Genomic DNA, 144,179 nt, shown 5'->3' with positions numbered 1-144,179 from the left:
ATTTAATCTCATTAATATTAATTTTAAAAAATTCGATTACATATTAAAAAAACAAAAATAAAAAACAACCATTTTTATTAAATTTAATAATTAATTAATATAAGTCAATTTATTCTTTCATAAAAAAATAAAAAAAAAGTTCATAAATTTAAGTCAGATTGTAATCCCGTATATCTTAATTGTATAGTAGTGCTCGGAAATCTGTCAACCTGACAAAAGGGTAAATTTAATTAAAGCATGGATGTTAAATTCATAGGGACCCTGTTGGAGTAAATGCCATTATTGTCATAAACATCTTGCTTCTTTCTGGTCCCCGTCCCCCATGGCAGCCTATATATGTATATATATATATTGAATTACATATGGAAATTATTATAATTTAATTCATATAGAGTATAAGCTTAGTTTTTTTTATTGAAATATTTCATCTTTTTTAGATTATTGTAATTATATTATAATGTTTTTTATTTAATATTTTTTTGACCTTATGAACGTAAGAAATGTAGTTTCTAGTTATCTTTTTCTATATATATATAATCTGAATGATAGCGATAAAGCATATATAATATGTACGTGAGCTGGATTATACAGAAATTACATCATTTTTTAAATTTACATAAAAACTAAATAAATTAATATATATATGTATGTTGTGTAGTATTATGATATATGTTTATATATATGCAGGGTTCGTGACGTCGAAGATAGCATGTTGCGGACAAGGACCGTACAACGGGATCGGACTGTGCACGCCGGCGTCAAACCTGTGTCCGAACAGAGACATTTACGCCTTCTGGGATCCGTTTCATCCGTCGGAGAGAGCCAACAAGATCATCGTTGATAGGATCGTCACCGGCTCCACCAAGTACATGAACCCCATGAACTTGAGCACTATAATGGCCTTGGATTCTAGGACCTAGCTACCCTACTCTCCTCTCATATATATATATATATAGATATATATATTATATACTCTATATATATATATATATATATCTCAACTGATTGATTAATATATTTCAGAAGGGTTTGATTAATTAGACGGTATATTTTTGATTAATTTCGATTGTCAATTGTTGGTGATGACGGATTAGTGATTGGGTTAATTTGTATTATTCAAATTAATTTATGAAATTGTATGTTATTGTTATTACTTAATTAACGAGGGGGTGCTCAATTGTTAATTACCATATTTATAATCTCTGTTAATTTATAACATATAATATTGTTTGATATATCATGTAATTGTTTCTTTTTTTTTTCGACAGTTTTTCTTGTGAAATTCTTGGAATGGTTTGGCTAAAAAGCTTTAATTAATTTTCAATAATTACTTTTATTTATTTACTTTTTTAAAGCCATTTTTTTTATTTTACTAGGTTTTTTAAAAAAATTAATTAATTTTCAACCACTTTTAAAATTTTTGTTTTCTTGTTAGAACATGGATGAACAGTTAAAATTTTTATGAAAAATATTAATTTTTATACTTTTAGTAACTCAATAATATTAATAAATAATTCAATATAATGACTGACTCTAAAGATACTTAATAATTTGTCAATAAATAAAATGTAGATTTTAAAATTTACTGAAAAATATCAACAGATAGACTGGTTAGATTAGTAAAAACAACATATAAAAAGAAAACACGTAGACAACACATGTTCAATGTAGAATTTGGCGTTCATAAAGAATATTAATACTTTATTGGACAAATCCTCTCACGTAATTATGAAAAATACAACGTTAAACAAAATAGATCTCGATATTAATTAAAGTAGATATTAAAATCGAGATTCTTACATAACAATTATAATGGGTAAGTACGATGGTAGAGAGTATCCTTTTTATCCTCATTCCCAATAGCTCCCCGATCCTCGATCCCCATCAGAAACTTGTTCCCTTTCCTGATTCACGATACCATGAGGTGGCAAAATCAAGGAAGTTTAGATCAAGTTCAATCATAATCATATTTAATTTACCCATGAGAATCTCTTTTTGTTATACTTTTTCAATATAAGTAAACTTTAGTCATAATTATACTTAAATTTTCTCTACACATTAGGCACATAATTATTACATTAGTTTTAAGCTCGTATACTTTTATTATCCTCCTTTACATTCTCCACTGCTGTATTGTCTCGAACCTCAATAACTCGTACAAATTAATAGTTACATTTTTAATTAGTAAATATGAAATAATTGATTTTGTAGATTTAAGTTGAGGATCGAAACATGAGTGATGAATGTGTCGATAAACAAAATTGTATTAGAACTCCAAGAAATTCTAGATTTAGGTTATTTACTTTGGTCTTGGAAAATCTGCATGATTATTATTATTGTAAGATATGGTAAAATTAAAAATATAATTCCACCACCTCAAAATTAATGTTGGTCACATGGCACCTTCATAAGAACAATGTACCACCTCATTACTAACTTTCCAATAGTGATAATACCACACCACTTTTGTTGGTTGAAGTGAAACCTCAGACTTGAAGGCTTTACTTCTTTTAATTTCCATTATTAATATATATATATATATATATATATGCATAACATATACCTATATAAACTCACATTTACAGTAGAGAATCCGCCAAAACCTTCAAATTTGGTCACTCAAATTCACTCTCATTAATTGTAGCAAGTAATTAAGTTATTAGTAAAATGTTATCATGAAAAATAAGTAATTAATAATCTATATTTTTTGAACCAATAAAATTGAAATTAGAAAAATCCATGATTATAGTAGAAAAAATTAGTATATTAATATATATGATATATGTATATATGTTAATGCCGCCATGTTTAGCATCATTAATACAGTTTCATGTATATATATGCCTGAGAATGTCCATCAAGAGAACAATTTAACAAAATTTGTAATATTTTGGTACCTAAATCTAAACACATAAGCGATAATTAATTTTTTTTTGTAATTAATATGTCTTCTTTATGATTTAATAGGAAATTATTTCTATTATATTATCATTAATATATATATATATGCATTATTTTATACCTTAATTGCCAAGTTGAGAAAGGAAAATACAGTTTGGTCGAATAAAACATATCATGTTATAATTTATCAGATTAAACCTTGTACTGACCAACATCCAGTTTTCATATTGTATAAATACATATATATATATATATATATTTGTATTATTTATATATTGCAGCTAGAAACTAAAGAGAACAATTTGGGTAAAGAAACCAGACCCCTGCCATGGAAACAATGAGTAGTCTAAAGTAGTTGATGAAACAAAACCAAACAGTGGTTTACAAAAATGGTAACTCTACCTTCTTCTTCATTTCTTGTAGCTTATACAATTAATATACCCTACTGTTTACATATATATATATATGTACACCCAGTTCTTCCTTCATGTATCCTTCATCGAAGCTTCTCTTCACTCAAAACAAAAACCAATATTGATCATTTTGAAAGTGAAATTAAACTTTCAAGATGAGCAATTCTTCAATCTTGTTAGCTGTCAACATTATGATAGCTTTGATTTTGTCATGTGGATCGAAAATGGCTGAATCTCGAGCTTTCTTCGTGTTTGGCGACTCCATTGTGGACAATGGCAATAACAATTTTTTGATCACCACAGCTCGAGCTGACTCGCCACCTTATGGAATCGATTTTCCCACTCATCGACCCACCGGCCGATTTTCTAATGGCCTGAATATTCCTGATCTCATAAGTTGAATTCTTTCTTTGATCTGTTTAATTAATTTTTTTTTTCTTCTTACTATATGTTTTGATTATTTTGCATGGTGTACATTTTATGTGTACGTATATGTTAAAATGCATGCACTTATGGATGAAATATTTTAGGTGAACAAATGGGAATAGATTCTCCATTGCCATACTTGAATCCAGCCTTGAATGGTCGACAGTTGCTTAATGGTGCCAATTTTGCCTCTGCTGGTGTTGGGATTCTCAATGACACTGGAATCCAATTTGTGAGTCTCTTTGTATATATATATATATATATATATATATATATATATAAGAATATATTACACTAAAATTTTTGAATTCTAAATACAGTTGCAACCATCTTATTAGTTTAAAAATATTATAATATAATTTTTGTATTTTCTGAATGAATAATTATTTTTCAAAAATGTTAAAGGGATGTATATGATGGACTGAGTATAAGGATTTGCAGGTGAACATAATCCGTATATACAAGCAACTGAAGCTTTTCCAGCATTATCAGCTAAGAGTGAGTACTCTAATTGGAGCTGTGGAAACCCAGAGACTTGTAAATGAAGGACTTGTTCTAATTTCCCTGGGAGGCAATGATTTTGTCAATAATTACTATTTAGTGCCATTTTCTCCGAGGTCTCGTCAATTTTCTCTCCCCGATTACGTCGGATACCTCGTCTCTGAATATCGAAAAATTCTTACGGTAAGTTTTAGATGTATAAAAATATAAAAACACGTGTTCTGATACTATTTATAATTTTATAAATAACTAATTTTTTTTAAAAAAATTATATATGTTGGATTTGTAGAGGCTACATGATGTGGGTGCGAGACGGGTGATGGTTACGGGAACGGGACCGATGGGATGCGTTCCGGCAGAATTAGCGATGAGAAGTCCTAACGGAGAGTGTTCGGTTGAACTACAGCGAGCTGCAGGGTTATACAATCCACAATTGGTGGAAATGTTAAATGGACTGAACAGGGAGCTGGGGGAAGATGTGTTTGTTGCTACAAATGCTTTTGATATGCACATGAACTTCATTAATTCCCCTCAAGCTTACGGTAATACAAAAAGATTAATATAATTAATGATTAATTAATATTAAATCAAATTAAAAAAAAACAAAGGGTTGGTGCTTGTTTGGATACAGGATTTACTACGTCAAGAATAGCATGCTGTGGACAAGGAGCATATAACGGGATAGGATTATGTACGCCAGCGTCAAACCTGTGTCCAAACAGGGATTTGTATGTTTTCTGGGATCCATTTCATCCGTCTGAGAAGGCTAATAGAATCTTGGTGCAGCAAATGATGACTGCCTCTACAAAGTATATGCACCCTATGAATCTATCCACCATCCTCGCCTTGGATGCCACTACAAACAAGAACCCTTAAATCAATAATTATATTATATATTAAGTGGGTCATGTATCTATATATATATATATACATATATAATATTTGTTATGTGGGTTAATTAATATATATTTGTTTTAATTAGGGTGCTTGGTTAATAATTTGCTTAGAGTCTTTCCTTAAATTAGGTCCTAATTATTAGGATCTTAGCTAAATGTACGTATTTATTATTATAAAATAAATTTTATAATATTTCATCTTTTTTTTTTCTCTTCAAAGTGAAGAATTTAATATGTGCTAAAATTGTGAAAACATATTGGTACTTATAATATTGCCTCAAACTCAGTAACTATATATATACATTCGATTGAATTATTGGGGGTCACTTGCATCAATGTACGTACATGGGTGTGTGTATATATACATAATATGTTTTGCAAGCTCAATATATAAAGGAACTTTATATATGTTTTGAAAGCATATATAAAGTTTTAGTATCTAATAATAAAATTATGAGGATGGCCATTAATAATTTATTTCAATTGATTGTTTGTGTGTGTGTATGTATATATATATATATATATATTATATAGTTATAGATTTAATTTAATAAATGTGAGTTGGGAAGCAACAACCTAACTAGTACGGAAATATTTAGTTAGCCACCATAGCTGGTGAATCATAAGTTCTTATTTAGCCATTAAAAAACTTATATATATATATATATATATATATATACACACACATTTGGAGGATCTAACTTTATAAAACTTAAATTGATTGTGACTAGATCAAAAGGGCTTTAAGAAAATGAAGCATTTAAAATATAAAAGATGGTTGATATATATTTTTTTAATTTTCTTATATTTATTTATTTTTCAATGACTAATGATTTAATATGAAATAAAAAAAAAAAATTGTTAATGGATTTGGGCTGGCCGAGCCCAAGGACGAAGAAGAAAAAGGCCATTCGAGCCCACAAGTTAAAATAGTTAGATTATGTTCGAATATTTTAAAAATAATTTGATTAATTAAATAAATTAATAATAATAAAAAATAAATATAATATAATTTATAATTCAAATATTAAAATAATAATTACTCCATAATTCTATAGCATTCTCAGCAGATGGAAATTAATTTAACTTTTATTTGATATGACAAAAGCAAACTACTTTGTGATGGTGTGATTTAATTACCTTCCAATCTTTATTTATATATTATGTATATTCATGTTTGAGAAAACATGGAGCAACTTTTTTTTTTCTTCATAAAATTTATAGATTTCGATATATAAAATTAATAATAATATAAATAAATTTTTAATATAAGTACACAGAATGTACTTGAACTCGTATATTAATAAAAATACATATAGAAAGGTAAATATAAAAATTTTCAAATTAATTTTAGAGAGAAATGCACTTCCCCAGTGATATTGTGCTTCATCGTGCGCGGATGATAATAGATCAACAAAGAAGGTCAAGATAAGGATTGGGGATCCTATCTTGGTTGAGGCGGACAATAGAGGTCAGGATCCACCCGATGATGAAGATATGGCCGATATAAACGACTTGGAGACATTTGTAGAGACCGAAAGAGATAATGAGTTAGAATCTGGATTCTGGGGGAAAGGAAAAACCTCATTCAAGGATAAACTCACAAAAACACTATATTCCAACAAACTGACGAAAGAATTCGAGGTGAAGGAGGACGATGTTGTCTTCCAAATAGATGATGGTATACCTATGATTACTTTCTCCGACAGAGTCCAAAATTATGTCTCCCACTCTATGAAGAACTGTGCAATCATCAGGCTTCTAGGTAGAGCCATAACTTATCATGCCCTACTCGGTCACCTCTAGAGTTTTTCGCGGCATACGGTTTCGTTCTAACTTATCGACCTCAACAATGACTAGTACCTGGTGAAATTTACTAACCCTGATGACCACATACAAATGCTTATGGGCGGTCCATGGATTATTTATAGGAACTATCTCACTGTGCAACCTTCGACTTTTGACTTCTCGGTTAATGACACCATGGTAAGTTTGGTGGTCGCTTGGGTGAGGTTCCCTAGGCTCCCCATTCATTATTATCATAAAAGCGTCTTGCGGGCGATCACTAAAGTGGTGTTGACAGTTATGAAAGTCAACTACAACATCGAAGTGTTTGAAAGAGGGAAATTTGTCCATGGCCATCGCCTTAGATCTTACCAAGCTGTTAGTGTCAAAATTTTGGGTGGATGGGAAACTACAAAAGATTAAGTATGAAGGATTACCTATAATATGCTTTAAGTGTGGTTGTTATGGGCATCTTCATGAAACTTGCCCACGAAGCGGTAGTACTGGCTCGAGGTAGACCAGAGACGACATGTAAGTGGACAAGCACAAACCACTAGAGACGACAATGCTGGAGGAAAAATTTGGACCTTGGATGTAAGTGGCCCACCGAGGAAAGAAAGTTGAGAGAAAAAGAAATAACATGATTCCCAAAAAATTTGCTTCTATCAAAGGTAAGATTGCTATGGGATCTCGTTTTGATGTGATCGTGAAATCTTAGGCGAAGGAAATGGGGAACAATAAGATTTTGCAGGCACTATCAATCTCAGGCTCTAAGAATTCGAAAAATCTAAGGAATAATTCTGTGAGGCAAAGAAGGGGTTACAAAGATGCTGAAAAAGAAACCCGCACGAAGATTAGGGGAGGAAAATCTCTGTAGGTTGAGCTGGTTTATGATGTTGGGCTTGAGGGTATAAGCCATGCAGTTGAACTCAAAGAGAATAATGACATTGGATTATTAAATGGACCGAGGAAGGAAGGTCCATAGTGACATATCAGTAACAACCATCTCTTAAACCAACCTGTGAATTCTGAAGCTTTTGAGGAAGGCTTAAAGAGAAACACTAATAATAGCTAAGGCCCAGCCCTGTCCAGCCTCTCAAATATTTAAGCCCATACCACCCTTAACTCTGCTAAACACATTGTCTTCTCCATATATGAGGGAGACGACCAATGGACTAAAATTAAGCTAGGATAGCAGATGATGATATCCATAGAATGCATCTTCCTATGACGAAAGAGCAAGACCGAGGCCAAACCACCTGATAAGTAGCAACCAGGGATTAAAATTTTCAAATCCTTGTGGAAATAGCTCAAGCCCAAGAAGCGCTAGGAGGAGTGCACCAACGCTTCACCAGCGGCTGTTCACACCTTTGTTGAGGGTCTTAAAGGTCGATTTTGGATTGAGGATAAAGAGGAAGGCAACCTGTTGGACATTGCTATACACAATGACATCTAGACCAGTTGTTTTTTTTGTGGTCCATTTCCCGATGGCCCCTTTTTGCTTTGGGTTACTCTCCCATTTTCCTTTATTTATGGATCCCAAAATATTAGTTTGGAATTGTCAAGGTGCAGTCAACTCGTAAGTTAAAAGAATCTTTAAGGAGTTTGTTAGATTGGACTACCCCAACATTCTCATGATTACTGAGCCAAGAGTTGTGGGTGATCATGCGGACAAGGTAATCAAGGGGCTGGGTTTTAACTTTTATCATAGAGTAGAAGCTAATGGTTTCTCTTGGGGTATCTGAATGCTGTGGACTAACTCTATCACCATGAAAATCTTGGTAAATAGTTGTCAATTTATATGTGCGAAAATTTATAGTGGGGAGTGAGAGTCGACCTTTTTTTCACGACAATCTATGAAAGCCCACAATGTCAAAAACACAATTTCATAAGGGCGGTGCTTTCTCAACTTAAGTCGAACACTTGGGAACCGTGACTTTTGACAGGTGATTTCAACACTATTATAGAGCATTCAAATAAAAGTGGTAGAACCGGTGGTGGAAATCATTGCTACCCTCACTTTAATAAGTTCATCCATGAAACCTATATCATTCAAATCGACCACCTCAGTCCTCACTTGGTGTAGAGGGACCCTCATCCAAAGATTGGACAGAGCTCTCTACATGCATGATTGGTATAACATCTTTTTTGATACAGTGGTGCAATATCTCCCAAAGCTTCAGTCTGATCATATGTCGCTCCTCATTAAAACCCAAGTTTTTTCTTGGCCAAAGAAGGTCTTCAGCTCCTTTTAGATTCCTTACAGCGTGGCTTGCCCATCTGAATTTTTGGCTTATGATGCAACGTAGTTGGAGTCGCATTGACTTTATTCGGACCACTATTAAAAAATTCTCGAACCAAGCACGGGAGTGGAATAATAATGTCTTTGGCCATATCTTTAAAAAGAAGAACCACCTGCTGGCTAGAATTTTCGGTATCCTATAGGTCCTCTAGAGATCACAGTCAGAGCGTCTTCTCAATCTAGAGACCTCTCTCCGCAAAGATCTTAAAGACACTCTTCTCCACAAGGAACTGTTCTGGAATTGCCAGTATATCGCCTATTTCTATACTCGTACTATGAAATGTTAATAAAATTGTCACTCTCCAAGATAGTACATGCAACTAGATTACAGAGGAGGACTAGCTTAGGCACATGGCGGTTAGGTTCTTTAAAGACCTCTACTCGAAAGACAGATACCCGGCTCCAAGATACAATATTAAGGGTAAATTCCTTAAATTAGATCCTACCATGCTCGATAGGCTTTGTAGACTGATCACTAGAGAGGAGGTTCGTAATGAGATGGTGATAAAAACTTTCCAAATGGTAGAGCTGGAGACGTGCATCAACATCACCCTTCTTACCTTAATTCCTAAAGTTTCTCGCCTTGTTAATATCAAAGAGTTTAGACTGATTAGTCTGTTAAATGTCTCTTATAAGATCATCACTATGGTCGTTGCTAACATACTTAAAGGTATAATGCAACTCCTCGTTAGCAATACTATGGCTAGTTTTATGGAAGGTTGTAACATATTGGATAACATCATCCTGGCATAGGAGGTTATTCATGCTATGAGATAAAAACGTGGTCAGACGAGCTGGATGACGATTAAAGTTGACCTGGAAAAAACTTGTGATAGGCATAAGTGGGACTTCATTGAGGACACTCTCGACGATGTGGGCCTACCTAGGCCTATGATTAATCTTATCATGCAATGTCTTGGATCATGTTCTATGCAGCTTATTTGGAATGGGGAGGCGCCTCTGAGGAGTTCTTCCTTTTTAGAGATATCCATCAGGGGGACGCTCTTTCATCTTATATTTTTGAGCTTTACATGGAAAGATTATCCCAACACATCAACAGTTTGACTTATCAAAAGATGTTACACCCTATCTCTTTGAGCATGAATTACCCTAAGCTTGCCCATCTCATCTTTGCCGATGATATGATCATCTTTGGCCATACCACGAATGCCTATATTCAAATTACCAAGGCAGTTCTCAAAGAGTTCTTTGAGAGTTTGGGTCAGAAAATTAGCGCCTCTAAGACTCGTATTTTCTTCTCTCACAATGTGGTTTCGAACGAGGTTATTCGTATTAGTAATGAACTTGGCTTCCACTCTTCCAATAATTTGGGTGCTTATCTAGTATTCCTCTCCTCCATAACAGAGTGACAATGACAACGTATAGTTATATTCTTGAGAAAGTTTAGAGTAAGCTCTCTGGTTGGAAAGTCAATCTTTTACTGACTGGGCGTCTCACCTTAGCTAAGTCTGTCCTCATGGCGATTCATGTTTATGCTATGCATACTACTACCCTACCTAGATTTCTTTGTGATCAGATCGACAAAGTTTTAGGAATTTTATTTGGGGATACTTTAGCGACTCTAGGAAGCTGAGTCGGGTGAACTGGGATACCATGCGTAAGCCCTGTTCCCTTAGGAGAGCAAGTATTCTTCGAGTCAAAGAGCTTAATAAAGCTTTCCTCATGAAGGTTGGTTTTGCCATTATCATTAAGCCCCACCTCATCTGGGTTCAAGTTTCGAGACACAAGTATAACTACGATGGTGCCTACAGATACACAACGAAGTCAAAAAACTAGTCCCATCTCTGGAGAAACCTTAATGGTATGTGGGACATTCTTAAGCAGGGTATTCATTGCATATTGACAACGCCAATCGAGTTAAATTTTGGGTCGACAATTGGTTTGGGAATTGTGGTCCTCTCAAAATGTTGACCTTACAACCAATTGATGATGTCTTGCTCTCCCAAAGTATTTAGGAGCTTGTTACTCTGTAGGGTCGATGGAACTGGGATATGTTACAGACTGGGCTCCCATCTAATGTTCTGATTAAACTGATTGTTGTGGCTATTCCACATGGAGAGATGGGACTTGATGAGCCCTACTGGGGACTTTCTTCGAGTGGTATATTTTCAGTTAATTATACTTATTCTCTTATTAGTAACAATGACTCTTTTGATGTATGTGGAACATGGGATTTTGTGTGGAAGTGATCGGGACCCCAACGTGTTAGACATTTCCTTTGGTTGACTCTTCAGAAGAAGCTCCTTATGAACAATGAATGTATGAGAAGGCATATGACCATCAACCCTGGCTATGAGATCTGTGGTTGTGGGACTGAAAATATCAACGATGTGCTCAGAGATTGTCATCAGGCGAGGTTACTGTGGATGAAGATCACTCCCCCAGATGAAGCCAATGGTTTCTTCCAAATAAACCTAGATGATTGGTTAATCAATAACCTATGGAACAGATGGCAATGGTGTTAGAATTTTAGGGACTAGAGCATAATTTTTGGGCTCACCTATCGGATGTTGTGGAACCAGAGAAACCAAATTATATTTGGGGGTAATCCATAGAGTATCAACAAGATGAAACACGCTATCCTCTGTATGGTTGACTACACCCTCCAGACTATTCCTATTGCTGTTATGATTGATGGTCGGCCTTGTAGGAAGACAGAGAAACTTATTAGCTAGTGCGCTCCCCCTTGGGACTGGATCAAAATTAACATTGATGGTGCGTTCTGGGCTGACATGGACCTGCCTTACGCGGGTGGCCTTGATCGTGATGAGAATGGTTCTTGGTTGGGGGGTTTCAGTCGTAATATTATCACTTGTTCTGCCCTTCAGGCTGAGCTGTGGGGAGCTTTAGATGACCTTGATATGGCTTGGAGGTGGGGGGCGCGCAAGGTCATCCTCGAGATGGACAACCTACTTGCGGTTAAGGTTTTGAAAAGAGTCATTCGCTAGGAACCGATTCAAGTCAATGCTTGCTCCAATCTTATTCAAGCCATTATATTTTGATTGGCTAGGAACTGGACGGTTCATATTTAACATATTTACAGAAAAGGAAACCATCGTGCTGATTTTTTAGCCAACCATACTTTTTCAAAACCTCCTGGATTGCATTCCCAACAACCAACTTTTTGCCGATCTTGCCCAGCTCATTGGTGACGACTTAATCGGTGAGTCTTAATTTAAAATGTATATGACCTAAATTTATATCTTTTTCTTTCTTATAAAAAAAAAACAACAAATAAAAGCATACATAAAATGTAAAGAGTTATGAGTCAAATCCATTCTTATATCGAATGATGAAGTTACCAATTACGAAAGCTAAAAATGATTGGATTAAATCATATAGTAATATACTTTATGATATTGGGGGGTATTTTCATGTTCAATTGGCTAGATGAGAATTTAAGAGCCTCAAAATCAGATTGAATCTTAATGATTTAAGATACCCACATGAAGATATATATATATATATACACACACACACACGTATATATATGACATGCTGGTTAAAAGAAGTTGGTTGAACTGCTTTTCCAGCTAATTTTTGTTGTATTATATATAGAATATTGTTGTTAGGGTAGGTGGTATGTTTAAAGTCATATTACTCATCAGTTCTATTCATCTATTATTATGGGTGTTGTGTGTGCGTGTCTATATATACATATATATATATATATTTGTATGTATGACAGAGAAATTGTGGGATTATTCCTAAACCTAATTTTATTAATTGAATATGTCTTATAAAGAAAGGAAAAGTCTAACAAAAACATAAATGAGAAGCTTCAGTCATTACTAACAAGAGAAGATATATTAAACTCTGAATGTAAATTCGAAATTTTCATTATCAATTTATTTTTTGTTTTATGAATTTACATATTAAAATGTTATAAAATTAGTGGTTGAGTGACACTTAATTAATATTTAAATAAAAAATTTGATTTGGTTCTTAAAATATGCCCAAATTAGAACCAAATTCAGTCATATATATATATATATGTCTATAGATATACATACACATATACGTACATGTAGTAACTTGTTCATCAACTTTGACTAAACGCGACTTCCCAAAACTAGAAAATGATTTGACATTGGAGTAACTTCAAGAAATGTTGAGGATGTGAAAAATGTATATAAAGTTACTAGAAATTGAAGAAGTCACAAAAATAATATAAAAAATGTATTATATATTAATAATGATAAAATTGTAATATTTAATTTAATAATAATTAATAATTTAATTTATTATTATATTAATAAAGTTACGACAATTAAATTGATTTAAATTTTAATAAATTTATGTTATTATTAAATAAAATAAATTAAAATTTTTTTAATTGAAATAGTGGTATCGAGTTAAAAATATAATTTAATATTTTTTTAATTAAAACATGTAATTAAAAAATCAAACCAAATTGTTACAATTAGATTAATTTTTTTTTTTTACTGAGATTTATATGTTTTGATAATTAAATGACATTTATAACTTAATAATAATCTTATAAATTATTTAACAGTATACACACATTATATGACAAATATAATTAGATTAAGTTTAGATGAAAAATTACTTTACCATTGGATTGAAAAACTGCGACCAATCATTTAATTAGACGCTGATCATCATGATCCTCACAACTACCCTGTATTTTGATTGGCTGCCACTTCTTTCTCCCGTCTCTCATTTCATCACTTAACTAAACTATACACATATACAGATATATATATATATATATATGTTATATGACTCTACTATTCCTCCCATTATACTCAACCAACTAAGATATATAGAATACACACACACACACACACACATATATATATATCATACGTAATAGTTAGTGGAGTTTTGGGCATCTGGGTATTATTCCAATGGGTGGAATTTCAGTTATTAGTAATTTATTATATGTAATTTTATTATTTATTTTACTGGGTACTGATGATCATATGGTTAAAATTGAATGTAGAGCTTTCTTTGTGTTTGGAGACTCGCTGGTTGATAATGGCAATAACAATTACTTATTAACAACTGCTCGTGCTGATTCTCCACCTTATGGCATTGATTATCCCACACATCAACCCACAGGCCGCTTCTCTAATGGCTTCAACATTCCTGATTTTATCAGTTGAGTCCACTATGATCATCCTTTTAAATTATAATGTACATATAGGTTAGTACGTGTCTGTATATGTGATGATATATAAGTTCTTTTGTGTTCATACAGGTGAGGCAATCGGGTCAGAACCCACCTTGCCATATTTGAGTCCAGAGCTCAATGGAGAAAAGCTGCTTGTTGGAGCCAATTTTGCTTCTGCTGGAATTGGAATACTCGACGATACCGGTATTCAATTTGTAAGTAACACGTGCAAATTCTTTTATAATTTTCATTATTACGATCATTGACGAGTAAAATTAAATGTATAAATTTTATTAAATTTTGATAGATAAATATTATAAGAATGTACGAGCAACTGCAATATTTCCAGCAATACCAGCAGCGAGTGAGTGGCTTAATCGGAGCAGACCAGGCTCAACAACTCGTAAATGAAGCACTCGTCCTCGTTACTGTTGGTGGCAATGATTTCGTAAATAATTACTACTTGGTTCCATTCTCTGCTAGATCTCAGCAATATTCTCTTCCTGATTATGTCAAACTTCTCATCTCCGAGTATAAGAAAATTTTAATGGTACATTATGTCTATGAACAAATATAACATGTTTTCTATAGATAAAAAGAAAAACAAGGATCTAACCAAAGTGATAATACATGTTACATTATAAAAAGTTATTATTTACATAATATATACATTTTTTATTTTTTTTTCTGTAAGAGGCTATATGATCTCGGAGCACGACGGGTTATGGTGACCGGGACAGGACCTATGGGCTGCGTTCCGGCAGAATTGGCAATGCGAAACACGAATGGCGGGTGTTCAGCCGAATTACAACGAGCTGCAAGGTTGTATAACCCACAGCTTGTTCAAATGCTTCAGAGTCTCAACAGTAAATATGGTTCTGATATCTTCATTGCTGCCAATACCCAAGAAACACACAATAATTTCATCACTAGTCCTGAAGCTTATGGTAATTTATTAAGTTAATTAAATTTATATTATTAACCACAGATCATATAGTAAACCCATAAAATAAAATTTTGTGAAATAATCACTAACCACTTTAATTAAACACAATAATTAATCGATGGTGTGATAATTGATTATGGGTTTTGCAGGATTTGAAACATCAGAGGTAGCATGCTGTGGACAAGGACCTTATAATGGAATCGGACTCTGCACTGTGGCGTCAAACCTGTGTCCGAACCGGGATGTGTATGCATTTTGGGACCCGTTTCATCCATCTGAGAGGGCTAATGGGTTTATAGTTAAGCAGATATTGACCGGGTCAACCAAGTACATGGATCCAATGAATCTCAGCACCATTATGGCCTTGGATCTCAAGCTTACTGATTAATTAATTAGTTAAGTAATTGCATTTCCATTATGATAATAAGTGTTTATATGTGTAATCATTCATGTTCTTGTTTAATTAATGGAATCAGAAGCTGAGAAATTTGATTTGTATGATACTATGTCGTAATTAGTCGTTGTCATTGTCATTATTATGCTTCGTTTTGATGTTATTTGTTTTTGTGTTATGTACTGAGTGTTTATAATTTGGGGGTCATTCGAAAAATTAATGGATTAATTGGAAACAAAAAAAGTGTTTCGGGGTGTTTCTCCTATGCGTTTGGACTTAAAACTTTTTTGGATTTTGTCATGTTATAGTATAAAAACTAGAAGTTCACTAACGACATTTCGGTAATTTATAAAAAGTTACCTTTATAATTTAAAAGACATCACTACGATGGTTTTAATGAGTTTATTTTTTTTTTTTATTTTTTTTTAAATATAACCTCTTATTAGAGAGAAAAAAATGGGGAGATTTATGAGAGAAGAGGATCAAAGAATTTATTAAAGACAATTTTAAGTCATGATTTCATGAAGACAATTCAAAAGTCATATAATGTAGTACCTGGGTCCAGAAAATTGGCATGGGATAAATTTTATAAATTAAGAGTGTATAAAAAAATATATTTTATAAATTAATTTAATGAAATTTTTGTTATATTTGAAAAAAAATAAATTAAGGGTGAGATTAAAAATAATTTTAGTAAAAAATGGTGAAAATTTGGATTTGGGGGTATTTTTGAAAGAAAAATCAGAAATTAGATGTCAGAGTGTAAATAAAAAAAATTTGGCAACGTAGGACCGCCTAGTCAGTAGACTCGACGAATCGGAGCATGCCGCGTGGCAAGCACGCTGACTCGGTGCCACACGGGAGGCTACACTGGCAATCCGCATGCCCTGCGATTGGACGATCCAGAAGCGATCCCGCGTGCGTGAACGGTCCGGATCTGTTTTCCCTTTAGGCGCGGTCGGACAGTTGAGATCAAATACAATGAACGGTTCAGATTCGTTTTCTCCTTAGACACGATCGAACGGTCCAGATCAAACACGATGAACGGTTCAGATTAACGCGATATAGGTATAAATATTTCGCATCACATTTAATCCGAATCCTAATCGCCAGCCTCCCGCCGGAAAGGAAGAACTACTCACCAGAGAAGGGAGCTGACTGCCGACCGCCGCCGCATCGAAGCCACCTTAGACTGCTAAAAAAGGTAAAAATTTTCTACCCGTTTGGAATTCGATTACGATCACCCCTATGGCCATATCAGAGCAAAACGAACAGTGGATGAGCCGAAAACTGCGGCAAAGCCCAGCAGAGCCACTGCAGGCAAAACCCACAACTTCTTCCGATGAACCCCTTTCTGTTTCTTGTTTCATGTGATTTTTTCACCATTGTGTTCGTTGTTTTATTTTTTACAGGTTGATCGAAGAAAAAATTTCACCCGCAAATGTGAGCTGGCGGAGCTGCCGCACCAGAAAAATTTCACAATCGGTAGGTTTTCGTTTTCTAATTTTTTCGACCAATTGTGGCCTCCTTACGTGTTTTCTCGTATAGATATTTATAAAGTCAGCCGAAATCAGCCAAAATCAGCCAGGCTGAGAAAAACCGCCGCCGCGGGCAATGTTGTTGTCGTTGTAGCACAGTGGTGCTGTCGTGCCAGAACCTCGAAATTGGCCAGAAAGGATTTTTAACATTGATTTTGAGTTTTTTGAGTATTTTTAGGTACGTGAAGCGTGTTTAATCATCACCGAAAAATTCAGAAAACTTGGGGACGGCCAGTATACATAGTAGAAAGTTTGGTGTTTCAGACACTGACTCATGTAAGAATCCATCACCTTATTCTCTTTTATGAAATTGAAGCTTAATAATCAATAATATGGTATTTTGTGTACTTTAGAAAACTTTAAGAATAACTAAAGGTTATTAATGGAGTTGGAACTGGTTAATTATTTATTTGTCATGTTTAATTGATTGTTGAATTTACAGCTTTAAATACATGATAATATACTAGAATGGTTAAATGATTCAGTTGTGTTTCCTTGATATATATATTGCTTGTCTTCCGTGATTTACGGTTGGTTTGTGAAATTAAAAATTAATATGCAAACGAAAAATTGTTTGGTTATGTGAATTAATGAATGGTTGTCTTACTGGATATTCTGAGAGATGGTGGATAGATTGGGTACATAGGAAACCCTACCGTGAATGTTAGTTCATACTGGATAGGGTATCGAGAGATGATATTTTTGGCACTCATACCGGACGGAATATTGAGACGACCTGATTCACCCTCATACCGGACGGGGTATCGAGGGATGATATTTTTGACGCTCATATCGGACGGGGTATGGGGACTGGCTGATTCACCCTCATACCGGACGGGTTATCGAGGGATAATATTTTTGGCGCTCATACCAGATGGGGTATGGGGACAGCCGGTTAGTTGACAAGTTTAGATATTGGTTCACACGTAGTGGGACATCCCTATGGACCTTCAGGGATACCAGTAAGTAGATAAAAATAGAAAATTGTTGTTCTTCCTTACTTGAATATGAGATTATAATGTTATTGGAGTTATTGTCTCTATAGATCAATTTTAGAAATCTCGCAATGGTAAGTATGCAATAAATAGTTTTTCTTATCATAAATAAATTTACTTAAATTAAGAGTTTCATTAGTTGTTTTTATGATTTTACCAACCTTCAGTTTCTGTATCGGTGAGTAGTGTGATATACTTACTAGGCTAGTGTAGCTTACCATTCATTAACTATTTTAGATCAAGAGGATCAAGATCTAGATTTCGATCAACAAGAGGACTATAAATAGTTCACCATACGGACTATCTTCAAATATTAGTGAAGGTCGTCTTAAGATGCTCAATTATTTGTTTTTCGTTTATTTCTTTAATTTTTGTTTGTTCATTTAGAAGGAACATTCCTGTAACTCTTTTGAACATTCTAAATTATTGTGTAATGAATGTAAACCCTATCTCTATTATTTTGCTTTTACATTTAATTTATAACTTTATTTCCTTTGAAGTTTTGACTCTTTACATATAAAGTTAAATTAAGTTAAATTTTAGAGGACTTATAGTAGTCATTTTTTTTTTGCTATTCACATTTACATTTGGCTATTTCATTGTTTAGAACAGCTTATTAACATGCTTAGTTTTTGATCCCCTTTTAGTGATATTGCTCTAACTTCACTTTTTTCGTTGGTCTCTCATTGTATTAGACAATTGGGTACTTATTTAGATATCCCTGATTTTATAAAGACAATAGAAATGTTATATAAAATTAGATTGAACTAATTTTTAGAGGACTTATAGTAGACATCTTCTTCACTTTGATTATTGGCATTTGATTTTGGCTATCAGATTGTTCATAACAGTCTATTAAAAAAGACTTAGTTTTTTACTCCTTTTGGTGATATTGCCCTAACTTTGTTTTTTTCTTTAGTTTTTTAATGTATTAGACAATTAAATACTTATTTAGGTGATTTTGATTTTATAAAGATAATTCAAAAGTCATATACCGTTAGATTAGCCTAATTTTTAGAGGGCTTGTAGTCAACATCTTCTTCACTTTAATTGTTGAAGTTTGTATTTTGATTATCAAATTGTTCAGAACAGTCTATTAAAACAAATTTAGTGTTTAATCTCTTACAGTGATATTGCTCTAACTTCTTTTTTCTTTGGTCTTTCATTGTATTCGACAAATGAGTACTTATTTAGGTGTTGAAAGAGTATTATTTAGTTGATGTAATTTGTTAAATTTAGTTTTAACTTGTGCTAGAGAGAACTTTTTGCACTCATTAATTTGATATAGTGGATTCGTGATGTGAGCTTTGGCTCCATGATGTTATTCTCCATATTGAAGAGTTCTTAAAATGTAAATTTGATGTATTTTTTTCTTTTATTTATAGTCATTGTGGTTTTATTACTAAGAAATTGAGATGATAATTAAGTGGCATTAACTATTGTTGTTCTTCATTTTATGGGAAAGACTAATATTTGTAATTTCTGTATTTTTGTGCGTTTGAACTTTTCTAACAAAACAAGTATTCAGAAAAACCCAAATTAAATAAGTTCATACTTAAAAATAGAATTGAACCAAATCAAGCAAAAATTTAAGTAGTGTACATTTTATCAATATAGGAAACTTATCCTCAGACAAATTGATTAGCTCAGAAATAATACATGACTTGACCTTTTATTTTTAAGTGTTTGTAATAGTATTATGATTCTTCGTACTTAGTTTAAATGATGTACATTTTATCAATATAATTAATTGTAATAATCAATAACCCTCGTGATAACTTTAATGCAGTTCATCTTTTCACGTGCCATATAGGTTTCTCTTCTCTGGTAAGTTTACTAGGAGGTTTTTGAATGAACTTCAAAAATATTTTATATGTCAACTAGTTAACATGAAGTTTTTAAAAAGTTATTAAATATAATGCATATGTGTAATATAGTGACAAATGAGGGATGATTAGAACTAAAATTCTAAATATTAGTGTAGTAAATTTTTCAATAAAGAGGCAATGATATTGTTCCAAAGTTCTTATAAGTTCGGTGTTATTTATAAAACTACTAATCCATGTGCCTTATATATAAAAACATGTAGAAGTAAATGTGTGGCTTATTTAGAAATTTTTAACTAAAAATTCGTATTGTAGATATGTTACTTATACAACAATAACATCATCAATTAATTTTTTATTAAGAAAATAACATAATATCTTAACTCTAATATATAGAAAATATGTAATATAATTCGAACATATAATCTAGGTATAGACAAATAAAAATATTGGCGTGGAAATAAATCTCTCCATTATTGCAAGTTGGTGTGTGTGTGTGTGTATATATTTATATATATATATATATATATGTAGAGAGAGAGAGAGAGAGAGAGAGAGAGAGAGAGAGAGAGAGAGAGCAATTGAACTTTAAATAGAACCTTAAAGTATATTAAACTTTTTTCTTTTCGACAACATAATTAATTCACATTTGTGCTTGAAAGAAGACTTATATAAGATTAAATGCATGCTTATCATGTATACGTGAATCAATTCATATTGTACACGTAATAGTTGAATACTTTACGTGAATGTAAAGGGCTAGTTTAATATTTTCTCTTTATATATATATATATATATATATATATTTCTTTTGTTTTGTTTGTTTGTTTGTTTGTTTGTTTTGTTTCACGTATCTTGAACAAAATAAAGTTCCAACTTCTTTTAAGAGCCGGCAAAAGTTGATATTCATAAAAGAAGCAGAGTTTAACATCACAAAATTAATGAACTTTTTAATTATTTTTTAAGGTTGAAGAATCAAGCACAAAATAATATATACACATATATATATATGGAACAATATTATTTATGTACGTTCCTTCTATAGTTGTAAAACAAAGCTATATTTATGGAAATTTGTCTGACTCATATATAATAAACCTTTTATAGATATTCATACAAACACAAAAATTAAATGTACATGTTTTAAGGGGAAAAATTGGCCACCTCTAATTTGGCTGATCTGAGAAAGCTAATTCTTTACTATTTCAAGTCTTACTATGTTAATGGGTAAAATAAATTTAAATTTTTGTAAGGTTAATTATTTGGGTAAGTTTTGGATTAACTAGAGAATATGAGGGTAGATATATAGTTGAAATATAAATTTAATGGTACTCATAAATTTTAATAACTTTGGTATTACCCCATTTTTTTGTATATGCCGTAGCTACCTATATATATATATATGTATAAGAGATTCATCAGCTCCTCCAATATTCATCACAACCAAGTTAAGCACAGGGCACTTGCAGGTATTCTCATCAGCCATCAAAGTATTCCATGGCCCCCATCAATACTTGCATTGTTCTGGGTTCATGGGTGATTTTAGGATTATGCATCATGTTATTAGAAAGTCGGGTTGAAGCAAGAGCTTTCTTTGTGTTCGGAGACTCGCTAGTTGACAATGGCAATAACAATTTTCTGGCAACGACTGCTCGAGCAGATGAGCCACCTTATGGCATCGATTATCCGACACATCGACCAACTGGCCGTTTCTCCAATGGCCTCAATATTCCTGATTTTATTAGTTGGGTTTGCCTATATTACTATCGTTATTATTCTAGTTCAATAATTGATTGTATATATGTAAATATAACATTATTAATTTATTTTTAAAATTACATTCAGGTAAAGAAATTGGCTCAGAATCTACATTACCATATTTGAGTCCAGAGCTCAGCGGAGAAAAATTGCTTGTTGGAGCCAACTTTGCTTCTGCTGGAATTGGAATCCTCAATGACACTGGCATACAATTTGTATGTTAATTTGAAGGGAAAATTTCATACTTACAAATTCTTTTATATATGTATATATATTTCAACCTTATTCTAAAACGCAAATATGATTTAATTAGCCTTAAATTACCTAACTGTCCTGATAATAACAAATAAAATTGGCAGATTAACATCATAAGATTGTTCAAGCAACTTGAATACTTCGAACAATATCAACAGCGAGTGACTACTCTTATCGGAGCTGACCAGACTAAGAAACTCGTTAATGAGGCACTCGTCCTAATCACCGCGGGTGGAAATGATTTCGTGAACAACTACTTTTTAGTTCCGTACTCTCCAAGATCTCGTCAATACTCCTTACCAGATTATGTCAAGTTTGTAATCTCAGAGTACAGACCAATACTAATGGTAATCCATACCTACTCAACTTTCTCTTAAATGGTTATTAGTACATTAACAAATACAGTGTTCTGTAGACTATGTTTTTCTAAGTTTTGTTACTTGATAGAGATATTTTTGTATAATATATTGCAATATTGCTTATAATTTCACAAGGATTAAAAGAATATCAACACCTACTGGTTGATTTTTTATTGCAGAAGCTGCATGATCTCGGAGCACGAAGGGTACTGGTGACAGGAACTGGACCATTAGGCTGTGTTCCGGCAGAATTGGCTATGCGCAGCAGAGATGGCAAGTGTGCAGCTGAATTACAACGAGCTGCAAGCTTGTACAATCCGCAACTTATTGAAATGCTAAAGAGTCTCAACACTGAATTGGGTTCTGACGTCTTCACTGCTGTCAATGCACAAGAGATTCACTATTCCTTCATTACTAATCCTCGAGCATTTGGTAAGTTATTGAAGTTGATGATGCATATAAACAAGGACAAACATTGATTATATAGATATAAATTGGATCTGACATGATTATGGTCAGGATTTAAAACATCTAAAATAGCCTGCTGTGGACAAGGACCTTACAATGGACTAGGAATCTGCACTGTGGCATCAAACATATGCGAAAACCGGGAGGAATATGCATTTTGGGATCCATTCCATCCATCCGAAAAGGCTAATGCTGTGATTGTTCAACAGATAATGAGTGGATCTAGCAAGTATATGAATCCCATGAATTTGAGCACCATTATCGCCTTGGATTCTAAGCTCTAATTACATTTTCTCGATAAATAATACTCAGTACTTTGTGGTCGTTTTTGTAGTATATACCATCCTACATGTTAGGAGTGGGAGTTTTGTTTCTTGTGCGTAGGAATGTCTTCAACAATTGAAAGAGTGATGTTGTAAGTTATTTTGCTGCAATTGATTAATGACTATTGTTCAATGCTTGCTTAGAGAATATTGTATCAATCACTATTTTGTTGAATGTCAATATATTCGCAAATAAATAATAGCTAAAAGTAGTAAGACACGGTAATTCATGATAGCTAAAGATAACAACAAATGATAATAAAGAAATGATAGCAACTAATAATCGAATTAGATTAAGTAATAGTTAAAAACAATAACTAATAATAGTCATATTTCTCGGGGTACCGATGCTCCAAAATAAATAGAGAGTCGGTATATATTTCTCAATGTATACCTCTGCCTGCACAATACATGTTAACAAAGGAAATTAAATTCGGATTGAAACTTTATAGATTGCAAGAAATTTCTTGCTCACACTCTATCCTAACTATAAAATGATCAAACTCTCAATATGCCATCCTATATAGAAAAGAAGACCATATTTACACGACAATCGGGTTTTAACCTGTGACTACTTCAATTAATGTAATCTACCCGTTTTAAAATATATTTTTCATCTATAAATATAATAGATTTACTGACATTAAACTTAACTTGATTATCCGAAACTCCGCTAGTACACTATTGAACTAAATTTTCAATCCTACTCAATCAAGCGTCACAGCACAACAGCAAATCACAATATACCCACAAAATAATGAACTCTACGTTCTCATCGAGGTAAAGATACAATTCAATCATCTTGATTTACCCCGATTTTTGTTAAATTCTATAAATTTATTTTGCAAAATCACAATTCTATCTAAGTATTAATCTAATAAAAAATTGTAGATTCTGTAAACAAATATATTAAGATATAATTGTTCAAACCACACTGCAAGCGTCCAGAAACCAGTCAAATGTGAAGTTTCCCCAAAAGAATAGCAAAAAGTAGTTCTAACCAACAACTTATATGAAAGTCCTAAAAAAGCCTTGCGAAAATTTCTCAAATTTAACACCAACCAATTGTTTATGAAGTTACAGCTTACAATGGTTTATACGCCATGGTTTGTAAGCGTTTGCTTATATGATGTTAGTGTAAGATAGACTAAAAAGGAGAGAAGTAGAGACAAATGGAAAGTTGATATAGATATATTTGCTACCTGCGCATACACTATATATATATATATATATATATATATATATCTATACAATAAATATAAGAAGTAGAGACAACTGGCAATACAATATATCTATGTATTTAAATGTGCAATTAAATAACAAAAATTAAAGAAAAAAAAAGAAGATATTTTTTTTATATTCATATTATATATATATAATTAAAAAAATAAATGAAATATAAAAGAATATCAAGTAACTATATGTATGTATGTATATATATATATATATAATTAGATAAAAAAATTAAAGGAAAAGAAGAATATTTTTTTGTACATTCTTATTATTTTTTGTACATTAATTTTATTTCAATTATTTTGTTATATTTATATTATACACTATTATTATTTTCAATCATATTCTTTTTAATATGTGTTGGATCAATTTTTTTTATTTTAAAAAATACATAGTCTCATAAATATAAAATTTTTTAAAATATAACACTTGTTAAACTGCTTCAATTATAAATTTAACATAAATTAATCACTCTAAATTACAAATTAATCTATTAAAATAATAAAATTCATCAACTTTCCTGAAAAACTATTAATTGTTCACGTAAGTTCCAACCGATCATATAAGGAAATAGAATGCATCATGCAACATAAATTTTCCAACTTTTCTAAATCCATACTTGAGTATTGCATGTCGACAACAACAATTCCCGTTTTTAATTATCTGAAAATTTAAAAAGTTAAAAATCAAAAATTATAAATTAACAAGTTTTTTTTTCTTCAAACCTAAGTTTAAATATAAATAATGACCTGATTACTGAAGCAAACTTTGTAGGCATATGGTTTAATGCAATTCATGAAACCATATGCCATGTTTGGTTTGGCCAAAAGAAAAATATAAGCTTCTGTTTCTTGTTTTGCATCGAAACCGAAACGAAGCAATCTCTTCATTAAGCTGGCTTGCTGGAACATGTGTCTGGTGCCATATTCTTGAGTGCATTTGCAACCATTCCAATTTGCTGAATCAGATAATCATCCTTTGGGATAGTAGACAAACATTTTGATTTCTTCTTCCTGGAAGAACTTGGGGCTTCATATTGGGGTTGTTAAGTAGGAGTTTGGGGCGTTGAAGGATCATTCAAAGATTTCCCACCATCAACATTGATATTAACGCCTGAATTTTCAGAAACCATATTCCCCATATCCTCAACGCTCATTGCACGTTTATTAACACTTCTCTTCCTCTGTCTTTGACAGGTACATGCTGTCTCGCAGCTACCTCCATAAGCTACTTCGAGGTGAGGCTATAATCAATTAATATATTAATATTTAAACAGTATAAAATATTGCAAATAACTTTTTGATTTATCTTCGAAATGAATGTAACTAAGGTCTTGTTGTGTTGAAAGAAAAGAATTTAGATGTGTTGGTGGTTCAAGTATTCCGTGCATAAATCTGGTGGAATATGACTGGGTTAATGAGGTGAATTTCATCTAAGTAATGGTCCATTAAGGAAAACAAAATGTAACGACCCCGGAAATTTAAATAAAATATATATATTAAAAATGTCAAATGCGGAAACGTAATAAAAATTTTGATTAACATCCCTTACATAATAACCAAAACGTACTCAAAACATGAAAGAACAAACTAACTAAAAGAGATACTCGAAATAAGAACTATAAATATAACTATAGAGTCTTTAGGCGTCCCTTTCGCCGTCTTCCTGCGGAAGGGGCTCGGGAACAATGTCTTCCTGATCTGAAATGGTTAAATAAAAAATGAGGTACACCAGCCTAGTAAAGACATCACACTATCTCACCGCCACGGAAGTAAAGGTGGGTAGAAAACAAAAATAAACAATTGAGCATAATTTATAACGAACTCGTTTATTAATATAAAAACATTTACTGTTCACTTACCTCGGTGAGATCCATAAAAACGACATATGAAAACAATAACATTATCATCATCATGAAATCATATAAACTGTATAACATAACACTTACCACACCTTTGCATTTCAATCATTAAATAACATATTTTCCTCTTTTACCAGCCTACTAGTATCCATGGGGATGCATAGGGGGTCCCCGCTACCCGTGAACGATTAACATTACAACCTGATTCCAGGACCGTCTCCATACCCCGTCCGGTACGGACGCCAAAACCATGAACCTCAATACCTCGTCCGGTATGAGGGTGAAACGGGCCGTCCCCATACCCCGTCCGGTATGGGCGCCAAAACACATAAGGTCTCCATACCCCGTCTGGTATGAGAGACCACGTTTCCGGTAGGGTTCCCTATGGACCTGGTCCGTCCACCATCTCTCAGGATATCTAGTCAAGCTGTCCACATTTTCCACTTATCAATTCACATAACCTTTTTGCCTTTTTCCTTAATCTCAATCATCCAATCATACAAAACATATAAACCAGTAATTGACACCAAATAAAACAATACAGTACCGGGTTCACCATAATACAAACCATAATAAAAGAAACCATAGTTCATGCATACGAGACCATAACATAATTACATCAAACATCATGCTGCATTTAATACTGGAAATTAGATCAAACAATAACAGACTAACACTGTATCAGACTCGGGCTCGATTGACAACCTAAATCAATTATACATCTATAAAGTCACAAGGTACAATTTAATTATTTATTTAACTTTAATACCGTGGTAGGAAACAGGGCGAGGGGTCCTTACCTTTTTTGGGGTCTGAATTCGACTCTACAATGTGCCTACAGGCTGTCCCTAATTTCCCTGAATTTTTTTCGAAAAACTGAAATGCACTACCGGTACCTGCACGTGTCCCAAAAAAATCCCAAATCAGACATAGGGCCCCTTTCGGCCAATATCAGAATTCCAACACAGCGGCTCCGCCGTGCTCCGGCGACAGCGCTGCCGCTTGCGACGGCGATTCGCCTCGGGTTGGCCATTTTCGGCCGAATTCGGCCACACTTGCATCGGTCCCTACGATAAAACAACCCCAGGGCCCTCGGTGGGCCAAAAAATTACGAAAAATCGAAACTTAACGGCGGCGGTGCTCTCGGGTGCGGCGGCTCCTCCGACGTGAGTCGCATTTTGATGTTTGGCTCCGATCAACCTGTAGAGAAAAGAACGATGATCACAGTGGTATAAAATTTGCATCGAACGGAGGCCGGGAAGGGCCTCATCGGAGGCAAAAATAGAGGAGGGGCGCGACGGCGCCGCTGGGCTTCGGCTGGGTTTTCCAGCCGTTTGGCCGGTAGTTTGGCTCCGGTTTGGCCATAGGCGGACTCAGCATCGAAAAACGAGCCAGGGGGAAAAAATTTACCTCGATCGGCGGTCGGAAACTTCCCCGGTGCGGCGATGGGTGGCGGCGGCCAGCTCCTCCGGTGAGGCACTAGCGGCTAGGGTTTTTGTGGTCAGGTGTGGGTGGGGTTATTTATACCATTTTTCTTTTAATTTCAACCGTCCATCAAGATTAAATCTGTACCGTTCGATCGCAATTTAATTGGGATTAAATATGGGCCGTCCATTACGATGCAATATAGGCCGTCCGTGTCTGATTGAATCTGGGTCGTCTGTGCGCACGTTTGATCTGGACCGTCCGTGCGCACGGGAACGGATCTGGGCCGTCCGATCGCGCGCACGCGGATCGCCCACGTGGCCTGTCCCCTGGTTAGCGTTTCCTTGCCACGCAGCGTGTCCTAGTTGGCCGGGGCTGCTGACCGGGCCGCTGACGTGGCTACTGATGTGGGTGCTGGCGTGGCACAACTTTTCTAAATTACGTTTTTTTTACCCCGGTTTCCGATTTTTTTTTTAAAGACATCCCGAGAATCCAAATTTTCACCCATTTTTTCCCAAAATCAATTTCAATTAAATCCAAATAATATTTTTACCCAATTTTATCATTATTATTATTTTTATTTTCATGAAATTAAATTAAATTAAATCAAATTAAATTAATTAAAAATCTAAAAAATTTAAATAATTAAAAAATAAAAATAATAACACTTGGGTGTTACACAAAACATGAAAGGAAAAGAAAAATCTGGAAGTATACAAAGAAGCTGTCCAGGGAAAGACAGGCAGAGCCAGAGTGCAAGAAGGGGTTCCGGGTAGGTACTTTCAATCAAATGAAATCTGGAAGTAAATTAGAAACAGAAACCTGACTAACCAAACACATGGAGGAGGAGAAGAATAAGAGTAAGTGTCCAGGGTGACAGATAACAGTGAACAAAGTAAGGGTAGTTAAAGGAAACTCTTAGACGTCTCACATAATTAAACTGAGGGTTTGTTACTGGGAATGATACTAGACTAGAACTACTGAAAGTAAGACTTGAATGGAGTTGAGTGCTGAATCTAGAATAGGGTGGGTAGAAACGAGACAAAATTGGGAGGATTAAATGATTCAAATTAGAGGCTAACTGTAGGATGGGATTGAGCTGGAACTGAAACATATTTTTCTGTGTTGAAGGTCTCTTGTTGTGGTGTGTGTGTGTGGCCTGTGTTGGCCGTGTGATGTGGAACAGCTGACCCATACTCAGTCAGCAGAGTGTACCGAAAATCAGAGGGTCCGAATGGAAGAGAGTCTCCCTGATGTGTGTGATAAATAAGGCCAGAGATGTGGCTGAGAAAGAGGAGACTCTGAACAGTCGGGTTCAATATGTAAAGTGTAAACTGTGTTTGTGTGTGTGGCCCTTGTGGTCGGTGTGCGTGAGTTACATTCGGGTGTGACAAATGTAAATAGAGAATGGAACTGGGGAGCCGGGTGTGAAATTTGGTTGGATGGAAATTAAGGGAAAACAGAATGAAGAGAGGTGTAATGGTGAGAATGAGAAGTGTGAGTCAATTACGTAAGTGGCTGTGTTGGGTGACCTTAGTTACATATATGCACTGTTTTAATGTTCCAATTTACTAGGAGAAAAATTGCTGTAAATATCCAAGCTCCAAAAATCAATGAGAAAGAATGATACAGGTAAATAAATACAGCTCTGCAGAATGGGCAACGAGGTAAGTAAAATAAACATGGATCATTTTGTTAAATGTGTATAATCTGTTTGGTAGTTGGAAATGCTTGAAAGTGATTTGAAGAAACTTGCAGGAGGAGAATAAAAGGGAGATTACAGGTAAGTGACAAAGAATTGAGGAAAACACCCACATGGGTGAATGAGTTACTGTACCGTAAATCAGATTCTGATTGCTTGAGGTGCTGAACTGGTGCGTTTTATGCTCATCCTATTATCTAATGTTGTTTTTCCAGATCACATAAAACAGGAAGATGATCCCGGCACAGTCAACGTAGTCCCAGAAGCAGAGGGAAAAGAAAATCGAAGTTTTGTAGAAGCAAGATGTGATAAGAGTCTCATACAGTGCAGAGTAATATAAATACAAGGCAGCTGAAACAGGAAAAAAAAACAAACAGAGAAAGGCAGTAGGTAACTAGTAACAGGTTTTACTTTCGTTGGTAGGATTTGAAACCCATTATGATCGTATCAGGTTTTATGTTTATATCATATATTTTCCCATTATGAATGTTATAAGCATCCGACTACCGATCTTTCGGACTGGGTTATTACAGAACTGTTCCCAGATTCTGATATTTCCTTTTCGCCTCTTCTCTTAAAACAAAATCTTCCTCCTCTTCCCAAACTGAGAAAAAGAAAAGAATTCCAGGCCCTTTGTCTTCGTTGCAAACTCTCACAGAAACGACAAACCCATCGAGTTTTCCTTCTCTTTCCCTTTCTCCATAGAAATACGGAATAGAAGTCGAAGCTCGAGAGAGGTGAAAGCGCGAAGAAACCCTAGGTCGCCGCTGCAATTTCTCAAACCCTTGTTTTTTGAGAAGAAGAAGAAGAGGCATAATGCCTCATATTTTTGACAACCATGCAAAAACTACCAAAAAATTATATCATGCATCTAGAAATGCAAATAAACCATGAAAGTATCGTAACTTCCATTAATAAACCATCGTCCAAACACACCCTAACGATTCCACAGTTTAAATGCAGAGAAGAACAAGGAAAAAGAAAGATAGGAACCTGCAAGTTGATAAACTTTGTAGAGACCATCGGAGTCCGATTACTTTTGAGTGCAGAGAGTACTAAATCAAAGACGGGATTCATACTCGATGCCGAATTACATACCTTCAATTTCCACCCAGAAACAAAAATCATTCAATGATGTGTAAACACATCAGGATACCTGCAAAATTTAAATTTAAAAAAATTGTTGTCATATATTGAGGTCGGCCCATCAGGAGCTACTGGGCATGGAAAGCACCGGCCCGTTATCCTTCCAACGAAGAGAGCGGGAGGTCTTCGTTGTGCTCTGTTACCAGCCTCTCGCTGTCCCCTCCGCTCTAGGAGGCATCGAGCCCCGAACTTACGCTCAAGACTCGAAAGTTCAACTCTCTCCTTGGGAATGGGCGGGGCCAGAAATCAACCTTCCCATAGTCCAACCTTCAGGGCCAAAATCAATCTCCAACTAATTCAAAGCCCCCACTCGGGTTACAAGCCCGCGTAATCCATGTGGGATTACACTTAAAGAACATTCTCAAGCTTCGTTGGAGTTGCTGGCAATGACTATAAACGGCTTACGTAGCTTCCCAATTTTTGTTTCCAAATGCTGGTTTTCTCCTCTTCACAAAGATCTTTAAGTGGGATATATGTAACTATTTTGGTTTTGGTTAAGTTATTTTGGGGTTATGTTTACTTGCTTTTACTCCAAGGGTATGTTTGGGAGGAGGAAGAAGGGAAGAAAATGAAATGGAAAATTGAGTGCGAGAGATGTTTTATGTTACTTGGGGAGAGTATTTATTAATAGAACAAAATATAAATGAAACTAAATCATTCTCATTACTCACCTAAGTTTAGTTCTAAGCTACTCAAAGTGAGCAAATCACTACAAAATACAGGACACTTATTACGCCTTCCTTTGTGTCAAGAGCCACAATTAATGGTAGATAACAGAGACTTAATAACAGATATATATATACATATATATGTATATAATTAAACAGATTTGTACCACCCATGTGCTTCTTCACATATAGATGAATAAATATTAGGCAGAGAGCTGTATATATATCTATCTATCTATATCTATATATATATATACGTACACATAATTGTGAGGAATGTTGATCACGGTGATTAGTTTGAATCATTTAAACAAAGTTGTTCCTGCAAGCAGAATTAAGTAAAATAATTATGTGATTTTGTATTAAACCATGAGGGTTTCCGCAAGCAGAATATATATTTTTATGTATTGTGTATCAGAGTTGACCATGACTTGCAAAAGCACTTGAATCTCATCCAACTCTTGACTAACCATTTGAGCAGGATATGAACTACTGTGTCTTCTAGTCCAGACTTATCAGTAGATTAACATATACACATATATACATATATATAGGGAATGTAACATGCATATATAGATATGTTATATCTATGGTAAGTTTTGTGAGTATATATCAAAGTTATAGTACATGAATCTTTCTGTTTTTGCAGATATTAGAAAAAAATGTCTCCTCAAATCTTTAGTTTCGGCAAGTATACATCGATGTATTTATGTTGTTCAAAAATTAAAAAACTTTCACTAATATAAATTAGTCAAAGTTAATTCTTAATTTGTATTATATTAATATTTTATAAATTTTAAATTTTTGAAAATATTTATTGGGCTAAAATGGACAAAGTTAATCTTTATTTTTGTTTTTAATAAATAATTTTGTATTATATCACAAATAATTGTATTAGTATTAGTATTAGTATTAGTATTAGTATTAGATAGATTATATAACCATTGATATATAATGATTTTTCTAGAAAAATTAAAGGAACTAAAAACTAAGATTAACAATGCTTCTTTTACAAAAAGAATAAGTAATTTGGTAGAAATAGATATATAGAAGGACTAATTTTTTGAAAAAAATAAAAATATATAAGGGAAGATATAAAATTAAGGAATTCAAAGTAAATTTAAAATAGTCATGGATATATGTGCATTATTTAATAATTTTAACAACTTTATAATTATATGAATAATTTTTTTTAATTACATTTATATATTCATATAAGTAATTAATTATAATACAAATAATCTTTAAATAAAAATGCACACATAAGCATAATTTAAATTAAAGTCAAAAGTTTTTATAGAAAAATAGACATATCAATTATTTAACTAATAAAATAATTAGAAATATTTTGGTAATTTAATTAAATTTGCAAAATAATAATAATAATAGTGTAGATTATAAACAGTACATTTTTCTTTATCAATTGAATTATATTAACAAAACATTTTATAGTTCATATTCCCACCCTACTCACTAATGAGATGAGAATAAATAATTAATAATTTTTCTTACATTAAACAAAAAGAAATGAGAGAATAATTAAATATACTTTATATTACTTAATTTTTTAAAAAAAGAAGTACATCAATTTATTTTGTTTAGAATAAAATATATTATTTTACTTCAACAAAAATAATAGATAATAACTTTATGTTAACAATTATAAAAAAATAAAATAAATTTAGTTCTATTTCATTAAAAAATCTATTTTATATATAATCAAAATTTCACTTTTTATATTTTATTATCTCTTTTTTTTTTCTTAAGATAAGGATGTTTTTTAAAAAAAAAATAAATTTTTTGGGGTCTTTTTTTTAGAAAGTATCTCAATTTTCACTTGTTATGTTTATGGTGATGATTTTTGGTGTGTTTATCTAATCAAAAATATCCTTAGCAAAGAAGATAATGTTCATATTTATCAGTTAAGTTATTTAAGACTGTAACAACTCTGGAAATCTAAAAGAAATATATAATAATTTAAGTACGGAAGCGAAATAAAAAGTTGAGATTTACATCGCTTATACAATACCTTAAAAGTACTAAACAAACATCACGAAATGAATTCTCTGAAAGAAACACGATAAATGAGAAAAATAAAGGAAAATATAAAGTATCTAGCGTCTACTCGCAATCTTCTTACGGATCGGTCTCAGGAACCAGGTCCTCTTGATCTAAAATGGTTAAATAAGGGATGAGCTACACTAACCCAGTAAGGACATCATACTATATCACCGGCACAGAAGTAAAGGTTGGTAGAAAATCAAAAACAACCAATGGAGTACTAAATTTAAACCAATACATTTATTAAAAATAAAATCATTTACCCTTTTACTTACCATTGGAGAATTTATGAAACAAATTATATAAGCAATAATATCATACGGATCATAACTTCATGCACGATCAGCAAAATAGAACATATCATAAATTCACATTTATTAACAATAAACTAAATTATAACCGTTTCTTGTTTCACCAGCCTACTAATATTCATGGGGATCCATAAGGGTGTCCTCGCTACACGTGAACTCTTTTCCTTAACAGTCTTAATTATATAGCCAATCTCATACCCCGTCCGGTATGAACACCAAGACATTAAACCTCAATACCCTGTCCAGTATGAGCGTCAAATTACTAAGTCTCCATACCCCGTCCGGTATGAGACAACATTCGCGGTAGGATTCCTTATGAACCTGGTCCGTCCACCATCTCCCAGGATATCTAGCGACGTTGTCATCTTATCTGTTTATTATATCACACCCTTTTTCTATTTTTCCTTAGTCTCCATCACCAAATCAAACATAATTACATAAACAAATAAACATGTATCCGGCAATGCAATCATATTCTTAGATCCCAAAATCAAACAGTAGTCAAATAAGTCAATAATAAATGCATTTAAACCATAAAATAGATAAACTAGAAACTATCATGCTTTTAGACTGCAAGATCAATAAATAGAAATCAACAGAGAATAATGTCCAGTTCGGGCTCCATTAGCAATCCGTAATTAATTATGAACATCTATTTAATTTGTACAAAATATAGTATTATCATTTATTCAAACTTCAATTCCATGATAGAAAATAGGGTGATGGGTCCTTATTTGATTTGATGTCAAAGACCTTAATAGTTTACTGCGCTTACGGTTGGTCCCTAAGTTCTCTAAATTTTTTTTGAAAACTAAAATGCACTTACAGTACCTATAAATATCCCAAATAAACTCAAAAATCAGTCACACCACCTACCCGGTCAATTTTAAAAATCCGGCACGGCGGCTTTGTCGTACTCCGGCGACGGCGATCTGCCTCGGGTTGGCTGTTTTCGGCCGAATTCAACCAAATTTGTATTAGTTTCAGCGAGAAAACACACTTACGGCCCTCAGTTGGCAAAAAAAAAATGTAGAAAATCAAAATTCAACTGCGGTGAAACTCTCTGGTGCGAGGCTCCTCCGGCTCACATTGCGGTTGGGTGTTTTGCTCCGGTCAACCTATAGAGAAGAAAACGGTGATCACAACAGTGGAAAAATTACGCAAAATGAGAATCGAGAAGAGCCTCATCGGAGGCGATTTGTGAAATTTTCTGCGGCAGCGCCGCCGGGCTTTGACAGCGTTTTTCAGCCAATTGGCCTGTTCTTTTACTCCGATTTGGCTATGGTTGAGTTTAAATTTGAATTTCGTGCAAGAGGGAAAATTTTTACCTTTTTTGGGGGTCGGAAAAGGTTTCGGTGCGGCGGCAGGTGGCGACAGTCGGCTCCCCGGCGGCTGGGTTGTCTTCTCCAGCGAGGGATTCGGGCGGCTAGGGTTAGAGTTTGGGTGCGGATGAGATTATTTATACCCATCCACTTTTGATCTGGATCGTCCATCGCTTTTGATCTGAATCGTTCGATCGCGATTTAATAGGGAGTGAATATGGACCGTTCATCGCGATTCAATTTAGGCCGTCCGTGCGCGATTCAATCTGGGTCGTTCGTGCACAATTTCAATCTGGGCCGTCCGTGCGCACAGGAACAGACCTCAGCTATTCGATCGCGTGCATGCGGATCGCTCACGTGGCTCCCCCCCGCGTTGCCTCCCACGTCAACGCCTCTACCACTTGGCGTGTCCTAGTTGGTCGGGACTGCTGACCGGGCATCTGACGTAGCGTAATTTTTTTAAATTGTATTTTGACCCCCGATTTTTAATTTTTCTTTCCAAAATATCCAAAACTCCAAATTTTCACACCTTTTTTCCAAAATTGTTTTCAATTTAATCCTTAACAAATTTTACCCCTTTTTTCATTAAATTAAAATAAAATAAAATAAATTTAAATAAATTAAATAAATAACTATACTTTAAAAAATAAAAATAAAAATAAAAGCATATGTTGGGTGTTACAAAGACTCTAATGAATAATTTTTTAATTAAGATTATATTTTTATAGATGCACGTATTTTTTTTAATTATTAATTTCTATGGACTTATTTTCTATATTTCTTGCTATGTGACTAAGATTTCTGTGGGCATATTTTGTTGGTTTTGGTGATAAAAATATCTTGAATACTTAAAGTTAAATTTACATATAAAAAATTGAATTTTCTTATCACAAAATCAAAAGAACAAAAATCTAATTTATTAGATTTGATTTGTATATCAAGATATTATGTTTAACATCAAGACGAAAAAATCATATATGTAACTATATTTATAGAATTTAGTTTTAATAAATATTACCATTAAAATATATTTGATATGTCTTATTATTTCATAGACAACAATGAAGTTGTGAGCAATGGGAGTGAGTACCATGATTGTTGGCGTATATAATACCTACTCTCGATATTTGGTTCGAGATTAATTTTAAAATTAAAAAAATATATAAAAATATAAATTTTAAATTTATAAATATTTATTTAATGTAAAATTAGGAAAAAATAGGTGGAAGATAAAATTAAAAACAATTTTGAGAAAAAATAGGTGAAAGAAAAATTAGAAACTGGGGGTTAAAACGCAATTAAAAAATATAACGCCACGTACCCAGTCAGCAATCTTGACGAATCGGATTGTGTCGCGTGGCAAGGCATGCTGACTCGGTGCCATATGGGAGGCCATGCTGGCAATCCGCGGGCCCGTGATCGGACGACCCAGATACATTTCCGCGTGCGTGGACTGTCTAGATCCGTTCCCTCTTCAGGCACGATCGGACGGTCATAATTAAACGCGATGAATAGTTTAGATTCGTTCTCTCTTTAAACACGATTGTATGGTACAAATCAAATCGCGATGAACGGTGCAAATTTATTTTCTCTTTAAACGCAATCGGACGGTCGAGATCAAACGCAATGAACGATACAGATTCAAGGGAGACAGGTATAAATATCTCACTTCACACCGAACCTAAACTCTATTGTCAGCCCCTCGTCAAAGAAGAAGAACCAATCGCCAGATAAGGGAGCCGATCGCGCCACCGTGCCGGAGCCACATCCGACCGCCAAAAAAGGTAAAAATTCTCTAATTTTGTAGCGCCCGAGAAATTGAAAAAAAAAAAGAAAAAAAAGGGGGAGCCACGTCAGCAGACCCAGTCAGCAGTCCCGGCCAACCGGGACCTGCGACGTGGCAAGACCACGTCGATCCGGGACGGGCCAGATGCAATCGCACGGACGGCCCAGATTTAATAAAAAACGGACGGCCCAGATTAAAACAAAATGGATGGCTGAGATCAAAAGGCAAAAGGGTATAAATAAGACCCCCACACCAGACCACAAACCCTAGCCGCCTGCCCTCGCCGGAGAAAACGAACCAGAAGCCGGCCGCCGCCACCCGCCGCCGCACCGGAGGGATTTCTGACCGCCGATCGAGATAAATTTCATACCCCCGACTCGTTTTTCCATGCTGATTTCTCCTGTGGCCAAATCGGAGCCAAAATCCCGGCCAAACAGCCAGAAAACACGGCCGAAGCCCAGCGACGCCGCCGCGCCCCTCCTCAGTTTTTGCCTCCGATGAGGCCCTTCCCGGCCTCTGTTTAATGCAATTTTTATATCACCGTGATCACCATTCTTTTCTCTACAGGTTGATTGGAGCCAAATCACCAAAACACGAACTTCACCCGAGAGCCGCCGCACCCGAGAGCACCGCTGCCGGTAAGCTTCGGTTTTCTGTAATTTTTTGGGCCCCCGAGGGCCCTAGAGTTGTTTAATCGCAAGGATCGATACAAGTGTGGCCGAATTTGGCCGGAAACGGCCGAAAACGGCCAAACCGAGGCGAATCGCCACCGCTTGCGGCGGCGCTGTCGCCGGAGCACGGCGGAGCCGCCGTGCCGGAAATGCGATATTGGCCGAAAGGGGCCCTGGGCCTAATTTGGGATTTTTTTGGAACACGTGCAGGTACCAGTAGTGCGTTTCAGTTCTCCGGGAAAAATTTAGGGAAAATTAGGGACAGCCTGTAGGCGCACTGTGAAGCCGTGTTCGGACCCCGAAACGTGTAAGGACCCCTCACCTTATTTCCTATCACAGTATTAAATTTCAATAAATGATAAAATGGTATTTCATGAATCAACGAATGTGTGAAATTGCTTAAGGTCGCTAATGGTGCCCGAGTCTAGTGTGGTTGTCGGTTAACTGTTATTTGGCCTGTTTTACAGTTTTAAACGCAGTATGAGGTTTGATGTTTTCATTTTATAGTTTCATGTGCATATTTTACTGTTTTATTGATTATGGATTGAATGACCGGGATATTGATGCTGTATGTTGTCTGTTTGGCATAAATTACCGTTTTGCTTGTTTGTATGTGGATTGATGATGCTGACTGAGGAAAAAGAAAATGAAAGATTATGTAAATGGGTAATTGTATAACGTGGTCAGCCTGACTAGATATCCTGGGAGATGGTGGACAGACCGGGTCCGTAGGGAACCCTACCGGGATTGTGGTCTCCCATACCGGACGGGGTATGGAGATCTTATGTGTTTTGGCGCCCATACCGGACGGGGTATGGGGACGGCCCGTTTCACCCTCATACCGGACGGGGTAATGAGGTTTATAGTTTTGGCGCCCATACCGGACGGAGTATGGGGACGACCATGGAATATGATTTCAAGTGTTAAGGGTTAACGGGTAGCGGGACCCCTATGGATCCCCATGGATACTAGTGGGCTGGTAAATGAGGAAAATATGTTGTGTAATGATTGAATTACAAAATGCGTGATAAGTATTATGTTATACAGTTTATATATGATTTCATGATGATGATAATGTTATTGCTTTCGTATACTGTTTTATGAATTTCACCGAGGTAAGTGGATGGTGAGGGATTTATTATTGATAAAAGGATTTGTTGTAAATTATGCTCCATTGGTCTTTTTGTGTTTTCTACCCACCTTTACCTCCATGATGGTGAGATATCGTGATGTCTTTACTGGGCTAGTATAGCTCATTCCTTATTTAATCATTTCAGATCAAGAGGACATTGTTCCCGAGCCGGTTCCGCAGGAGGACGACGAAGGGGACGCCTAAAGACTCCATAGTCATATTCGTAGCTTTTACTTTCAAGTTTCTCCTTTAGGTAGTTTGATATTTTATATTTTGTGAGCACGTTTTTGGTTTTAGTGTAAGGGATGTTATTCAAATTTTGACTTCGCTTCCGCATTTGATATTTTTAATATACATTTCATTTTAAATTTCCGGGGGCGTTACAAATTTGCTCAAATTTTGATTTTGAACACCCTCATGGCAAAATCGAAGTAAAAGGAATGGCGGATGAGTCGAAGATCGCAGGTAAGCCCAGCGTTGCCGCTCCGGAAAAATAAAAAATTACCTCCGATGAGTCCCTTCCCGTTTTCCATTTCGTACGATTTTTTCACCATTCTGTTTTCTACAGGTTGACCAAAGAAAAATGTCCAACTGCGAAGGTGAGCCGGGGGACCGCTGTACCAAAAAATTTTACCACTGATAAATTTTTATTTTTCGAACTTTTCGGCCAACTGAGATCTCTTAACGTGTTTTTCTCGCATTGATAAGTATAAAATCGGTCAAAAATGGCCAAAAATGGCCAATTCGAGGTAAATCGCCGCCGCGGGCAGTGGTGCTATCACTGGAGCACGGTGATGCCACCATGTCGAAATTCCAAAATTGGCCGAAAAAAATTTTTAACACCGATTTTGAGTTTTTTGGAGTATTTTTAGGTAAGTGAAGTGTGTTTTTACTTCCGCATAAAAATTTAGAAAACCTGGATACCGCCAATAGGCACAATAGAAATTTCAATGTTTCAAACATCGATTCGGATAAAAATCTCTCACTTTATTACCTGTTATAGGATTAAAGTTTAATTATCAATAATATGGCATTTTGCGTAATCTAAGAAACTTCAAGAATTAAGTACAAATTACTAATAGAGACAAAACCGGTTATTTATTATTGTTTATCCTGTTTAACCGATTGTTTGATTTTACAGTTTTAAATACATGACAATTTACTTAAATTGGTAAAATGATTGAGTTGCATTTTCTTGATGCATGTATTGTTTGTTTTGCATTAATTTACGATTAAATTATGAAATTAAAAATTAAAGGTAAAAAGAAAATTGATTGGTTAAGTGAATGAATGAATGGTAATCTTACTAGATATCCTGGGAGATGGTGGACAAACTAGGTGCATAGGGAATCCTAGTGTGAGCGTCGTCTCATACCAGACCAGGTATCGAGAATTAGTATTTTTGGCGCTTATATTAGATGGGGTATAGGGACAACTCGTTTTACCCTCATACCGGACGAGATGTTGAGGAATGATATTTTTGGCGCTCATACCGGATAAGATATGGGGACGGCCGATTAGTTAACAAGTTTTGATATGCGTTCACGTGTAATAGGGCATCTCTATTGACCTCTATGGATATCAATAGACAAATAAAAAGGAAAAATTATTATTTTTGCTTACTTGAATATGATACTATAATTTGTTGAGTTATTATCTCTATAGGTCGGTTTTGAAAATCTCGCAACGGTAAGTATGCAATAAATGATTTTATTTGTAATAAATGAATTTACTTAAATTAAGAACTCTATTGGTTGTTTTTATGATTTTTACCAACCTTCATTTTCTGTATCGGTAAGTAGTGTGATATTCTTACTGGGTTAGTGTAGTTCACTCATTCATTAATTATTTCATATCAAGAGAATCAAAATTTAGATCTCGATCAATAAAAGGGTTGTGAATAGTTCACTAGTCGTACTCATTCAAAAACTAGTGAAAGTCATTTTAGAATCCTCAGTTGTTTACTTTTCGTTTATTTCTTTGATTTTTATTTGTTCTTTTAGAATGGACATTCTCATATCCCTATTGAGTATTTTAAATTATTATGTAAGCAATGTAAACTCTAAACTCTATTATTCCGCTTCCGCATTCAATTCATATCTTTATTTCCTTTTAAGTTCCGGGTGGTTACAGCGTAACTTCCAACGATGACAAAGAAAAAAAAACAAGCTTTCATAGAAGCAGGACTTGACTATTTCAATGTGAAGCCATTAAACTCAACTAAAGTTACCAATTTACTCGAGAAACTCAAGAACTAATAATTTATTATTAGTGGTTCTTGATATCAATTTAGATGTGAAATAATTTACAGATTTGCATAACTAAATAAGCTTATAGCTTGCTTTAAATAAAACTGTCTTTTATGTTTTTTTTTTAAACTTATAGATATATGAACGTATACACCAGTTTCAAACTTTTATTCTAATAAAGAATTCTATGTCTTCTATAATACATTTTATCCATTTAAGAATGCAAACAAATTGGTAGTGTAAAAAATGATGACAGTCTCCACTTCATACATAAATCCCATGAAACTAACTACCTACATTATGTAATACATTTTATCCATTTAAGAATGCAAACGGATTGGTAGTGTAAAAAATGATGACAGTCTCCACTTCATATATAAATCCCATGAAACTAACTACCTACATTATGTATGAATAATTGAATTAAGGATCTGTAATTCTATTTTTTATGCATATTAAACTAACTTAATTCAAGCAAAAATGAAAGAAATGAATTAACTTTTTTGCTAGATTTTGACCTATTTAATCAATACATTATTTAGTAAGTTGACTAGAATTACTTCATATTTTGGATATAACTAGTTAATTAGCAATGTTTATAGGGCAAATCTCAAACAAAGATCTTTTCCATCACCGTCATCCTATAATGTAACCACCGAACGCCAAATCCTATATTTAAGAGCAAGTAAATAATGATTGCTTCATAATCGTCTAACATTAAAAAAAAAAAAAAAAAAAAAAATTCAAATTATTATAAATAAAAAAAACATTAAAGAATACGTAAAATTAAAAAGAATAATTATTAGATATTATGTGATAATACAAATGACGTGACAAACTTCAATAAATATAGTTAGACATGGAACATAAATTTTTGCAGTAATTTACGTTAAAAGTTTTATATTCTTTGTGTTTTTTCTTTTTCAACTTCACAATCATTATGGTAGAAGCTAACTATTAACAACTTGTCTTAAAATAATTATTCTTTAATTATTCAAACACAAAAATTATAGATTTCAATAACTAAGCAATGCCGGTGCATTAATAAAAATACTACAGACTCTCATTAAAGACACACACATTGCTGTTAAAGAGTTTTATTGGGCTGTGTTCCGGCAGAATTGGCTATGCGCAGCAGAGATGGCAAGTGTGCAGCTGAATTGCAACGAGTTGCAAGCTTGTAAAATCCGCAACTTACTGAAATGCTAAAGAGTCTCAACACTGAATTGAGTTCTGACATCTCCATTGTTGTTAATGCACAATTCTTTCGTTACTAATCCTCAAGCATTTGGTAAGTAACAATGACAAACAGTGACATATATAGATATAAATTGGATCTGATATGATTATGGTCAGGATTCAAAACATCTTAAATAGTCTGCTGTGGACAAGGACCTTATAATGGACTAGGACTCTGCACTGTGGCATCAAACATATGCGAAAACTGGGAGGAATATGCATTTTGGGATCCATTCCATCAATCTGAAAAGGCTAATGCTTTGATTATTCAAGAGATACCGAGTGGATCTAGCAATTACATGAATCCCAGGAATTTGAGCACAATTTGAGCACTATATTAATGGAATAATAAAATTGTAGATTCTGAAAACAAAATTTAGGGTTTAATTGGTCAAAACATATAGTGCAAACTTCCAGAAACCCCAAAGTCACCATCTTTAACATTATGCCTTAATGGCAAACCAATCAATGTGACGCAAAAAATGGTTTTAAGCAACAATTTATCTGAAATTCCTAAAAATCCCTGGTGAAAATTTCTCGAATTCAACATTTTGTCAAACAATTGTTTATCTACAGCGTACAATATTTTATATGCCATGGTTTGGAAGCATTTGCTTATATAATGTTGGCGAAAGATAGACCAAAAAGGAGAGAAGTAGAGACAAGGGGAAAGGTGATATAAAGACATCTTCTATATATGCATTTTCAGTACGTTATACACATATTTGACAGAGGAATGAGAGAAGAACAAGGAAGAAAGTAAGGAACCTGCAAGTTGATAGCCCTTGTAGTGACCATCGGAGTGGAAGAAAGAGGCTTGAATCTTGAGCGCGGAGAGGAAGCAGCCAAAGGCAAAGACGGGAGTCCCCACCATTCACACTCGATATCTTCGATGTCCGCCCAAAATCAAAAAATAGACGTACATATATATAGAAAATGGAGGGAACGTATAGTTCAGCTTTTTCAAACTTTTTGCCCTGGGGAGGATTTTAGTGGCTAGCTATCCATGGGAGACGCATACGACACCGTTTTTAACGTTTTGCAAAGTGGAAAAAAATGGTTGTCATATTGAGGTCGGCCCATCGAGCTACTGGGCCTAGAAAGCACCGGCCCGTTATCCTTCCACTGAAGAGAGCGGCAGGTCTTCGTTGCTCTGTTTCCAGCCTCACGCAGTCCCCTCCGCTCTAAGAAGCATCAAGCCCCGAGCTTACGCTCAAGACTCAAAGCTCAACTCTCCTCTTGGAATGGGCAGACCAGCACCTACTTTTACCATAACCCAACCTTCAGAACCGAATCAATTTCCAACCATTTCAAAGACCCCAACTCAGGTTACAAGCCCGCGTTACCAAGCTCGGCTGTTACAATTTCTCTGGCCTTAGCACATAAAGAACCCGCTTGTATCATCAGCATTCCATGTGGGATTTCACTTAAAGAACATTCTCAAGCTTTGTTGGAGTTGCTGACGATGACTATAAACGGCTTACGTAGCTTCCCAACTTCTGTTTCCAAATGCTGGTTTTCTCCTCTTAAAAAAGATTTTTAAAGTGGGATAATGTAACTATTTGGTTTTGGTTTAAGTTATTTTGGGGTTATGTTTCCTTGCTTTTCTTCCAAGGGTATGTTTGGGAGGAGGAAGAAGGGAGGGAATGTAATGGAGAAATTGAGTGCAAATAACAGAACAAAATATAAATGGAAGTAAATTATTTTCGTCACCTATGTAAGTTTATTTCTTAGCTAACTAAAGTGACCAAATCACTACGAGATACTAACACACATTACCTTCCTTTGGTCAAGAGCCCAAGTTAATGGTAGATAACAGAGAGTAAATTACAGAGAGCTGTATATATATATACATATATGTATGTAATTAAACAGATTTATAACGCCCATGTACTTCTTCACATATAGATGAATAAATATTAGACAGAGAGCTATAGATATATATATATATATGTATATATATATAATTGTGAAGAAGGTGATTAGTTTGAATCATTTAGACAAAGAGGTTCATGCAAGCAGAACAAGTTAAATAATTATGTGATTTTGCACTCAAAAAGCTTAAACTATAAGGGTTCCTGCAAGCAGAATACGTATTTTAATGTGTGCATATACCAAAAGAAAATGGCAAAACTTAGACAAATAACTCTTCATTGATTGATAGAATACGAAATATTATATTTGAGGTCTAATTCTCTTTATACATATATATATATATATATATATAACATTTCTGCAGGCAACAACCCGTGCTACTAGACTTCTTTTGTTAATTTCAGTAGATACATATATATATATATAGATTTATGGCATTTCCACAGGCAAAAGAAAATTTCAGCAATACTCAGCTACCAGATTATGTCGGTTTCTAATCTCTGAATATAGAAAACTTCTAATGGTATCTATAAACTATTTCTTCCTACCTACTTGGTTCTTGCTGTAAGTTTTCCCCATTACCATTTTGCAGCTAAAATATGAACGTATTTACAGTATGATCAAGTACTGAAGTTTAACTTTGGAGTATATTGCAGAGTGTTATATAATCTCGGAGATTGAATAGTTATGGTGGTAGACACTGGACCATTAGGCTAACATGTTGATTGTTCAACAGATGATGAATGGCACGACCAAGTAACTGAGTTTGTAAGTTTGAAGTTTCGAAACAATTGATTTAATCAATTATTTAAAATTACTAGCGGAATAATAACTACGAGAAGTTGATCATAAACATTCCGACCCACCAGTATGAAATGAAGAAACATGTGAAAAGACAAAAGGAAAAAAAAGGTGCAAGATATTCACATTGAAATAGTTAACGAAGAGTTGACTGAATGGAATAGTTGTGGTTGCTTTCAAATTTGTGCAGTTTAGAAGTTTAAGGAATTTGGAAATTAGTCATGTTACTTACTTAGCACAAGGGTCATGTGTGATTCTTTATTCTGCTCACCTGAAAGAATAGAACATGTGAATTGGAAGTTGGATATAAAGCTATAACTTTTGAGACACTTGAGAAAATTTAAAGACCTTCGACAAATTAGATCACAAGATTAAATGCCAATGAATTTTGGCCTTTCCACATAGCAGAGTGGGTGAGCCAAGCTCCTCGGAGGGAATCGAAGAACTTTTAGAAACTTTCTCGGCCCCTTTTGGGAGTTTTTTCAAAATTCACAATATATATGTGCTTTACTCTCAAAATTGAAACTTTTGAATGTATTTGTGATTATGGTTTGAGAAAAAGAATGTATTTATAATTACAGGATATTTCTACAGTGAATTTAACATTCATTTCTCTAGTAAAAATAGATACAATTGATCAAATTACATGTTTATCTCCATATATGCTAATTTTTCGATAAATTTATTCACTTGACAATAACGTATTCGACTTTCGTAGTCTAATTTAATTTTTTTCTTTTTACCATCCACACATCAACTTGAATTCAACAACAGTTTAACCAGCATCCCATTTTTTTATCTCACTTTATAAATTGGCGGTGGAAAGTAATTTTTTGTGGGTGTACTTCAAATCATTCATCCAGATCACATGACCTTTGGGTTTTTCTATTCCCATTAATGAACTTCCTCTGACATTTGCAACCTAAAAGCTTGTCCATTTTATCTACAGATAATTTTCTGTAAAATATAACTCTAAAACTTTCGTTTGTAGAAAAAAAAAATTAACTCGAAATTCAACTAAGACCTACTAGGACATTAGATTTCAATTTGAAGGCACGTGTAATTTGTTGGCAGATAACTCAATAGCTAACATTATATAAAGCAAGCATCTCTCATCTGAAATCTTTCACAGCCCATATATTTGTATGTCTTTTTCAAATAAGAATATGGGTTTGATAATGGCAAATTCAGTATCATCAATAGACAATTCTCTAATCATTACAGGCCTTCTATTGACACTATCAACACTCGCGGATGCACGTGCATTTTTCGTGTTTGGTGATTCCCTTGTCGATAGTGGCAACAACAATTACCTAGCAACAACTGCTCGTGCAGATTCAGCCCCGTATGGAATTGATTATCCGACTCATAGGCCTACAGGCCGCTTCTCCAATGGCCTTAACATCCCAGACCTCATCAGTTAAAACCTCTCGATTTCAAAATCTTGCATTATTCCTATACCAAAAATGCATGATCGTGCTTATTATAATGCATGTTTACATTTGCAGGTCAAGAAATTGGATTATCAGAACCTCCATTGCCATACTTGAGTCCACAGCTGACTGGGCAAAGACTACTTGTTGGGGCAAATTTTGCTTCAGCAGGAATTGGAATACTCAATGATACTGGAGTTCAATTTGTAAGGAAATTGCTTTTTTAGTTACTTATTTCTTAAGTGAGAATTTATAAGCCCATTGTTTAACGAACTATTCGAGATTTACTAAAACAGGTATAAACTTGTTATTTAATTAAGCATTCGATATTTACTATTATAAATTTAAAAAATTTATTAAAAGAAATTAGTTTCTGACTGATAAATTATTATATTGTTACATGTTGCAGCTGAACATAATTAGAATGTATAGACAACTGGATCACTTCCAAGAATACCAGCAAAGAGTAAGTTCTCTTATCGGACCTAAACAAACTCGAAGACTTGTAAACCAAGCACTTGTGCTCATCACTGTTGGTGGCAACGACTTTGTGAACAACTACTACTTGGTGCCATACTCTGCAAGATCTCGCCAATTTGCATTGCCAGACTACGTTAAATTCCTTCTATCTGAGTATCGGAAATTATTGCTGGTAATTTCTAATGTAAATGTAACACAATTCATATAAGGGCTCAAACAAAAATTTAAAAGCATAATTTTTTTAGAATTACTTGATGTGATGTTATTTATCATTGAATGAGTTTTGGTTAAGAACATTAAATCTATAATATGATGTTACTTGTCAAAGTGTAGAGGGTGCATCAGCTCGGAGGACGCAGGGTGTTGGTGACAGGAACTGGACCAATGGGATGTGTGCCTGCAGAACTCGCAATGAGGGGCAGCAGCAATGGAGGATGCTCGACTGAGTTGCAACGAGCTGCGTCTTTGTACAATCCGCAACTCATTCAGATGCTGAATGGACTCAACGGAAAACTTGGGAGACATGTGTTCATTGCTGCAAACACACATCAAATGCACCTGGATTTCCTCGCCCAACCCCAAGCATATGGTACTATTTATATCTACATCTATATATACTATTTATTTTTCGAGTCTTTATTTTATCTTATAAAAATTAAAAAATATATTTAAATTAAGTGATGAAGTAACGTCTAACATATGTTTTTGTTCATTCTTATGAAAGAAGTAACTAGTAAGGTAAAATTCGTTGATAAAGAATTACATTATAAATAAGTAACTTATTAAAATGATGTCCTAGTTGTTATTAATTCATTTTTTTATGGATGCAGGATTTACGACATCGAAAATAGCTTGTTGTGGACAAGGACCTTATAATGGCCTTGGCCTATGCACACTGGTTTCAGACTTGTGTCCTAACAGAGATCTTTATGTCTTTTGGGATTCATTTCATCCATCTGAAAAGGCAAACAAATTGATAGTGCAAAAGATGATGACTGCTTCCAGTTTATATATGAATCCTATGAACTTAACCACCTTATTATCTATTTTCTGAATGGTTTATGTATTAAACTTAAATATGTATCTTATGAATTTTTTTAAGTGATTAATGTCTTAGACTTAATTGTAGTAATTAATTAAAATTAATTATAGTATATGTACTTAAATTTTAAGAGGTATCTTAGTGCTTATATATCACATAATTTTTTTTTATAATAATCACAAATGAAAATTTGAGTTTTTTTTATAAGTTTTTTATTCTTTTTCCTCTCATTTCTAATAAAATATTATCTAAAGTTAATTTATCTCTTTAAATTTTTCAACAACTCTATACTCAGAGAGCAAGTCAATAATATTTTTTTCACAATCATCAAGATTCTATATAATTGTAAATAAAAAAAAAAAGACTAGAAAATAAGAAGAGTATTTATTTTATATTCTGTAACGACAAATTACTTATGAAACTTTCACAAATATGGTTAGATGTAAACAATCTACGTTAAAAGGTTTTTATATAGTTCTTTGCACTTTTTCTTTCTTGTGTTTACCTTCACTAGATGTTTATGGAAATAACTAACTATTAACAAATTATTTTAAAATAATTAATTCTTTATTACTCAAAAACGATAGTTTTATTAATATAACTAATTATGACAGTAATAATAACTACATATTAAAAGGGATCATCTATATAGAAAAAAATTTAGTACTAACACACGAATAATAATATAACTAATAATATTATAACATCTTATTAAGAATATACACGTACAAAACTCGACTTGGACAGACAACTTGAACTTGATAGAGAGAGTAAAATAACAATCATATAACCAAAAGATGGTTTAGAAGAGAAAGCAAAAGAGAAATATTAATCCAAAATGTCTTTGACAAGCCTAACCTTGCTCTCTTTGTAAGTAACAATCTGTATGGTTCTATATACTCCTTGGATTCGGAGATCAGTGATTTCTTTGGTGTCCATGTCATATAAGACTACCTGTCCCTTGCCATTATCAAGAAACACCTTGCCATTCTTCCAAAATCCCAGTGGATACCAACACCAATATAACCCAGGAACTGGATCAATTCTATATAATCTACTCCAAGACTCTTCCACACCAATTTCAAGCAAAACCCACACGTCAATCCACCACCTGTTGTTCACCCTCCGACTATCCCCTTGACTAACACAAACTGTTAAACAGTCACCCAATGGATAGAACCAAATGAACCAAGAAAACCTATTGATATTATCAGGCAGCCTAGTCTTCGAAAAAACCTCCTTACCCATATCAAATGTAACGATTCTTTCTTCATCATTAGTATGATTTACAGTAAACCAAGATAAGGTTCCTTTCACCACCGTGCTTGAGTTTCTAAAAACATCAACTACACCCATTCCTTGAACATGGATTCTCTTCCACGAATCTTCTTCTAGGCTGTAGATTTCTATACAATGATCTCCTACAGAAGTTGCCATGATAAATTCAGAAATTTTCATGAGTTTTATCACCTTGTAGTTTTTTCTCTCTTGAAGGTATTCAAACCCAGAAAGAATTACATCAGCAGAAGTTTTTATCCCCTTGCTGTTAAAATACTGAAACCTAGGTGGTGGGAGGATTTTTAACTCGCTAGTTGCAGGGTTCCACAGAATAAAATTATCCCCATAATGATCATGTAAACACACAATTCCATTACATGAGCCTACAAGGTTGACTCTTGTTGACCCACGATCAGGTGAGTGGACGAAAGGGAGGTATTCAGTTGTAGACATTTCACGAAGATTGTGGTAAGGGCAGAGAGAAAACACAACAGGCTCCTTATCATTAGGGTTAGGACTCTTATTGATACGACTAATGAGGAGTTGAGAGGTGGTACTGTAGATATTTTTATTGTTGGCATTGAAGAGAATGGTTTTAGATATGGAGTTTGGATATTGTATCAGAGTCGACCATGACTTGGAAACGCACTTGAATCTCATCAAACTCTTAGTTGGACATTTGAGCAGTATATGAGCTACTGTGCTTTCTAGCCAAGACTTGTCAGCTAATGCCATCCTTGAGTAATGTCTGAATTAACATATACATACATATATATATATAGGAGATGCAACAATTGTATATAAATATATTGTATATATTATATGGTAAGTTTTGTATGTATATATCAATGGTTAGGTTACAGGGGATGAATACTCCTATTTTAGGATTTCATTTATGTAGAGTTTTAATTAAGAAAGATATTTGCAGGTAGACATAATGGCTAAATTTTAGAAAAATATCACCTCAATCTCTAATTTTGTCAAGTACATCAATGTATTTGGATTGACTAATATAAATTAATTAAAGTTAATTCTTAATGTGTAATATATTAATATTTCCTAAAACTTAAAATTTAAGAGTATTTTTGGGTATGAAATTGGACAAAGGTAAGATTTATTTTTATTCTTAATCAATAATTTAATATTATCACTAGTAATTTGGTATTAGATTGATTATATATAATTATTGATATATAACAAATTTTCGGCAAAAAATTAAAGAAACTAAAAATTAAGATTGATAATGGTTCTTTTACAAAAAAAAAAAAAGGTAATTAGGTAGAAATAAATATATAAAAAATTAAATTTAAAAAAATAAAAATATGTAAGGGAACACAATTCTAAGTAAATTTGAAACAGACATGGATAATTATGTAATAAACAATAATTCTATCAAGTTTATAATTGTATAAATAACTTTTTTTGAGTGCAATCATATATTCAGGAATTAATTCATATACATAATGAGTTAATAATCTAAATAACTTTCAAACGAGTACACACATGAAAGTATAACCTGATTCGAAGTCATAATTTCCTGTTGAGAAAGAGATGTATTGTAACGTCCCAGAATTTAAAATGAGATAAAAATATGAATTGAATGCGGAAGCGAAATAATAGAGTTAGGGTTTACATTCTTTACATAATAATTTAAAATACCCCATAGTGTTACGAGAATGTCCCTTCTAAAAGAACAAACGAAAATCAAAGAAATAAACGAAAAGTAGACAATTAAGCATCTTAGGACAATCTTTACTAGCTTTTGAAGAAGTCCGAGTGATGAACTATTCACAAACCTCTTGGTGATCAGAATCTGGGTTTTAATCCTCTTGATATGAAATAGTTAATGAATGGGACACTAGCCCAATAAGAATATCATGCTGCTCATTGATACAAAAAATAAATGTTGGTAAAAATCATAAAAATAATCAATTGAGCTCTTAATTTAAGTAAATTCATTTATCATAAGTAAAATCATTTATTGCATACTTACCGTTGCGAGATTTTAAAAAACGACCTATAGAGACAATAACTCAACAACATCATAATCTCATGTTCAAGTAAGTAAAAATAACAATTTTTCTTTTTTATTTGCCTACTGATATCCATGGGGGTCTATAGGGATGTCCCACTACGTGTAAACCAACATATAACCTTATCAATTACTGGTCGTCCCCATACCCCATCTGGTATGAGTGCCAAAAATATCAATCATTAATATCTCGTCTGCTATGAGGGTAAAACGGGTCATCCCCATACCCTATCCGGTATGAGCGCTAAAAATATCAATTCTCGATACCCCGTCCTGTATGAAGTGACGTTCACGGTAGAGTTTCCTATGTACCCGATCTGTCCACCATCTCTCACGATATCTATTAAGGCTACTATTCATTCATTCACTTAACTAATCAATTTTCTATTTACATTTAATTTTTAGTTTCACAATTTAACCGTAAATCAACACAAGATAAACAATACATGCATCAAGGAAACACAACTGAATCATTTTACTAATTTTAGTACATTATCATGTGTTTAAAGCTGTAAAATCAAACAATCGGTTAAATAGGATAAACAATAATAAATAATCAGTTCTGACTCCATTAGTAACCTGTAATTAACTCTCGAAGTTTTTTAAATTATTCAAAATACCATATTATTCATAATTAAACTTCAATTCCATAACAGGGAATAAGGTGAAGGATTCTTATCTGAATCAGTGTCTGAAATACTGAACTTTCTACTGCGCCTATTGGCGGTCTTCAAGTTTTCTGAATTTTTCTGTGGAGGTAAAAATACGCTTCACATATCTAAAAATACTCCTAAAAATCTTAAACCGATGTTAAAAATATTTTTTAACTAATTTCAGAATTCTGGCACGGTGGCACTACCGTCCGCGCAGCAGTTTGCCTCAACCTGACCATTTTTGGCCAGTTTTGGCTGGTTTCAGCCGGTAGTATATCCATCCCAGCAAGAAAACATGTTAGGGAGCCTCAGTTGGCCCAAAAAAAATCAAAAACAAAAACTTACTAGCAGTGGAATTTTTTAGTGCAATGGCTCCGCTGACTCACCTTCACGGCTGAGAGTTTTTCTTCAGTCAACCTGTAAAAAACAAAATGGTGAACACAATGGTCAAAAAATCAAACAAAATAGGAAACGGAAAGGGGCTCATCGGAGGTGATTTTTGGTTTTTCCTACGGCGGCGGCGCCGAACTTTACCTGCAGTTTTCGACTTATTCGCTGTTCCTTTTGCTCCGATTTGGCCATGAGAGTGTTCAAAATTAAATTTCAAGCGAATATGAGAATTTTTACCTTTTTTGGCAGTCGGAAGTGGCTCCAACGTGGCAGTTGGCGACTGTCGGCTCCCTTCTCGGTGAGTGGTTTTTCTTCTCCGGCAGGAGGCTGGCGGCTAGAGTTTCGTTTGATGTGAAGTGAGATATTTAAACTTGTCTCTCTTAAATCTGAAGTGTTCACCACGTTTGATCTCGACCGTCCGATTGCATTTAAGGAGAAAATGAATTTAGACTGTTTATCGCGATTTGATCTCGACCGTACGATCACATTTAAAGAGGAAACAAATCTGGACTGTTCATCGCATTTAATCGCGACCATCCGATCATGCATGAGGAGGGAACGGATCTGGACCGTCCACGCGCGCGAAAACGCATCTGAGTCGTCCGATCGCGGGTACGTGAATTAGTAGCGTGGCCTCTCGCATGGCACCTAGTCAGCGTGTCTTGCCACACAACGCGCTACAGTTCGTTGGGGCTGCTGACTAGGCGGTGCCACATGGCGTATTTTTTTTAACTGCTTTTTGACCTACAGTTTCTGATTTTTCTTTCAAATTTTCACCCTTTTTTCCTAAAATTGTTTTCAATTTCATCCTCCACCTTTTTTTTCCTAATTTTTACATTAAATAAAAATTTATAAATTTAAAAATTATATTTTTATATATTAATTTTAATTTTTAAAATTAATCTCAAACCAAATTTCGAGTCGAGGTATTACAACTCTCTCTCAGTTAAAAGAAATTTGGTCTCTTAAATTTACCTCTCTCTCACTCAATCAAACAGTTGGAGATATTGGGATATAAAGTCTGAATCTATCTCCCATGTGACCTCTCTCTCTATGTGATTCTGCTATAGGACCTTAACGAAAGACATTTTTCGGTTGCGGAGTACTCTACTCTTTCGGTCTATAATACCCACCGATACTTACTCGTAGGACAGATCCTCTTGGAGTGAAAGGGGCTCGTGGGTTAAGACGTGAAAGGAGTCCAGTTTGTACTTGCGGAGCATGAACACATGAAACACGTTATAGACCCTGGATAGTTCTGGAGGTAGTGCCAGTATGTAAGCAGCGATGCCAATTCTGTCTAAGATTTCAAATAGCCTAATAAACCGGGGGGATTTAGTTTTCCTCTCTTGCCAAATCTACTAATTTCATTGAAACGAGTGACCTTAAAGAATACCCGATCACATTTCTCAAATTTTAAAACCCTCATCCAAGAATGGATGTTCTTCCTGATCTTAACTATTTTGCTTGTAGTCTCTTCCACAAGATTTGGACCGAACAATTTTCTATCACCCACTTCTTCCCAATAGATCAATGATCTGCATAGGCGACCATATAACATCTCGTTAAGGTCCTAACCTCGGGCGCAAACCGGCCCTCTATATATCTCTCGGCATACTCCACCACAGACAATCTTCCTTGTCTAAGTCCAGTAAACTTTGCTTCTTTTCGCTCCACATTGAAAGCTTCTAGAAACACCTCCTAAGTGATTGGGGAGATCAGAGCTCTTCTTTTTAATTTCCACCAGTGCTTGGCGGATCCTCTTAACATGAATGTAGCCAGTTGTACCTTCTATTTTGTGGTCACGGTTATCACTTCAAATAATTTTTCTGTTTCCTTTATCCAATCTTCCGCCACCAACCGGTCAGAACCCCCATTGAATGCAGGAGGGTTAGCCTTTGGTATTTTTCAATGTTGCTTGTTTCCGCTACACCTAGGTGAATCCCCTATTGCAACACCGATGCTGTCTTCGCCCGTAATGCTCTATCCCTTATCATAGTAGCTAGACTCTCAACTACTCTAAATAGTCGATTAAAGTCCTCTTGTTGCACGCTGGACTGCCATATATGGGTTGTAGATAAGCCAGTAGCGGATCTCGGCTGTGCGGGAGGGGGCACGGCATGGCACGGGAGCAGCCCTTGAAATGCAGCGAGTGGCACCTGGGGAACCCCGGTGCTCGTCCTGGGGCACCTGGTGAGCCCTATGCCCCCGGAGAACACTTATTTTTTTTAATGGCGTAAGCTAAGATAATTCCACGGCCACATATGAACACGTCATTCCAAATCCACTACAAACATAGAAACCTCACCGCAATCTATTATTCAAAGTCACAATAAACCTGCAACCCTACATGTAATATCACAGTGAAGAATAATCTCACAGACTCCCAGCAGACACACTATCTACCCTACTACTAGTTATTACACACTCAATCATGCCAAATAATGAAAACATTATTGCTCTATTCCTCTATCCGCTAGGCTCGAAAATCAACAACTCTGATCCCAACTACATCCCTACTTCATCTTTAAATAATAAGGAGTGAGTATATACAACTCAGTACAGTAAAAATTAAGTTACAAGCATCATATACAACAATAGAGAACTCAGGGGTCCTATATGTACTCCACCTACTCAACCTAATACCTACCATTTGTAATTTAAAAATTATGCATGTTAATTGTGACCGCCCCTCGATGTCCCCTAACCGTACAAATACTCTCTCCCATCACCAGTATCAGCTATCACCAATAAACCGCTTATCTCCCGACCCCTAATAGGCCACACACACACACAGATACCATTCTCACCCGTCACCAGTATCAGCGCTCACCAATAAATCACCTATCTCTCGACCCCTAATAGGCCACACACACACACAGATTCCATTCTCACCCGTTATCAGTATTGGCGACCACCAATAAACCGTCTATCCCTCGACCCCTAATAGGCCACACACACACACACACACAGATACCATTCTCACCCGTCACCAGTATCGGCACTCACCAATAAACTGCCTATCTCTCGACCCCTAATAGGCCACACACACATATTCCATTCTCACCCGCCACCAGTATCGACGATCACCAATAAACCACTTATCCCTCGACCCCTAATAGGCCATGCACACACCCAAATACCATTCTTTTTTGTCACTAATATCGGTGACCAAACCCCTTCCCGTCGGAGTCTCCCGACCATCACCACCATCGGCGATCAACTTACTTTTTCTAGGTAGCGACCACCAATATCGGCGTCCCCCAATGTTACCAACTCAAGGACCCTACCATCCCATACTTGCTCCACCTTGTTATCCTGAGGCTCTCCTATTCCTTTACCCGGTATACCAACCTAATACACATCTCCTCCTAGAACACACACTAACATTTCACACACATGCCGGTAATGTTCATTCGCTAACCATTACATTTACAGCAGCTATACCAACAAATATACAACCCACACCTTCACACCACACAACTACCAACACACCCCTATCCTGATACCTTACACCACGCCTTATTCGCCTCTCTTTTCCTTTCCCAAATTTCCAGCATATACACTCTCCTCTCCTTTTATATCTACCTCTCCCTATGGTCATACCGCACTTCTCCTCTTACCCGAATCTCTTCCCACACACCGAACTCATCATTCTCCCTCCTTCCACAGTCCACTCTAAGGACCCCCTGCAAAATCATGAACTCTCCTCTCTCTCACAGAACTCACACACCACTTTCCTTCTTCTTCTACCTCCCACGGCCTGTTCAAAATATCACAAGTCACACACTCACAATCACAACTCTCATCTCTCACACAGAACACTCACCAACTTCGTTATTCCTTCTCTCTCCTCCCGCGGCCTCCTCCATGCACCCCGCTCGCACACACACAACATCACTTCGCCCTCACAGATCTCACTCACTCACCGACCTCCTTGTTCACTCTCTCCTCCCACGACCTTCACCATGTACTCACACTCATGTTACACAAAATAACCACACTCTCTCACGGATCTCTCCCGCTTTCTAATCACACACTCACAATCACAACTCTCATCTCTCTCACAGAACACTCACCAACTTCCTTCTTCCTTCTCTTTCCTCCCGCGGCCTCCTCCGTGCACCCCGCTCGCACACACACAATGTCACCTCACCCTCACGGATCTCACCCACTCACCGACCTCCTCGTTCACTCTCTCCTCCCGTGGCCTTCACCATGTACTCACACTCATGTTACACAAAATAACCACACTCTCTTACGGATCTCTCCCATTCTCCAGCGTCTTCATTCTCTCTTTTCCCGCGGCCTCCTCCGTGAGCACCTCCATGATTCCACCTGTCATCCACAACCGCTTGTCTCTACCTCGTAGTCTATTGCTCTACATACTAAACGGAACCTAGATTTCTCAACTTAAGATCACATATTCGAAATCACTCCACACCTATACAAGAACTCAAAATTTTATTGTACCTCCCATCTCCATTTTTCTCCTTCCCTTAGCTTGCTCCGTCACTGTCCTCTGTCTCCTCCTCTCTCTCTTCTTGCTCCTCTCCGCTCTAACTTTTCTCTCTCTCTCGAACCTTCTCTTTCCCCCAATCTCTATTCTCCCTTTTCTTTCCTTTCCTCCCTTTTTTTCTTTTCTCTTTTCTCTTTTCTTTTCTTTCCTCTTTTTTTTTTCCTTTTTTCTCTTTTATTTTGTTTCCTCTCTTCCTACCCGTCCATCTCAAAACGACGTCGTTTCTTTTTTTTTTCCAATTACTACACTGGTACTCCATGTAACCTGAATATCTCCTGGATATACATTTTTACTAGCTTGTCTAAGGAGTCGGTCATCTTGATGGTCAGGAAGAGTAAAGACTTGGTGAACCGGTCAATAATTACCCAAATGGCATCAGGTCCCAAGCGTGCCTTGGACAATCCTATCATGAAATCTATTGTGATATGTTCTCACTTCCACTCTGAAATTGGTAATGGCTGAAGTAGCCCGTCTGAGCGTTGATGTTATGCCTTGACTTGTTGACATACCAAATACTTGAAAACAAAGTTGGTCACATCTCTTTTCATCTCGTTTCAGCAAAATCAGAATCGTATACTTTGATACATCTTAGTGTTTTCGGAATGTATGGCAAACTTTGAGTTATAGGCCTCAATCATGATGTTCCTTTTCAGCTTACTGTCACATGAAAGATACACCTTATTTTGAAATTTAAGCAACCCATCGGCAGAGACTCGAAATTCTAATTTTACTCCATGTTCTGTATCTTTCTTGAGGGCTGCTAGGGTGGAATCGGTGGATTGAGCTTCCTTTATTCTCTGGATCAACTCAGGTTAAACAGTCAGGTGGGCCAAGCATGTAACCCTTTTCAGGTTCTGAAGTTGTACCTGTTCTGTGGCTCCTATTGCCCTACATTTTGAAACAATAATGTAAGCTAATACATCTGTACTTTTTCTGCTAAGTGCGTTGGCTACTACGTTGTCATTGTCCGGGTGATACAAGATGTTGCAATCGTAGTCCTTAAGGAGTTCTATCCATCTTCTCTGACACATGTTGAGATCTTTTTGAGTGAATATGTGTTTCAAGCTTTTATGGTTGGTATAGATCTGAAAGATCTCCCCATATAAGTAATGGCGTCAAGTCTTCAATGCGTGGATGATCGCAGCAAATTCTAAGTCATGGTTAGGGTAATTTTTCTCATGACTCCTCAATTGCCTAGACCCATAGGTTATGACCTTCTCATTCCGCATCAGAACACAACTCAACCCTAAATAGGAGACATCACAATAAACTATGTAATGACCCTAGAATGTCCAAAAGAAATAAATTATAAATCAAGCGCGAAAATGAAATAAATGGTTAAGGTTTACATTCATTACATAATAATTTAAAGTACTGAATAATGCTATAGGAATTACTATTTTGAAAGAAATATAAAAAAAATAAAGAAATAAACGAAAAATAAATAAAACTAGTATCATACTCACAACCCTTTTGTAGATCAGGCTCTGGATCTTGGTCCTCTTGATCTGAAATGGCTAAATAAGAAATGAGCTACACTAGCCCAGCAAGAATATCACGCTACTCACCGATACAGAAATAAAAGTTGGTAGAAAATCAAAACAACTAATGGAGCAATTAATTAAACAAATTCATTTATCAATAATAAAACCATTTATCGTCCACTTACCGTAACGAAATTTATAAAAACAACCTATAGAGATAATAACATTGCATTCATTATGATTTCATATGCAATCGGTAATATGCACACATTATAAATCCATATTCAATAAATCAAACAACAACTGTCACTTTCCATCAGCTTGCTGGTATCCATGGGGATTCATAGAGATGTCCCCACTATAGATGAACTATTTTTTTTAACATTCTCAATTAACATGTCGTCCCCATACCTCGTCCAGTATGAGCGTCAAATTACTAAACTTCAATACTTCGTCCGGTATGAGGGTAAAACGGGCTATCTCCATACCCCGTCCGGTATAAGCGCTAAATTACCAAGTCTCGATACTCTGTCCGGTATGAGACAACATTCATGGTAGGATTTTCTATTATACCTGGTCCGTCCACCATCTCCCAAGATATCCAGTAAGGTTGTCATTTTATCTATTCACTTACTCACACAATTTTTCATTTTTCTTTAGTCTCTATTTTTCAATTCAATGGTAATCATATAAATCAAACAATACATGCATTTAAAACTATAAAATCAATCAATGAAATATTATCATACAATTAACTATAAAATAATTCAACAGAATCAATAATAGATAACTTCCGGTTCTGGCTCCATTAATAACTCCGTAATTAATTATGAATATTTTTTAAATTATACAAAATACCGTATTATTATTTATTTAGACTTTAATTCCATAACAAAGAATAGGGTGAGAGATTCTTACTATATTTGATGCCCAAAAAGTTAAGTTGTTGACTGCGCCTACTGGCAGTTTTCGGGTTTCTTGAATTTTTTTTCAAAAATTAAAACGCACTATAAGTACCTACAAATGTCCCAAAAATATCCAAAATCAGTCACAGGGCCTACTTTGCCCAATTCTGGAACTCGTCGTGCTCCAGCAATGGTACTGCTGCTCGAAGCGGCGCTCTGCCTCGGGTCGACTATTTTCGGCAGATTTTGCATCAATCCCTGAGAAAAAACACGTTAAGAGGCCTCAGTTGGCCGAAAAAACATAAAAAATTGAAACTTACCGGCGGCGGGCTCTCTGTTACGGTAGCTCCTCCAGCTCACGTTGTGGTTGGCTGTTTTGCTCCGATCAACCTGTAGGGAAGGAAACGGTGATCACAACAGTGAAAAATTAGGCAAAACGAAAATTGAAAAAGTCTTTATCGGAGGCATTTTATGAAATTTTTAGTGACGGCGCCACTGGGCTTTGCCCGCATTTTTCAGCCAATTGGCCAGTTCTTTTGCTTTGATTTGGTCATGAGGTTGTTTAAAATTGAATTTTGAGCAAATGGGGAAATGTTTACCTCTTTTGGCAGTCGGAAAGGGCTCTAGCGCGGCGGTGGGTGGCAGCGGCTCTATTTCCCGGCAGCTGCGTCTTCTTTTCTGGTGAGGGCGTCTGGCGGCTAGGGTTAGGGTTTGGTGTGAAGAAGGTTATTTATACTCGTCCCTTTTTAATTTGGACTGTCCATCACGTTCGATCTAGACCATCCAATCGCGATTAAATAGAGGGTGAATCTGAATCGTTCATCGTGATCTAATATGGACCATTCATCGTGATCTAATATGAACCTTTGGGGAGAGAACGCATACGAGCCGTCCTTGCGCGCGGGAATAGATCTAGGCCGTTCGATCGCGGGTACGCAGATCACCCGCGTGGTCTCCCGCATGGCACCGCGTCAGCGTCCGTTGCCACGCGGCCCATTCTGGTTCATCGGGGCTCCTGATCGGGCATCCTACGTTACACAAATTTTTTAAAATATATTTTGACTCCCGATTTCTGATTTTTCTTTCAAAAATACTCGCAGAACCTAAATTTTTACTCCTTTTCTCCAAAATCGTTTTCAAGTTCATCCTCCATCAAATTTCTTCCATTTTTATACTAAATTAAAATTAAAAATTAAAAATTACATTGAAAATTAAAATTTACATTAATAAATTAATTTTAAATTACATTAAAATTAAATTTTGGTGTTACAAAGTATGTATCCCCCTGTCTCGCTCGACAAGGTCAACACATGTGCAATAGTCAATTACTTCTTTAATTCTGAAAAACTCCTTTCACAGTTCTCGTTCCATCCAAACTTGACGTTCTTCTTTGTGAGCTGAGTCAAAGGAGCAGGTAGGCTAGAAAATCCTTCTACAAACCTGTGGTAATAACCTGTCATTCCTAGAAAGTTACGAATCTCCTTTATCGATGTTAATTTTTCCCAGCCGAGTACTGCCTCAACTTTTTTAGGGTTCATTAATACTCCATTCCTTGATATGATGTGTCTTAGGAATGTAGTCTGCTCGAGTCAGAACTCACACTTACTCATCTTTGTATACAACTTCATTTCTTTGAGAACCTGCAAAACCTGAGTTAGATTGTGAACGTGTTCCTCTCTGCTTTTTGAATATATCAGGATATCATCGATAAGTACAGTGACTAAATGATCCAGAAATTATCTAAAAATCATATTCATCAAATCCATGAAAATGGTTTGTGCGTTGGTTAGTCTAAATGGCATGATCAGGAACTCATAGTGTCCGTACCTTATTCGAAAAGTTGTGTTGGAAATGTCTTCTGTCTTGATCTTTACTTGATGGTAACTTGAACGCAAGTCTATTTTGGAGAAGACTTGGGTACCCTGCAATTGATCAAAAAGGTCATCGATCCTGGGGAAGGGGTAATTGTCCTTAATCCTGACCCTGTTTAGTCCTCTGTAGTCAATACATAACCTCAACATTCTATCTCCCCTTCCTTGCAAATGGGACTCCAGTACTCTAAGGAGAAACACCGTGTCGGATGAACCCACTGTCCTGCAATTTCTTAATCTATTTCCTCAACCCTTCCATCTCTACATGACTCATGCAGTAAGGGAAAACTAAGATAGGCTGCGTCCCAAGCTGAAGATCTATAATGAACTAACTTTTTTGTCCACTAGTAGTCTGAAAAGTTCATCAAGAAATACATTCAGGAAGTTTCGGACTAGCAGGATCTCTCGAATATAAATTTTTTTCTTAGGTTTGCCTAATTAGAGAAAACAGCTAAGTTTAAGCACTATATAACAAGAAAATTACTATGAGAAAACAACATTCAAAACCTTTATTAGCTAGTAACTGACTCTTCGTTAGGAGACTTAAATAAAATTTTTCTCATGAAAATAATTCACGGTGGTGTGATACTTCGCTAACTAATTCATTCTTTAAAATACATCAAGATTCCCATGTCAATCTTTATCAGGTCCATCATGGGTGAAACTGAGTCATGTGGAAGAGGGGTCAGATGTTGCTGAGGAGGGACCGGGTGGCCCTGTAACAGTGCTGGATGATATAGTGGGGGTTCTGAATTGTATTGTGACAGTGTCGGAAGACACGACGGAGGAGCAAGGTTGCATTGAGGTGACGTTAAATCCTCTCATTATAAGGGTGGCTCATATTGTTGAAGTGATGGAGGGTTAGACAGTTCCCTCCTCACTTCCCTGGCCTACTGGGCAGAAACAAGTCTCTCTAAAATCTCGAAGAGCCGATCGACATCCTCTCGAGACAACCCGTTTCGAGTTGCCCTACTCAGTAAGGGACCTCATCTCCTCGTGTCTCTGTACTTATTTTTCACAAGAAAGGGTTGAATGATAGTTTGTGTTTGGTGTTTTTAAGTCTTTGTATAAGGAATAGTTTTGAAAAACGCGGTTATGATACCAACTGTAATGGCCCAGAACTTGAAAAGAAATAATTTATAAATTTAATACAGAAGTGGAATAATAATGTTAGGATTTACATTCCTTACATAATAATTTAGAATACCTAATAGGGCTACGAGAATGACCATTCTAAAAGAACAAACGAAAAATCAAAGAAATAAATGAAAAGTAAACAACTAGGCATCTTATTCACAACCCTCTTGTGGATCGAGATCTGGATCTTGGCCCTCTTGATCTGAAATGGTTAATAAAAGAGTGAACTCCACTAGCCCAGTAAAAATATCATACTACTCACCGATACATAAATGGAAGTTGGTAAAAAATTATAAAATAATTAATGGAGCTCTTCATTTAAGTAAATTCAATTATTATAAATAAAATTATTTATTGCATACTTATCATAGTGAGATTTTCAAAACTGATCTATACAGATAATAATACAAACAACGTCATAATCTCATATTCAATTAACCATAATAATAACTTTTCCTTTTTATTTATCTACTGGTATTCATGGGGGTCCATAGGAATGTCCCCACTAGGCGTGAATCTTTATTCAACATTGTTAACTAACTGACCGTCTCCACACTCCGTTTAGTATGAGCGCCAAAAATATCATCTCTCAATACCTCGTCCGGTATGAGGGTGAAACGAGTCGTCCCCATACCCTGTCTGACATGAGCGCCAAAATACCAATCCTCGATACCCCGTCCGGTATGAGGCAACATTCACAGTAGGATTCCCTATGTACCTAGTCCGTCCACCATCTCCCAAAATATCCAGTAAGGCTACCATTTATTCATTCACTTAATCAAGCAATTCCCCATTTACATTTAATTTATAATTTCACAATTTAACTGTAAATCATACAAAACAACCAATACATGCATCAAGGAAACATAATCGAATCATCTTACGAACTCTAGCATATTATTTTGCATTTAAAACTGTAAAATCAATCAATCAGTTAAAACAGGATAAACAGTGATAAATAACAGTTCTGTTTCCATTAGTAACCTGTATTAATTATCGAGGTTTTTTAAATTACGTCAAATACCGTATTATTTATAATTAAACTTTAATTTCATAACAAGGAATAAGGTGAGAGATTTTTACCTAAATTGGTGTTCGAAATACTAAAATTTTAACTGCACCTATTAGCAGTCCTCGGGTTTCCTTAATTTTTCTTTGGAGATTAAAATACACATCAAGTACTTAGAAATACTCCAAAAAATTCAAAATCGGTGTTAAAAACCTTTTATAGCCAATTTTAGAATTCCGGCACGGCAGCATTGCCGTGCTCCGGTGACAACACGGACTGGTCGTTTTCAGCCTGTTTTAGCCAATTTTGCCCAATTTTATACTCATTCCTGCGAGAAAACACATTAAGGGGCCTTGGTTGGCCGAAAAAAGTCAAAAAATAAAAACTTACCAGTTGCGGAATTTTTTGATGTGGCGGCTCCACCGGTTCACCTTCGCGGTTGGGTATTTTTCTTCAGTCAATCTATGAAAAAAAGAATGGTGAATACAATGGTGAAAAAATTGCACAAAACGAGAATCCAGAAGGGTCTTGTCAGAGATGATTTTTATTTTTCTGCGGCGGCGCTGTCGGACTTCATTCGTATTTTCTGGCTCGTCTGCCGGTTCTTTTGCACCGATTTGACCATGGGGGTGTTCAAAATTAAATTTCGAGTGAATAAGAAAATTTTTACCTTTTTTGGCGGTCAGAGGTGACTCTGGCGCAGCAGCGGGCGCCAGTCGACTCTTTTATTCAGCTACTGGTTCTTCTTCTCTGGCAGAGGGTTGGCAGTTAAGGTTAGGGTTCGGTGTGAAGCGAGATATTTATACCTGTCTCCCTTTAATTTGGGTTGTCCATCGCATTTGATCTTGACTATCCGATCGTGTTTAAAGAGAAAATGAATATGGACTGTTCATCGTGATTTGATCTGAACCGTATGATTGCGTTTAAAGAAGAAGCGAATCTGGATCGTTCATCGCATTTAATCGCGACCGTCCGATCGTGCCTGAGGAGGAAATGGACCCGGACCATCCACGCACGCGGGAACAAATCCGGATCATCCGATCGCAGGCACGCAGATTGCCAGCTTGGCCTCCCACGCGGCACCGAGTCAGCGTGCCTTGCCACGTGGGGTGCTTCGGTTCGTCAGGGATGCTGACTGGGCGGTTCTACATGATACATTGTTTTAAAATTGTATTTTAACCTCCAGTTTTCGATTTTTCTTTCAAAAATACTCCCCGAACCCAAATTTTCACTCCTTTTTCCCAAAATTATTTTCAATTTATCATCCACCTCTTTTTTTTTCCTAATTTTTACATTAAATAAAAATTTATAAATTTAAAAATTATATTTTTATATATTAATTTCATTTTTTAAAATTAATTTTGGGCCAAATTTCAGGTTCGGATATTATATTTTTCATAATAAAATTATATTATTTTACTTTAACAAAAATAATAGACAATAATTTTACCTTAAAAATTATAAATAGAAAATAAATGTATGTTCTATTTAATTAACAAATCTATTTTATATGGAACTACAATTGTACTTTTTTGTACTTTGTTTTTTTTTCCCCAAAAATAAGGATGTTTCTTTTTTTTTTTAATTGAGTTTTTTAATTTTATTTATAAGAATTATCTCAATTTTCACTAGTTCTATTTATGACATTGATTGTTAGTATGTTTATCTATCTCAAGATATCCTTAGTAAATAAGATAATGTTCAGATTTGTCGCCTAAGTTATTTAAGAGTGTGACAAATGATTGTTTAAGTAAGATTATGTTTTTATAAATGCACTTGTTTTTTAAATTTTAATTTCTATGTGCTTAATTTTTTATATTTTTTGCTATGTGACTTCATTTGTTCATTTATATTATATTGTTAAGAATGTAAAAGTTGGATGAATACTTTTTGAATATGGGTAAAGTTTAGCCTGCTGATTTTCTTGAAAGAAAAAATTTCTGTGAGCGGATTTTGTTAGTTTTGGTGATGAAAGTATCTTAAATATTTATACTTAAATCTGCACATATAAGATCGGATTTTCTTATCACAAAATCTAAAAAAAAAATCCAACTTAATAGATCTGATTTACATAATCCATTAACTTTTGTGCTGTATACTGCTATTTCATGAACATTTGGCAACCGTCATAGCTTTCTTTCTAAATTAATTACTTCATATCCTTCTTTTGATTCATTATATAAAGACTGCTATGGAGGTTGTAAATATTGTCACCATCAAATTTCAATCTTAAACTCATAGAAGAATTTTCAGTGAGGTATTTTAAACTATATTATATTTTATTATTAATTTTTTACATTCATTTATAATCGTTGTTATGCATATAATCAATAAAAATATTCAATTTATGCTTCTTGCATATAGTTGCGTATACTAGTAAATAAGGTAGCATAAAATATTCATCATACTTGTTGTTTACTTATATAAGATATTTTTTTGTGTTTGCAGGAAGTTTGAATATTGAAACATGAATTCTGTCAATAACGAGTCTAGCTCTACAAATACGAAATTTGTTCAAAATGAAAAGGTTGATGTAGCTCTCGATTTAGACAACACTAAGAAGATAACAATATTGATTGTTGAAGATGATCCTGTGATTCGCAAGGTGCATGAATTAACTCTTCGCAAGGCAGGTCTAAAACCCTCCGTAGCTAAGAACGGAGAAGAAGCTGTTAATCTTTTTCTTTCAGGGGCTTCATTTGATCTTGTTTTAATGGATAACAACATGCCTATCATGAATGGACCTATGGTATTTTTTTATTTTTATTTTTAATAATTTAATATATTATATGTGATTTATCATACTTTATGGATATATCTATCTATATTGAATAAGCATCACACTCCTTATATTGATACTATTTAGTAAAATCGAATTTGATTAGCAATGAATTTTTTGTGTTTATATAATTTAATTACTTGAATTTAATTTAAAACAAATGTCTGAATAAGTTATTATTGGTGCGTTAAGCTTATGCAATTAAAAGGTAATAGAAAAATATAAAAATTTATATTTTGTTGTTTTACTTTTTTAACAAAAAGAAGTAATTAGAACAATAATTATTTAAATATATTTAGGTATTATGTTTTATATCAAGACGATATTGGCATATATATAATCATTTTCTATAGAACCTAGGTTTAATAAATACTATTCTTAAGGTATATTTGATATGTCTTTTTATTTCACAGGCAACAATGAAGTTGCGAGCAATGGGAGTGAGTACCATGATTGTTGGCTTAACTTCTAATGATAGTGAAGAAGAGAAACAAGCTTTTATGGAAGCAGGACTTGATGATTTCTATGCAAAGCCGTTAACTTCAGCTAAGGTTGCCAATTTACTCGAGAAACTCAAGAAGAACTAATCATTTTTTATTAGTGGTTCGTGACATCAATTGAGATATGAAATAAATTATAAGTCTGCATAACTAAATAAACATATTGTTTGCTTTAAATAAAATTTTCTTTTATGTTATATATATTTAAAAGTTTATAGATATATGAACTTATAGAGTTGAATAATCTATATAAATAAAGTTGTTGCTTGAATAAATATTTACTTTATTACATGGGTGGAAAGCTTCTTTTAATTATTATATTATGTGTATGCTTTTATTTGTGTGATTAACAAATAACATTTTTGTTATATCGTTTATTTATGGTTTACATCTAGACATAATGAATATCATCTTAAAGAAAAAAAAAAGATTAATTAAAACTTGTGTAAATATATAGTATGAATTATCTTATTCATATTTAACATAAAATTTATAAAAAAAATTATTTTAATAAATTTTTTAAAATAGAACTAAATATTACTTTACGGTTAAATATTTTAAAACATATCATAATAAAATGTATAAAATTACTTACCTACCCCTTTAAAATTCAAAATAGCATACATTTAGTATTTTTTTTTCGGCACTTATTATATCGAACTATCAATTATGTTCTTTTTTTCTAATGGAGATGAATCTCGATTAAGTACAATAACATAATATTAAAAAAACATATTAATTAATCAATACAATTGCTTAATATAATCTTATGCAATGAAACAATAACTTATATATTTATATCTAAAGGAGATTCTTGAATTTTCTTTATTTTTCTTTGTTAAGATGAGTGTGCTTCTATTTACGAATGAGAAAAGAAAAAAATTATGTTAATTGTGTTGATTAATGGGATTAAAATGGATTTAGTTTATGTTAATTAACTAAATCTAAGTCAACTTAAGTTTAGTTTAAAAGGAAAAAAAAAATATTCAAAAATTACTTAGTTGTATATATAATATATATTTTAATTTTAATTAGAAATATCTAATATTTATTTTTAAGTTAGTGTTTATGTAATATATTCTGTAATTTAAGATTGTACATAATGTGTATCTTAATTTTAATTAAAAATTAATGTAATATATTTTTAAATTCAATGTATATATAAATTATATATTTATATGCATATATCCAAGATTGACTTTTTATATTTAAAAATTGATTAAAATTTTGCGAAATTTGTCACCAAATCCATTGGTTGTCCTTTTTTATTTGAACAAATTATTGTATTAATTTTTGAAGTATGATGTTTATTACAGTTTGGTCCCTAATTTTTTTAATTATAATTTAATATATAATGTTTTATATTTATTTTTTAATAAAAAGTTAAAATTATTATATCGTATTTAAATATTCTAAAAAATAAATAAAAATAATTTATTTTAAAAGTATATTTTGCATTTATTTTTTAATAAAAAATTAAAATGGGTTAGATAATATTTAATTTTTAAAAAAATAAATCCAAAAAATATAGGCTATTTAATTAAATTAATAAAAATATTATATCTTTTTTTATTATTAATTTAATTAATTGGTTAAATATATTTTAAATATTTTAATAAAAAAATTGAATATTTAAAATAAATAAAGAATATCTGAATTAAATTGCAAGGAAAAAAATGTTAAAGTGAAAAAAGTTAAACAACTAAATTGATTATTTATTTATTTATTAGTTCAAAACCAATCGGATGTCATGTCTACTCTATCTCAGATATGATATACATACATATATATATATATATATACGTACACATTTTCAGATACCTGGATATGATATTTAATTGTTTTATTATGCATATATATGTATATATATAAGAGGGTAATTTACCAAATATCTTAAAATCAAACTCCGTCTCTTATCCGCTCGAAGATGTCACTCCTGTTCTCTCCCCGCAGTTCATTTCCCTCCAAATCCCTCCTCCTCCCCTACAAAAATGCTCCCGTTTCACCGTTGCACTGTGCGATTTCAGCTCCGGAGAAGAGACCGAGGAGAAGAAAGAAGCAGCAGATGAAGCATAAAGAGCAGGAGGAAAAGCATAGAGACAAAGCAGATGCTTTTTCCTCTAGTGGCCTCGTCGTCGTCTCAGCGCTGGAGAAGGGGCTTCGCTTTACCTTCATGGAGGAGCTGATGGACCGCGCCAGGAACCGCGACTCTATCGGCGTCTCTGATGTCATTTACGACATGATCGCCGCCGGGCTCAGCCCTGGTCCGCGCGCCTTCCACGGTCTGGTCGTTGCGCACGTGCTTAATGGCGACGAAGAAGGAGCGGTACTCTCCATGAACTTTCAGTTCCTCTCTAGATTTCTTTTTAGAATCTAGATATTGTTTTCGTTCATAATCTCTGCTGGTAATATGTTTCTTTACTTGAATGTTTTGTTTGAATTTCGCAACTATTGTCAAACTATTGTCGTTTTACTCGACTTGGCTGTCGTCACGGAGAAGAATCGCTTTCATAAAAATGCAGATGCAATCACTGAGAAAGGAGTTGAGTGCAGGGCTACGCCCTCTCCATGAAACACTGGTTGCGCTGATTCGCTTGTTTGGTTCTAGAGGTCATGCTACGAGAGGCCTAGAAATCCTTGCATCAATGGAGAAGTTAAATTATGATATTCGCAGATCTTGGCTGATTCTTGTTGGTATAATGTCTACCTAATTCCGTGATTTAAGCTGCATGTATGGTAGTTTCGATCTTAGTTTACAGTTACAGCTATGGTTGATGTTATGAATTTGAAAATTTTGGCTAAAGATGGTCAAGTTCTTGTGACCAGAGGAGCTTGTTAGGAGCAACCATTTACAAGATGCTAACAAGGTGTTCTTGAAGGGTGCCAAAGGCGGGCTTAGAGCCACTGATGAACTCTATGATCTTATGATTGAGGAAGACTGTAAAGCAGGTGATCATTCTAATGCCTTAGAAATTGCATATGAAATGGAAGCAGCTGGACGACCAGCAACAACGTTTCATTTCAATTGCCTACTTAGTGTTCAGGTTAGTTTTCTAAATGTAATGACAGTGCTGCACCTCATCACTTGCACATGCGTCATTGACTATATTTTATAAAAAAAACTTCAATTTTTAATATTGAATTAAACTGATTTAATCTGTTTTTCTTAATCTAGGCAACATGTGGAATTCCCGAGGTAGCTTTTGCAACCTTTGAGAACATGGAATATGGAGAAGGTTTGAATTTTTCTTCTTTGTTTCATCAACTCTGCGAGTTGCTGAACTTCTTTTATCTTTTATAGGAATGGAGTTGCTTAAGTGCTCATCCACCAGATGACTTTCAACATAACGCTCATAGTAAAGAAACTTAAACTAAAAGTGCTTTACTGTCAAATAAGTGGTTTAGTCTAATTATCTGCTAGATATTCCATTCCCGTGATTATGAAAGCTTATATGCACTAATTTCTGAACTTGGCTTCATTATATCTTCATTGTATTAACCATGATAGAAAGTTAACAAAATTTCGAGAATTATCATTTAACAAATTAAATGATTATGATTTTGGTCATTTTGAAAGGAGTTCTAATTGTTTTGTTTTCTTTTTTGAGTTGTATGGTTGAAGGTTTCTCATGCTTATAACTTGTCTTCACATGGCAGATTATATGAAACCTGATACAGAGACATATAACTGGGTAATCCAAGCATATACAAGAGCTGAATCTTATGATAGGTGGGGTTTTTAGCACGTAGAAATGAACTCAGTCATGCACATTATTTAGCAGGTTAAAGTGTGATGATGTTTCTTTTTTGAATATATAGATAATATTCTTGTTAAACTCTTTATATGACCCTATTCATTTTTCGAGGAGTTGCATTGATGAATTTAATCAGGTTATCACAGTTAGGCTGTCTGAAGAGTGTTTGTTGAAGAAGAATCATCAATAAACAAAATAATCCAGATGCTTTCTTTTTTCTTGCATACAAATATTTCATTCATTTTTATGTGAAAGCCACCTGGGTGTCAGTGGTCATGTTTGAAATCAATCTCATTGATTAGCACTGTTTGTGAGAAAGAATGACTTGCTTTGACTATTTGTTACTGTTGATCATTTCCTTCAGAAACCTGAATAATGACATAAAAGCTCAGATCGCTAACAAAATGAAGTAATTCATGCAAATTGAAGGATGCAACTAAGTCTAGAAGTCTAAGAGTATCTTTTTGAAGGCAAATCTAGTTATCTGTTAATATGAGGTCAATTTATATATGACCAAGGTGGTAGTCCAATTGGTATAGTTTCCATTCTTCCATAAGGAGGTCATAGATTTGGACCAACATGCAATAGTAATTTGTGTTTCTAGTTGCCTCGGAGAGGACACATTTATGCTTGCATCTTGGTGGGACTATAGTGACAGGCTCCTTGGGGGCTTTGTGTAGTAACTATGACTAAAACTAGATATTTTAAGGTGCGTGAAAACTCCTATCATAAATATCATCCAAAGAAGATTCTCTATATTGGTAGCGTTTCTGCACAAGTTGTCTTAGTGGGTGTATAAGTATATTAATGTTTATATCATGTAAAGGTCCATAACGTTTTTGTTAAATGGTCTAATATTACGAAGATGCCCTTTTGAGAATTTTAAGTTATTCATTATAAAATAATTTATTGTTGCCATTAATCCAAATGCTTAGCTGATAGGAAAGTCTGACCTATTATACATGATATATAAATACACTTCATCATGCACAAGTTGGCTATTCTGGAAGTGGGGATGAAGCATAGGCCTTTCGTGCATTGAATTGACCTTCAAGTAACAGAAATAGAACGAGTTTTGGGATTCAGAAACTAGCTATCTTTTTTGATAACATATTAAATAATAGACTATAATAGATAACCAGAATACTTAACAAATATACAAAGTAAAAGACTCAAAAACTAAGATCTCAAGCTCATAATGGGGTGAGAGCTAGGATTTGAACACTAGATCTCTAACTCTAGGCCATGTGAAATACTTGAGTATAGGCAATTGTTACGAGAGTTTAAGCTGATTTCGAAGAGCATAATATATTTTTTATACATCAAAATTGGTAATTGGCATTTTAGGTTTTTATAAGTAAGAAATTTTCTTGTGCATTTGGAAGTGTGATAAAAGATTATAGAGCTCTTCTCGTTCTATGAGCTCTAGTTTGGGAGGAATCTAAAGATGACCAGTTGGAATGACATTTAGAGAGTTAGTTGTATATTATGTGGTAAAAGATCAGATGAACCTTTACAGTGAACAGAGAATGGGAAAAGAAGAAATTTTTGTCTATTATTCTATGAACCTTTATATATATCTGCACATACACTAGTGAACTGTATGTAGATTGAACTGTATATGGTTACAGAATTATTAAAGAATTAAAAAGAGAATAATTACACCTTAATGAGAGAGATATTAATGTTACAACAAGGAAATCGAGGATTGTGGAGTTTTGAGATAAAAGTAAGACGATATATTAAAGAGATGCCAAGGGGGCGAACCTGTGTATAAAAGGAATTTATAGGTCGGTAAGAATATCAACAATATAACCCAGATCATCAAAAGAGACAAGGTTATGATCAAGAACAATGGGACCAAAAAAAGTGCAACCATTTGTCCTTGATAGAAATAATGTTAGTTTCTCTATTTTAAAAAATTCTGTAGTTTCTTTCCTTCCAAATGATCCAGAGGATAGTAAGAGGAATGAATTTATGCCATATGTTAAGGAAATTGATGCCTTCCCATGCAAGTAACTCCTCTTTTACAGAGCCAGCGATAACTCAGAAAAAGCCAACCAGCTTGTAAATCATAGACCATAGATTATAGGAGACAGGGTACCAGAGGAGAAGATGGTTACAAGATTCATCATTCTACTTACACATAACGCACCAATTAGCCAGAAACAAACCCCTTTTCCTGAGGTTATCAAGAGTAAGAATGACATTCATAGCAACTTCACAAGCAAAGACAGAAATCTTGGGTGGGGCGAGGGAAGGAAGTAGGAGTAACATTGTTGTCTGCCAAAAAGCTATACAGGGACTAAACAGAGAAGGAACCCTTCTTGGAAAGATTTCAGTTTAATTTATCATGTTCAGACTCAATTTTTGCAGAAGCCAAGAGACAAAGCAGGTTTTCATATTCCACCACTTCCCAGTCATTAATTCCTAACAACATCTACAACCCATGTCAGAGAAGTAGAGGAATCGTAGGCTTTTTCAATGAGCATAGATTTCGATCTAGCGATGGCAAAAATATTGGGAAATAGGAATTGAAAACACGTTTGGCCAAGCCAAGTGTCCTGCCAGAACTGAATCTTATCGTCTTTGCCAATCATCCATTTGGAGTTATTAAGCACAAGACTTCTTGCATTCTAAATGCTCTTCCAAAGACTAGAACCGTATGTGCTCTTATCCACCAAGGTGCAATTATGAGGATCACCGACAAACCACTTACTAACAATGATTTTCTTCCACAGCCTGTTATCCTCATTCCAAAACCTCCAAATCCATTTGCCATGTAAAGCATTATTTAGACTAATAATGGATTTAAACCCAAGGCCACCGATTTTAACCGGTTTTTTCAACTCATCCCAATTGACCGAGTGAAATGTTTTGTTCAAATTATCATCCCCCAAAAAAAGCGACATTGGATGGATTTAAGACGTTTGGCCATCTTTTTGGGGATGGTGAGTACCGAGAGGTAGTAGTTAGGTAGGTTGGATAAAGTGCTTTTGATTAGAGTCATCCTACCACTTTTAGATAAATATTTATTTTTCCAACGAGCTAACCTACTTTGGACAGTTTCAATAACCGACTCCCAAGAGATGCAATCCTTGTGTTTGACACCAAGAGGTACACCCAAATATTTAATGGGGAGGCGGGCAGCTTTGCATCCAAGAACACTAGCAAGAGATCCGTCAGAGATTGAATTTTCTCCCAACATAATTAATTTTGAGTCCAGAAACCGTCTAGAAACATAGTAGAATGCATCTAAGGTGCAAAATATTGCTTGTACTATCATGACAAAAAAATAGAGTATCATTAGTAAAGAACAAGTGAGAAAATTCCATTTGATAACTTCTGTTTCCCACCAAAACACCCTTAAATAGTCCTAAGGAACGAGATTGTAAAACAAGTTTATTAAGGGCTTCCATAGCAATGATGAATAGTAAATGAGAGAGGGGATCCCCTTACCTTAAGCCTCTAGTGACCTTGAAGAATTTTGAAGGGCCACCGTTAATCATAACAGCAAAAGAAGTGGATGTGATACACACCTTGATCCAACTTCTCCATTTGATACCGAAACCTAATCTTTCCAACACATAATCAATGAACTCCCAAGAGACATGATCAAATGCCTTTTTCATGTTAAGCTTATAGAGAATGCCGTTTTTCTTATTTCTAATGACATCGTCAACCACTTCATTGGTCATAAGAATAACGTCCGTAATTTGACTTCCATAAACAAAAGCTTGTTGATTTTCCCCAATGACCGAGCTGACAACCTTAGCCAATATGTTAGGCAGCACTTTAGAGAGGAGTTTATAAATACATCCAACCAAACTGATAGGACAAAAATCCTTAATATTAAAAGCATTGTAAAACGAGGATTGTGGAGTTATTAACAAATATTGTGGAATTGTGATAGCTAACACTTTCTTTCAAGATGGTGCATAGATAGGTCTCATACTCATCTTGCAAAGAACCATGGGATTGTTTACCACCAAGACCTTTGGTGAAAGCGTCAAGAAGTTGATCTATAGAAGTCACGTAGCTGATGTTTAGACTACCATTCATTGACTGGTGGTGGATGCGTCTACCCAATATCTATGAGAGTGAATTTAAATCATGAAATGTGCTTTTCTGTGTGTTTTTATTAGGAAATTGTATTACGTGTATTTTTGTTAGGAGGTTGTGTTATTGTTGGTGTACAGTACAAGTATCATTTACTTAATGAAATATATGGATTTCTATAGAAAAAAAAGACTATCATTATTTATTTTTTCCTTGATAAAAATGACTATCAATTTCAACATACTTAATCTTTCATGCTGATCATGGGCTACTGATTTCTACTAGAAAAAATGACTATCATTGTTTCTGTTAGATTATTTTTTTCTAACATCCTCAATTTTTGTAATAACTTTTGCACAAAATAGTTTTACACACCTTTTGCTGTTGCTTTGTATTTCGCGTCTGCACTAGACCTTATAACCATGTACCATTTTTTACTTCTCCAAGCAACCAAGTTACCACCTAAAAAATACAATAGCTTGATGTAGACATTTTGTCATTAGGAGATCCAATCCAATCTACATTAACGAATCATTCTACTTTGAGGTGACCATACTTAGAAAAAAAGTAGGCTAAGAGTAGACTTTAGTTGTATGAGAATTCGATCAATTGCCTCCAAGTATGGTTCTTGAGGTTCATGCATGTCATGACTCACCACACTTGCAACATACACAATATCCAGTTTGATGTGGGATAGGTAGATCAATCTCCCAACTCACTTACCATCATCATCTTGCAACGTGTGGTTGGATCTGATGGGAGAGCCAACCAGTCTACAACTAAATATGCCTACTTTTTCACGAAGATCTAGAATATATTTGCAGTGGGAGATGAAAACTCCATTTTACGACTTGACACCCTAAGAAACTGAAGTTCGGCCAAATGTTTGATCTCAAATGCTTGAGGTAGAGACCCCTTCTGTTTTGCCATTTCTTCTGTATCATCTCATCTCATAGCGGTACTCAACTTGGCAAATTGTGCTCCCAGAGATTGCTTTAGTCTGTAGAGTGTTTTCTACTCTCAATCTCCTTGATATAAATCCTGGGGAATCTCTATATAGACATTTTACTCCAAATCTTCATGCAGAAAAATATTTTTAGCATTAAGCTGCTGCAAGTCCTAGTCATAATTAGTTGCAAATGATGAGAAGATTCTTGTTGTATTTATTTTTGCGACTTGAGGAAACGTCTCTTGGTATTCAACACTGTACATTTGGGTAAACCCTTTGCCACTAACTGATGCCAACAGTTCCATCACCTTTTGGCTTATAATAAAAACTCATCTACAATCTACTGGTTTCTAAGGGCGGATTAACATGTTTCCCGTGTTTCCTTTTATCACCAAAGCGCTGATCTTATCATCCATAGCTACTTTCCATAAATTGGGACTCGTCAGAGCTTATTGCCAACCCTATGGAATAGGGACAAAGGACAATGATGATTAAAGGGCTCTATAAGAGGACCAAGATCATCAGGTGTTGGAATATGGGACAAGGGAACTAGGAACATTCAACTCACTAGATGTTTCTTTAGGAATGGATGAATATATAATTTTGTAGAATTAAAAAAAGAATATCTACATTTTAATAAAGAGATATTGATGAAACAGGAAAAATGAGGATCCTAGAGCTATGACAAATATTACGGAATTATGATAGTTAGTAAGGTTCCTCACATGATATCAATTTTGGTACTTCATTTAATTCTTTTCGCTCTAACTGGTTGAAGCATAGTTTGTAAGTTGTTTTAAATTTATGGTGTTCCCTGTACATGTCCCTTCCATTGCCCTTGAGATTTTGACATGAATTGCAGGGTTCAAGATGTTGCTGAATTACTTGGCATGATGGTTGAAGATCACAAACGTTTGCAACCTAATGTGAAAACCTATGCGTAAGTAAAATCCTTGCCCCCTTTTATTCAAGTCTTTATGAAAACCATGCAAATTTGTGATAATTTCTATCATTTTGTGGTACATCTTCCAAAAAGAAAAGGATGTGGTATAACATATTTACAAAAACTTGTAGTAATTTGGCTTTTGTTCCATGTGAGAAATTTGAAACTAAATTAATTTAGGAGCTTTCTTCTGAATGAACAGTGAGGAATGATTGAAGGAGTAGTAATTTTGTTTATATGTTTGCTTCTGTTAGCTGATACAGACAATATGTAGGATTTTATTCCTTTCATTCTTAGGCTTTTGCATAGCAAACCAACTTAAGTTGTTGCTAAAATGCAGGAAAACTTGAGATAAAAGTCTTTGAGTAAGTCTTATGGTGTTAAGAAGGATTCCTTGCCTTTCTTTCTGTGGCATGCTAAATTTTCCTTCTTTGCCAACTCTCAATCTGTTGATAGTTGTAGCAAGGTCAGAGTCAGATTCATATGTGTGGGGCTTTTGTTGTGAATTTTATCTTTTACTGGAGGCCCTGCTCAGATGACTGGTAATAGATGCAGTTCTCGGGTTCAAAGTTAGTTCTTACTTGATCTGGGTGGATGAAAGCTCAGCTGTGTGGTTTCATTTTATGAGGAACTATACGCAAAGGTTGGTTTGTTTCACTTTGCTTGCTTCATTTGGGAAAGGATTTCCTGGGTTTCAGTACAAAAGTTATAGGCATAATGCATATAAAAACTAGGCTTGCTTTTCTTTTTTTATTTTTTTGCTTTAATGTCTTAGGATATTTAATTTAATTGGTAATTACCATAACAATATCTACTTAAATAGATCTTTACAGCTTATTTTCTTTTCTATGATAAACAACATAATAGTTACATTTTCAGGCTGCTAGTTGAATGCTTCACCAAGTATTGTGTTGTACGCGAAGCCATTCGGCATTTTCGTGCTCTAATAAAATTTGAGGGGGGAACCAGCATTTTGCACAATGAAGGAAAGTTTGGGGATCCACTTTCTTTATATCTTCGAGCTTTATGTCGAGAAGGTATGGTTGTACATCTACTTGAACACTTGGATGTACATTCTTAAATATATCTTGATTTTTTCCTTGTGCACAATACATAAGCTAAAATTAGTTATAAGCATGAATGTTCTTATGGAATCTCATTTGTCCAATTCATTTGTCTATTTTGAATGTGATGTTTGTTAGATTTTTTTTATTTGTGCAACTTGTAAACAATTTTGTTAACTAATTATCTAGAAGCTAAGTTATAGAAATGACTCAATTTACTATTCATTTTGGTTAGAGAATAATATGATAGAGTATACCCATATAGGCTTTTGAAGAAAGCTGTAGATTTCTATTTCATAGTTTTTTTTTAATTTTTTTTTTTATTTCATAGTTTCTTATTATATTCATTTCAAAGATCCAATTATGATCATAAGTTCTATGGATGCAAGTGCAACCACATTAAGTAATGCTGATAAATCCAAGGTCTTTCTGTCATTAAGGTTGTGAGAAAGGTGAAAGCTTTGAGAAAATTGAGAATCTTGGCATGTTATGAAGAAAGATATAGGATTACAATGACATATAGAGAACCAAAAAAGGCATGAGAATAGTTTACAAAGAGGAGAGATCTTCTAACCAATGGTCCTCCTGTAATACAAAATGAGATCCATCCGGGCCATTCCCCCACCCTTAAAAAAAGCAACGACCTTAATGATACTATGTTGAATAGTTTGGTTGATTGACCAATCAGTTAAAAAGTTTAAACTTATAAGAAAATGAATAACTTTCATTGTCCTGGAAGCGCTTAACAAGCTCATCGAGCTGGCCAGAAGCAGAGGGGTACTGAATGGTATTGCGGTGGGTAACAATGGTAATCAGACGGAACTAACTCACCTTTTCTTCACTGATGATGCTTTCCTATTCTGTCAGCCTAATGTTAGCAATTTACTTTCTATGAGATGTATTCTTCTTTGCTTTCAAGCCGTATCCGGGCTCAAAATCAATATGGACAAATCTGAGTTAATTGAGATTGGAAATGCTCCTTCTATTCCGCTGGCTGGGGTTCTAGGCTGCAAAACTTCAACTTTACTGATAAAATATCTAGGTACTCCTCTAGGGGCTAAACATAAAGATGGTGGCTGTTGGGACTGAATTATTGATATGTTCCAGAAAAGATTGGCTAATTAGAAGTATAAATATTTGTCCAAAAGTGGGAGATTAAATCTTATAAAAAGCTCCTTGTCCAACCTTCCCATTTATTACCTCTCGGTACTTACCATCCCTAAGAAAATTGCCAAAAAATTGGAGTCCGTCCAGTCTTGATTCCTATTGGGGGGAGACGAGTCTAAAAGGAAACTTCATTTAGTCAGCTGGGACGAAATAAAGAAGCCAGTGACAAATGGTGGTCTGGACTTACGTTCCCTAGTTGCTCTTACCAAGGCACTTCACGGTAAATGGATTTGACGCTTCCGGAATGAAGATGATTGCCTTTGGAAGAAAATTATCATCTGTAAATGGTTTGGTAATAATGTTTATGATCATTCCCTTCTGGCTAACAATGTTTTTGACCAGAGTTTATGGAAAGGTATCATGCTTAATTATCATGAGGTCCTTAAACACTCAAACTGGGTGGTTGGCAAAGGTAATAAGGCTCGTTTTTGGCTTGATGTCTGGTTGGGTCCTGTTAGTTTCCAACGCCGCTTCCCACAGATTTTCGTAATTGCAAGAAATAAGAACCTACTTGTTTCCGAAGCTTTTGGCGTTAATGATCTGCACGTATGGAATGTTGTTGTTAACAGAAACCTTCAAGATTGGGAAATCGAAGAGTTTGAAAACATCCTGCACCTACTGTCTAGTTTTTCACTCAATAACGTCGATGACAAACTCACTTGGAACCTTTGCGAGAATGGTTTGTTCTTGGTCAGAACCCTCTACAACTCTCTTGTAAACCATCCTGCTGGTTCGACTGAATTCGCCAGCAAAATTCTCTGGAAATCTAAAGCCCCCCTAGAGTTGCTTTTTTCACTTGGGAAGTGACTAAGGGTCGGATCCTTACTTTTGACAATCTAATGAAAAGAGGGTGGAGCCTTGCCAACAGATGCCCCATGTGCAAACAGAACATAAAAACTTGCCACCATCTTCTACTATACTGCTCTGTCACCCAGATTCTCTGGTCGATTGTCTTTAATCTCCTCAGTATTCATTGGGTCACTGCAGGATCTGTTAAGAGTGAACTTCTTGCCTGGGAAGGGATCAGATTGAAAAACCGGCATCTCAAATTACCCCCTTGACTGTCGTCTTTGTTATTTGGAAGGAGAGGAACAATAGAATTTTTTATGGAATTGAAACTGATTTTGTTACTATCAAAGATAAATGGCTGCACTATTTTGGATCAAATATTCTTGGTCATAATCTTGATAGCTTAGATTATTTTGGATCTATTGTGGATATTCTTATAGGTCTGTAAATTCTTCTTTATACATGGGTGACGTCATCTTGAAGTCTTTCTCAATACGATTCTTCTATACTTTTATTTCAGAAAAAAAAGAAAATGAATAACTTTATTATTTATGTTCTAATAAACTAAAATTTTTGAGTTATTAAGATGAATTGGACTCTCCAATTCTGTACCAAAAAAAGATGATTTTTCTACATTTTATCATGTTTCTTTCTCATATTGATAGCTGCAAACTGTAGTTTCTTTCTTAGTTGCTGTCTTACAGTTTTCTGGATAACTAAATTTTGATATACTGATAAGGGCATAATATGTTGAATATGCTGGGTTCTCGATGTACATATTGGCTTTTGCTTTCCAGAATGTAAGTTAATGCTTATAAACTGGTGAAAAATCATGTTTGAGCCAGGGCGAATTGTCGAGTTGCTAGAAGCTTTAGAAGCAATGGCCAAAGATAACCAAACTATTCCCCCAAGGGCAACGATTTTGAGCAGAAAATATCGGACATTGGTTAGCTCGTGGATTGAACCTTTACAAGAAGAAGCTGAGCTTGGATATGAGATTGATTACATTGCTAGGTTTGTTTGTTAACTAAAACACTTTATTGGATTCAATGACTTTCAAATTCATTGACATGCAGTTAGCTGAAGATTATTCTTTATTCTTTTTGATAGATAGATTGTTCTTTTTTTGTTTTTTTTAGCTAATAAAAGAAGTAGATTGTTCATGATTCTTATCCAAAAGAAAAGAAAAAATACGAAACATGGGTCCTCATCTATTTGTAGATTGTTCTTTGTTTTTATTCCATGAGTTTTATCTTTTGAGGTGTGCTTTGATCTTATTACTAAGAAATTCAAGCTGGGGTTGGTGTTAATTGGTAGCTCAAGCATGATAGTAGAATTAGAATTAAGAATTGACAAGAAATTGAATGAGAAAAGGGACATATTAAGGCTAATATGTGAAGTAGAAATGAAAATCGACTAGAAATTGAAGGGGAAATAAAACATATAGAGGGTAAGTGCAATGGGAGACTTGAAGTGCTACTGTAGGTTGTTGTCTGTACGGTGCTCCTAAGGTCCTGAAAGAAGAGTCAAAATAACCTGGAAATAAAAAAGAAATGAAATGAATATATTCAGTTGTAGAGGGTCCTTGAATTGATCTTTTTGTTGGTCAAAGGGTTTAAAGTTTTTGTTTTAGTGAAACAAAGGAAGACTGAATTTTTTATGCATGCTAAAATGACTACAAGCTACTTGACTTCTTAATAAAAAGTAACAAGCTGCACAAAATAGCTATTTTTTTTCCCAAGGTTTTGAATGAAAAACGAAAAGCTCTTTTGATGAAGATTGTGAATTAAAATAACTTAGTTAAACTTTAAAAGTTATGTTCTGAAATTTTTAACTAAAATGACCAATCAATTATCTTTTTTTGTCATTTCTCACCAATCTTTTAGCTTTAACTTTTAAATACTAATAGTTGACAACTTATTAGAGTCTAAAACCCAAAAAAAAGTTTATCCTAGCATTAGCTTAAAACAGTATGAGCATAATTCGAGGTAAAAAAGCTTAAAGCATAAAAAATTGCCAATCTGAACACCCTTTGACATATTTTGGTTCTTAAACTCCATTTATGTGACACTTGCGTTTAGAAAGCAGCAAGTTTTTGGAACATAAACGATCATAGTCTGCTATGGAATAAGAGAATGGATGTACTTCTAGCTGAAGATTCCAAAGTAATTCTGGGAAGGTTATATATTGCTTATAAATAGTGCTCAACTGGGTGCTAAATTTTTATTTGGCATTATTACCTTCTATAAGTGAGTTTAGTTGTATATTTATTCAGCATCAATTTTCCTCTTTGTTATTATTCAGTAGATATATTATGGTTGTCAATATATTTTACATTTGAACTTCATGTTTTTCCTGTTTGAAATGCTTGATGTTTTGCAGTTCTTGAATGTAAGAGAGACTTATTTTATTCTATTTTATTTTCACCTTGGTATTCTATTAGGAACAGTCTAATGTTTTGCTAATTATAAGGCCTTGACAATCTTGACTTAAATTAGGTACATTGCAGAGGGTGGGCTTACTGGTGAACGCAAAAGATGGGTTCCTCGGCGAGGAAAAACACCTCTAGATCCTGATGCTTCTGGTTTCATATATTCCAATCCTATTGAAACCTCATTTAAACAAAGGTGTCTTGAAAATTGGAAGATGCACCATCGGAAGGTTTTGAAGACCTTACAGAATGAAGGACTCATAGCTTTGGGGGATGTATCTGAATCTGACTACGTGAGAGTGGTGGAGAGGCTAAAGAAAATAATCAAGGGTCCAGAACAAAATGTTCTGAAGCCCAAGGCAGCTAGCAAGATGATTGTATCCGAGTTGAAGGAAGAACTCGAAGCACAAGGTTTGCCCACTGATGGAACAAGAAATGTTCTTTACCAGCGCGTGCAAAAAGCAAGGAGAATAAACCGATCTCGTGGTCGGCCTCTTTGGGTTCCTCCTGTCGAGGAGGAAGAAGAAGAGGTTAGTCTTTCATTAGCAAATATCTCCAATTTGCTAAGAACATTCTTTTGGGTCTAATTCCATATCCGTGCAGTAGTGCTATATTTATCTATAAGTTTGCTTTTTTTGGGGTGCATAATGGAATTTGATTTCCAAAACTAAATAATTGCTTCATCTAAAAACTAGGATAATCAAACCAAAATTTAAAAGAGTATGCAATCTATGTTAGTAAAGACAACATGATTTTCTTCTCCATCAAACAAAAGATTATATAGCATTGAATTGCATTCAAATCCTTTTGTGAAATGACTAGAAGCATGAGAAATCTCATTTGTTCTTTCATCAAATAAACCCATGTTATCTTTTTATAATTATCAATAAAGGTAACAAATCAGCTAGAACTAGACAATAAGACATTTTAGGTAGGGCCTCGTATATCTGAATGAGTGGTCACGAAAGGAATATGACTTATTATTTTTTGAGATAATTTTTTTTTTGAGATAAATGACTTATTATTGGTTAAGGATATGAATGTCTTGTGTGTTTTACGATTCATAAGCATAATAGAATAACAAATCTGAATTACAATCCTTAGACAAATTGGGATATAACCTCTTCAAGGCTGAAATGATGGGTGTCCCAATCCCCTTTGCTATACGATCATTTGTTTGTCGGCAGGCCTGACCTATCCTAACAAGGTTGGCTTTTCTTGGTAGAAAATAGTGTTGATGCCATCCTCTACTGACATAGAAACTATCTCACAGTCTAACATAGCTAATCATTCTTCCTGTGTTAAAATCTTGAAGGACAAATAGGAATGAAAAAAATGCAATTCAATTGTTGAGGTCTTTTGTTGGAGAACTAATGCATAAAAGACTAATTGGAAAATTAGGAATATGGTGGAGCGAAGAGAAATTAATAGAGGAAGTACAATTAACAGAGCCTGGTCCAGATATAGGAAATAAAGACTCGTTTCACCTGGATATGGAGAATAGTGATCGAACTATTGGAAGAGCCTATCATATGATCAAATGCTCTAGGATCGATATTCTGTGGCTCACCATGGGTTTTAGAATCAGCAAGAAAAGCAATAACTGAATTAGCAAAATTGGTGGAAGCAACTGGAGTTGATGGTGATTCATCCAAGATAAAGAACACCTTAGGGTACCTCTTGAAGACCCCAATATTAGCTGTCACGGGTGTTCCCATAGCTTCAGAATGATTCTATTGTGGTCTTGTTGAACCCATTCTTTTACTCCACACCCTCTAATTGATCAGCTATATAGCTTTCAACAATTGTCTTTGGTATGTATCAACTTCCCACAATAGTCATATCTTAGATGAATCCTTATCAGGAAGTCTTTAGTCATTTCTTTTTAGTTGCTTATGAAAGGTATTGGCAACTAAACCTGCTCTGTCCATCAAGATTGAATAATGGCATTTCTTCAACTTTCCTCTTGCTGAACAGAAGAATAAGTTTGTCTCAAAGAAGATAAAGGGTCTTTACCAGTTATCGAAACCTATATTTGATCATATTCTATGTTCGAACCAAATAAAAAATTATATATATGCTCCGCTACCAATTTTCAGGGCTTGCCACGAACCACTTGATTCAGTAAATTATTGAGAGATTGTCATCTCTCCTTGTTTTACCCCTTGCACTTTATTTCACAATTCACAAATCTCTTCGTTATTGTCTTCCTGAGAGTAGGGCTGAGATACTACATCCCAAATCTTATTTGTATTCGATAACCCTCAAGCAATTTGAGGTTGCATACAGTGGATGAGCCATGGTATTACAAGGGAGTTTCCAGATCTCCATTGATTGTTGGTTAAACAGTGGTTGTCAGTTTCTGCTTATCCGATGTCAGGACCTGGAAAGATTAGGGATCTAATTTCTATTATTTTGTTTGTTTTTTCTGTTAGTCATAGAAGAATATCCAGTACGAGGCAAATGGAATGCTAGCTGTCACCGTACCTAATTTCTATTATTTTGTTTGTTTTTTCTGTTAGTCATAAAAGAATACCTAGTTTGTTATTTTTTGTTTTATTCTCTCTAGTACTGCTATATATAGTAATCAGACTTGTAGAAGAATTGTAAATAAAATATCTACGTAAGATCATCTTTTCCTCTCTAACATTATTCTTCTTCTACCTTCTCAGCTCTCCTCTTTCTCCTACCTCTTCTTTCTCTGCTGCTCCCTATTATCACCACCATTCAGCCCTAAAATCCACAAAAACTAAATCAAAACCTGCTTCCTAGCTGCTGTTAAACAATCAGGTTCCTGACACCCATTACAAGAGAGCTTGAATGAGCAACAAATAAGACCTTGACCATGCAAGATAATTACTTCCATCTAGCTTCAGAAGCCTGATTCACAATTAGGGATTCTCACTTATTATCCCACCATGCTTTAGGCAGCCAGTTGGTTTAAATCAGCCATGTTTTACTTCTTGCTAGTTCCCTAATTAGCAATAAGTGCAGAATCAGTGAGATCCACAAGTAGAGATGATCTAGAATTGCAATATAAACCTACTGCAGAGTGATAAAGAGTAGCACTCCGTTGGTACTAGCTCTAATGCTATGATTCCAGTAAAAAGACAAGGAGAAAGGGCCAGCTTCATGGCGTCGGATTTTCCATTATTGGACGATGTTGATCTACGAGCTAAACGAGAGGGTCACCTTCATGGGGTCCCTTTGGGCAAAAGCTCACAGTCACTTCCCGAACATGAGCATCTTAGAGCTCTATCATAGTTGGAATGCTATTTTACATATAGAATAGTGGAGTGTTTTTTGGTTTACTTTTTTTTTGGTTTTTCTTATTTTGGTTTTATTACGAAGAGGATGTCTTATTCTTCATTCTTGTAGTCTTTTATTTTTCTCTCTTCCATAATAGAGCTTCTTCTTTTATTAAAAAAAAAATCACTGGTAAAAAATTATTCCTCAAATCAATGTCAAGAGTTATCTACCATTATATCATTTGTATGTGGTCAAATCGTTTCAAAGATATTGTCAGAAGAAATTATTCATATTATCATCCTCCTATGGTTATATGATTTTAATTGTAGATTGATGAGGAGCTGGATGAGCTAATTTCTCGAATCAAGCTGGAGGAAGGAAACACAGAGTTCTGGAAACGTCGGTTTCTTGGAGAAGGTTTGAATCATGATCAGGCTAACCCCGAGGACATGGTTGAGTCAGAACCTCCAGAGGAACTGGATGATGTAGATACTGTAGAAGATGTTGCTAAGGAGGTCGAAGATGATGAGGCTGATGAGGAAGAGGAAATAGAACAAACTGAGAGCCAAGAAGACGGAGACAGGGTCAAGGACAAAGAAGTTGAAGCTAAGAAGCCTCTTCAAATGATTGGTGTCCAGTTGTTGAAAGATTCTGATGAAGTTACATCAAAGAAAAGAAGAAAGAAGCTTTCGCGAATATCTGTAGAGGTGAGAAAAATTGTTATGGTTCTATATTTTTCTTTGCATTTATCTTATAAAGGGTCTTCCCATAAAAATCATTTTTCTATCATTTCCCTGCAGTTTCTGTTCTGAATTGGTTCATTTTGATTTTTAAACATGCAAAACGCTAGGTTTTTGTGTTGATGAGAAAAAGATTGAAATACTGCAATGATACATGATCCTTGAATCGCTTGATTTTGACAAGAGAAATAGTACATTACGTGTATCCAATGTAATTTACTCATTAGACAAAATGCTAAATATTCACTATTAATGCATTTTGGAATGGGTATTATTGGAAGATGCCAAGACACTTTACAGGTTCTAAAAATTGCATCCGTCATTATACGTTGGCGATAGTTATATTTCTTGATTAGGTTAAGATTCAAGTCCTCATCCCTGTATCCTTGTCCTTAAAGAAAAAACCATTTCAAAGCTAGACATGGTAATTGTCATAGCTTTTTTCTCGTTGGATTTTGAATACTTTGTTAACCCTTTTCTTTTTAGTTTGGACTTTCTATCTTAAAGTGTCTACTAAAGGAGACACAACACTAGTAACTAAAAGACAGCGTATGATGGAAGTATTTTATAACTGGTGTGTGCTTCTATTGCACCTTATTCAGTATTTTCTTTTAGGATATATTTGGATGGAGGAGAATGAGAATAGGGCAAAGGAAAAGAAAATGGTTCTGTTTTTGCTTGTTTTGGAGTTCATAATTTGGAGAGAAAGGAAATGAGAGTTGAATGTCAATCTTCCATTTCCTTCCGATGTATAGCGTTCCTAGTTCGCCCAGTTTGGGGCAAATAAAAAGAAAATAAAATAAAATAAAAACTCTATCATTACTACTTGCCCTTAATATTTACTAAAATATATAAGGGAGCAAGCCTGTATTCTGACACCCCCTTGTGATATCCAGAGTGTCCTAGAATTGCCTTCAGGTTCTGAGACCATTCATGGGTACCTAAACTGCTTTGGAATATTTACTTTACCAAACCCATTGACATGCCAACTTATAATCTTCATGATGGACTAACCTTACTCCTATTCTTTTTGCTTTAGGGGGATTGAGTTGCATCTTGTATTTAGACTTCTCTTCTTTTTCTTTCCGTTTATAATTTTTTGGTATGTTTTCTCTTTTTGGAGGATAGCTTGTCCTCTATGTTATATTTTCCCATTTCTTCTTCTACTATATAAAAAAATTAATTAAATATGAGAGAAAGAGAGAAATGGTAAAAAAAATTATAAAAACAAGTATTTTCTTTTCTTTTTCACTCAACAAATGAAGAACCTTGAGTTATTTCTCATCAATTTCTTTCTCCACCATTTTGAGTATCCAAAAAAGAAAAAGGGAAGTGCCATCTTTTCCTCTTCTCCCTATCCTTTCTCTTCTCTTCCCTTGCAACTCCCAAACAAAGCAGAGCACAACCTTTTACAGCTGGTGCTGCATGACATAGGCACTAAGGTTTGAGGAGATTTCTTTTTTATTTCTTTTATTTGTGACTGCAGGACGACGACGACGATGATTGGTTTCCTGAGGATATATTTGAAGCACTCAAGGAGATGAGAGAAAGAAAAGTGTTTGATGTATCTGACATGTATACAATAGCTGATGCTTGGGGTTGGACATGGGAGAGAGAGCTGAAGAAAAAACCTCCTAGAAAATGGTCACAAGAATGGGAAGTTGAGTTGGCAATTCAAGTACTACTGAAGGCATGTTTCTGTGTTTTACCAACTACATGTCTACATCCCTCACCAATAATGATGGAATTATCTTCTTGTTCTTGTGGTCTTTTCAGTTTTTTCCAGTTTGATGATCTATTGGGATTTTCCTCAGTTATTTTTATTCTTTTTCTCTGGTATAAAATCAACATTGGTGTTACCCTATATTTAAATGTGTATATATATGTATATTATGTTTTTTAAAAGAAATTTTGTAATGTTCTTCCATAAGCTTTATGTTTCTTACAACTGTGACTTTAATGCAAATCTAGCAGAAAATATAGTGCGAAAAGATTGTTCATTTTCCTTTCACCATTTGTCATGTTTCACACAAAACTATTGAATCAATTGTGTGCTCTTATAGACTATATTAAGCATTGAATAATCTTTCAGGTAATAGAATTGGGTGGAACACCGACCATTGGGGATTGTGCAATGATATTGCGAGCAGCAATAAGAGCTCCTATGCCTTCATCTTTCTTGAAGATCTTGCAGACCTCGCATAGTCTTGGTTATGTCTTTGGGAGGTAACTTTATGTCTGTTGATTTGACAAAGTAATTGGTTAGCCTTCATATCCTTTTATATACTAAATTGCTTTTATTGGATCTTGTTTAAGTAGTGTCATCCTCCAACTTGCCACTTAAGCATGTGTCTTTTAGAGGAAAATAAAATGTTATCCTCTTTTTCTCCCTAGCCAAGCAAAATATCTGTGGGACCTTTTTTGGGTAGAAAAAGAATATATATTAGAAGGAAAGATACGGATAATGAGGATATGATACCTCTGGGAGAAAACAAAACAAACAAAAAAGAGAGATGCTAGCTGCTTAATGGAAATAATAGCCAGTTAGTCTCCGTACAAATTGATGAAGAAACATCCTTAAATTTCGTTGCCCAAAAGGAAGCCAGAAAGCAAACTTTATCCCAGAGCAAAAAAAGGAGACTTGTGGTTCCTAAAGATTCTAGCATTCTGTTTGAGCCAAAGCAAACTTAAAGTGGTGCCTTTCATAGAAGCTTGTGATAAAACGAATTCTGCTTAGCAGGATTAAGAATCAGAAAATTCATATAGAACTTACAGGAATAAGCACCTCGTGAATACAAAGATCAGACTCTACAGTTAAGATGAATTCAAAGAACCATGTACTCGAAAATCTGAATAAGACTGAGCATATCAATGGCTTCTGGAAAATTAAGAATTCTGAAAAATAAAAAGTTCCAAGAAATAGAACTCTTGTCACAAACCAAAGTAAAGGAAATTGGATAGAAATGATTCCTGGATATTGCTGTTCAGATATTTAACTAACTGCATTATGCTTTTTTAAAATATTGCCTTTGGATCTCTACTACTAAATCAAATATCCCTGCATTTGCATGCACATTTGTGCTTTATACTTGTGAATTCATACTCTGAGCTCCAGTTTGAAGAAAAAAAAGATGAACTTCATTAAAGAGGACCAAGGGGGTGCCACGTACATACAAAAGAAATAAACAAAAGGCTGTTTTTACAGGCTAGTCAAGAAGTCTATGATGCCCCCTAAATCTTCAGCCAAGCTGAATAGGTGACCTTCAAACGGAACAAATGTTTGGGACCAAACTTTCTGGATTCTATCAAAAGAATAACATACAGGAAGACTTTTCTATATCTTTCACCAAGTGGCTAGAGGGATTAGAAAAATAAGTTTCTTCCTTCTCTTATTCTATTATATCTTGCCATGTCCACAACTTACCTGCGACAAAACTAAAATCATAGACTCATTCCTATCTTCACCAAGGCTCACCCACCTGGTCGGTTCCATAGTTTCCAAACTCCAGCTAACCAATCTTTAACCGGCTTGAGTTTGAGGAGGGATGTTAGAATATCGTACTTATTTTATTAATTGTATTATATCAATCAGCTTTATTGTTAGAATATTGTATTTATGGTATTGATTGTATTTTATGTATTAGATTTATTCCCTCTTACACTTGGGCCTTAATTTAGCATATTAAAAATCATATAATGAGCTTTATAATTAGTTAGTTATCTTATTCAAATAGGACTCTTGTGTATAAATAGCCTACATGATTCATGAATAGATATACAACAAGAATGCAATTCTTTCTTCATATTTTCTGACTCTCTCTAAACCAGGAAAGTTGCAGAGTTTGTTCTGATATCTGGGACAGTCCTAATTAATGTTCTCATTCTTGGGTCTGCATTATTTACCATAAGCAAATCTTGAATGCTCTATGGGGACTTCTAATCACCCTGATGCAAGTTATATCCTCTACTCATTTTTTTTCTTTATGGCAGTCCCCTTTATGATGAGATAGTATCATTGTGCCTTGACCTCGGAGAGCTGGATGCAGCTATTGCAATTGTTGCAGACATGGAGACTACTGGAATTGCAGTCCCAGATCAAACCTTGGACAAGGTCATTTCTGCTAGGCAGGTCATCAACCCTGCAACAGATGATACATCATCACAGCTGTAGGTAAGCTATATATATATATATATATGTTTAAAAAGCTGTAGGTTAGCCCTTTCCTTAGATATAGAATTGTTCTAGAACTAAGAGCAGCATTTTTGTTTTAGGCTCAGCTGCACACTAAGAATTTTTAATGCTTCAAAATCAGAGCAATATCATTGTTTGTTATATCGAGTATAACATGTACGTAATAATCAATCTGACATTAGATAGTGATTCCATTATCTTCATACCTTGTGTTTTTGCCTCATCTCATTAGGTTTGAAGATTGGTAATAGTTTATGGATGAGCTAGGTAGTAGTAGCAGTTCATTTTTTTTTCTTTTCTTTTCTTTTCTTCGTCTTCTTCTTCTTCTTCTTCATCAGAATAATAGTGTTACAAGCCCTTGAGCTTCTACAAATGAATTATGATCATGACCAAATCAAGTGGGAGGTTCTTATGGCCGTAGATTTTGTTTGAAAATACAGATTAGTGGACATAGGTGTTAATTTTGAACTTTTTAAAACCGTGAAATGTTTAATTTGAATAATAATTTTATTGGAAAATTTGTTATTATAATTTTAAAATGTTAGTTTATATGTTTACAGATGTTTTCTGTTCATGTAGTAGTTATATACTTGTTAAACAATGAAAACATTAAAAAAAAAAATTATAAAAAAGCACCGAAAATAACATTTTAAAATTTTCTACGTCAACATCTTTTATGTTATGTTTTACAAATTTTTAAAAGTACTCTTTAAATTATCAAATAAAGCTTAACTTTTTTTTTTGTTTGTTCTTTTTCGCAATTATCAAACTCAAGAAGTCAAGAACTATAAACAGATCTTTGTTTGGAGCCCTTTGCCTCCACTCTTCAGTATGTATCTTTTTCATAGTTTGATATATTGTAAATACTGAACCTCAAGTTCTTAAAGGAAAAAGAAAAAAAAAAAATCAAACAGGGGACTCACATTGGGATTTTTCTGTCCACTCAGTGACTCATTATAATAATACTGGAATCAGGTTTTTATTAAAGCCTCCACTCAGAATAATAATACCAAAAAACTCAATAATAATACTGAAACTCAAGGGTATGAAAACTTTCGAACAACAAAGTATATAAGCTAAGCTCATTATTACTATTAATTCGTTAGTTAAATTTCTTTTAAGCTTCAGAATCAAACCAAACATGTGAATTGATCACTTAGTGGCTCTCCAGTTTGCTAATGCTTCGGACAAACGACATTAGATCATGCTTCACACTAAAGCAACTAGGAAATATAAAATGACATGTAATAAAATAATAAGCAAAAATTGAATTACATTTATTTGCAAAATATCTCTGGTCTTTTAATGATATGTAAGTGTGTACTTATATAAACATGGGATCCCATTATGTTGACAATCTTATGATTTCCATCCTACCTAAACCACCCTGCCATCATCTAGTGGGTTGCTGACTTCCTCCGCAGGATTGAAAATAAAGCAAAAAATGGGCCAACCTTCCTACATATTCTTCGAAGTTCTTAATATTTATGCTCTAGTATTTAAATATTTTAACTTTCTTTTCGTTACAGATTAAACTTATTTTAAAAGGAGAACTACTAAAACTGTATATTACAAAAATTTATATGTTTTACTGACAGTAATAGTTTGTAGATTAATCCGTAATAATATTTAAAATTACGAATCTATACTTAAGCATTAAAGTAGGTGAGGGACAACGATAGTTCTTAATAAAAAACTTAATCAAAGTCCAAGGCTCTATTTTTGTATGTCTAGACTAAAGCTTTAAATTTGTTTTGTTTTTTTAATAATATTTAAAATTATTTACTCAATTATTTTTTTTAATAATATTTAAAATTATTTACTCAATTATTTTATTTCTTTGTTTAGTAAATATTTTAGAGAGTTTAAAAACTTTTCTAACAATATATATATATATATTATATTATAATATCTATCTTTTTTAAAAGAAGTTAAACCTTGTGAGAAATATTGTTTTTACAAAAAAATAAAATTTAATCTTATTTTTCAATAACTTTAAATTACTATTTCACATAAATGTCTTCCAAATGTTACAGAATTTAATAAAATTAAAAATTACTTTTGAAGCAAAGTAAAAAATAATAATTATTTTTACATTCAATTTAAGTTTCTCTCAATATAATAATTTAATTTGATCACATAAGGTATTTTAAAATTGCCTAATACTGCTTAAAAAAAATGTCTCATACCATATAAAGCATTCATCGAAGACTAGCAATATTATGAAACCCAAATCAAGATTAGGTCGTTAAACAAAATGGGTATTCTCATTAAAAATATTATCAATTCAATTAAGTGCCAAAACTTGAAGTTAATAATGATTAAATACATCAGAAAAAACATGAACAACCCTGAATGAACTTAAATTGTAATACTTCTTATTTCTTGCAACATTACTCTTGTTGAAGCCTCTCGAGTCGTTTGTAGTTTACGTCATGTCTTGTTTCTCACACTATTTCTCATTTCCCGATCAAAATTTGGATTTCTTAGATTCATTATTTTTCTTTTTCTTCCTATTCCCATCGAACTGCCTCACCTTCCTTTTTTATCGATCTCCCGAAAAAACTCTGGGCCTCTTATGATTTGATTTTTCAATTACCATACCATCTTGACAGTTGAAGCCCAAAACACCATCTTTGTCTCTTTCTGAAAGGCCACTCTGCCTCCGCTTCCTCCATTTTTTAACGGTCTCTCTCTTTTAACCTCGATTTCAAAACTTCTTTAGCTAGTCTCTTGGTCTCTTGGCCACTCTGCCTCCGCTTCACCTTCTCTGATACGGACATGTGAGAATTTGGTTCTTGCTAGTGGAACAAGAAAGACATGGATCTATATTCAATACACAAGAAAAAAATTTCTCTAAATTCCCCTATTTTTTTTTTTCGTAGAGTGGCATATTGAAAAAAAGAAAAGAAGAAAAAGTTCATCCTGAAATCTTTTGATAGAACACAATATTAATAGAACATTTTTTTTTCTTTTTAATCCTGGACAATGAAAAATAGAAGATTTCATTCAATACTGCCTTTCACCTGATAGTTTATAAAGCTATTCTAACGACTCCGGAAATTTAAAATGAAATGTATATAATAATTTGAGTGTGAAAGTGAAATAAATGTTAAGATTAATATCCTTTACACGATAACTTAAAAGTACTAAACAAACATCACCGGAATAAAACTATCATCTTTCTTAAGCTGGGTTAACAGCCACAAAAAAAAATTCATATTTTTTCTCCAATTATTCTACACAATTCTGTCCCTGATCAATATCAATAGTAAGCTTGTGTATCCATCTTTAAACAAACTAAATCTCATAACGAAATAACAGAGCAATGTCATACTAAGATCCTGTTTAGATAAATTTGAGTGATGAGTAATTAATATATGACAGTGACAGTGACAGTGACAGTAATTGAATGATAATGATATATGATGCAAATAACATTTTTTTTTTATATTTAAATGATTATATATTAATATATGTTAATATCAGCGATTTTGTTTAAATGATAATATAATATAGTTATATTTTCAATTAAATTACTAATTTATTTTATTTTTATTATATATAATAATAAATAGTATATAAAAAATATATAATAAAAAAATAAATAAATTATGTAAAAATATAATTAAATTTATATTTAAATAAATAATTATTACATATAATAAAATTAAATTTTTATATTTGATAAAATAAATAATTATTATTTATATTATCATAATAATTTAATTTTAATAAAAATAAAATTATTTATATATTAAAAATAAATAATTATAATTATATATTATTATATTAAATTTAAAATTATTTTATCATATTTATAAAATATTATATATTAATTGACTATTATTTACCACCAAACAATCATGATCTAAATATACCATAAAATTAATAGAGGAACCAACACAATCCACCATATTATTGCAAAGAAGTCAGAAAAAGAACTGAAAGCCAAAAAGATTTGCAGAGGGGCCTAATTCAGACCAGCCTGAGCATATTCTATCAAAAAGAAGGAATATTTTCAACTGCTAACGTGACCGTTAGACCAAGATGATCGCCCGGAGAAGTCGCCGGCTAATCAGGCGAAGCGAGCGCAAGCATGGTGCCGCGATTTGTTGTTGCAGCCGCCGGGAGGTTGGGTTCCGGATGTGAAGCGAGAATATATAGGAGGGTATTTTAGTAATTTTATCATAATAATAAATATAAATAGAAAAAATAAATGATATAAATATTAATTTTATATTAATCGTATAATCGGAATATTTATATATGGTTATCAAATAGAAATTCTGTAAGGTTTTATTCAGAATGGCATTAATGTAATTTTCAGTAACAAAAAGTCCAATCCAGTAAATCAATCTAACTTCAAAGTTCAGACTTCAGACATAATTGCTTCTCATCAACTTCCCATACGAAGAGGTGTCCAATTGAGTCTCGACTCAGTTTTTCTCGGTTCCAGACAGAATCTCCGAATTCGACTTAGTTGCCATTTCAGGTAAATCCGTGATTCTCTCTGCCAAGTGAAAGAAATGCAGTACTTTCATTTTAACTTTTCTGGATTTTTGACAGAAGTTCAAGTGAAAAAGTGCAATTAGTGTGGTGGTTGGCCATTGATGGCAATTCCTGTTGAAGAAGCGATCGCTGCTCTCTCCACATTTTCACTAGAGGTGATTTATTTTCCAGAAGTTCTCTTATTTAAGTTTTATCCGAAAAGTTCCATATTCTTCTGCGTTTGAAAATTGTATTATTTCTATTTAATCTTTTTTAAATATTGAAGCTTTTGGTGGGTGGTAATGCAGGATGAGCAGCCGGAGGTGCAAGGACCAGCGGTTATGGTGTCAGCTGAAAGAGGAGCAGCGAATAGTCCCATTGGTATTGTTTTCCTTTCTGAAGTCAAGAAAAAGATTTTGGGTTGTCTCTGAGTATTTTGATTGTGAATTTATTAGGGATTCATAGAATATTAGGTGCTTTATTACGTTATTCACTGAGGAAAAGAATAACTTATGTCATAAAATGGGAAGTTCGAAAAGAAAGAAAAACTCATCTACGTGGTAAATGTTCATTGCTTGTTGGCAGACTGTTGCACATGATTCTGCTGTGGGTTGAGACTTGATACTTTACTTTTCTGAAATTCAATCTTTTAGCATTTAAAGTGAAACTTTCAAGTTCGGATGAGGTTAGATCTAAATGTCTCTGCATTGGTTAAATCGAAGAAAAATAAGGGGATGATGGAATCTGGATATTTCGTGATGAATGAGGTTCCTATGGGGTGGCATGAATTTGTAGAGGGGTAGGGCAGAAGTAAGTTGGGTTGCTTTAACAAGTTGAGGAGATGTTTCTAATGAAAAGAAATCTTGGAGGGGTGAATTTTGGCTTGATGATCTGTTGAGAGCTTCTCTAAGGAGGCCTCGTCATCAATTACTGACTATCAGCCGGATTGATCAAACTTTGAACTACTAAGAATTGAGTTTTCCTCTTTTCTTCTTAAAACAATTGACAATTTTTTGGTTGTTGGAAGAGACACTCAAAAGAAATGCTGGAAGGTTTTGAGTCAGTTATTAGTTTGATGATGGCAGAAATATTTTTGTTCTATGATTAATAGCATCCAGGCTAGCCTTGATATTTACTCTTCAAGAAAGTCATTGATATGGCCTCTTAAGATAGTCCCCTGTGGTTATTAACTTATTATCACCAAAATGTGGGTTATGAACAAAATATGGAGGTTCCTGATTTAGGAGGCTGGCCTTAGTGAATTCGACTAAATAAATTAACATCAAGTGGCATTATATAAACTCTTTTTAACTTCTAGTCCAACAAGGTCGTGAACAAATGTTTCTCGACTGGAGAAGCAGCTGGGTATTGGTGGAACATTGTCAAAGTCTGGTCACTGTAGCTAAGAGACTGGAAGCCATTTAATATTGGTTTTCATGGGGAGAACGAGAAGAGGAGATTCCACTTGGTGGCATGTGTTGTGGTTAAAGTACCTCTAAATTTGGGCGGACTTGGTATAAGATCACAAATGAGCTTTAAGAGAGTGCTTCTTGTCAAGTGGCTGTGAAAATTCAACCGAAGCTGCTTCTGGTGGAGTTGATTATCGGTACGTATGGGCTAGAAGAGGGAGGGCAAAGGATTACAAGGCTGAGGGATATGGTAATCTTCCTAGGTGGCTTAGTATTGACTAGAATGTTCTGTTGCCCCTTTAATCAAGATATTTTTTCTTTATAACCATCATGTTACCCTATAATGATGTAATTAATTAGTAGAATCTATTAGAATCCCCACAATAATGTAAATTCCATTATTCCTAAATAGAAATTCTGTATAAATATCTCGATTATAATATCACATGGAGTATGAGAAAATAAAGTAAATATTTTTTTTTTTTCAAAATTTACATGATATCAGAGTCAAATAAGACTATTTTAGGGTTCTAATTTTAAAATTTTTTCAAATTTAAAAATAGTACAATAGGCTGAGTTGATACTTACTTATTAAGATCTAATCTTACCACCCACCCCATACAGAGTTGCAACCTCACTGCTGGCCTGCCCCCTAAATCTTGGGGTCTTTTTCGCATGCATGATCCACACGCACCGTCAGCAAAACCCTAATCGACCAGAATGATGCAGAAGTGGTTCATGTTGAACCACCCAATCATGCACGCAACATGAAGACAATATGTGCATTGCAGAAAAACAAGAATTGTGTATGGGGAAATTACTCTGGCGCACAGATAACAAACTCTTGTCGACCCAAGACACCAGTACCACTCCATCATTGCAGCAAAGTTGTATTGCCTCATCAACCTATATAGAGAATCAAGGCTAGGTTGAGAGTTATAGGCAGGACACAAATCCCTCGCATACAAGCCAATGGGATTCAATTCTCACCACAAGGAAGCATTGGCCATGTCAACATGGTTGTAATATCTAACAATTAAACAACTTATCGACATCAAAACTATGCTTTCGTATGAATCTGTCCACTGGAGCTGCAGGATTAAAATGTTTAAGTACGTGACAAAAAAATTCAATAGAGTATGGACGGAGTCAACATGAAAATATCGTTCTCCAAGCTGACTCTCGAGTTTCAAGAGAATGCCGACGTCGTCGGCGGTCTTGAAGTGCTCGTAAGAGTCTATTTGGAGTTCAAGATGGTTGACTATGTACGCTTTAATGGATTTATATCTTTATGAAGAACCTTAGGAAATGACATTGAACGGAAATGTTTCTATTTTACATCCCCAACTTAATAAAAGGACCTCGTTGCGGGCAAAGAAAATCTCATATCTCTGCTGACGGCTTCGAGGATAGAGAACTCGAAGACGCAGTGGTTTGCCAATATACATTTTTGCCGTTCGGTTAATCTGTTAACCATTGAGTGTCTACTGCTGAATTACATTTGATACATCGCCATTGCTATCGCAGATGAGCTCGGGAAGATGATGTGTGCCGACAACTTTCTTAAATTTTCTCTTGAATTTGTTTATAGAAGAGAAAGGAAAACGGTGTCGTTTTTAGGAAAACACTAGCTTGTGGTTCAAATTACACCGTTTTCCTTTCTCTACTAAAAACGAATTCAAGAGAAAATCCAAGAAAATTGTAGGCAGACATCATCTCCCCGAGCTCATCAGCGATAGCAATTGCTACGTATCAAATGCAATTCAGCAGTAGACACTTAATGGTTAACAGATTAATCGAAGGGCAAAAATGTGTATTGGCAAACCATTGCCCATCTTCGAGTTCTGTATCCTTGAAGCCGTCAGTAGAGATCTTGAGAGTTTCTTTGCCCGCAACGAGGTCCTCTTATTAAATCGATGATATAAAATATAAATATTTTCGTTTAACATCATTTCCCAAAGTTTTTCAGAAAGATATGGATCCATTAAAGCGTACATCGTCAACCATTTTGAATTCCAAATGGACTTTTATGGGCATCTCACAACCGCTTACGACATCGACATTTTCTTGAAATTGAGGGTCAGCTTGGAGAAGAATACTTCTATGTTGACTCTGTCCATACTCTACTAAAGTTTTTCATCACGTATTTAAACATTTTAATCTTCTAGTTCCAGTGGACGGATTCATACGAAAGCATAGTTGTGATGTTGATAAGTTGCTTAATTATTAGATGTTTCAACCATTTTGACATGACCAATGCTTCATTGTGGTGAGAATTGAATCCCATTGGCTTGTACATCAGGAATTTGCTTCTTGCTTATAACTCACAACCTAGCCGTCATTCTTTATACAAGTTGAGGAGGCATTACGACTTTGCTGCAATGATGGAGTGGAATTGATGTCTTGGGTTGACAAGAGTTTGTCGTCTGTGCGGCGGAGTAATTTTCCCGTACACACGTTCTTATTGTGCTGCAATGCACACATTGTCTTCATGTTGCGCGGATGATTGGGTGGTTCAACGTGAACTACTTCTACACGATTCTAGCCGGTTAGGCTTTTTCGGCGGCACGTGTGACTCATGTGCGTGAAAAATGGCCACCGGATTCAGTTGGCAGACCGGGGGTGAGGTTGCGACTCTGTTTAGGGTAGGTGGTGAGATTAGAGCTTGATGAGTGGGTACCAACTCAGCTTATTATTTCATGCCACTCCATAGGAACCTAATTCATCACCAAATATCCAGATTCCATCATCCCCTTTAATGTTCTTCCATTTAATCAATGCAGAGACATTTAGATCTAACCTCATCCGATCTTGAAAGTTTCACTTTAAATACTAAAAGATTGAATTTCACAAATGTAAAGTATCAAGTCTCAACCCACAGCAGAATCACGTGCAACAGTCGCCAACAAGCATTTATTATTGTTATTCGCTAACATTGACAATCAAAGAGGAAACAAAAATCTCCATCGCTTTGTTATTCGCCTTGGGTTGCGAGGGGCCGAATGGTTGAGGAACTGTTTGATATCCGTAGTGGAGGAAGGATTCCTGTACAACTCAGTGTATAGGATGGAGGATGGGTACTTGATGATAGCTCTCAACACGAATATACAGGTAGGTATATTGAGTTAGGCAATTTAGAGGGGCAACTCTGTGGACTCGGATCTATATCCTAGAGGAAAGGGAAGGAAGTGGGGGGAAGAAGATGACTAAAATTTTGTTCCACGTGATGGAATGTGTTCATGGAGGAATGACTCAGATTCAATCAATGTTTGCAATCCTCGACACGAGCTCCCATCTTTCTCCCATGGTGGCCTCTGCCATATATCATTAGCAGAACATGGTCGCTGGTATCAGCAAAGCAGAACAGATGGGAGGTGACGATACAACAAATTCAACTTTTAAGCAAAGATATTGCCACATAATCTGCTTTGGAGATGTGACCGGTCGATTATGAGGGAAGAGGATATTGTGGCAAGGGAAAAGACTAGAAAACTACCTATTAGATGAAAGAGGAAAATGCTTAGTGAGGTGGCTCCTCAAGACAGCTCAACATCACACCACACAGTTGAGCTATAGCGAGGCTGTTCCTAAGGGGCTGAGATCCAATCCTGGCCCAGGCCCAAGTGCCCAAACCTGGGGTTCTAGCTCAAACAGGCCAGGCCATCATGGGCTGAAGAGAGAACAGTTGGGGAATAGGTACCCAGAGAGCCCGATTCCCAACCCAGCTTCCTGAATATTTTCTCGTTTAATGGAGTATTCTTTTTCCATCTCTGCCTTTTTGTAATAGTCATAGACTCTCACAATAGTTAAGAATAGATACTGTAATTTGTCTTAGTTAACGTCTGCATACGCATGTATATTTTATATTGCAAAAAAATATTGTGCATGATGAAGTGAGTAATTGAATGTTATCATCAATGATTTTTTGAAAGATGAACTGTTTTCTTTTTTTCCATAATTTTAATTGTCTTGACAGAATAAATAGTTCAATGTTTTGCTTTACAGTTTCCAATATTTTTTTTAAAGATTTTTTATCTATATCTAACATGTCTATGAAATATCACTACTTGTCAAGCATGTAATTTCACTTCCTTGTCTGTTTGTTACATGTTTATTGAAACTATTACTGCTCTCTCTTTTTCTCATATGTACTCTTCTTTGTGTTTCATAACTTGAGCAATGTTTTCTCTTTTAGAGTATAGTGATGTTTCTGCGTATCGCTTGTCTCTATCAGAAGACACAAAAGCTCTCAATCAGCTGGTATATGGTTCTTGTCCTCTTTGTTCATTATTTTTCCCCTCAATATGTCTGCTAACTTTTTTGCCTTTGAATGATCTGCAGAATATTCTTGTCCAAGAGGGGAAGGAGATGGCATCAATACTTTATACATACCGAAGTTGTGTCAAAGCACTTCCACAGGTTCATCTTGGCCTCAACTTCTGAATAAAATTTTCTCTAGGGCCATTGATGACTAATATTACTGTCATTTATTTTAATTTTCTATCATTGCATGAAGAAAAGTCTCATCAAACATTTGTCTTGTTTAGGGAAGGGTTAAATGCATTCTAAAGAAGAAAATGATAGCTCAAAGTGCAACTAACGGTCCAAACCCTTATTTCGCACAATAGATCCCTAGCTTATCTCATTGTCTGTAATTTAGGATGTTAAGCCTCAGCTAATATTCGTTACTTTCATCTGGGTGACCAGATTTAATGACAAAAATTGTTGATGTATTTTTTTTACTTGAGTAGAACTCTTTGGCTGCTTTCCAAATTTCATCATGTATAGCAAAAAATTCTCGTTGTTACCATTTGTCATGGAGTTAATTAGTCACAACATGATCAGATTATTCTCCATCTTCTAAGTTTGAAACTTTGGGTTTTCAGTGCTCAGTTGGGCGACTTGTCTAATGAGATATTCTTCTCTTCCTCTTTGGTTGATAAACATCTTGATCGATAGACCATTGAATGTAGTTGTTTCTGTTTACCTTGTGGCTAGTGATCAAAATTTGAGTTGTTTCCAATTCAAGTTGTTTGATGGAGATAATTCTATCAGACCGAGATGTGGTTTCAAAGAGGTCACTGATTCTTGTCGCAGTTGTTCCATATTTGGTCATTGGTATAAGAGAGAAGAAAAAAAAAATTCTTTTAGAGTTCAAAGATCTTGATCTGATACCATAAAAATTTATAATTAAAATTTCTGTTTACTAAATTTTATTTCATAATACTTAATTTACAACAAATTGATATATATAAAAGAAGAACTTTTATTAGAAAAAGTTTTAGTAGGAAATTAAATACAAATCAATTCCATAAAAGGAAAAGAACTTTCAGTTATGAAAGTCGACTATAATTCTGCTTTATAGGGAAATTTCTATGAAAGTACCAATTTGCATAGGAATTGACTACTACAGGAAGTCGGATTTGTACATGTCTATATGAGCAGGCACTAGGGTTTTGAGGATTCTGAATCACATCAATTATGTTTGTGAGTCGAATACGGTAGGCTTAAACAAGTACCTCAGAGTATGATTCTGCTTTATAGAGAGATTTTTCTAAAGATACCAATCTGTATAGGAATTAAATTTTACAAGAAGTCGATTTCTACACGTCTATATGAGCAGGCACTAGGTTTTTTTAGGATTCTGAATCACATGAATTATTTTTGTGAGCTGAATACGGCAGCCTTAAACAGTCAGCTCAGAGTTGATACTATGTTGCCTCCTTTCTCTTCTCTGTCAGTTTCCAAAGCAATGAAGCTGACCCATTAATTTTTCTCTATTAATCTGATTTGAGCATTTCCTTCTATGTGCTGATGATATTTTATATTTTAACTGCTTCTGCCCAAGCTCTTTTGCAAGGCTTATTGGATCAACTCAAGCAACAATTTGTTGTGAATGACCTTGGTGATTTGCATTTTTTCTTGGGAGCCCAAGTTATAGAACAAAGAGAGCCTCTTCTCAGAACAATATGCTCTTAACCTGCTAAAGGGTAATGGCCTTCAGTCTTGCAAACCAATTTCTTTCCCTTGTCAACTCTGGGGAAAATTATCAAAAGGATTGGATCATCTAGTAGCCAATCTTACGACATACAAAAGTCTAATTGGTGCTTTATGGTACCTTACTTACCTTTGTAACACTTGGCATTTGCGTTATCGTTAGTCGGGTCTATCAATTCATGCATGACGCAATGGAAGACTACCTTCAAGTTGTGAAGTGAATTCTTCGCTAATTTGTGGCACTACTTATTTAGGTTTGCAACTATACTTGGATTCCTCTTCTCAACTTACTGGTTTTCCTTATGTAGATTGGGTTTGTTGTCCAGACACCGTGCTAAAAGCTGGGTATTGTATTTTCCTTGGCTCTGGACTTATTGTTTTGGAGCTCAAAGAAACGAAACCACCATTTCTCGCTCCAGAGTTGGAACAGAATATTGTGTTATAGCCATACCTGTTGTAGATATTATTTGGTTCAGTAATTTGTTATGGGAATTTGCATTACCTCTATCTCATTGTTGTCTTAACCCCCTCCCCTGTACCTTTGTTCTTTTTTCTCTCCTCTCTTCTCCTTAAAGTCAAAATTGAAGCTCCTTTTCCATGCATTGGATTTGTCCTCTCGTGTAATGGCTCCTGCTCCTCTGCCTACCACCACGTCCAATTGTCTGGCCTTGTCCTTCCTCTGATTTCATGCAAATGTTCCCTTTCATACAGGGTGCTCCTGTCTCTCACGTGCAAGCCTGCTTCTTTGTCTTCTTCCTCTCTGTGCGAGCTTTTCCTCCACCTCTGCTCATGTCTCTTTCTTTACCTCTGCATCTGTTGAACAGATGGGGAGGGTGTTATGCTTGTCGCCTTTGGTACATTAGAAGAAAAACTTTTTTTTTTCCCAATCAATAGTTTGAAGGACTAGAAGAGACACACATGGTGCTGCTTTGAGTTTTAAAAATCAAAGACTTGCACCTATTTAGGAGTACAAAGCAACATTTCACTTTACCTTAAAAGTGCCTGAACAGGTACAAAGAAGGTTGTGCAATTTGAATCTGCCAACAAAGACCTCAAAACAGAAAGAGCGCATTCAAAAACTTAGGAAACTGGCCTGAACCAGTCAGGGCCTTAAACTGGCTTGGGGAAACCGGTTTTGTGAACTCTGATGAACAGATCAATGGAGAGGCTTCAGATAAGAAGATCCAAGCACGTCCAAGTGATCGTTTAAAGATTAGGTTTTTGACCACAAGATTGTTCCAGTGACGCTAGTTCTAGATCAGGCATTAATGGTTGTTGATGTGTGTGGGAAAATACTAGTTCCAGCAAGGCAGCAGCGATTTAGAGCTATTACTGGTATGTGTATCTTATTCATTTTGAGTTAGGTGCTTCAACTGGGTGGAAACTCCAGTAGGAATCCTCTTAGGCTTATGATGAGGCAGTATCAACCACCTCCGTACAGTTTTGGTATATTTTATAAAGCCAAGAGTCTTTGGATATTTTAATAAAGCCAACAGTGCTAGGCTAATAGTTTCTCTATTTGTGATTTGATGTTTTTTTTTAATTGTTTAGAGTTTTGTCTTGAAATTTGGGAATTTAGCAACAAAGATAGGAATTTTTCTTAAAATACCAAATTGAAATAGCACAGTGGCATAAACTTTAGAAAGATGAGAAAAATGAAGATAGCCCAATCCACAATTTATAGGGATTGACAACAACAACAACAGTCAAGGTGTTGTTAAGCACTAAATTAAATAAGAAATATCAATAGATTTTATTCATAGATATTTCAAAAAGAAAAGTTTTTATTCATAGAAGTTGGCTAATGATGAGAAATAGTTCATGAAGTTACGGGGTGTCTTTATAGCCTAATATTACTAGAAACCTTACGAAACAATAATAAATCAAAACTACCAACTAAAGAGGAAATAAAAATCTAACAAAATAAGAACTGTAAAATTCTTGCTAGATAATAATTCTTGTGGTAGTACGAAACGAGTGAAAAACTATGCTAAATGGTTCTACATCGCTAAGTACCTCCTGTCCAATAACTTTTTGGGTTTAAACTAGTAGTTCTAAAGAATTAGAGCTCAAATTTCTAAAAGTTAATAACTTGAATCCTTAAATATGGGTTTTCTTCATCGGATTCTTACTCCATGAGGACGTATAGATCACTAAGCTGAAAAATTTTTCAGCCATTCAAAAATCTAATTCATCAGTACCTTGTCATTGCAAATATTAGATTTTTCCATATCTCTGATTGTACGTCATTTACCCTAATGATAAATCTGTCAAGTTTGTTAATTTTTCTTTTTTATTATGTTTCTTGTTGCAAATCATGTGCAGCTTCCTGATTCAATGAAACACAGTCAAGCTGATCTGTATCTAGAGACCTATCAAGTTCTTGACTTGGAGATGAGCCGCTTGCGTGAAATTCAGCAATGGCAAGCATCAGCTGCTTCTAAAGTATGGGCTTTAAAATCCCCTATTCATGTTTCCCTCTCTGTCTATCTGTAATGGCTAAATAAATTTTTTTAGATTATTGTAATATGCAGCTAGCTGCTGATATGCAACGCTTTTCTAGGCCTGAGCGGCGCATTAATGGCCCCACAATAACCCATCTCTGGTGTGTTATACTTAATTTTCTCACTTGTTTTCAGACATCATCATAGTTTATATTTCTACTACCTGATTTGCCAGTTTGGAATTTTTAATACATGTCCAATGCCACGTCTAAATTCCAATCCCCTGCTCACAGATTTCTTGTTTGCGGCAGGTCGATGTTGAAGTTGCTTGATGTCTTAGTGCAACTTGACCATCTCAAAAATTCTAAAGCCAGTATACCTAATGATTTTTCTTGGTATAAGAGGTACAAAAACTAATTAATTTTCTGTTCCCGTCTTAAAAACAATTCTGTGAATTCGCTAAAGCGAGGAATGTTAGTAGATCCTTATATGACATAAATTGTGAATGGATCTGTCAAAAATGCTAAAGCCAGTAAAAGGTACCAAAACCAGTAAAATTTCCGCCTCCATTTCATTGACAGTTCCTTATATGACATATAATGTGAATGGACCTCTTGCTGTATGAATTTTTATTTTCAAAGAGTTTGTTTTGGCCGAATTTAGCCAACTTCTATTGTTTATAATTGAAGCGGGTGATTTTTACTATAGCATGATTTAATAGGACATTTTTGGTTAGAGAATCTAAATTAAGCACAAGCTGATTTTTTAGATGCAACTTTAGTTCATTATTTTATTGTTTTGCTAGTTTTATTCATATATGCATGGGGATTTATATTCCCACAGTTTGTGACTTTCAGTCATATGATTATAAATTGCCTTGTTATTATTTAGATAAATCAATCTTTTTTCCGGAGCTGATTTATAGTGCATACTGAAGCAGAAATGGTCCAGTTACTATAAAGTTCTTGATGTAAATTACTTTATTCAGAAAAAAAAGGTGTTAAATATGAGTTTCTGTAACTTATATATTTTTAACTTTGAGATTATGTATTCTCTTTTTTGCTCTGTTTCCAATTTTTGGAGGATGTCTTGTTCTCCTTGCGTATACTTATTCTATTCTCATCTTAATGGTACTTCATTTTCTGTAAAAAACAAAGAATACTGTCAAAATTGTGATTTCAGATTATTCCTGATGTAAGGTTAATCAAGGTTTTAATTCTAGATAATAGTTGAATCGATTTCAAACATGAATACCATATTGACCTTTCCATTTTTTAGTTACGGAATTGACTATGCATTCCTATATTAGTTGATGTTCCTACTATCTAGTTTTTTGCTTGTATCCTTCTCTAGAAGTCGGCTGTACAAGTCATGAGCTGTTGCAGTTTAACATCCATTTTTTCTGTCTTCATTCTCACTTTGCAGGACATTTACGCAAGTTAGTGCTCAGTGGCAAGACACTGATGCTTTGAGGGAGGAATTAGATGATTTACAGGTTTGTGATTCTGATTACATATGATGTGCAAACTGTTTCAAAGAAACATATTCATATTTTTTCCATTGATAATGACCCATAATTTTCACAGATTTTCTTAAGCACAAGATGGGCTATCTTACTGAACTTGCATGTGGAGATGTTTCGCGTCAACAAGTATCCTGGCTAAAGCATTTTTATACCCATTGTTCTGTCGCAAAAATTCCATATTATGCTGGACTGGCAGAGAGATGATTTCATTTCCTCATTGTTGGTAGGAAGAAGAATCTGCATTCTTTGATTGATTTACTCCTTAGTAAATGTTTTTCAAATGTAGTGTTATTCTAAAATTTGGAAAATTAACCTCCTTCCTATCAGCAACATGTTTGCTGGTGGTCCTCTTTTGTTATATGTTATGAGGTCCTTGTAAAATCTTCGTATCATGTATTTCTTTTATATTTGTGCAGCATTACCTTGTTTCTCTTGAATGAATTTCATTTTTCCCTTTGAAAAAATTGTTGTGAGATCCTTAACTGAAATTAGTGTCGAAGACATTCTTCAAGTTCTTATAGTCTTTGCCGTTGAATCGTTGGAGTTGGATTTTGCTCTTCTGTTTCCAGAGCGGCACATTCTGCTTCGTGTTTTGCCTGTTCTTGTTGTCTTAGCAACATCATCAGAGAAAGATAGTGAGTCATTGTACAAGAGAGTGAAAATCAACAGATTGATTAACATATTTAAGGTATTGGGTTTGCAAAATTTATGAGAATGATGTTGCATTGCTAGATCTAAGCAATGGCTATATATTTATTTAGCAATGCAAGATGATGATAGCAACTCAAATTAACTTATTGTTTTCTTTTTCCTTTTGGTAGAATGATCCTGTCATTCCTGCATTCCCAGATCTCCATCTATCTCCAGCTGCAATTTTGAAAGAACTTTCAATGTACTTCCAGAAGTTCTCTTCACAGACTCGCCTTCTCACTCTTCCAGTACCTCATGAGCTGCCGCCTCGTGAAGTGCAAGAATATCCTATAACCCTAACCATTTTTATGGTCATTAATGTAGTCACTTCTGCTAAGTACGAAATTTTAGATTTTGCATAATTTTTGTGAAGCCTTGACGTGGTTACTTATCAGAGACATTATCTAATCATCAATCACATTGTAGCTATCCGTGCTGAACATGATGATTTTACAATTAGATTTGCTTCAGCCATGAACCAGGTGCTTTCTTTAGTCCCTTGATCTTCTCCTTCTGTGAACATAAATGAAGTTTCCTGCTGTATCTTTTCTAGAAATTCCAACTCTGTTTTCTTCGTCTTCATTTGCAGCTGTTGCTGTTGAAATCAACAGATGGTGCTGATGTTGAGTGGTCCAGAGAAGTTAAGGGAAACATGTATGATATGGTTGTTGAAGGTTTCCAGCTCTTAAGCAGATGGAATGCACGCATTTGGGAACAATGTGCATGGAAATTTTCTCGTCCATGCAAGGATGCACTTCCATCGGAATCAGAAGAAGGTTCAGCACCACATTCTGACTATGAGAAGGTATTATAGCCTATAATTTAAGTGTGGCTATTTTGGGTTTTCAGGATTATCTTGCTAAAGCAATATTCTTAGGAAGTGTTGTCTTAGATATCCTGGAGCTTTTGCCGTTAGATCAACGCTTATCTCGGCATCCATGTATGACCTGACATAATATTCAACTCTGCTCATTCTAGAAGGCTTCTCTATGTAGGTTGTCAGGTACAATTATAATGCAGATGAAAGAAGAGCACTGGTTGAACTTGTTAGCTATATAAAGAGCATTGGATCGATGATGCAACGGTGTGACACATTGGTTGCTGATGCTTTGTGGGAGACGATACATGCTGAGGTCCAAGATTTTGTTCAAAATACATTAGCCACAATGCTGCGTACTACCTTCCGAAAGAAGAAAGATCTTTCAAGGTTATTACCATAACTTTATAGAAATAGAGAGAATGAGATATGATAACATTTCAACTGACGCACATCCTTTTCAATTATATACACATAATATATATAATATATATTAGATATTATATGTTAGTTACTAGATGTTAAAAAGTATCTCTCATGATTATGCATGAAGATGTGCTCTCATCGCATACTGGTTCTAACCTAACATTGATTGCTTCAGACTAAGGTATACATCTTCCACATTAAGCTCAATGCATTTAGAGGTTTAATTAAGTCATATTGCTAATTTGGGCGATTGTTGAAGAACGCAAATAACCAGTGCTTGTCTGCTAAAAAAAATGAATAAACAAAATAAGCAAAAACTATATTGAAGCTAAATTTTTCTAAGGGGCATAATGTCTTGAAGCTTTCATACTTCCTCTACAGTGAAGAATCTTCTGGAAGTTGCAATAACCTTAACTGGTCGACAAGCACCAAAGATCAGATTCATTTGGGCAAGCCATATAAGTCCTTGGGAAGCTGATCATATAATTTAGCAAGAAGGAAATAAGCATTAGGGATTTCATATAGACTTATTGCAACAGGTTTCTGGTGGTCATTCCTCCTATCCTTCTGCATGGAGAATGGTCTAAACTATGAGTTTAAGCTTCTTCCGTTTTTTTTTTTAAATTTTCTTTTTATTCATGGATACTTCTCCTGTATGTTCTGAGGGGCCTCGACTTGTGCCTGTTTTCATGGTTTCTAATGCATAATTATTTTCTTTAAAAAATATGGATTGGTGGCATGGAGGTGGCTTATTGAAGAAGGGTCTACCATAAATATTTTCAAACCTGGAGGAGGCTCATAGTATCCTCAATTTAGTGCCATGTTCTCTCTTGAAAATATTTTTGGTTTTCAAAACTTCCATCAAAAGAAGATAAAAAGTGCACACCTTATTTGACAGTTATTTCTGCTTGTGAGTTGATTATGATGGCAGTTCCCTCTCATGCTAGCCCCTAAATTTGCCTACTTCAAGGATTATTGACTAAATATTTCAAGTTGCTTGACTGTTCTATCCTATTGACTATTTTCAGGATCCTTTCTGATATGCGGACTCTTTCAGCAGACTGGATGGCAAATACAAGCAAGCCCGAAGCTGAGTTGCAATCTTCACAGCATGGATATGATGAAAGCAGAGGAAGCTTCTTTCATCCAAGGCCTGTCGCACCAACTGCTGCACAGGTTTCTCTCAAACTAACCACACTTTCATGCATAGCAGCTCTTTTCTCCTACTCTTTTCCTTACGGGCTAAAAATAGGTTGTTCCTGTTAGATTTACACTATAGATCAAATCAACATAGGAATCTATTTTTAATGGAAAAAGATCAACTGACAGTTCATACTAGTGCAGCATATTACCCAAAGTTGTACCATATTAGTGCAGCATCAGCTTGTGAATCATACCACAAGGTTTCCTAAAATGATATTAGTTAAATGTAGAAAATTTTAATGAGTTTATCCAATCTTCTTTTTTTTTTTTGGTTTTGTGGCCGGAAAATTGTGAAGAGAAAAAGTTCCTCAAATTGTTCTGTTAACTTGGGCTTTTGGTAGTGTAGTAACAGGATACTATAGTTAGTTTCAGAACACCATGGACTATCAACCATTTATATGTTCTTATTATGGTCATTTGTTAGTGTAGTAACAGGTATTACAGTCAGTTTCAGAATACCATGGAGTACCAACCATTTTATGTTTTTATTATGGGACAATGATACTGAAGCAATGATACATGTCATATAAGTAGGAGACTAGTGTCTTTGCTGTTATAGTACGGTTATATTGAGGGTCAGCACCAACTAATTATTTTCTATTTACTATGGAGAAAATTATTATAATATCCAACAAGGGGTTCCACAAGTGCATGATATTTATCATAGTTTAATCGAAATTCAAATTGTGAATCAAAATCTTGTTTTAATATTCAAAATCAAGGACCTAAATAAATTGTTGCGTCAGAACATACTACTAGACAAAAATTCTTCATTGTAACTATTGTGACTTTCTTTTCTTTGTTCAGGTGCATTGCTTGCAATTCTTGATATATGAGGTGGTGTCTGGTGGCAATCTTCGGAAACCTGGGGGGCTTTTTGGGAATAGCGGGTCTGAGATTCCTGTTAATGATTTAAAGCAGTTGGAAACCTTCTTTTACAAACTTAGTTTTTTCCTGCATATATTGGACTATACGGGTAATCTTCTGACCTTGTCTGCTTTCAGTCTTACGTGAAACATCAGAGTTAAAACAAGCTATAGATATGTTTAATTTTTGCATTAATCGTTTTTGCAGCGACTGTTACTACATTGACGGATATTGGTTTTCTGTGGTTTAGAGAGTTTTACCTGGAGTCATCACATGTTATTCAGGTAAAGAAGCTTGAGAATTGTCTTCTTACCATATACAAGTTGGATGTCTTTGCATGAGTTGGCACCCTCCCCATTTTTTCCAGTGAGGCAAACTTGGTCTACCAATTAGGGAAATACCTCATTTTAAGACAACAAGAAGTAGGGAAAAATAATGTTTGTTTTCTCATGGTAACTCGTAAAGCTTCTCTCATAAGATGAGAGGAGGGGGAGCTTGGTGTATTGTTTATAGCATTATCTGTTTTCCTCTAAAAATGCTTGTTAGAGTGAATAAAAGTTCCACTTTGAACTGTCTACACTAATATGTAATGCGCATGGTTCATGTAACCACTAGTCCATAAATAAACTTTTCTGGAACTTGAGAGCTCAAATTTTTTTACTTTTACAATCATTAGAGTTTTCTTTTTTATGATTGCTTTTCTCTCTATTTTTAATGTTTGCTTTATTTAGTCCCTGAAATTTATGAAGTTTGGCTTCTTCTTTATTTGCAGTTTCCAATTGAGTGCTCTCTTCCATGGATGCTAGTAGATCATGTTCTCGAGTCCAAGAACGCAGGTCTTCTTGAAAGTGTTCTTATGCCATTTGACATCTATAACGACTCAGCTCAGCATGCATTGGTTGAATTGAAGCAGAGGTTCCTGTATGATGAAATTGAGGCTGAGGTATATGAATTTGTTAAGCTGAGCTATGTGAGCGAGACTCAGCAAGTAATTAGTGCTTTATCACATAATTAATAAGCACATCGTCCAGATCTCTGTGAGATGATACTAAACGGTTCCTTTTTCTACCAACTTGATAACTTGGTATGATGTTTTATATGTTCACAGGTTGACCATTGTTTTGACATATTTGTTTCAAAGATGTCTGAGATTATTTTCACATATTACAAGAGCCGTGCAGCAAGGTACATAATTTGTGTTATATTCTGCTATATGGAAATTTTAGTGAACTAATCAATTGGTTTGATTTGTGTTCAAACGCAGTGAGCTGCTTGATCCTTCTTTCCTTTTTTCCTTGGACAATGGAGAGAAATATTATATACAGCCTATGAGGTTTACTGCTCTTTTTAAGATGACTAAAGTGAAGGTGAATATATTTTTCTCAAACATTATTTTCTGTGCAAGTGATTAAACCTTGTAGAAGAAAGTCTGTTGGTGAACCTTTTTACAATCACTTTTAAGAACCTGATAAATATCTTGGTTTTTATATTACAAAACATGGATATTAGTGTAGAAGTGCTTAAAGCTATTATAAGCACCAAATAAGTAATTTCAAACACCTTATTATACACATGAGGGGCTTCTCTCTCTAAGATTTCTCTCAACTTTTCATCTCGCTTCGTCCCCTGGTTGGCCATTTCGGCCGACCACTACCCAAAGATTCCCATGAGTTCGTATGGATGAAGGTTTCTCGCCATCGAGAATAAATCCTTCGACTTATGCTGTGAAGGAAAGAAAGCAGATGGTCTACGAATCACTGAAAACAGGCGTAGGTTCCGAAAATCGATTTTCTTAGACAAAGAGGAATACAAATGGTTTCTTGATGCGACCGATGATTTTTGGTGGAGAAGGAACTAGGAACTTGGGCTAAATATTTAGTGAAAAGGAACTACGAGTTGTGGTTGTCTTTTGGTTCAAACAGATGTGGGGAGTATTTGGTCTTAATGGTACAAGGAGATCGACGAGCAAAGAGAATCTTCTTTCTGGGGGGGAATGTAGGGGAGAGGATGGTGGAAGTTGATGGTGGCAGCATTTGAACTTGTGGATAGACCTGTCGAAAGACCTAAGAGTGTGGTCGAGGGTAAAAGGGATAAAGTGGATCAATCAAAGGAGAAAGTGATTAAGAAGAAACGTCCTTGGAAAGCCTCATTTCAGTGCCCATATTGTAACATTCCGATCAACGTTTCAATGGAATTCGATCGTGTCCATACTTATGCAGTGGCATTGCAAGCTGTTGAGGGCAAAGTGATGCGGGTAGGGCAGAGGAAACCCGATGGTGAATCGAAGCGGGTTGGCCCAAGGAAACATAATAGATCAGGTAAGGGGTATTCTCAAAATGCTAAACGATCCCGTCGTTTTGGATTTAAGGGTGACAAGACTTTGGTTTCTTTGGGCCAGATCCAAGATCACAAAAAAAACGAGCCAGGTGAAAAGAAACGCTATACCTGGAGAGAAAAGGAGAAATAAAAAATGAAGACAGATAATACTAGAAGCATTGATAACAATCCGAGCCCAAGCCTGCTTTATTACCCGACCCGGGGTGAGCCATCATGTACAAAATATGTGGAGATATTTATGCCTGAGTGTCTGGGGGAGAACAAAGAAAAAGAAAAAAAAGAAAAGGAACAGTTAAAGTTTGATGTCAAAGGAAAAGCTGAGGAAGTAACGGGTATGGATGTCGTTGTTGAGCTCTTGGCAACAAGAGAACGAGAAGAAGAAGATATGTGCTCTGTTTTCTCCACAATGGAGGATTTCGAAGTTGAAGGGAAGGTAATGGTCGAATGCCCAGGTGAGGAGAACCTGAGTCTGAATCATGAATTAGTGGTTGTCGAGGAAGACGCTATGGCACTTGACTCAGCTTATGATCTGGAGATCGAAGAGTTAATTCAGATGAGTCTGGAGGGAGTTAACATTTCTGCGCATGTGGAGGATTACTGCTCCTAGTGGGTGATCAACAACACAAATAAATTCGACAAGACGATGGATGTTTCACTAGAAGGTATGGAAAACTTGTCTTATTTCTTTTTCTCTGAAGTTGAAAAAAGGAAGTTGTTAAAAAAAAAAAACTGGGCAAAAAAGAAAATAAGTTGTGGTACTCCTAGGGAGTTAAAAAGATTAGAATCTTCCATAAACTATGAAGGCAGAAGACAAAATAGAAAGTCAGCTAGCAGGGTTAAGATGGCCTGTGAATGATAGGAAAGAGTGTATCCTGAAATGTCCGTGGGATAAACTGTAGGGGTAAAAGATTAATTATCAGAGGCTGTTTGAAAAAATGGAAGCCTTTCATTATATGTCTGCAAGAAACGAAAGTGGATGATTACTCCCTTGAAATGATCAACAGCTCGTGATGTAAAAATAGTAGTGATTGGCATGCTTTGCCTGCTAAAGGACCGACCGAAGGGATGATCATACTTTGGAGGAAGGACTGGGTGAATTGTGTGGATGTGATTAAAAGTGAATGCACCTTGTTGTGTGTTCTTAGGAATTGTTGGGAAGATGTTGAATGGATGTTTATAAGGGTTTGTTGTACAGAAAACTGAGTGGAGAAAACAAAATTAAGGGAAGAATTGGAGGTTTGTAGAACCAAATGAGGTGGCAAGTAGATTACTGGGGGAGATTTCAACATGATACTGAGAAGGGAGGAAAGAAGTGATAACAATTTTTCATTGACAGAAGCTTATGAATTTAGAGAAGCTATGGAGAGGTTGGGGGGTTGTAAATTTACCGCTATCTAAAGGACAATGGACCTAGTCCAATCAAAATAGCTGATCCAGAATTGATAAATTTTTTATCTCCTCTAATTTCTTGCTGAATTTGGTGAGTGTGTGCCATAAAACTCTTCCCCGTCCCACCTCTGATCGTTATCCTGATTGTTATCCTACATGTTTGGAGGTCGAGGAAATACAGTGGGGACCTATACCTTTCCGACTGGAGCATAAATGGCTGAGCAATGAGAATTTCTGTGTACTGGGTGGAAGACTCTTGGAGGAATAGTGGGATTCAGGGATGTTCCAATTTCAAATTTGCTCACAGACTTAAGGTCTTGAAGAATGCTATTAAAGTTTGGGCTAAAGAGGAGAAGATGAAGGAGAATAGCGGGTATGACGCTGTTATGTCTGAGATTTAGCTCTCTGGATGCCAAAGAGGATGAATTTGGGTTAGATGAGGAAGAAAGGAACAAGAGGGGTAATCTGAAATTACAGCTGGCTTCTTTCTTGAAGGATGAGAAAATGTTTAGAGACAGAAATCAAGGAAAAAATGGTTGGAAGGGGGGATAGAAATACAAAGTATTTTCATACTTTAACCTCTCACTGACGCATGATTAATTACATTGAGGAAATTTTAGTGGAAAATAAGAAAAATTCTGGAACACTGAATTGATAGAAGTTGTCAGGGGGCACTTAGTAAATCTGTACAAGGAATATCATGAATTTTGCCTCGAATTGGATGGTCCATCCTTTTGCAGTATATCTGATATGAGCATGCAGGCCCTGAAAGAGGAATTCAATGTAGATGAGGTTTTAGATGGTCTGAAATCTTGTGATGGTATAAAGCTCCGGGTCCCGATGGTTTTAGTATGAATTTTCTTCAGAACTTGTGGCCCCTACTGAAGGAGGATATCATGGTTGCTTTCAAGGATCTGCACTACAATGATAAATTTGTTAAATCTTAAAATACTACTTTTGTTACACTCATCCACAAGAAAAGTGGTGCAAATGAATTTAAAGATTTTAGACCAATTAGTTGATTGGTTGTATTTGTAAGCTTATTGCTAAGGTGTTGGCTACAAGATTAGTAAAGGTGATGGAGGAGATTATTGGGGAATATCAACATGTTTTTGTGGGTAGTAGGCAGATTCTTGATGCTGTATTGGTTGTTAACGAAACGGTTGATGACTTAATGAATAGCAAGGATGGGTTGGTGTGCAAACTTGACATGAAAAAAACCTATGACTACGTTAATTGAAATTTTGTTGATTATATGCTTTTTAGAATGGACTTTGGGTTCAAATGGAGAACATGGATGAAGACTTGCATTACTACCACATCATTTGATGTTTTAGTTGATGGGGGCCCTCCAAAATTTTTTATTGCTTAAAGAGGATTAAGACAAGGCGATCCATTATCCCCTCTCCTCTTTATCATGGTTATGGAGGCTTTCAATGGTCTACTACGCAGGACAAGAGACTGTCAACTGATTAGAGGCGTTTCGGTTGAAAAATGGAGAATGAAGAAAATAAAGAAAGAAGATTTGTGAGAAGAGGAGAATTCCTCTTATTTTCCTTGTGTTTACATGGGCACAAATGTGCCATTATATAGGCCATCGGCCATAACAAAAACCATTAAAAAGATGCTAACAAAATAGCTAAAAATAGTGGAGAGAAATACCCAATTGTCCTAATAATATCAGCTGTCCTAACAATATGAGAAAAGACTAAGTTGCCCCTAGTATAAGTATACATGTATATATATACATTTCCTACATATGTACATTCTACACTCCCCCTCAATTTAGGTTACATAGATGTTAACTAACTTTAGATTGGAGACAAGATTATTGAACTCCCTTTTTGGTAGTGCTTTAGTGAGTATGTCTGTTGTTTGTTGATTTGTCGAGATGTATAGGAGTGACACATCCTAACTTTCAATTTTCTTTCTAATAAAGTGAAGATCAATTTCAACATGTTTAGTTATGTCATGGTGCGCACAGAATTCTTGACCATGTTAATAGTTGATTGATTGTCACACCAAATCCTCATTGCAGTGGGAGCAGAAAATCTCAGTTCAAGTATAATCTTTTTAAGCCATACTATTTCACATATTTCATGTGCAACTAATCATAATTCAAGTTCAGTGCTGATTCTTGATACAATAGATTGTTTTTCGTTATGCCAAGTGACTAAATTACTTCAAATATATGAGTAATAACCAGATGTGGATATCTTATCTGTCACAGATCTAGCCCAATCAACATCATTATAGATCTCAATATCTCTAACCATAGTCTTTTAAAAGAATAATCCATGTTCAGGTGTCATCTTTAGATATCTCAGAATACGATAAACAGCACTCATGTGTTCCTCAGTAGGTTGAGACATGAACTGACTCACAGTACTAACAGTAAAACAGATGTCAGGTCTCATGTGAGCCAAATAGATAAGTTTGCCTACAAACCTTTAATACCTTTCTTTATCAACAGGTTTACTGTCACTTTTGTAACCAAGTTTAACATTTATTTTCATAGGAATCTCTGAAGATTTACAACCAAACATACCTATCTCATTCAAGAGATCTAAGATGTACTTTCGCTGAGATATAGAAATTCCCTTCTTGAATCTGGCAATTTCCATTCCAAGAAAATATTTGAGTATCCCAAGGTTTTTTATTTCAAATTCTCTAACTAGAAAATTTTTCAATTTCTGAATCTTTTCACTATGATCATCTGTTAGGATAATATCATCCACATAAACAATTAGTATAGTTCTCTTTCATGTGATACAATGCTTGTCAAATAGAGTGTGATCGGATTAACACTGTTCATATCTCATATGTTTTACTGTCCTGGTGAATCTTTCAAACCATGCCCTTGGAGACTGTTTGAAACTATACAGTGTTTTTTTTAGTTTGCATTCCTTTTGAGGATTCATCTTGAGTACAGGTGGGATTTCCATATACACTTCTTCCTCTAGATCACATTAAGGAAAACATTTTTCACATCAAGTTGGAAGAGAAACCAATCAAGATTAGAGGCTAAAGAGAATAATACCCGAATTGTGTTGTGCTTGGCTACAGGAGCAAATGTCTATTGATAGTCGATTCCATAAAATTGAGTAAACCCTTTAGTAACAAATCGAGTTTTGTAGCAGCTTACACTACCATAAGGATTGTACTTAGTGGTGAAAATCCACTTGCATGCTACTAGAGTCTTTCCTGAAGGTAAATCAGATAACTCTCATGTTTCATTTTTCTCAAGGGCTGTAATTTCTTCTTGGATAGCGGTATTCCATTCAGAGGTCTTGAGAGCTTCATGAACTGTTCTTGGTTCAGGAGGGATACTGTCAAACTTACTCACAAGTGCGTGATACTTTGAAGACAGCTTGCCATAAGAGATCCTGTATGGGATGCATTGTAGAAGAACGAATACCCTTTTGTAAAGTGATAGGTAAACCAGTATCAACAGTTGAGTCAAATATCTCATTACCTGTGTTATTCTGGATGTTTGGTTCAGAAGTTGAGTCATGACAGTGTATAGTTGACTCTAGTACTTTATCTTTATTTTGAGTTTTGTTCCTCCTTGTATAGACACGTAACTTACTGACTGTAGGTAATGTATTATCAGTCTCTGTGGTGGGTTCAGGTTCTTTGGTGGTGTCAGGAATAGACTCTTTTTCTGAAGTTGTCAATGGAATCTGTAGTAGAGGTATGTTCACATCCCACATTTGATATTTATGAGTTCTAGATGTTCCCCTTGAATATCAAGAGTGAGATAAAATAGTTGGTTTTCAAAAAAAGTGACATCCATAGTGTTATAGAACCGGCGGGTTACTGGACAAAAATATTTGTAACCTTTCTGAGAAGCGGGATACCGGACAAAAACACATTTGAGGACTCTAGGATCTAGTTTTCCTCTGAGATGACTGTGAATGTGAACATAGGCAGAGCAACAAAAACTTTAAAAGGAATTGTGTGAAGAATGTGTGATGTTGGGAATGCTTGAACAAGAGAATCATAAGGTGTTTTGAACTTAAGGATATGGGAGGGCATCCTATTGATCAGATATGTAGCAGTAAGAATAGCCTCTCCCCAAAGGAATTTAGGAACATTTGTGGTAAACATAAGTGAGCGAGATACTTCAAGAATGTGCCTATTTTTCCTTTCAGCTACACCATTCTGTAGAGGGGTGTAAGTACAAGAACTTTGATGGACAATACCTTGGTCAATAAGGAATTTTCCTAGGTTTGATGCAAAATACTCACATGCATTGTCAGTTTTCAACACTTGTATTTTTGTTTGAAATTGAGTTTGAATCATAATGTTGAATTTGTGAAAAATTGGACCAACTTTAGATTTTTCTTTCATCAGATAGATTCAGGTTATTCTAATGTGATCATCAATGAATGAGACAAATCATTTTGTATTAGTAACATTTTTTACCTGTGCCGGTCCCCAAACATCAATATGAATCAATGCAAAAGGTTTTGATAGTGTGTAAGTAATACTAGGATATGAATTGCAGATATGCTTGGAAAATTGGCAAATTTCACATTGAAATGAACTCGAATTTTTATTCCTGAATAAAGCAGGAAATAGTTGTTTTAAGTATATAAAGTTTGGATGTCCTAATCTATAGTATCTTAACATAATAGATTGCTCAATATTAGAACATCCTACAAATACTGAGTTAGCACATACTGCACTTGTAGTTTGTCCATTTTGAGGAGAGTATGTAACTGGTAGAAGATAAATTCTTGATTCCTTCTTAGCATTGCCAATCATCGTTCTCGTGGCCAAGTCCTGAAAAATACATAAATCACTGTCAAATTTAAAAACACAGTTCAAGTCTTTATATAATTTGCTTACAGATAGTAGATTGCAGTCGAGATTTGGCACATAAAGAACAGATTGTAATATCATATTTGGTGATATAATGGTTGAGTCAATCTCTGCTACTTTAGAACCGGTTCCATCAGCAATCTTGATGGAAGAAATTTTTTTACATTCACTGTACCGATAGAGTGTAATATCTCCGGTCATATGATCGAATGCCCCTGAATCAATAATTCACTTTTGCTTTGTCACAGAGTAAGCAGATAAACTGAGTATATAATTACCTCTTTGAGCAACATAAGCATTACTGAGAATACCCTTCTGAGAAACGAGCCTCCATTTGAGCTGGACTGAAATGCGAACTCTCTGTAGGTGTGGATGCAGGGGATGATTCCTCTGAAATGACCATATTGCCCTGAGTGTCATTTCTGTAATTCTTTTTATCTGCTGGTTTACTATTTAATTTTCAGCACTTATCTTTAATGTGACTCAGTTTTTTGCAAAAGTCACACCAGTGTCTTCCTTTCCTTCCTCCTGTTTCTGAAGCACAGCCGACGAGAAAAGAGACATGCTCGGGAGCTAGGGCACCGAGTTGGGGTTCACCCAGCAGCGACTTCCTCTGAGCAGCAAGAGCAGAGTTCATCTCTGTCAAGTTCGGGCTAAAATAAAGATCCCCCATCATGATTCTCTTCCTGCTCTTTTCTCGACGAATTTCAGAGAAGACTTCTCTGAGACTTGGCAGCGGTTTGGCACCCAGAACGCGACCTCGAACTTCATTGTTCAGACTTATCAAAAATTTGAAGACCTGTTTGCGTTCGGTGAGAGTTTTGAAGAGTTTTGAGTCCTTGGGACAGCTCCACTGATGTTCTTCGAAGATGTCAAGCTGTTGCCAGTTTCAAGTGAGTGCATTGTAATATTGGGTCATGGTGAGCTCCCTCTGTCGCAGGTCGTGCAGATGTGTTTCAATCTTGAAGATAAGCGAGGTATTGTCTCGGCTGGAGTAGAACTCGCACGCAGCCACCTAGATGTCGTGCGCGGTTTCATACAACAAAAAATTCTCTCAAATCTCTGTTGTCATTGAGTTGATCAACCAAGACATTATAAGGTTGTTTTCAGTCTTCTATGAACGAGCTCCTGGATCATCCGCTGGTGGTTGAACAACTTTTCCCGTAAGGTATTCATCTCTATTCTTCTCTCGAATGAACATGAGTACAAATGATGACCATTAGAGATAATTACTCTCATTCAGTCTATGTTCAGTGACAAATAAAGGTGTCTAATCAACATGAGAATGGTTGATAGGCATTGGATTATAGGAACCTGAAATAACTTCAGGAGGAGAAGAGTTTTGCTCATCCATGGCCATTTCGGCTTCAGTTGGATGATGAATGATTGTGGATCAGAGTTGCTATTCTGATACCATGAAAAAAATAAAGAAAGAAGGTTTGTGAGAAGAGGAGAATTCCTCTGATTTTTCTTGTGATTACATGGGCACAAATGTGTCATTATATAGGTCAATGGGCAGGACAAAAATCGTTACAAATATGCTAACAAAATAGCTAAAAATGGTGGAGAGAAATACCCAGTTGTCCTAACAATATCAGCTGTCCTAACAATGAGAAAAGACTAAGTTGCCCATAGTGTAAGTATACATGTATATATATACATTTCTTACATATGTACATTTTACAGAGAATAGCATTAAAGTCTCTTGCTTATTCTTTGCCGACGACACTCTAATTTTCTGTCAATCCGATAAAAAGAACTTACTACATTTAAAGTATGTACTTTTGTGTTTCCAATCTATTTCAAGAGTCAAAATTAACCTCTATAAATCTGAAATGGTAAGAATTGGTGGCAGTGAGGATGCTGGGCTGTTTTCCAGAATTTTGGGTTGCAAAGAGGTAAAAATTCCCATTCAAATATCTCGCGCTTCTGTTAGGCATTAAATATAAAGATCATATGTTTTGGGAACCGGTGATTGAATTGTTTGAAAGAAAACTTGTAAAGTGGAAGAAAAACTTTCTTTCTAAAGGCGGGAGATATACCTTAATCAAGAGCACTTTGGCTAATCTCCCAATTTATTACCTTTCAACAATTACTATCCCCACCAAGGTGGCGAAAAGTTGGAAGCAATATAATGTAGATTTTTTTGGGGTAATAATGATGATGAAGTGAAAATATCATATTGTGAAATGGGATACTATCAAAGAACCCCTTATCAAGGGGGGGTTGGAGATTAGATCCATGATTGATATGAATAATGCACTTCATGGTAAGTGTTGTGGAGATATTCAAAGGAAGAAAAAAGGTTATGGAGGAGGGTTGTGCATTCGAGATGGGGCAAGCACATGGATAGGAGGGATGGCTGCAGGTTTTCTATTCCTCATGGAAGAGGGCTTGTGTAGGAAAATTAATATGCAGTGGTCTAAATTCCAGCATTGCTTTTCGTGGAAGTTGGGCAGAGACAACAAAATTAGTTTTTGGGATGATGATTGGAATGGGGTAAGAAGATTCCCCAGAATTTGAAGTATTGCTCAGTCCAAGAATTTGAGTGTTGAGGATGCTGTCTGGTTTTCGTGTGGTCAATCAATGTTATTCGGAATCCGAATGATTAGGAGGTTAGTGAGTTTGAAGGATTGATGCAGTTGCTTGAAAAACAGAATGTGTCATTTTGTAATGATCAAATTTGGTGGAAACTTGGGAATAATGGCATATTCTCTGTCAAGTCCTACTACCAACGTCTGTGCAGCAAGGATAGTGAGGTTAGAAATTATTTACCGGCAAAACAAATTTGAAAAACTAAAGCTCCCCCCCCCCCCCCCCCCCCCCCACCACTTTGCATTTTTTGCTTGGGAAGCTTGCTCTGAGCGAATTCTGACAATTGACAAGTTGAGAATTAGAGGATGAATACTGGTGAATAGCCGCTACTGCTGTCTACAAGCTGAGGAAATTTTCAATCACCTTTTATTGTGGTGTCCGACTGCTTCTAGGTTGTGTGTATGATCTATAGGCTTTTGGGGATTGAGTGGGTAATTGCTAGGTCTGTAAGAGGGAACTTTGGGCATGGGATGGTTTATTTGTAAAAAATAAGATGCTAACCTAATTCCATTGACTGTTTTTTGGGTCATATGGAAGGAGATGAATGGTAGAGTTTTTGACAATGCTGAGAGTAGTATTAATAGATGAGAAGATAGATGGATATACTAGTTTGGGTCGATACTGTTAGGTCATTACATTATTAGTGATGTAGATTTTGGCAATGTCATTGAAACGCTAACACGTTTTTAAATCTTTTGTAAATGGGTGATACCCTCATTTTGGTACCTTGTTAATGTATATACCTTACTTCTTTATATCACAAAAAAAAAGTCTCTTGGTGAAATTATTAACTAACTGTTCTTGACTGGCAACACAATAATTCTACTGTTTTTCCTGTATTTTTCTCGAATAAAGTGGACATACAATTCAATATGCTATAGTAAAGACTTACCTAGTAAACTCTTGCTCATAGAAAGCATGTCGAGAATAGCCACCTTTAAGTCTCTACACTAAAACAATTGATAACCTTTTTCATTGTCTAAATATCTAATAAAGACACATTCAATGGATTGAAGAGTAAAGACTCAAATTTTCAGCAGCATAAGAAGATAAGTTTGGATAACATGTAAAATGAAACGGCTGCACATGATAATATGTAGGCTTCTTATCGCAAAGAAGCTCAAACAGTGTCAAATTCTGAATAGAAATGGAAACAATCTTGTTAATGATAAACAACAATCTTAAGAGATTCTAACCCAAAAAATAGCTAGTATCAGACAGCTGGAAAAGTAGTATGTGGACCAAATTGATAATGTTTTTATGCGTAGTTCAGCCATACTATTTTATTGTATAGTACAACAGTAGGATAGTCTGAAAATGCATGTCGTTGTTTCGATCAAAAGTCTCAGATTTAGTGTTGAGAAATTCATCACCACTATCATATTTGAATTGTTTATTTTGCACTCGAACTGGGTGAACATTTCACCCAAAAATAACACATCAATAGCAAGAAAATGAGAAGCACAAGAGGTCCAAACATCTGAATGTATCATTGAAGGTAACTCTCTAACATAAACGAGAGACTCAGGAAAGGAAACTCTGGTGTTTTTGCAGTTCAAATAAGACTCACAATTGGAGGAGTCAACTTTAGAAACTAATGAAGGATTAATAAGACCATATTTCATATATATAAAAGAAAGGAATTGTATCCCCTAAACGATGATGGTAAAGCTCAAGATTTTGCGGATGACAACATAAGATGTGCAAATGGAAGAGGCAACAGACCCTGAAGATCGAAAGGAGTATAAATCACCCAAGCAATTGCATTTGAAAATAAGTGTCTCAGTATTGAGTCCTTGATACGAAACCGAAGGATCAAATTCTATTGAACATGAGTTATCTTTAGTGAAATGTGTAACTAAGATAAGATTAGCAGTAAGAAGGCTTAACAAAGAAATTGTTCAAGTGAGTATTTTTTCTAAAACAATTGAGAACAGAAGAACCAACATGAGACATACTATGGAAGGATCCACCTCCAAACATGATCTGAGTGTTATTCGTGGGAGGAGAAAAGTTGAGAATACTTGGGGTGGCTGCCATAGGAAGGGCCACACTAATATCAGGCAACCACAATATTTCATAGGGCTTCTGTAGCTGAAGAGCAGCAAAGGACCTGCTAATTGAGTCAACTTGAGTCGAAGGCGCCTGCCTGAATAATGAAAGACATTCTTGGACAGTATTGATTACATTCCAAACAATTTGATACTGAGGTCTAGTGAGGAAGCAATTGGAAGACAGGACTCTGATATCATAGGAGGTATGAGAAAAACATGCAAGGTCATTTACTAATCACGTGAATCCGCTATTTATACCCTTACGAGAGATTAGGTTGTAAAGCACTAATGGTATGAAAATACACAAACTATAAGGCAAATTTAATAACAGATTAAATATAAGAGTATATTTATCCCGTTAATTATGAACATTCAGTTGTAGCTGCCGCACATGCTTTGGTTAGGGTAGTGGTCTTTGCTTCTCTTTGGTCAAGGCTCATGATTCTTTACAGGGGTTTGCCTTTCTGCTTCTGGAGGGATTAGGTTGCCATTTTGTATTGACAGTATTTCTTTTTTCTTTTTCTTATGTTGTTTATGTTAGAGGATACCATATCCACTTCATCTTGCTTCTATTAGTTTGCTCTTTCAAATAATATTTTTTGTTTGATGAAAAAAAGTCTGTCCTTTCTGTTTTCATTTATTAAGAAGGTTAGAAACAATAGGGAATTTTGTTTAATTATTGAAAACAAAAATTAATTTTCAGAAATGAAAAAAGAAAAATAGCTAAACCTTGAGAACAAAATAAAGTTAACTAGCATAAGAAGAGGTTCTTTAAGTTTTAAAATTAGGAAATTATCTCAAGAAAACATCTCAAGAAATTTAAAAATAGAAAAGAAAAACTAACTGATTTCCAATCTTTATAAATCAGAACTAAATAAAGTTTAATGTACCAAATGGAGCATTTAGTTCCCTACCTCTCTCCGTTTAACTCCCTCAGACCCGAATCCTGAACATATGACTTTTAAAAATAATGTTTTAAGTTAGAATCTTATGAAGATCTAGTAAATTACTAGTAGAAGCTCTGTGCATTTCACAGCATTAGCATAAAAGTCCACGCACACTCATCTTATATGTTCTACTTATTCTCCCCATGTTTCTCAATGTTTAATATTCCTTCTTCCTTTTCCATGCTTGCCTGAAGAGCTACTCGTTGTATCTGTAACTTCTCGTAACAGTTTTCTGTTTACTGGCTAAGGAATGTAACACAACAATATTTGACGACTCCAGTATCCAATATAGCATGTGGATGTTTTCAAATGTAATATTGCCCTAAGCATATATACGTTAGATTCTGTCCAACTAATCCTATATTGCTTGGCTTTGATTCAAAAGAAATTATTTTATGAACATTACTATTCAGGTTCTGTCTCTCACCTTATTTAGATTCTTATGATATTTAGTTACTGGGGAGGACCATCGATTTAAGAAGTTTAATTGCTCAAAGGATGAACAAAGTTTTCAGAGAAAATCTTGAGTTTCTTTTCGACCGGTTTGAGTCCCAGGATCTTTGTGCCATGGTGGTAAGAGTTATTCTTTTCTCTGGATTTTTGTTCATTCTTTTATGGTTTTCTTTTTTTTTTTGCTTTTAATAGAAAAATGCACATTGATCTCGTGCACAATGTTTGGATTGCAGGAGTTAGAGAAACTGTTAGATATCTTAAAGCATGCCCATGAATTGCTTTCAAAGGATATTTCCATAGATTCATTCAATCTCATGTTGAATGAGATGCTAGAGAATCTCTCTCTTGTGTCATTTTCTAGTCGACTTGCTTCTCAGGTTTGAAATTTTTTTCTCTCTCTCTTATTTCTGTTGGATATTTCTATTGTCAATTTCCTCACATGCTGGTCTAATGTTTATCCTTGCAAATATCTGCCACCAAAAATGGATAATTAGGTTTCTCCATTTACCTATATATACTGTGAGAGGCTGCTATATTTGTTTCAGCAATCCAGTTCATTCAATGAGATTTGAAAAAATGAAACTAAAATTATATTTCTAAATTAAAGATCTCGAACTTTTTATTAAATAATTATTCTGAATTCAATCAGGTAATGTGCGAACCATGATAAATAATGTTAGATTTCAAACTCTTGTGGTTCCAAAACACATTTACTGAAAATGATTTTGGATTGTTTTGCTGTCATTTATTTGTTCTTTGCTTTCTCTTAATATATTTGTTTGTCTTTAGATATGGTCAGAGATGCAAAATGATTTCTTGCCAAATTTCATTCTTTGCAATACCACTCAACGATTTATCCGATCGTCAAAAGTTCCTCTTGCTCCTGTTCAGAAGCCATCAATGCATTATGCCAAGCCTAATTTCTATTGTGGTACTCAAGTAAGGCTGTTGTTGAATTGTTCATCATTTAGTTTTACTGCTAATATCACGTATTTGATCATTGCCAAAGCAATTTTATGTTCTTCTAACTCATGCCAAATTTAGATAACTAATCTGATATTTGAAATAGTTTTCTTTTTTTCACTTTGATATTTTATAGCCTTTTTTTAAACTTTATGTTGCTTGTTTTATGATAGGATTTGAATTCTGCACACCAAAGTTTTGCACGTTTGCATAGTGGATTCTTTGGGATACCCCATATGTTTTCCATTGTTAGACTTCTTGGATCCAGATCATTGCCTTGGCTTATCCGAGCATTATTGGATCACATATCTAATAAGGTGTGCCATGCTCTTTATAATTTAGTCTGTTATTTTACACATCAAATACAGTTAATTGATTGGTAGAGATTGTGAAATTTGCTAGCATAATTGTTTAAATTGTTAGCCTATCAAGGCGAAGAGGGGATAAAATTGATGCACCAGTTTTTCATGATAATGAAAAGTATTATTGTAGCTCATTTTAATGTTTCATTGGTGGGGTTTGTCTCAGATAGCGATGCTTGAACCAATGATTACGGGGCTACAAGAAGGATTACCGAAGTCCATCGGGCTGCTGCATTTTGACGGGGGTGTGACAGGTACATGGTGGCATTATAAATTTTTTATTTTTTTTCCTTTCCTTCTTAGATGAAAAATAGTGTTACCATTTGTTAGACTTTTGGTTAAATAAAAAATAAATATATTTGTTGAATAGAATATTTTATTATTTAAGTAGTTTATTATTTAATTAGGTAATCTCATGTAATTAAAATTGTAGTAGAATATGAATTTCCTAATCAGTAGGTTAGAAATTTTATAAATACATTAAATGTAATAATTTAAAGTGTGAGAAATAAAATTAATATTTTTTCTCCAAAATCAACATGGTATTAGAGCCAAATAAAATTATTTTAAGATTCTAATTTTAGACTTTTCTTCAAACTCTAAAATAGCACAATAGGGTAGATTGATGCCCACATATCCAGATTTATTCTTATCACCATCCTAGGAAACCATATCAGGCCTATGTGTGCTGACTGCGACTTGGAGTAGCCAAGGCAGCGGCAGTGGTGGAGGAAAATGGCGCAGCAAAATATCTATCTCCGGCGCAACCAGATCTCTGTGTCGTTTCAAGCAGTGGCTGCCAGCGATCTGAGTTGGCCCGGCTAGAACAAGAAGATGAAGATGCGGCAGGCAGATCTATCCCGTTTTCAGGCAAATCAAGACCAGATCTGGAAAGGTGAGTGGCGGAGGAGGAAGTGCAGACGTGTGTGACTCGCACAAGGAAGACGGATCACGAGGCGGAAGAAGAAGACCGGCGATGCGGACAGACTGGACCTGCGCAAAGTGCGGCATGGCCAGAAAGCTTCCTGCTCGTGGATCGCAGGCGACTGAAGAAGGAGATCGGTGTGCAGCGATTAGATCTTGATGAAGAAGAGCTTTCCGAACAGATCTGTCCGGAGAAGGAGTCAAGTCGAACCGTTTGAGTTGAGCCGACTTCTGGCTATTTTGAGCCAATTTTGATATCTTTTTGAGCCGATTTGGAGCCCTTTTTGAGCCAGTTTTGTGCTAATTTAAGCCGAGTTGAGCTGCCTTGTCAGACATATCTGCTTTCTCTGCACGCGAGCCACTCCGACTAGCCTTTTCTGGTCCTTTTTCTGACTCCGTGCGCGGCCGCCTCCTATTTCACGACCAGGCCTTCTTCGCACGAGCCGTTTTGACCAGTCTTTTCTGGTCCTTTTTTTGGCTTTTCTGCACGCGTACACCTCTTGTTTCGCGATCCGGCGCAGATCCGCTTTTTTTACATGCAAGCCACTCCGGCTAACCTTTTCTAGTCCTTTTTCGACTCTTCCGCACGCATACACCTTGAGTTTGCAACTTAATATGCAAGTTAGGTATGTGTGATATCTCTGCACCAACTTTAAGGGAGTGTTGAATAGAATATTTTATTATTTTTCTAATTTATTATTTAATTAGGTAATCTCATGTAATTAGAATTTTAGTAAAATAAAAATTTTCTAATCAATAGATTAAGAATTTTACAAATATTTTAAGTATAATAATTTAAAGTTTGAGAAATAAAATTAATATTTTTTCTCCAAAATCAACAATATTAGAGAAACAGAAAGATGTCACAAATGAAAGTGAGAGGATAAGATATCCTCCTAGCAGAAAACAAAAGAACAAAACAAAATATATACCAATCACCATGCAAAAAAGAGAAATGCAATCTCCAAAGAAATCATGAGCCTTTGCTTAAAGGGAAGCAAAGGAGTTGATGCTTAAAAATTTTATTATTTCATTCCAGCCAAATGATCCATCAACCAGCAAACATGGCCCTTTTCCATAAAATTTTATGGTCCTTAGCCCTTCCCACACCATGTAGATAAGAAAAAACAAAGTATCCAAATTGTATGTACTGAGCCAAACTTCCACAAATAAACAAATTGCCTAAAAATCACTTTCACACCTGAGGGCAGTGAATAAACATATTACTCTGAGAATTGTAGAAACACATCAAATAAATAACAAGAGATTGAGCTAACTTTATGAGATCTCCAAATTTGGAGAATAATATTACATTGAGTTTCGATCAAATTTCAGTTCTATGGAATCAAAATGAAAATATATTATAAGTAGAAGTTTAGACAAAAATTATTATTTCAAATCAATTTTACGAACACTTGAAGCTATATGTTTTTGTAATTCTTATATTGACATATAGGAACACAAAATTTTTGGTTGTGGGATAAAAAAGAGTGAGGTTGATTTAATTAGCATCAAATTTATAATTTACAACCAACTTCTACATATCAAATAATTAAGATTTAGGAATTGAACGGGAATGGAATAAGTTGAACCAAACTTAAGTTAGTGGTAATCTTGTTCGGAACAAGAGTCCAAATGAAAACTCTTACCTTAGGGAATTTATGCTTTCCCAAAAGTATCGGATGGAGCATTAATATGGGTAATTGGGCCATGACTGAGACTCAAAAAGAATTACAGCTGTAAAGATAAAAGGGTCCAGACTTCAGATCCCGCAATCAGAATTCGGGGGTAGGACAGAAGCCACCAATAAGAAAATAAAAGAGGGCCCAGGACACTTGGCCCTCAAGAAAGTAAGGCATCTTTTTATCTTCTTTTTTACTCAAATGGGATGTAAGCTTATGTTTTGGAGTTATGTAGCTTTCATGGATTGGCTATCTTTTACAGGAGATCTATTAGAAATTTCAGCAGTCTTGTTACACCAATAAAAAATTGTTTGAAGGGAAATTTGGATGGACAGAGGGTGCTGCTAGGAGCTTTCTTGATATCAAGAAAAGACTTATCACTAGCTTTAGCTCACCCTAATTTTGAAAAGGTACTTATACTTGAGTATGATTGATATGGAGTTGGTATTTGAGGAGCTGTTTCTCAAGAAGGCATATTGAAATCTTTTGTAATGAATAGTTTAATGAAACTTGGAAAAAATGGTTGATCTATGAACAAGACTTTTTATCTTGTAATTTGATGCCTCGAAATTTGAAGCACTGCATAATTCCCGAGTTTCTGATTGATTTTGGCCATGACTATTTGAAGTACTTAAGAACCAAAAGCATGTTAATAAAATGCATTCAAGGCAGTGTCCTTCTTGGAGCAGTTTGCTTAAATTAAGCACAAATGCGGTGCAAATGAGTCACAGATGCTCTGAATCAAAGAGCTCCGTTAACCACCATGAGCAATAAGGTGGTTTGATTTGAGAGGTTAGGGAATTGTATGAGGAAGATGAAGACTTTGGAGAAATTTGGAACAAACTTCCACTGAAGGAAACCAGGAAAGATTTTCATTTTATGATGGGTATTTATTCAGGGGTAACTATTTATGTGTAATTAAGAACCTCTTGCAAGAAAAGGTTATTCGAGACTGCATGGTGGTAGACTTTGTGGTCATCTTGGCTAAAACAAGACTCATGCTGGGCTAGAAGATTTTTTGGCCTCGATTGAAGAGAGATGCAAGAAAATTTGTTAGGAAGTGTCCTATTTGTCAAGTAGCAAAGGGGCAAGCGCAAAGTACAGAATTCTATGTGCTTTTACCTGTACCTAAAACTATTTTGGAAAACTTTACTATGGATTTTGTAACTTCCTAAAATACAAAGAGGGATATATTCAATCTCTCTATTTATAGTTGTTCATTGATTTTCCAAAATGGAACATTTGATCCCCATTCAGAAAACATCTAATGCAGCTCATATAGCAAAGTTGTTTTTCCAAGAGATTATTCATTACATGGTGTTTCAAAATTGATGACTTCATATCGGGATCCTAAATTCAAAGCTCACTTTTGGCTTACTTTGGGGGAAAGGTCTGACACGAGCTTGAAATATGGTCGGATAAAACTTCTTCACAAGTGGATTATCAAATTGAAGTGGTAATTGCCCTTTAGAGAATCCAGTTTGTTGTATTTGTGGAGAAAACCCAAAACAATTAGATAGTGTGATTGCACAAGCAGAATTTGCTTCCAACATTGCAATCCATAAATCCATTTGCAAGTCACCCTTCTCCGTGATTTATAAGGACTCCAAAGACATGCTTTTGAACTATTGAAGTTGTCTAAAATCTCTGGATCTAATGCTGAATGAGTTCAATCAATTCAGGCCCACATAAAACAACTATTTGAGATATCAGCTGCTAACTAAAAGGCAACAGTTTATAAACATAGAAAGCAAGGAGTTTCAAGAAGGGGATACGGTCATGGTTTTCTTTTCAAAAGAGCCCTTCCCGGCCGGAACCTACAATCAGCAGAAGTATGGTCTATACCATATCTTAGAAAAGTAATTAGGAAGCCCATGTTATTAACTTTCCTAGTGACGTGCCTATTTTTAAGACTTCCAATCTGTTAAACTTGTATCAATACAGTTCACCTGGAGAACTGGTATACGCTGAAACAAACTTGAGGATGAGTTCAATTCACATGCAGGAGACACTTGCAAGAAAGGATCTGCAGGATTCTGGACAGCATTAAATTCACATTTCCTTAATGCTTTAGGAAACCAAAACTTGGACGGTATACATAGATTTTCCTAGATTTAGTAGGAGTAAATAATCCTAGGTTTTCCTTGACTAATTCTGTTTGTCTTCCTTATTTAGTGCTGGGTATCTTTTTTTTTTTGCCTTTCAGTACTAGCAGTAGCTTACAACAGCATTCTTGCGACCTTTTTAATTAAGATTGGGTTGTTGTTAGTTCTAGGAGCCTATAAATACCTGTAAACAATGTGTTGTAATCACTTCATTACTAATGATATTTCAAGAGCTTTCTGGTCTTCCTAGAAAGCTACTAGGTACTGGCAGCTGCCAAGTAACTACCATCTCCATGACCTTCTGCACCGCCAGACATCTGTTTTTCAGTAAACCAGACTTGCCAACTCATTCTTGATCCCTGGGATAATCATCGCAAGGCTGTGAAGTGCATTTTTTTAGACATCTGCAGTACTGCAAACTATGGCTTGCGGCTAGACTTGGATACCTTACAGCAACTCACTGGATTTTCTGACACTGACTGTTCCTGGTGTCTGAACACACGTCAGAAACAATTGGACACTGAATTTTTTGGTCAATCGAGCTCCAAGAAACAACCCATTGTTTCCCTCTAGGGCTAAAGTTGATATTGTCTTGTGGCCTCCATGATCGCTACTAGTTGGATCAGCAACTTGCTACAAGAATTGCACTTTTCCATGCCTAAGCAGCCTATTCATAGGTGTGACAATGTAAGTGCTACCTGGCCTCCGATCGAGTTAGAGATCTTGTTCCAAACATGTTGAATTGGATGTAGAATGTGTAAAGCAGGTTCTTTCCAACTACATGTCCACTGCAGTCCAACTCAGGAACAACATGCACCATATTCACTAAAGGCCTCACCCTTAGATTAATTGCTTCATTCCAGATTGTGCATACTCTCACACACAGCTTGAAGGGGAATGATAAGATTTACACTCAGCTATGAACCATTTTGTATTTTTCTTGTGTTTATCTTTGTACAGACTCCTATATAAAGGGGGCAATTAGTTGTATTTATATACAGTTCTTCAATGAAATGAATATACTGTGAGTTTATCCTAAAATTTTATAGTTTCCTGCCAATAAATGTTAGAAGTTTTAATAAAAATGTAAGAAAGGAAATTGCATTATCAAATCAGCTCAGGTGGCCTTGTTTGTCACCAATTGCTGCTTTTGTATCATGGTTATTGTTCCCAATTGAATCTTAGCCTGGCAGCTGGTCTAAACATCAGGTGACATGGATTTTGTGTTAAACAAGTTCTGGTTTGCTCAGTGTTGATATTTTTCTTCATCGATGTGCAGGTTGTATGAGGGTCATTAAAGATCAACTCAATTGGGGATCAAAATCTGAGCTTAAAGCAGAGATTCTTCGTGGAACAAAGGAGATTGGAAGTGTTCTATATTGTATGGGGCTTCTAGATGTTGTATTGGTCAGTACTCTTAAATACTTAAAACTGATTGCTACGAGAACTACTCTTACCTAACCTAAAATCTGTTTAGATAGCCACTATAACTCTATTTGTGGACTGCACGGAAGATACATTAGATGTCATTAGGGGTTACATATCTGCATCACGTGCATATGGACACAAATATTTGCTTATTATATATTTTTTATGTAATATATTTTTTCTATATATTGTTTTATGAAGAATCTTATTATAAAATTTAATTTCTTATATATTTTTAAATATAATTGTAGATTATTCTTTATGTAATTATAATTTATTATAATATATGAAAGTTTTTTTTATTAATGGAGAAAAAGACCCTTGGTGAATTTAATCAGATGTAAAAATTTGAGTGTATGTACTTCAATATAGAATGTGTGCATACAAACATATTTATGTTTCAAATATTTTAATATATATATGTTATATTTAATATGTGTAGTTTTAATATTTCTGCATCATCATCATTTTAGATATTAATTTTACGATTATAAAAGTTCTTGTGGTAACTAATTATTTGTTGACATTTACAACTTTAAAGTAAGAAAAATAAAAATGAGTCACTTTAAATAAAAGCTGATTTATGTAGATAATTTATGTTTTTGAGAAGCTATGAAGGAGAGATAACTAATGTAAATAATTATATAAATATATAGAATCGACCCAATTAAATAATGTCATTTGTTACCACCCTAAACCCATAATTATTTATCTTCCAAATAATAAATAAATTTGTACTGCATCAATTGGAAAAAGACAAAACGCAACTTTTTAGAATAATACATAAGAAATTAATAATAAATTTATATTGTTAGTAGTTATTATAACAGACCGTGTGTCCTTATCTCCTTAATAGGCATGTAAAGTTGTATTGTATTGATTGGTAAAATATACAACTTTTTAGAATAATATATGAGAAATTAATTCATAATTTACATTGTTCATAATTGTTATAACATGCCACTTGTCCTTTCTCGTTAATAGGCATTCTTTTCAAAAGTGAGTTCAAAAAGCAACTGAACAAGAATTTTCATACAGCAGCTCATGTGAATCAAGAACAATGTGATTTTTATTTGGCAGATTAGTCATATACATTTTACATCCTCTTATAGCTCATTCATTGTATGTTTAATTTAACTGAAACTCATTTTCTCTGGCCCTCACTGTTTTAATGTCACATACAAACAGAGAGAAAAGGATACTACAAACTTCATGCAAGCAGCCCCTTGGTTGGGCTTGCTCCCTGGTGCAGATGGGCAGATACTATATTCTCAAGATAATGGAGATAGCCCTGTTGTCAATCTCTTCAAATCAGCTACTGCTGCAATCGTGTCAAATCCTGGATGTCCAAGTCCAATGTCTTTCTACACTATGTCAAAACAGGCAGAAGCTGCAGGTTTGTGTGCCTGCTCCTATTTATAGCATGGATTGTAAACTTTTCTCTTTGATCTATCTGCATGTGCCTTGTCAGTACGTATATTTTCATACACAAACATATATTCTTGCACATTCTCTCATTTTTTTCTTAGTGTTCAGTCCGTTGATTCTAAAATTTATGCTCGGGTGAAAAGTTGCTCTCAATTAGACTTTCATTTCTTAAGGTGAGTTCAAGATATAGAAACCCCCTAAATGAAAATTGTTTAAACCCCCTAAATGCAATCCTTATTGCCATATGGTTTCAGCATTTGAGCATTCAGAGGTTCAGTTTGGTGGAAGATCAGCACTTGTGAAAGTAATATCAAAAGAAAAAAGAATGGGAATGGGGAAATGGTATGCAGTCATTATTAGAATGTCTATATAGGTATATATTAGAATAGGGAAATAGTCAATTATATTGAATTTAGGGAGAAATATGGGTTGAAGCTGAGTTTTCAGAGACCAATGGTGGTGGGGGACTCAGCAGGAATTATGAATTCCTGTGTATAAGAAAGTGGTTTTAGTTTGTTTGCTGCTCTAGGCATATCAACTGTCAACGTTTTTATTGGTTTTGGACTTGCTCGATCCAATAGTCAAAATTTATTGCCCCTCTCGGTGCCCTTCAAGGAGCTAGTGTAGCTAGTTTGGCAAAGGGAGAATAAACAATAGTCTTTTTTTTAATCCTTCTTTCTCTATCAAGGGTCCTTTTTTGTGACATTGTCTGATTTGCCGTAGTTCTGAGGTTTTCACTTGTAATATACTAAAAATGATATTAATGCTTGCTTTAGCATACAGACGTTTTGTAACTGTCAAGTTGGCATGTTATATATACATAAAGTAATAACTATTGTTATGTCATGATATCAGAGCATTATAGTTGTTGCTTTATTACGCCCTTAAGTGGAAATACATGATTATTATTCTTGAATCATAACTGGAGATTGTTTCTCTGGCATGAATTACTTTTTAAGTCCAGAAGATTTGATTCCTCAAAGTACTGGTGAAAACAAATATAGAAATCTCATATCTGATCTTAATAATATTCATGGCGAATAAAAGAAAGCAGTGGCCACGTTCTCTTCATTCTGCTTTGAGGAGATGCTACTTCTAAGATTTGCAATCAGATTCTACCTCATGCAAATGCCTACATGCATGACTCAAATGAGCAGAGACCATTTTTCTGGGCAAAAGAAAAAGAAAGCTGTCACCATCTGCAATCAGTCCAATCAGAGAAAAATGATCGCCCTTGGTAAAAGATGCTTGAAGTATGACTGCAATCCCGATTCCATAGTTGATGACATGCCAATGATTTTTCACCTTTTTGTTATATTGCCGACATAAAAGATATTGGAGAAAGAAAAATGGAGATGTCAGCTTCACCGTCTTAACTTATTTGTGCTGTTTTCTGCAAAGATAATTTTCCAAGTCAATTTCCGTGTCATCTGAGTATGCTAATACTTGGATTTCATGTATCATTTTTTGAATTTCAATAGTCCTTGTTTCTATCTTTGTTGCAGATCTTCTGTACAAGGCCAACCTGAATACTGGAAGTTTGCTTGAATATTCCCTTGCTTTTACGAGTGCAGCTCTGGATAAATATTGTGGTAAATGGAGTGCTGCTCCCAAGACAGGGTTCATTGACATTACTACTTCAAAGGATTTCTATCGCATATATAGTGGTCTTCAAATTGTAAGAGAGAATCTTCTATGACACATCTTTTCCTTTCTTTCTTTATTTTCTTTTTTTTTAATAATGACATGCAAAAAAATAAGGTATCTGAATATAAAGTTGTCAGTTTTATCTACGTTGGAGTTGTTACATAAGTTTCCGCAAAGGTAATGTGTAGTGAATGTAGTATGGGTTTGAAAATGTGATAATAAATAATCATGACTACCTTTATAAGCTTCAATTGAATGATTAATCTCCTACTATTTGTAGCAGAGATACGTGTGAATCTTGGTGTCTGCCAATTGTTGCTAACCAGTTAAAAATTCTTGAATCGTAGGGTTATCTGGAGGAGTGTACTCATGTCGAATCAAGCAATCATGAAGTCCTTGGTGATTCAGTTGCCTGGGGTGGTTGTACCATAATATATTTGCTGGGCCAACAACTGCATTTTGAGCTTTTTGATTTTTCATATCAAGTTCTTAATGTTGCTGAAGTGGAAGCTTTATCAATTGCACAAACGCACAAGAATCCACATTTTCTCCAGGTATTAACTTTACATGTTCGCCCCAGAAATTTTCGTTGAATAACCATCATCTATGGTTTCTCTGCGAGAGGAGACCTGAACAACTTTTATTTTATCAAAGTAGTTTCTTTCCCTAAATTTCTAGCTTAACCATGACTACATATTTCTTCTGGAAAGGGATGGGAAGCTCTATTAGAGGCAATGAAGAAAGCAAGGAGATTGAACAATCATGTCTTCTCCATGCTTAAAGCACGTTGTCCTCTCGAAGACAAGACAGCTTGTGCTATCAAGCAAAGCGGTGCTCCTCTACATCGGATCAAATTCGAGAACACAGTCTCGGCATTTGAAACACTTCCACAGAAAAGTGCATGAACTCTTATGTCATCCTTCCTGGTTGATGGCATTTCCCTCATTGCATGTATTCCTATACAAGATGATTGATTCACAGCTGATCAAGTTTTCCCTGCAAATATATTGGTGATTGACCCAAATATAGATAGCCACGATGCAAAAGAGGGAGGGAAGAGAGTTGACAGAGAGATGAAAATGCAATTATTAGAGGACACTCTCAAAGTTTTTTTAGCGGACAGGCTGAAATGGGAGAGGTAAAGAAGTTATTATTAGTACAAATGAACATTGTGTTAGCTTGATTCTGTTTATAGAAATTTCAGTTAAACCTGGTTTTCTGGGTTGGATTCTAGCCATGAGGATTTTGGGTTGTGTTGTCACCAACTTTAGGTCTTGAGGTTCCAAGTACTTTTTGTATTCAAGTTGAATTTGGCTATTTTCACATGTTGAAAGAAAAGAAGTGATTAAAACCTTAATTACCCTGTAACATCTACGTTATCCTGTCACCTATAAATGCCAATTACCAAATTGAGTGTGTGTGAAATGAAAATCCCTTTAGGGTCTTTTGGTTCATTTCCTCTCATTTAATAATTACTACACTCTATATATATATACACACATATATAATTTTCATAGTTGAATTACTTTCCTTCATAACAAATTCTTTATAGATAGATGTTAAGATTTCGTTCGTAACAAAAAATGCTATAAGCAAACTTAGCTGACAGTGTGAATTTGCTGAAGACAGTAGCTTGTGTGAAGATGAAGACAGGATTATAAAATAGTAGGATAAAGTTCAAATAAGTGAGTCAAAGAGAATATAAAATCCACCCACCAACCTTTATTTTTGTCTATGAAATTCTTCCCAAACAACTCATAATGGAAAAGCTTCAATAGTTTATATGTATACATATGCATATATGTACATATTTCAAAGTAGACATCGCATGATTGCATGTTATAATTATAACTTCTTCCTCCTAGTTGATTACATGCTAACAATTTGTCCTTCTTGGGCGGCGTTGTACCCATTATTATACACAATTCCTGTATGGATTACAAATACAAACTATTAAAATGAAACATAATTTATATTATATGACCATTGACAAGGTATTAAATATTTATTACTCAATTAATTGACTATCTCAAAAAAGAAAGTTAATTTTTTGCATATACGAATGTATGGGAGGTGGGTGTTTAGTAGAAAATGTATATATACACACATCTAATTTTAAAATTTTTTATTTGTTTCAATCAAATAAGTTTTATTTTTAGTTATTAGTATTAATTAATTAATTCACTCATTTTATATATTAAATATTATATAGTCTTCAAATTAAAATCATATTTTTTTTTTACAAATTATGTAATAATTTATTCTCTACCTACTAGAATTAGTTGATTGTTAAATCAAAACTTTGACATCATAAAACGATTATAATGTTCTTCTATTCAATAAAATTTATCAAATTTCAAGAAAAAATTTCTCTAATCTAATCATTAAGTATTAATGTTCATATGACCATTGATTCAATAGAAGCAACAAAAAATAACTTGAGATTAGAAGTGTATGTATATATATACATATATATATATATATGTATAACGACCTTCATATTTTTCAATATTACTTTGCACTTAGTTTATGAACCATGTTTGAGATAATGAAATATAAAATATAAAGAAGGTAGGTGGGTATTGGGAGGAGAATGAATGAGAAAATAAAATTATATATTAGAAGTCACGGAGGGCCCACATAAGATAAAATCCACTTGGAAATATGTGTCAAAAGGGCTTGCGTGGGCCCATGCTTCCAACTTGGGTGGGTATGAGCGGCCATGACCCCTAAAACCTAATAAAAATTCAAAAAGAAGGATAATTACCAAACCACTCATTTCCCACCGATCTCTTCATTCTTTTTTACAATTATAACCCTCTTAAATAACTTTTCTTTTTTTTTTTTTGTGAAATTTTTTAAAAAAATTATTTAATATTTAGATATAGTGATTATTTTTTATAAAAATACTTTTTTTTTCTCATTTTTGTCGATCTTAATTATATAATTAGTATAAGACATCTTCGACTTGTAATTGAATATCAGTTCTATATTATAATTAATATTGAGAAAATTTTATTTCAAATTAACCTAGTGTCCGATTATTTGTATTAGATAAATTGATAATGCGTTAATTTTCACATCACTTTTTTACTAGAATCAATTTCTTATTAATACTGAAGGGACATTGCTTCAATACTTCTCTAGATATAAAAATTTTATTTGATCATTTTGGTTGGTCATGACTAAAATTTTAGAGTCATCTATTTTTTTTAAAATAAAGATGATTTTTATGTACCTACTGTATATTTCTGCAATCAAATCTTATAAATATTCTCTACACTAAAAAAGTAATTATTGTTATAAAAGTTCATAAATTCTAAGTCTCTTTTGATTTCTTCTACTTGTTCCCATAGTCAATAACTCAAACTTTGGAGATTCAACTCAAAAAAAAAATTATAATTCTATTAGTTTTTTCTTTTTAATTTATTTTTAACCAACATTTGATTTTTACTGTGTATTATTTAAGTTACTGATCATTTTTAATATACCTTTAACTTTATATTTTTTAAGCTGAACCACCTTAATACCAATGTCATAATGGTGCAAATTACAATATTATTCTCCTCCTAGCACTTCTTAAAGTACTTTTTTTTTTTTACTTGTTTGACCATTTTTTAGATGTTGGCATTTCTCTAAGTTGTGCATTGACATCCTTTAGAGTAGTTATTATCTTCTATAACCTCTATAAAGATTCTCTTCTTCTAGTCCACCATACCAAACTCCACTTTAAAAGTAAGGATCATATTTAGATAAATCCTATCTAATTTTGAAAAATGATAATAATTATATTTTAGTCACCTTGGATGAAGATAGTTTACATTAATATAGTAAATAATATATCATATCATACCAATTTATTTCGATGTAGACAAATAAAATTTTGTATATAGTCAAATATTGGTCAAAATTGGTCCACCTTGACGAATACTAATGTCGACTAATATTGATTGCTACATAGACTATAGTAAGATCTTACATCTTTCAATAATTGTTCTCCTTCCAAGATCAAACGATTTGTCTCTCAATAGTTATAAGATAGAGCCGCATGCTAACTATAAGATATAGTTTGTGTGAATACATGAGCAAAGAACATTTGATATTTTAAAACTAAAAATATATCAGTTAGCTCTAACAGCTCATAAAACATTACTCATTAAAATCTTAATTATTATACCTTATTACTTAAATCATTACTTCTCATAATTTATTATTGTAATTTTAAGTCTGGTATTACAAACAAATTTAAATTATTTATATAAACGTAGCATAAATAAAGGACAAGAACATATCTTCTCTACCTTTACCATATAATTTGTTAAGCTTGTACATATAATCGTCATAATATCCCTCACGAGATTAAATATGAAGAGTCACAATTTGTTCATGTTGGTAGGTAATCTTAGCTTATGTTTATTATCAAATACGTGCATCTATTTAACATTCGCTTAGAACTATTACTTATAGAACTTATTAAGTCTTATAGCATTCACGAAGCATTGCCTAATTTATTATTACTCGTATTAGATTGAACACTGATAAAATCTTACAATCTCTAATTTAATGAAGTGCATCTAAACCATCTTTTATATTTTTAACATCGTTATAATAATTCAAACAAACAAGCTCTAGATATTTTATTATGCATTCAATTCAATATTTTTATTCTACAAAACTTATTTGGCATGTAAATTAAGTTCGATCCAAATTAATCATCCTACATTATTATATTCACAAGTCACCACCAATGGTAGTGACTAAAATCAATTAATTAATTTTGTAAAAAAAAAAAAAAAGAGGAGGATAAAAGAAACACTATTTTAGGAAACGTGAAGGTGACGTCACGACCGTCGTCATCAGTGACAAGCAATGGGTAGATAGATACTAAGGTTATATAAAAAGGGGGGGTTACCGAAGTGGAATCGTAGGTGTAATGGCATTCGCTTACAATACCATAAATCCCATCATCTTTTATTTTTGTATCTATATGTATTTTATATTATATATAAAAGTTTGGCCCCGTACAAGATATTTATCCCCCTCAAAAAAAAATACTCACTAAACAATTATTATCAAATACAATAAAAAGAAACAACCAAATTATAATTTTCTATAAATCAAAAAATTTATATATTACTAAAAATTTTAAATAAATTATCACAGTATTTTCGTTTTAAATAAAATATAAATTTTTAATTTTTATCCTAAGTATATTTTTTTTATTAACAATATATTTAGTACTACTAGATAGACGTCACGTGACAAACGATATTTACACATGCATCAAATTTATAAAATATTACTAACGTGATAGTTACATGGCTACCATTTTCAAAATTACTTTTTTTTTTGATCATTTTCTCTATCTCCAAACATATATATATTAAATATAAATTTATAAAAAGACAACAAACGAAACATAAAGTTATTGTTAACATTATATTAATAACTTTTAGCCCCTCATTTAAGTATTATCATCTACTTCAATAATATATATAAAAATACAACGTTACAAAAGAGTATGGTAATAATAGATATATTATAATGATTTTATTCTAATAACTCTCACCCTTTCATTTAAGTATTATCACCTAATTCGATGATATATGAAAATACAACGTTGCAAAAGAGTATACTAATAATAAGTATAAGTAGTCACATGGTTGCAATACTGATAATATTTTTAAATTTAATACTCATATCAACACGTTTTTTATCGTGTAGGTATTTGCCTAATAATATTAGACATGCTCTTAGTGGCAAAAAATTTTTTGAATAAATTTTGAAAATACATGTCACATTTAAACGGAAACATAACGTAGAGATCGATTTAAACCTTTTTAAATAGTAAAAAAAAAAAAAATTTAATACATCATCCCACTTGAAATTTTTAGTGGAAATTACATTGAAAAAATTTTGTGAAGTTCATTTAAAACTATATATACATATGTAGAAATCATGAAAACTAACTAATAGAGAAATATTAGTTGCAAGTAGAATTGGAACATTAATATCATTTTTTTTTTAATTTAAAAATTTATTGTCTCTGTTTGGCTGAAATTTTTTAGAAATTTATTTTTACCAACTTTTGTAGAAACATATTTTAGAATGCTTTATAATTTCTAATTAAATGATTTTTAATAAAAAATAAATTCATTTTAAATATATAGTCTACATTTTCAATTAAATTATATAAATTATTGCCTTGTTACCAATTTAATCTTAAATAAATGAAGTTCTGGTATTGGAAAATATTAAGAAGTGAAAAATAAATAATGCCATTGAAGAACCCACAATTTTTTTCTGTAATTGTCTCACAACATTTTAGTGTCTCTTCTTCAAAGAAATATATAAATATAATATATATATATATATATATGATTTCCACTCTCTAAAAATGGAAAAGTAATAATTATTTGACTCAAAATACCACTTAGTGGAACTTGAAGATGAAAGGATAAAAACAGTTTTTAAAAAAATTGCAATGGGAAAAAGTGAATAATCTTTTCATACAATTATCTTCACATGTTTAATTATCATCTATTAATTCATTAAACAATATTTCATACTTCATAAGATAAATATATAATATATATATATATATGATTCTCTTATAAAAATGAGATTTTTTTTGTATATTTTTAATAATAATAAAAATATTTTGCAAAATACTAAAAAAATTCTGAAAGTAAATATAATTTACTCTTTTGTAATAAAAAGATTTATTTCATAGTGTAATTTTTTTTACATTCACGTAATTATTAGTTAAGAATAATTATTTCATTAATATAATCGTATATTATGAATTTATAAATAAGATATCAATAACTAGATTTTTAAATATAAAATCTGAAACTCTCGTCAAATGTGAGTAAAATATTTTTTAATCAAAATTAAAAATTAAAAATTATATCTTAAATTTCCTGCAATTGCAAATTTATCTCAAATTGCATCCTGATAAGAAAAATTTAATTCAATTTGAACAAAATCTTGGTGTTAATTAACTTTTCAAAATTTATGGTGCAGATGACAAACAAGTCAACTAAGTATAAGCCTTTACCATAAGATATTCTTTTACAGAGCATAATTTAAATCAAAAAGGAAAAGTCAATCCAGAAATCAAATTTCATTTTTTATTTATGTCCACTGGAATTCACAAGAAGTACTTTTTGGTGCAACCAAAAAAAAAAAAGAAAAACGGAGAGAAAAGGTGGTGAACAGTTTCAGTCATCCTTTTGAATCCTTTAAAATAATGCAAGAAGAGAGAGAGAGAGAGAGAGAGGGGGCAAGCATGTTCGTGCTCTGTCGGCCAAGTTCTCTTTCTCTCTCATATACTCCACGATCAATGCCAAGAGCTTTTCCAATCTCACAATCATTCTGTACACAGACAAACTGAACACAAATATATATAGTTTATGATTGAGTTCTTTATGTATAATAATTAAAAAAGTTGGTATTCATTGCATTTCAAGCAATTATAACGCGAAGACCCAGAAAAGATAAAACCTCCTATTCAATGCATTATCCTCTTTTCAACCCAATTACTCGGCGTTTCCCTCTCTTCAAGCTTATTTTCTTGGAAAACCCAATTTTTCCTTTAACTTTCCTGACAATCACTTGCTTTCTGGGTTGACGGTTTCCTCACCAGTTCCTCCTTTATTGTTACTCATGCGCCTCAGAAGAGGTACGTCTGTAAACCTCAGATACTGGTCTTCAGTTTCTTATTGAAGCAAGTTAACTGGGGTTTCTCCAATCGTGGATTAATCTTTCTCTGCGATACATTTGTTTGGAATATTGTGTACAAACTCCTTGAATATTTTCAGTCCGGTTTTATCTGGGTAGTTTGTGTTGTGGGCTCGTTTGCTTTTCATTCTCAAACCATGAAGCTTGAGTTGTTCATGTGAATGCATAGAGTTCTGCTTCATGGGTATGCAGAGAATGTCATATAGGTGGTTGAATGTGTTTCTTCTTGTTGTCGCCTTCTTGGTTAATGAATCGAAAGAGCTTAACATTGAGGGGCAATATCTTCTTGACATAAAGAGCAAACTTGGTGACAAATTAAACAAGCTGAGAAATTGGGATCTTAGTGATTCCAACCCTTGTAGATGGGTAGGTGTTAATTGTAGTTATGATTATTATGATCCTGTAGTTACGTCTCTTGAGTTGAGGGAAATGAATCTTTCTGGCTATTTGTCTCCTACCATTGGTGGACTGATTTATTTGACTTACCTTGATCTTTCTCACAATGATTTGTCCCGGAGTATACCGAAAGAAATTGGGAACTGTTCAAGTTTGGAAGACCTTATTCTGAACGACAACCAATTTGAAGCTCAAATCCCCAAGGAATTGGGAAAGCTTTCCTGTTTAAAAACTTTGAACATATACAATAACAGATTATCAGGGCCATTTCCAAAGGAGATTGGAAACATTTCTTCACTCTCAGAATTGTTGGCTTATAGTAACAACATCAGCGGGTCATTGCCACCTTCTTTTGGGAATCTTAAGAGATTAAGAAGCTTTCGAGCAGGACAGAACATGATATCAGGAAGTTTGCCTTCGGAGATTGGTGAATGTGAGAGCTTGGAGTATCTTGGTCTTGCACAGAATCAGTTGAGTGGTCAAATACCAAAGCAGATTGGTATGCTCAAGCATTTGAGGGAAGTGATTCTTTGGCAGAACCAGTTTTCAGGATTTGTCCCAAAGGAGCTTGGCAATTGTACAAGTTTGATTATTCTTGCTCTCTACGAGAACCAAATTGTGGGAGCAATACCAAAGGAGCTAGGAAATCTTGTGTCTCTGCAAAAGTTATACCTTTACAGAAGTCAGTTAAATGGAAGTATTCCGAGGGAGCTTGGCAATCTTTCTTCAGCTATAGAGATTGATTTTTCAGAAAATATGTTGACTGGAGAAATTCCAGTTGAGCTTGGTAAGATTTCAGGGTTGGAACTGCTTTATCTTTTTGAAAATCAACTTACAGGAATCATTCCAGTTGAGCTCACCAGTTTGAAGAATTTGACAAAGCTTGATCTCTCCATTAATTTTCTCAGAGGGCCAATTCCTAGGGGATTCCAATTTTCAACCGAACTGACTATGTTGCAGCTCTTTGATAACTTCCTCACTGGTAGTATCCCTCAAAGACTTGGGTTATATAGTAAACTTTGGGTTGTTGATTTGTCAAACAACCACTTCACAGGAAGAATACCACATTATCTTTGTAGAAATTCTAACTTGATTTTGTTGAACCTAGGGTCGAATAAGCTCGCTGGAAATATCCCAATAGGGATCATTAACTGCCCAAGCTTATTGCAGCTCCGTCTGGTCGGAAACAGCCTTACAGGCAGTTTCCCATTAGATTTGTGCAAATTGGTGAACCTCTCTGCAATTGAATTGGATCAGAACAAGTTTACTGGCCCAATTCCTTCAGGGATTGGTAACTGCAGTACTGTACAAAGATTGCACCTTGCAGATAATTACTTCACAGGTTCGTTGCCAAAGGAGATTGGTGATCTTTCCCAACTTGTCACCTTCAATGTCTCATCAAATTCTTTAACAGGAGAAATACCATCAGAGATTTTTAAATGTAAGATGCTCCA

The 144,179-nt window shown here is 34.6% G+C and overlaps 10 protein-coding genes, 2 long non-coding RNA genes, 2 other non-coding genes and 1 pseudogene across 24 annotated transcripts in view; 10 read left to right on the top strand and 5 right to left on the bottom strand.

Moving 5' to 3' along the window:
• Positions 1–1,158, top strand: part of LOC110814984 (GDSL esterase/lipase LTL1-like) — a 3,646-nt gene extending 2,488 nt beyond the window's left edge. The window contains exon 5 of the mRNA XM_022042598.2: positions 688–1,158. Coding sequence (XP_021898290.2) covers positions 688–920 — 233 coding nt within the window. The 3' untranslated portion in view covers positions 921–1,158. The remainder of the gene's footprint in view (positions 1–687) is intronic.
• Positions 1,159–3,381: 2,223 nt separating this feature from the next.
• On the top strand, positions 3,382–5,340 carry LOC110814865 (GDSL esterase/lipase At5g33370-like). Its single transcript, XM_022042449.2, has 5 exons — positions 3,382–3,710; positions 3,845–3,972; positions 4,182–4,424; positions 4,531–4,783; positions 4,873–5,340. Exons 1-5 carry the CDS (start codon positions 3,470–3,472, stop codon positions 5,115–5,117), a joined length of 1,110 nt encoding a protein of 369 aa, XP_021898141.1. The 5' UTR covers positions 3,382–3,469; the 3' UTR covers positions 5,118–5,340.
• A 1,294-nt stretch (positions 5,341–6,634) lies between these two features.
• Positions 6,635–7,439, top strand: LOC148253584 (uncharacterized). Its single transcript, XM_088223407.1, has 3 exons — positions 6,635–6,847; positions 6,998–7,280; positions 7,324–7,439. The coding sequence occupies exons 1-3, from the start codon at positions 6,635–6,637 to the stop codon at positions 7,437–7,439; spliced, it is 612 nt and encodes a 203-aa protein (XP_088079533.1).
• A 6,564-nt stretch (positions 7,440–14,003) lies between these two features.
• LOC110814933 (GDSL esterase/lipase At5g18430-like) lies at positions 14,004–15,826 on the top strand. 3 transcript variants are annotated; one of them, XM_022042527.2, is made up of 5 exons: positions 14,004–14,369; positions 14,470–14,597; positions 14,690–14,830; positions 15,077–15,329; positions 15,478–15,826. In XM_022042527.2, exons 1-5 carry the CDS (start codon positions 14,117–14,119, stop codon positions 15,714–15,716), a joined length of 1,014 nt encoding a protein of 337 aa, XP_021898219.1. In that variant the 5' UTR covers positions 14,004–14,116; the 3' UTR covers positions 15,717–15,826. The 3 variants fall into 3 exon arrangements, with proteins under 3 accessions (XP_021898219.1, XP_088078195.1, XP_021898217.1); XM_022042525.2 differs by having other exon boundaries at positions 14,005–14,369; positions 14,690–14,932; XM_088222069.1 differs by lacking the exon at positions 14,690–14,830.
• Positions 15,827–21,491: 5,665 nt separating this feature from the next.
• LOC110814867 (GDSL esterase/lipase At5g33370-like) lies at positions 21,492–23,363 on the top strand. The gene is made up of 5 exons (XM_022042450.2): positions 21,492–21,825; positions 21,927–22,054; positions 22,199–22,441; positions 22,633–22,885; positions 22,973–23,363. Exons 1-5 carry the CDS (start codon positions 21,579–21,581, stop codon positions 23,203–23,205), a joined length of 1,104 nt encoding a protein of 367 aa, XP_021898142.1. The 5' UTR covers positions 21,492–21,578; the 3' UTR covers positions 23,206–23,363.
• A 1,613-nt stretch (positions 23,364–24,976) lies between these two features.
• On the bottom strand, positions 24,977–31,244 carry LOC148253582 (uncharacterized). Its single transcript, XR_015821387.1, has 2 exons — positions 30,459–31,244; positions 24,977–25,720 (listed from the first exon to the last, which is right to left on the bottom strand). It is a non-coding gene; the product is annotated as an uncharacterized LOC148253582 (long non-coding RNA).
• On the bottom strand, positions 30,641–30,934 carry LOC148253583 (signal recognition particle RNA). Its single transcript, XR_015813011.1, has one exon.
• Positions 31,245–41,755: 10,511 nt separating the features above from the next.
• Positions 41,756–43,719, bottom strand: LOC148253580 (uncharacterized). The gene is made up of 2 exons (XR_015821811.1): positions 42,819–43,719; positions 41,756–42,293 (listed from the first exon to the last, which is right to left on the bottom strand). It is a non-coding gene; the product is annotated as an uncharacterized LOC148253580 (long non-coding RNA).
• Positions 43,103–43,406, bottom strand: LOC148253581 (signal recognition particle RNA). Its single transcript, XR_015813010.1, has one exon.
• A 2,124-nt stretch (positions 43,720–45,843) lies between the features above and the next one.
• On the top strand, positions 45,844–47,744 carry LOC110814938 (GDSL esterase/lipase At5g18430-like). Its single transcript, XM_022042534.2, has 5 exons — positions 45,844–46,145; positions 46,235–46,365; positions 46,569–46,811; positions 46,973–47,228; positions 47,470–47,744. The coding sequence occupies exons 1-5, from the start codon at positions 45,872–45,874 to the stop codon at positions 47,691–47,693; spliced, it is 1,128 nt and encodes a 375-aa protein (XP_021898226.1). The 5' UTR covers positions 45,844–45,871; the 3' UTR covers positions 47,694–47,744.
• Positions 47,745–48,509: 765 nt separating this feature from the next.
• Positions 48,510–49,694, bottom strand: LOC110814868 (F-box/kelch-repeat protein At3g23880-like). The gene has a single exon (XM_022042451.1). The coding sequence runs from the start codon at positions 49,692–49,694 to the stop codon at positions 48,510–48,512; it is 1,185 nt and encodes a 394-aa protein (XP_021898143.1).
• A 15,732-nt stretch (positions 49,695–65,426) lies between these two features.
• LOC110814869 (two-component response regulator 24 pseudogene) lies at positions 65,427–66,325 on the top strand (annotated as a pseudogene).
• A 1,798-nt stretch (positions 66,326–68,123) lies between these two features.
• PTAC3 (plastid transcriptionally active 3) lies at positions 68,124–89,779 on the top strand. 5 transcript variants are annotated; one of them, XM_088221717.1, is made up of 13 exons: positions 68,124–68,564; positions 68,761–68,932; positions 69,065–69,282; positions 69,414–69,474; positions 69,896–69,968; positions 75,864–75,941; positions 76,824–76,981; positions 79,810–79,978; positions 81,463–81,925; positions 84,974–85,351; positions 86,871–87,074; positions 87,477–87,610; positions 89,375–89,779. In XM_088221717.1, the coding sequence occupies exons 1-13, from the start codon at positions 68,166–68,168 to the stop codon at positions 89,553–89,555; spliced, it is 2,688 nt and encodes an 895-aa protein (XP_088077843.1). In that variant the 5' UTR covers positions 68,124–68,165; the 3' UTR covers positions 89,556–89,779. The 5 variants fall into 5 exon arrangements, with proteins under 5 accessions (XP_088077843.1, XP_088077844.1, XP_088077846.1 ...); XM_088221718.1 differs by lacking the exon at positions 68,761–68,932 and having other exon boundaries at positions 69,118–69,282; XM_088221720.1 differs by lacking the exon at positions 68,124–68,564 and having other exon boundaries at positions 68,791–68,969.
• A 3,703-nt stretch (positions 89,780–93,482) lies between these two features.
• Positions 93,483–136,040, top strand: PIR121 (transcription activator). Of its 5 annotated transcripts, XM_088223250.1 has the most exons (32): positions 93,483–93,747; positions 93,907–94,071; positions 94,146–94,243; positions 94,376–94,448; positions 99,672–99,736; positions 99,818–99,895; positions 103,799–103,918; positions 104,008–104,078; positions 104,229–104,321; positions 105,343–105,412; positions 105,504–105,568; positions 105,935–106,130; positions 106,264–106,415; positions 106,521–106,614; positions 106,722–106,937; positions 107,128–107,339; positions 108,404–108,551; positions 109,386–109,554; positions 109,653–109,729; positions 110,218–110,388; positions 110,554–110,630; positions 110,710–110,812; positions 124,048–124,167; positions 124,281–124,424; positions 124,837–124,986; positions 125,184–125,327; positions 125,539–125,626; positions 131,363–131,490; positions 132,700–132,907; positions 134,445–134,617; positions 134,934–135,140; positions 135,297–136,040. In XM_088223250.1, exons 3-32 carry the CDS (start codon positions 94,190–94,192, stop codon positions 135,489–135,491), a joined length of 3,861 nt encoding a protein of 1,286 aa, XP_088079376.1. In that variant the 5' UTR covers positions 93,483–93,747; positions 93,907–94,071; positions 94,146–94,189; the 3' UTR covers positions 135,492–136,040. The 5 variants fall into 5 exon arrangements, with proteins under 5 accessions (XP_088079376.1, XP_088079377.1, XP_088079378.1 ...); XM_088223251.1 differs by having other exon boundaries at positions 93,483–94,071; positions 94,149–94,243; XM_088223252.1 differs by lacking the exons at positions 93,483–93,747; positions 93,907–94,071; positions 94,146–94,243; positions 94,376–94,448 and adding an exon at positions 97,195–99,172.
• Positions 136,041–141,854: 5,814 nt separating this feature from the next.
• The window catches only part of LOC110814871 (Leucine-rich repeat protein kinase family protein), a 4,574-nt gene continuing 2,249 nt past the window's right edge, over positions 141,855–144,179 (top strand). Inside the window, exon 1 of the mRNA XM_088206478.1 lies at positions 141,855–144,179. This exon is cut by the window's right edge and continues 1,268 nt beyond it. Within this exon, the coding sequence (XP_088062604.1) occupies positions 142,510–144,179 (1,670 nt within the window). The 5' untranslated portion in view covers positions 141,855–142,509.

This window comes from Carica papaya, chromosome 6, assembly GCF_054855325.1.
Source record: "Carica papaya isolate Zhongbai chromosome 6, ASM5485532v1, whole genome shotgun sequence".
Taxonomy (NCBI): domain Eukaryota; kingdom Viridiplantae; phylum Streptophyta; class Magnoliopsida; order Brassicales; family Caricaceae; genus Carica; species Carica papaya.
This window is presented reverse-complemented; position numbering and strand designations above follow the sequence as displayed.

Coding starts and splice junctions, on each gene's coding strand:
- LOC110814938 (XM_022042534.2), top strand. CDS start 45,872: ATGTCTTTTTCAAATAAGAATATGGGTTTGATAATGGCAAATTCAGTA. Junction 46,146..46,234: donor TAACATCCCAGACCTCATCA/GTTAAAACCTCT, acceptor TTACATTTGCAG/GTCAAGAAATTGGATTATCA. Junction 47,229..47,469: donor CGCCCAACCCCAAGCATATG/GTACTATTTATA, acceptor TTATGGATGCAG/GATTTACGACATCGAAAATA.
- LOC110814933 (XM_022042525.2), top strand. CDS start 14,117: ATGGGTGGAATTTCAGTTATTAGTAATTTATTATATGTAATTTTATTA. Junction 14,933..15,076: donor AGTATAAGAAAATTTTAATG/GTACATTATGTC, acceptor TTTTTCTGTAAG/AGGCTATATGATCTCGGAGC. Junction 15,330..15,477: donor CACTAGTCCTGAAGCTTATG/GTAATTTATTAA, acceptor TGGGTTTTGCAG/GATTTGAAACATCAGAGGTA.
- LOC110814868 (XM_022042451.1), bottom strand. CDS start 49,694: ATGGCATTAGCTGACAAGTCTTGGCTAGAAAGCACAGTAGCTCATATA.
- LOC110814867 (XM_022042450.2), top strand. CDS start 21,579: ATGGCCCCCATCAATACTTGCATTGTTCTGGGTTCATGGGTGATTTTA. Junction 21,826..21,926: donor CAATATTCCTGATTTTATTA/GTTGGGTTTGCC, acceptor AATTACATTCAG/GTAAAGAAATTGGCTCAGAA. Junction 22,442..22,632: donor AGTACAGACCAATACTAATG/GTAATCCATACC, acceptor TTTTTATTGCAG/AAGCTGCATGATCTCGGAGC.
- LOC148253584 (XM_088223407.1), top strand. CDS start 6,635: ATGGCCGATATAAACGACTTGGAGACATTTGTAGAGACCGAAAGAGAT. Junction 6,848..6,997: donor TGATTACTTTCTCCGACAGA/GTCCAAAATTAT, acceptor AACAATGACTAG/TACCTGGTGAAATTTACTAA. Junction 7,281..7,323: donor GAAATTTGTCCATGGCCATC/GCCTTAGATCTT, acceptor AATTTTGGGTGG/ATGGGAAACTACAAAAGATT.
- PTAC3 (XM_088221717.1), top strand. CDS start 68,166: ATGTCACTCCTGTTCTCTCCCCGCAGTTCATTTCCCTCCAAATCCCTC. Junction 81,926..84,973: donor TCGAGGAGGAAGAAGAAGAG/GTTAGTCTTTCA, acceptor TTTTAATTGTAG/ATTGATGAGGAGCTGGATGA. Junction 87,611..89,374: donor CTTGGTTATGTCTTTGGGAG/GTAACTTTATGT, acceptor TCTTTATGGCAG/TCCCCTTTATGATGAGATAG.
- LOC110814865 (XM_022042449.2), top strand. CDS start 3,470: ATGAGCAATTCTTCAATCTTGTTAGCTGTCAACATTATGATAGCTTTG. Junction 3,973..4,181: donor ATGACACTGGAATCCAATTT/GTGAGTCTCTTT, acceptor AAGGATTTGCAG/GTGAACATAATCCGTATATA. Junction 4,784..4,872: donor TAATTCCCCTCAAGCTTACG/GTAATACAAAAA, acceptor GTTTGGATACAG/GATTTACTACGTCAAGAATA.
- PIR121 (XM_088223250.1), top strand. CDS start 94,190: ATGGCAATTCCTGTTGAAGAAGCGATCGCTGCTCTCTCCACATTTTCA. Junction 103,919..104,007: donor AAGCATCAGCTGCTTCTAAA/GTATGGGCTTTA, acceptor TGTAATATGCAG/CTAGCTGCTGATATGCAACG. Junction 106,615..106,721: donor TTGCTTCAGCCATGAACCAG/GTGCTTTCTTTA, acceptor CTTCATTTGCAG/CTGTTGCTGTTGAAATCAAC.